Here is a 144,179-nt window from a genome sequence, read left to right as displayed (position 1 = left end):
AACCCTAATAATAAAGAGGGAGAGAGTAGTAGCGGACAGTCAAAGCTTTGTGCAAGAGGTCACTGGAGACCAGCAGAAGATTCAAAACTGAAGGAGCTTGTTGCTCTTTACGGCCCTCAGAACTGGAACCTCATAGCTGAAAAGCTAGAAGGAAGATCAGGTATATATATATATATAGATAGATATAGATGTATACACATGATATTATAATATTATTGAAGACGTTTGTTGTTTTGTGAATTGAAGGGAAGAGTTGTAGACTGAGATGGTTCAACCAGCTTGATCCGAGAATAACGAGGAGAGCTTTCAGTGAAGAAGAGGAAGAGAGGCTGATGCAGGCTCATAGGATTTATGGCAACAAATGGGCCATGATTGCAAGGTTGTTCCCTGGAAGAACCGATAACGCGGTTAAGAATCATTGGCATGTTATTATGGCTAGAAAGTATAGGGAACAATCCAGTGCTTATAGGAGAAGAAGGCTCACACAATCAAACAACTTTTACAGAAGAATTGACCATAATAGTAATAATAATAATAATAATGTATCATCAGAATCATCACCACCACCACACTGTTTTGTGGCTGGCTTCTCATCACTACCGTTTCATGGTGGTGTTCTTGACTTTGGTGCCAATAATAAGCCTTATGCTGCTGTTGCTTCCTCTTCTTCTTCCACCTTCAATTTCTTCTCTGGTATGTGTCTTTTTCTGTTGCTCTATCTCTCACACTAGCTACTTCAACCAAGTTAATCTTTGATTGTTGAATTAACTAATGCAGGAGGTAGAGGCAATAATAATAATACTAGTGAGATGGTAGGAGGAGAGTATTATTATGGAAGTAATCATCATCATCATTATAATCAGCAGCAAGCACATAATAATAATCATGCTTACTACACTCGTTATCCTAATCATCAGTATATGATGATGATGATGCCATCAGTGCAACAGCATCAAAACAACAACCATAACAAGAATTTTTACAGCTTCTCATCAAATTCAAGCACCACAGTAGCACAGGTGCTAGGCAGTGATCCTTCACTATCATCCATGGCAGAACAACAACACAGAGATCATGAAGAAGCCAGTGACCCCCCAACAACAATCCCAGAGCCTCCGTTATTTATTGACTTCCTTGGAGTAGGAGCCACAACATGAATGAAACCAAAGTTTCTTTTTATATTTATTAGAAATTTAGAACCCAAAAAAAAAAAAGAAAAAAAAGAAAAAAAAAGCTGCAAGCCTTTATTTCCAGCGGAGGATTCTCAATATAGGTGTGGTCCAACATTTGCTTAGAAGCCATTCGAGGTAAACAGAAAGGATACTTTGCTTCAGTTTGGTGACTGTGTACCTCATTGCGTCACTTCTCTTATTAACATATATCAAACCTTTTCTCTCTTGTGATTTTCATTTCTGACTCACATGAGGACCCCCCCCCTTCCCCCTCTTCCCCTACTACCTCTATTTATAGTTCAATTTCATTTTAATTTTAATTCATTGTTAATGATTTATTAAATGTTCTACAGAGAATATTTGGCTAATTAGTTAAAGAAAGGATTATTTAGGGTGTGGAATAATGTAGATAGCTGGGGGGGAGTTATTTATGTTTGAAAGATGTGTGTTTCTAGTTTGGGTTGAAGGAATGGTTGTTTAAGTTTGTCGCTACATAAAAGAGGATTTCTTGGACTATTTTGGGGTATGATGATGAAATTGATGAGGATAGCTAAAAAAGAAAATAAAGAGGGTTGGGGGTTTGGGAATGGGAACTGTGTTTGGAACATCGTTTTCTCATGGGCCTGCCATTGCAATAACTCGGGCACAAATTCAGCAACTGATTCCCAAATGTGCATTCAAGATGGGCAACTGTTGAACACACATCATCAACCTCTCTCTCTCTCTCATCAAATCTTTATTAAGGATCATGATTCATGCCACTCACATGACATGGGGTTGTTATTTCTTGTTTTCTTTTTTGGGTCGATTTGGAGGTTAGCTTATTTATCTGCTTAAATAAACAACAGGGTTGGATTTTGTTTTGTTCATGCAATACCTTATTAGCAAAGAATTTTTTTTATAAGGCCATTTTTGAGACAAGAAAAGTAGCTTGGTTGTTGGGGGAAGTGACACATTCATGTAACTGTTTTAAGGAGTGACACCGTGAAATCTTATGCGTAGATGAAAATTCAAACCCAAGTACTTTCAAATTTTGAGTCTGTTTGTCTCTTATGCAACACCAAATCACCAACGCACTAAGTGTTACACTTTCTGAGGCAGTTTTAACCGAAAAGTGTGGAGGTCATTATATTGGAATTTCGTTCAACTACAAAATATAAGATTAAACGTGCATGATTAGTAGATATTTATTTGAAGGGCAAAGATGATTAGCTATTTGTTTTCGGGTATGAGATAAATTGAATCCTATTCTGCCAAACAAATTTGGCTATATTTCATGAGACCATGACGATTATATATATAGGTAAAGCCAATTAGCGCAGAATGTGGACTGTCATGTGAGGGATCGAAATCAATTCTACAATTCATGAGTTTTATTTTCCAAATAGAAAATATATGTTTCAAAACATTTGAAAAAGTTGCTTACGTGTGCAAGTTATTTTTAAAATGTAGCCAAGAATGAAAGGTAGCACGTGAAATGAGAGAATATCCGTATTACTTATATAAGTATTCTTGTGTTCCAGACATTCTTAATTATAAAAAATTCTTTTAATAGCAAATAAGAATTTTTCAACACAAACTTCAAGATAGTGTGAGGTTTGTATTAGACTCATTTCTGATTAATATATATGCGCAGTCCAATTTTCTTTGAACAAAAAGAATTCCAAAAATTATAGAATGATAGACCATAAATCCTGAATTTCTTGGGGTTGTAAGAACTAAAAGGGCCAAGGTTGTGGGCCACCAGTCCAATTGCGAAGAAATCTATTAGGACGTGGGCCAAGAGGGTTTTGTTTTTACAAATTAAAAAAATTTATTATTTATATCATAAAAAAATTATTATTTTCAAAAAAAAAATAAAATAATATTATTTATTACTATACGATTTTTTTTTGGATATTACATGTAATTCGCCCAATGAATGAATAGGCAAACTACTCTTCAAGTAGTTTTTTCGGTCACCTATACTAAGTATATATTAAAATTAGTTATTAGTATAAAATATATATTAAAATATAAATATATATTAAAAATAAATTAATATATATATAATATATTATTAACTAATTTTAATAATTAATTTTAATATATAAATAGTATTTTTATTTTTTAGTGATTAGACAAATGATGTGTTCTACAACCTAATGTGATACTCATATCATTAAATTAATTATATTTATTCGGTTTTAAAAGAATTAAATGTTTGAAATAGTTAAATTTAAATTTAAAAATAAAAAAACTAGTATTATTTTTAAATTTTAAATTACTAAATTTAATTAAACATACTCATATTTTTTATTTTTTATTTAAATAAGCGTACCGTATTGTATTAAATTAATAATTAAAAAAAACACACTTGTATTAATGTTAAATTTTTAAATTAAAATTTATAATTTAAAAATAATACAAGGATATTTATTTTTTAATTTAAAATTAATTGTTTCAAACATTTTTTTTCAAAATCAAATTAATATAATTAATTATAAAAGTACAATAATATAAGTATATTTATTTTTATCAAAATAAATTTAATTATTAATTTAAATTTTTATTTATTTAAATTTTGATTCAAAATTTAGTAATTTTAAAATATTTAAATAAAATTAAATTAATTAAAAAATAAAAATATATCAAATTTTTTTTTTGGACAGAGACCTGGGCCAACAAACCAGTTTAGGCCAAAAAACAAAGAACTCCTGTCCCTAATCGATCCGATATCCACTGAAACTCTCCATCTGTTTGCATGAGAGAAAAGGCTGAAATTTGCATGTTCTGAAGCGTCTTCCTCTTTGCAGTACCAGCGTGAGAACCGGAACTTTGAGCACTAGCAGCCCCGTGGAAGTTTCACTGTCGGGACTGTATTTTGCTGAGCTTTCCGCGAAACCCATCTCGCTAACAATAGTTCCTTTTCTAGCTCTAGTCTCTATTAAGAATACTTTTGTAGGTTTTATTTCTTTGCCCATGTTGTGCAGTTCAGAAACTGTCGCGGAGCCGCATCCCACGGCAGTTCCAACTTATCACACTCATGGTTGAGATGGGGGCATGTGTAGGCCCACCTCCTCAGCCATTGAGTTTCCCAAGTTGTCTCCTTTGATCTGTGATTCTTCTTCATTAGCTATCCCTTCCATGAAGTCTCCGACCACTTTGTTTTTCTTGCTAGCCCTCCACACCTGCGCAACTTCCTCTTCTTCTTTCAGAAAATTTTTAGTCTGTCCCCGCTGGTCGTCTTCTCTTCTTCTTTTTAGTTTCAGCTTTTCCTCCATTCTTCGAGCAAGTTCTGTTTCATATTTCTTGATCACTACAATTGCTTTGTTATTTTCCTGCTCTAGTTCTTCTTCTTCATCAGCTAGTTCTACATAATAGAACCCTCCATCGCTTTCTGTGACTAGCTGTTTGCTATTCTGTTCTGGCTCTTTCTCCCTATTCTGATATTGACTTACTATCCCATCAACTTCCATGTTATTTCTATTTTAGGCTTCCTCTTCCACTTCCTCTTATGTATTTCTCTTCCTTTTTTCTTCAACCATCTTTTTGTTAAATTCCTTCAATAATTGTCGAATAATAAGGTTCTTCTCTTTTTCGGTTGGCCCACTTTTAATTTGCTCTCTATCCCTGTTGGGCCTTTGGTTGATGAAAGCCCATGTCTTTTTTATTTGTGCTGTCCATTCTTCTCCTATTTGGACCACCTTTCTCTCTATACCTCCTAGGAATCTTGTTGCTTTCCTTCTCATTCTCCCCATCCTTTCCTGATTTTCTGACATCGTTTACATTTTCCATTGCTACTAATTTACTGGTTTGTTGATTTTCTAGAATATCCTTTTTCTTTTGCCCTTTTTCCTAGTTTGCTGTCCCATCACCTAGGTTCAATATATTGTCGTCTTCATCACCGTTCATTTATTCGTCATCAGCCCCTTCATCTTGATCTTGAGCTTCCTGTGTTGCCACTTGTCTCCCTCCTATTTGCTCCTGTGAATTTACTAACCTGCCCCAAGATTTCGCTGTGGCACTGGCTTGAGAACTTCTTACACTCCCTTGATTTGACCCTCTTTTCTCCCCTCTATGATTGTCTTTTCAGCCACTCTCTCCCTTGCAAACTTCTTTCACGCGCCTCCCATAATTCTTCCACCTAGTTATTGTGTTCTTCCTTTCTCCTCCTAATTCCTGCCTTTCTTGCCTCATTCTCTATTGACCTCAGCCCCTGAGTTGTAAGTTCTGATCCATATTTAGGAATAGCTGGGTTTACTAATGACATAACCAGCTCTTCAACACATGCTCTTTTGACATGCCCAATTTTTCCACATTTGTAACAGTAATCATACAATTTTTCATATTTGAACTCAGACCATGAATGACTCCCATCATCTCTTTTAAACCAAAATAACGTTTTCAGAGGTGTTTGAACATTTATCTCTACTCTGACTCTCAACAAGGATCTGAGCATGTTTCCTTCAACAAAAGGATTCTCAACACTTATAACTCTCCCTACTATTGCTCCTATTTTTTCAGTATTCTTTATATTAATTTTATCATAAGGTAGCCCATGTATTTAAATCCAAATAGGAAGCTGATTATTGATTACCTCATCGATGGACAGGTTTGAGCTCCACCACTGCAGACTCAACATATGTTCTTCTATTCTCTATTGTCCACCATCATACGCTCTTCTTGCTTTCCCCTAACTTTTGAAGTTTAAGATGAAGGAGTTTGGTCCTACATTGGTGATTACCAGCCCCTGTAGATCCCTCCACATATTGAAAATCGTTTTACGCACTATGATCGTATTTACCACCTTTCTTGTTAGTACTCGGCCGACTAGTTTCTGGTCTGAATTATCGCCTTGTTGAGCTGGAGACTCCTCCAAGTCTAGAACATCTCCTTCCATGCCTACATTTTCGATGCCTTCCATGACTTGCCTTGTTGATTTGTATTTCTTGTATTGTTGCTTCTCCCTTGGTTGATTTATGATTGTCTTCATATTTATAACTGAACTAGATTTGAGAAGTTGATTGATCAATGGCTCTGCTTGTCGGAGCAGAACAGCTCCACTGTTGGAGAGCGTAAGGCTCCACTGTTGGAGAAATATTCTTACAATTATATCAATACATTTCAAATTGTACTAAATTATATCAAGTTGGGTTGTAACTAATTCGCCACGGTTGAGGAGCAATTTATCTAATTATTGGGGGAACACAGTTCGTCTACTCATTTGGTGAATTGTATGCAATATCCAAAAAAAAATCTATTTTGGTAAATAATATTGCTTTTTTTTGTTTCCCATGGTATCCCCCAATCCGACAGGCCAAGGACTAATCCGCCGCGGTACTGAGCTCCATTTAAGGGTTTGTCGTTGGCCAATGAGTTGCTGCATGCACAAGGCAGAATTCGAACCCCCAACACTTGGTTAAGCGAACTAATGAGCTAACTATTAGACCAACCCAATTTGGTTATATTGTTTTTTTTTTTGTCTGGAAATAATAATTTTTTTTTTATAAAAAAAATCCTGGGCCAAGGTTAGGGTTTTTATGCCCCGAGTAGCCTTCTAGTAGTTTTATTGGGCTTTTAAGCTCCGTTGTCTAACAAAAACAAAAAAAAATACAAATCTCCCAAATTCAACAATGTGCGATCTCCATGAACCACTCCTCTAACACCATAGTGCTGCAAATTAAAGAAATCAGTTTATCCCTAGTCCTTACCCGAAAAAAATAAAAGAGAGAGAAATCAGCTTATGGATTATAACAATCTAGCATGTGGCACAATATTGAAAAGGATTCTACATTATGATGTACGGACATTGACACGGACACGGGACACGACACGACATGGAATATGTCGACACACACATTTTAAAATCTTATAAGACACGAGACACGTATACATATAAAATATAAAGTATTTTTTAGATAAATCGTAATGATATTTTAATATTTTATTGATATTAAAATATAAATTAATTTTTTAATAATTTTTAATGTCTTATTTTAATTATATCAAATATTTAAAATATCTTTTTATTTTAATAAATAATAATATATACTATATCTAAATTTATTTCAAAAATATATGTTAAGAATAAGATTGGACACGCAAGAATTTTTTATTTTTTTATTAAGACACGATTTGACACAGCAGACACGCGTATCGGACGAGTGTCGTGTCCGAAATGTATCCGACACGCAAACACGGCAATTCAATAAAGTGCCCGTGCTTCATAGATTTTACAAGACTACAACTATAAATATTAGTTGCTGCTTTTTTTTCTCCCACGGTATCCTCGGCCCGACAGACCAAGGACTAATCTGTCGCGGTACTGAGCTCTATTTAAGGGTTTGTCGTTGGCCAATGGGTTGCTGCATGCACAAGGCGGGATTCGAATCTCCGACCTTGTTTAAGCGGACTAATGAGCTAATCACTATACCAACCCAATTTGGTTAGTTGCTGTTTTTATTTTAAACAACAAATATTTGGGTTTTTTTTTTGGTAAAAACAACAAATATTTGTTGTTACTTGTTAGACGCAATATTAAAGATTTGGGTCAATAGTGACTTTTGGTAAAAGTGTTAATAGTTTATCAATAAATGGAAGCCGATATTGAAAAAAGGCTTGAGCCCAGATATTAGAGGTTTGGCCCATACTTAGAACTGTGACAGTTTGGTTGACCGAAAGCATAAAAACAAGTCATTACAAAAAAAAAAGAAGAAAACATAAAAACAAGTGATAAAAGATGAGTTAATAATTAAATTAGTCCTTAAAAAATAAAATATTTTTTAAATTTATTCTTGAAATTTTTTTCAATTAAATTAGTCCTTCAGAGATTACCAATTAATCATATTTGTTCTCCAGCTATTCGATTAACAATTTTTTTCAAAGATTAATGTTGTAAAACGTTAATTGATAACATATATAATACCTGATATGTCTAATTGGATATTAACCAAATATATTTATGAAAATTTATCAATTTAGTCATTTTCTCCAATTACAAAAATCCTATTCTAAATGTGACCTAGTGATTAAATTGCAAGGTTCTGAGAACCAAACCGGCCATCGAACCGCTCTAGCTACTGGTTCACTGGTTTATAGGTTCAACCGGTTCGACCGTGGTTGAACCGAAAAAACCGTTTTATAATAAAATAATAAATAAAATATAAATAAACACATTAAAATATAATTATAGTCTAATGTAAACTTTAAAATATCATTCAAATTAAAAGTATTACATAAACTATAATCTCATTCAAATATAAATTCAAAAGTCAAATAACAAAACAACCAATCAAACATAAAATGGCAACTTGAAGATCATCACTAGAAATTACTGCTTCTATACCAGCTAATGGCAAGGTCATAAGCTCTTCTTGATACCTGCACAAATAACATGAGTTAACATTCAAAGAAAAAAGCAACATTGCACAGAAAAGCATGCAGAATGGCATGAAAAGAAACAAGTGTTCTACAAAAGAATGGACAGATATTGAAAATGAAAATTTCACCAGCAAACAAAAAGGATGTACAAGAAAAAATAGTGAATCCCAAATACAAAAAAAGATTAATAAAAAAAATTCACGGTTCCTGGAATATAAGATAACACAAACAGCTCTAAGCAATTAAAAATATTTTTAGCAAAATTAATCAGGACAAAAGAAAATCTACCTCGTAGAAATAGGGACTTTTAGCAGCTAAGATAGGAGAACTGATATGTAATGTTTTAACTCTCACAGAGCGAACAAAGTTCCAGTCTGCATCATCGGCTTCATCACCTACATTAGCAAAAACTAGAATTAAAAAAAATTGTAAATCAGTGCAGAACCAACAACTCTCAAGTTCACAACAAACAACATCCAAAATTAAACAAAATTATTCAACAAACAACAAAATCCAGTTCACTAAACAAAGCAAAATCAATTCAGTAATCAGTAAACAACAGTTATTAACCAAAGTTCACAGTTCAGTTTAGTAGGATCAGTTGAATCAGTTCACAGTTTCACACTACACAGTTCAAAGAAAAATAAAACAGGGAGACAAAGTTTACAGTTTCAGAATTTACAGTTTCAGAGTTCACAGTTTCAGAATTTACAGTTTCTGAGGTAACATGCCATTTTTACTCCCTATAAGCAACTGGACATAAGAAACATTCTCTACCTTCAAGTTTCAGTTTGGCATATCCCATCTATATATCTAACTATCTAACTCATAACAAAATTTTCAGCCAAATGTTAACAAAGTTTCAGCACATTCTTAATAAAGAGTAACAAACTCTTCCAAATCTTTCTGATGTTAAGAATATTAGAAAAATAAATCCAACTTTCAGGAGCCAGTAACAAAATCTTGAAATTTGAACATCATCAAATACAGACCAAAACCATAATTAGAAAAATCAATGCCTAATCTTATTATTTATAAACATATTCAAAAAGGATGGACACTCACAAATTTAGCATGATTTTGAAGTAGAACAAGAATGAGGGCAGATAAAATCAGTGGTAACAAGATGGTAAGGCACGACAGAAACAGCAACAGAGGTAGCAGCACTGGCAGTTCAACAAGAGACTAAACATAGTTAATAAAAAAATTACCTAGAACTAGAAGCTAGAAGAAACAAACAATTATTCAATCATAGTTAATAAAAAATTATTCACGGAGCTTCACACTTCACTGACTTCACAGTTCACAGAGCTTCACAGAATCAAACAATGGTTCGATCATAATCATAGATTCATAGTTAATAAAAAAAAATTACCTATAAGAAGCCTTCAACAGAGCATGCAAGATGGAGACAGAGACACCGAGTGACCAAGACAAGGAGCAGTGGTGGAGAACCTTCGAACGGGACAGTGGTTGCGGAGGAGCACCTTCGGCGGCGGCGTGGCCACGCGACGGAGGAAGGTTGCGATGGCTGCGCGATGGAAGGGAAGGTTGATATTGATGGCTGCTGCGCGATGGAGAGAGAGTGAGCGAGCAGACGGTGGCTGCTCAAAGGAACGACGGCGGCGGCACGAGGCGGTGGCTGGACGGAGGTGAGATACGGCCAGGAGATCGATTAAGAGGAGCCCTACCTTGGACTGAGTGTGAGAGAGGCAGAGTTCTGGAATGAGTGGAATTTGGATCTGGGCATCTGGCAAGGGAGGATGGGGTTAGGGCTATGTGCATATCCGCAGCTGAAACGACAGCGTTTCGTTCTCCCCTCAAAAAACCGGCCGGATCACGGTTCGGTTCGACCGACCGGTTCCTGGCCGGATCACCGGTTCAATTGCGATTTTCAAATTCTCCGGTTTTACTGACTATCCGAGTCGGCTTTCTGTTCGGTTCACAGTTCAACCGGTTTGACCGGCCGGTCCGAACCGATTTTTAGAACCTTGCTAAATTGATAGATTTTTATAAATATATTTAGTCAACACAATTGAACATGTTATGTGTCATGTATGCTATCAGTTAATATTTCACATCATTAATCGTTGACGAAAATTATGATGGAATAATTGAATGACAAATATGATTAATTCGTAATCATTGAATGATTAATTTAATTAAAAAAATTAAAAATAAATTTAAATTCAGAGATTAATTTGACTACCCATAAAAATATTTAACTTTGATAAAATAAAAGATATTTAACGAACTTGGCTTAGTGTGGTGTGGCTCCGAAGCTAGTATAAATATGTAAGTCTCATAGACCACATCCCAGGATTCGAATCTCAATGAAAACAGTGAATTAAGAACCTTTAGGCTTTAAGTAGAGTGTAAAGTGCTTTAAGTAGAGTGTAAAGTGCGTATTTATTATATTATGTATACACTAAAATTAATTATTAAAATAAATTATTCGTATAAAATAAATATTAGAATATAAATATATATTAAAAATAAAATTAACTTGCATATATATTTATACATAAATATGTTAATAATTAATTTTAATAGTTGATTTTGATATAAGAATAATATTCTTAAATTAATATTATCCTATTGCATTCGCACTATCAATCAACCAATTATATGTTGCTATGCTCCAAATTACCAAAAAAGTTGTATAGACTTCTTGCTTGTCTTTTTCTTTTTTAGATATATGTCAATAAAGGTGGTGCACTTCACATTATTTTTAGCGAGAAATGTTTAAAGCTGCCTTTTTAATTTTAATACTACTAAGGATAGTACTTCCCTCCCATAATTGTAGAGTTGTTGCATTGTAGCAAATTGATTATATTAATTGGACAACAATTTCAGTGACTGTACGGACGCACTGCTCACAATTAATTTATTACAATGCCTGCCACAAGCACTACTACACACCTATAAATTGGTCTAAAAATTATCCAAAATATATAGTAAAATACCCATTACGTATTAAACATATGGATGTCCTGAAATACTTATCCAATTGAACATTTAATTTGATTATGATGGGTGAGTTTTAGAATACAATATATGTAGTTGTATTTATAAGGTCCCGAACTCAAAATTTTGGGTCTATCATATAGGATAATGAAAAAGATTAAACAGGATGTAAATTATAAGATCCAAGTAGGTTGGTCAAAATAGTAGAATGTATCTAGTTTTATATGTGATAAAAAAAATGCTTTTTAAACTAAAAAAAAAATTCTATCGCACTGCCATAAAACCAGCTATATTTTATGGTACGAAGTGTTGGGCGGCCAAAGGGGAGCACGAACATAAGCTGAGTATGGCAAAGATGAAGATGTTGAGATGGATAAGTAGTTATACGCGATTGGATTAAAATAAGGAACGAGGATATAAGAGAGAGAGTTGGAGTAACACCCATTGTAGAAAAGATGGTAGAATCGCGTCTCAGGTGGTTTGAACATATAGAAAGAAGACCAACAGAACACCCAGTCAGAAAAGTGGATGAAATGGAAGATGAATAAGGGGTGAGAGGTAGAGGAAGATCTAATAAGAAGACCATCCATGATGTGGTCAAACGAGATCTACATATAAACAGTTTCTCTGTAGATATAATACATGACAGAGCTCAATGACATCGTTTGATTTAGGGTTAAGTACGATTTTGGTCCCTAACTAGAAGCGAAGTTGAACCAAAACCCACCACCACCACCACCACCACCACCACCACCACCACCATCATCAAAACAGTGGATAATGGAATCATAAGAACTCACTACCAGAACCCACCACCACCACCCCCCACCCACTGCCACTCCATCACCATCTGCATCATACCAACCAGAATTCAGAAAATCATCATCATCATTAGAACCCAGAATTCAGAATCCAGAACTCAAACTCAGAAAAACAAACGCAGAACTCAAACTAAAAAAAACAAGAACTTAGAATTTAGAAAATCATCATCATCATTGTCATCATCATCAGAACTCAGAACTCAGGATCCAGAACTCAAACTCAGAAAAACAAACCCAGAACTTGAACTAAAAATAGCAAGAACTCATAACTCAGAAAATCATCATCGTCATCATCATCAGAACCCAGAACTCAAGATCCAGAACTCAAACTCAGAAAAACAAACACAAAACTCAAACTAAAAAAAACAAGAACCCAAAACTCAAAAAATCATCATCATCGTCGTCATTATCATTAGAATCCGGTGAGGAGGAGGTGCAGCGAGACAACGACGAGGGCGAGGCGGCGGCGACCAAGGCGAGGCGACGACGTCAGCGAGGGCGAGGAAGAGGAGCAAAAACGGCTCGACCCTCGCGGTGAGATCCAACAGCAAGGACCAAACGACGAGGGCGAGGTGGCGACGAGACAAGGTGCTGCGAGACGACAACGTCGGTGAGGGCGAGGAGAAGGAGCAGAAACGGCTCGTCCCTCGCAGTGAGATCCAGTAGCGAGGACCGAACGACGAGGGTAGGAGTGGCGGCGGCGAGGAGCGACAACAGTGGCCCTTCCCCCTCTTCTTCCCCACCCCTCCAGCTATGGATACCGTTTCCCCTTCCTTCCCCCCATTAATCCGTGTTTTTTTTTAATATTTTAATTTTTTTAATTAAGGATATTTTAAAAATAAAAATAAAAAATTTAGTTAAAATGACGATTTTAAAATTAAGTAAAATTTTTGGGATCATTTTGTAGCGGAAAAAAAGCCAGGAACGAAATAAATTTTTTGTTTTTATGTTAGAGACTAAAATTATATTTAACCCTTTGATTTATGTAGCCAACTTCACTTAATAGAACAAGACTTTGTTGTTATTGTAATATTTAGAAGGTCTCGAACTCAAAACCTTGCTTTAACTAACCCGCATTAGTTCAGAATTACATTATTATTATTATTATTATTATTATTAGCAGTCTTTAATTAAAGAAATAAGGCATCAGGTTTTAACTCAATTTGAACTCATCTTATACACTACCTAATACAAATTTTAACAATCGAAATTTACACATTAATTGTATAGAGCCTACCCTAACCTATATAGCTATACTTGTCCACTTCATTCATATTACTCTTCTCTCAGAATTAAGATTTAAGAATGTTCTGGCCACAAATAAATGAAGCTGCTTTTTTTGACATAATCATTATTGAAATCCCACAACTTATTTATTTCAACCAAATTCAAGCCTAATCAACGCCCATGCATAACCGTACCCTGCCATAAGTAATTTAATTCATCTATATAAAAAATTAAATATCAAATAATATATAATGTATATTTAACATATTTTTAATATATATTATATGTTCTAAACTTCTAATATATTTTTATATTAATAATTAATTTTAATATATAAATAATATTTTTATTAATTCATCAATTTTGTACACTCATATCAATAATGTAAGGATATACTTAGATAATTTGATAAAAGATTGAAAATTTTTAAGTGTTTAAAAAATATTCAGTAACCTTATTCATTAATTTCAATTATGTATATATTTTATAAAAAAGATTAATGATTAAAAATAGTAAAACACTAATATTTGTGTTACATGTGACAATTTTTCAAAAAAGATTATTTGCAACTTAGAATTTATTTCTAGATGAATGAATTTAAATGTGATTTTAGAATTTATAAAAGAATATAATAAATATTTGAATTGAAGCAATGAAAGATGAGAGCTTAAAGCAATTGATGAAGCCGAAAAATAGGATATGTTTTTGGCAGACATAGCTATCTTAGGGTACAAAGAGAAACATATATAGGCCCTTGCTTATAAGAGTGCAAAGTGAAGAACAAACAGAAAAGTGGATCAAAGGAAGGCCGAAAGGGTGGGACATAAGTGATTAAATGGCACCACATGATATCAAATATAATTGGGTCCCCTAACCCCAACATGTGCATGTAAATTTGTGGCCTCCTGCCCTTCACATCAAATATCTCTTACTTGCTTCTCATCTTCTCTCACTCACATTTAATTTAAACCAACATATCTACACCTATTCAACTTTAAATTTAACAAAAAAAAAAAACATTTAAATACTTATAAAAATAATTTCAATAAAAAAATAAAGTAAGTAAATAAATACATGTTTTGCTTTAACAATCTATTAATATAATTAGACAGTGGTGCTTTGCAACTAAAGGCAAAAGGAAATTGAAAAAGCTATGGAAGCTAGCTAATATAAAAGGGAAAAACGGAGAAAAAGATAATGTTGGGTAGCTTTATCTTGTTTCTTTCAAGTTTTGGAATCTATGGACAATGTTTGGACTTCTATGGCATTTATTCGAGTTTATCCTTACCAGTGAAGTCCAACTACAAGCAAGCTTTTAAGTTTTATTAATTTAATATATGATCTTGACACAACGAATAGGTCAAATTATACATTCACATACAACTTGTAATTATTATTTTTTTATTATTTTATTTTAATATATATTAATTAGTCATCAATTCTAAGTTTAGTTTTATAGTATATGATTAATGGAACTCCACTTTTTGAATGTTAAAATTCTTTATGGAATCACGTACTCATTGCTTTTTCAGGTTTAGTGAAGTTAATTATTGAAATTTAAAGTGGTCATATTTTCGTTTTTGTAGTTTTATTGTCTGCAGTATCTTTTATAAGCTTTTAGTTATCTAACATATTTAAGAAAATCATGTTATTATTTGACTAAGTCTTGCATGTCTTTAAACACAAAAGGTTCTATTCAATTTTTCTTGACACAGAGAAATTAAAAATTGATATACAAAATAACAAAATCATGCACAATTCTGAAGGTGGAATATATATTTCAGTAAAAAAAACAAAAAAAAGTTAATAATTTTTCATAAAAAATAAAATAAAATTTCAACCAATACAAATATATATCAGTAAAAACTCACATACAATTATTTTTATGTAAAATTTATAATTAAAAATCATCACAATTTAATTAAATATATTAAATTATCTAATAATTTTTAACTATTAACTTCATATAAAGATAATTTCATGTGAATTTTTACCATATATTTTCATACAAAATTAAAAAGAAAAAAAAGAAACATCTCCAATATTTTTTTTATAGTTATTAAAACTAGATAGGTATAGTCCAAATGGAAAAACAATATAAACGGTGGGTTATTGTTTAATTCATTAAGACTTATATATGCATGTTACAGACTTACAGTTATATCCTTAAACAATACTATAATTTTAATCATTAAGAAAATCACTTATTATTATTTTTTATTGTTAAACTTCACAGAAAAAAGTGTACCACAATTTAGATAGATTAATATGAACCACCCTATTATTGAAGCTTATCAAGGATTCAATAATAGGAGTTATGGCTGATCCTATTTTACCATAACAAATCTGGTTTCCTCCCAAAAATGAAAACGACAACAGTCACCAAAAGAAAATTGGTCACAGAATAAGATTTTAGACCAGCATAGACCAACACAAGGAAAGAGAACAATCAAGGAGAACATTAATATCTTGATTCTGATCATGGTCCAACATGATTTTATATACAATTGTCTATGAAATTTAGTGCCAAAAAAAGTTAGTAATAATTTGTATACATGCCCTGATAATGTAAATAAGCTTTGTCTATTATATTTCAAAAGTTACATAAATATATTTATCTAAATAAATGATAGTGTAATTTTTTAATAAATTGTGATTGTTTATAGAAATTAAACTCTTATAGGATTTAATTTCTTTTTTTTTTTGGTAATAATAGTATTTAATTTCCTGTGATACTATATATAGATTTAACTTTTTACAACAAGAGTTGGAACTGAAAAGTAGGAGGAAAGTGAGGTTAATATGCCACTAACTAAAGGTAGGCATGTTGCAGCATCAAGACCTAACTTTCTATTGCTTTGTCACTGAAGATTGAAAATGACTTTGATTCATTATATTCAGTGGAAAGTTAATGTTGATTTTTTCCATTTTGAAAAAGCAGAATTTAAATTATCAACTTTGTCTTTTTTGGTGATCATTAAATAGAAGGGAAAAAAAACGTACACCATTCCAATCTCCATTTCTATAATTTTCACAAAGGGGAACCCACTTTTCTTTTTCTCATGTTTAACTAAAGAGGAAAAGACACACACACTTTCCTTTTCTCCTTGTTTTGTTAATCAAATAAATAAATAAATTGGCCTTGTTATCTTTATTTTTTATATCTGAACTTATTTCTTCCCAGTTTTAGTCCTAGTTTTTGTTTTGACATGACACGTTAATATTCAATGGAATAAAGATAAACTAATATCTTAGACTAAAAATTTTTTTTGAAATTTTTAGAACCAAAACAAAAAAAATCACATATTCTATAGAAATTAAAAACTTATTTAAAATTAAAGACTATTTCAAGATAAATATTTTTCTAAACAAATAATTTACTAGTCTTTATAAGATAACTGTTACCAGATCCAACTATAAATTTAACTTCTAATACATTAGATATTAAGGAGAAAAGAAATCCAATCTCACACAGTTATTTTTGTTAACACATTCACATAAGAATGAATTTTTATTTTATACTAATATTTGACTTTTGATTATGGAAGCTAACAAACTATAGGGGCAGGGGGGAGCTTCATAAATGTCATAATCCTTTGGAATTACATAAATAATTTATAGAATCCTCAAAAAAAAAAGAAAAAAAAGCATCAAGTGACATGCCTTAGATGAAGACTAAGAAATTTATTCTAAACCATTGGATTTTAGTGGAAGAATCTCCTTTTCTTTTCTCTGTTTTCTCCTTGTCTCACATTTATATTATATATATGTACATTGAAGATATTTACTCAACATATCTAAACACCTGCACACTCATACAGGGTTAAGCTGTTATAGCTATGGAAGAAGCTAAAAGAACACCATTGCTGTCCTAAGAATCCTGCATAGATGTTGGTCAATCAAGAAACTTGTGTCAGCAAAAATCAGGATTAAGGCTTTTACTTTACTGGTATAACATTATAACCTCAACTTTCCCATTTTGATCATGTAGTGTTTGATGTAATGCCTGAACTAGGTCCGCTCGTGGAAGGTGAGAGACCGCGTGAGGGCGGCAGGGTTGGCGTGCAGCATCGGCGACGCCTCGACCACGTGACTCTTGTCGTTACCCTTGGAAGGGAACGCCTTGAAGAGGCCTCCTCCATTCAGAGAGTTGGCCTTCTCATTCTTGATTCCTAGTGTTGACCATATTGAACTCTTTGCAGCTTCACTAGGATCATCAATTCTAAGTGTCTTGGGGATCAACACATTATTGCTTTCTGTGTTAGGCTTTTCCTTTTGCGAATTGGCCGGGGTTATGATGTTACCATCCCTTGAGTGTTTCCCCAACCGCGAATTTGGGCCGGAACCAGGGGCCGGAGATTGGGGTGAGATGCATGGCATATTCCATGCCCAGTATGAAGGGGTGGTGTATATCGACATAGGATAGCCTGGAGGGCAAAATGTGGGAGGAGGAGGAGGCATTGGCGAATTCCATGGATACGGCCATGGAGAATTACTTGGGAAGTAAGTTAGTTGAGGAGGGAAACTTTCGACTCTTTTATCCGCCGATTCATGAGAGCTGGCATGGCCTCTCCTCTCTGATGAAGTTGAAGTTGTACCAGAAACTCCTACTGAGTGATCATTCCCATCATCATCCCTACCATAGGAAACAAAAGTAGTTGCTGCCTCCGGTGCATGAAACCCGTTTACAACACCATTTGTGGCTTTTTCCGCAATGTTCAATACAGAGGACATGGAATCACAAAGAGGAGAATCTGGGCCAAAGGTCAAGACAGCATTGTGTAGTCCATTGGGGGCATTGAGGTGAGCTGCTTGAAGCGCCTCCGGGACCATTATCTGGCGATAATGCGATGCAGCAGAGTTTTTGTTCTTTCGGCGACCAGCGCCTACTGGCACGTTCCTCATTGTTCCTCCGGCAGTCCAGTATCTCTGACAGTTCTTGCAGAAATGACGCGGCTGATTGACGTTGTAATTGTTGTAGTAGCAGAATTTGGTGTCCATGCTGTTGCATCGCGGACACGGAAGTATCTTGTCCGGTTTCTTGGGAGTTTTTTCTTGAGAAACACTGGTCTCACTCTGTTCTCCACCATTTGTGGGAGTCTTTGGGTTCTCAAATATGCCTGAAGATGTTGTGGGAGATTTCAAATCCTCTGTGGTTTCTTTATCTTGTGTTGAGGTTAGTTCTCTCTTTGATGGTTCCTTAAACAATAAAGACTAAGATAAGCAATAGTATATACACACATGTAAAAGGAAAATATTGGTATTCATCATTTAAACACACAGCACATTAACCACTTAGCTATGTTTAATTCGATAACCAGGACTAAATTATAACATAGAAAATTTAAGTTCAAAGTACAGGTTAGTGAATCCACATCATGAGATATTGGTTTGTCCTTCCTAGTTAGTACTACTAATAAATTTAAATGTTACTTCCATTAATTAATGAAACCTTATATGTTCACGTGATTAGTGCACTGTAGAGAATCAATGAACCACTTAAGTGTGGAATTCCCCCTAAAAATCATTCAATAAAAGTAAACTTGGGAAGCAGAACGGAATCTTTGGTAGGAGACAGAGGTTACAACTTACAAGGAGAGAAACTGACTATAGAACATACTCACTGGCTTATTGGAGAACAACTCAAATAATAATAATAATAATAATTATTTTGGTTTGGTAAAATTATTCAATTTAATAATATTTGGTTTATGCAAACATTAAACCTAATAAATACTATAAGTCAGAAAAGGACACGATCACACGAAAATGCAGAGAGATAGCACACAAAGCAAAGAAAGTTATGTGGAATATTTGGGGGCCGAAAAGGAAAATAAATATAGAAAAGAACGGCCGTACAATAAATAAATCCAACATATTCTATAAATAATCCCCCCCTGTGATGTCAGAGCGTTGCAGATCATTTGGACAATTCTTATTTGGAAACCAAAAAAGGAATTTAATAATGGCCAAAAGTGCCAATCGAAAATAATTTAGCTCCCCAAGTTTGATGATGTCCATGGCGTGAAAAGCAACTTCACAAGAGCTTAGTAAAGTAAGAAATCCAATTACTAAAAATATCAATAGAACCTCTTGGATGCTGCAAGAGATCTAATAAAATATAAATGAAGATTAGGATTTTTTTTCCTTGAAAAAAAATATATATTGAATTTGCCAATCAACTATTTTAGGATCAAAATCAGTAGAACCTGAGAACTTAACTCACTTTCCGGTACTAAAAACAGAACAAGGGGTTGCAGAGAGAATTGATAAAAGCAAAGCAAGCCAAACCACATAATATATATATATATATTCCATATTCTCAAGCTTATATTCCAGAATGGAACTGGATCCAATTTCTCTGACAGGAACCCCACAATAAACTGTTGCCACTACTTAATAAAAAAGGATTGAAGAAATTCAGCAACCATCCATCCATCCATGATCATGCCAAAAAAATTCTTGTTTATTTATTTTAAGTTTAATTAAAACAAAAATTAAATCCTGAAACTAGCCATTGAAAATTGCAGCAAAGGCCTCTTAATTCAGTTGATTGAAACCTGGCAAAGAATGAAACTTTTTCCAAATTTAAAACGAACCCATTAACAATCAGGACCTTATGAAAAATGGGTCGCTATCATATATGCAGAGGAAAACAACACAAATGAATTGGCACATACCTCTGTTTCTGGTTGTGATACAGAACTCACTTCAACTTCAGTTGGTGGAGAAGAAGAAGATGGAGGAGGAGGAGGTGGTGGTGGTGGTGGAGAAGGGTCATTGGGGATCAGTGGCAGCTGAATCGTCCTCCCAAAAAGCTTTATCGCCGGGTCCTTAACTTCCGACATTCCTGAGGTTGTGTTACCGATGATCAGGTTCCAGGTTTCAGGAGTATCTCTGTTCTCTCTCTCTCTCTCTTAAAAAAAGGGAGAAAAATAAAAAGAGTAAAATTTAAAACATAGACATGGATATATAGGAGGTGTGTATTGTAGAAATAGGAAGTGTGTTTCGTAAAACTCTAGTATCTTATGCTCACTTAAATTCACACGAAAAATGGATAATGAATAGTGTTTAAGAGCAAAGACAGAGGAATAGAGAGAAAAATCAGAGAAAGAGAGAGGGGGGAAAGAGAGGGGGAGAAAATAGGTGAAGTGGTTTTGGAGGCTTTATTTTCCCCAAAGAAAAAAAAAAGATTTAGCAGAAGAAAAAATTGGTTGCCACTTCAGCAAAGGAAAGAAAATTGTGAGCCACAAGTTCTTGTGGCCTATGAGATCTTTGTGTGCTGTTGGATTCCCCCACATTGCTTATAAAGATAGTGCTGTTCTGTCCCACCCTTTTTCAATCCATGTCAGCACTCTCCAATTTTTTTATGTATTTATTTTTTACCTTTTCTTTTTAATAAAAACTTTTAAATGAGTTCTAGACCCGTTAAACTATTGTGATTAGAGTTAAGTAAATCTTGAATTTAACTCATATAGAGAGAAGAAATTGGTTATAAGATACTGATTATTACTGTATTTATATTTTTTTATTATGTATAAGTCATGTTAGCTTAATTAAAAAATTAATTTTTTTTATTGTATTATTTTCTTTGTTTTAGAATAGCCTAATATATAAAGTTGTTAATTAAATTAGATTGGTTGTATACTCAATTTATTTTTTTTATTTAAATAAATATTTTTTGTTTGAATTTAATTTTGAGTATATAATAATTTATTATTGAGTGATAAATCTTTAAATGTAACTCAAATTCATAGCGAATTAATATTTAATTTGTTAAATTAAAAGACATTGTAAAAAAAATATATAAAATTTTATTTTCCTGAAGAAAAAAATTGTCTAACTCCCTTATTTATAAGATATCTTTCAAATTTTTAGGACTTATCTCCGTCTTTCTAGAAATGACAAAATTTTTTGAGATGCAGAAGATTTTTGTGGGGACTGCTTCAAATGGAAATCCGACTGTGGATAATTTTTTCTGCGGAGACAGGGATGGGGGACAAAATTTTTTCGAAGCAGGCGCGGGGACCCGAGGGGGGATTCCCGCCTTGTCCCCGTTAATCCCCGAAATTCTAAATTTGCTTAATTGTCTTTAATAATTTATTTCTCATATATGTTTTTTAGTTATTTTGCATGCCATATATAGAGAGAGACTCAAAATTTCTAATCCTCATTTGCATAACCCTTCTTTAGTTCATATATCTCCAACGTCATCCATACTCCATCCAACCTCTCTGCAGCTACCCCTTCGCCACTCTCCCGTCTCTCCGCATTGTCACTACTCACCGTTCTATCACTTTTACCGTGTCGTTCTCTATATTCGTGGCGTTCCTTTCCATAATTCTATCATCGTGTCTATTCTCCTCTCTGATATTGTGTCCTCTACCTCGCTATGACGTCTCTCACAGCGTCATTTTGAAAGTCACTATTTTAATGTTTGGACTTTTTGTATAAAATCTTGTTGTTTTGTATAGGATGAATACTTTCAGCTCTATTTTTACAGAAATTAATAATTAGTCAAAACTATTAGAGAGATGGAAAATGGGATCCCCACAGAGAATGAAACCCTGTAAAAAATGGAGATGAGAAGCAATATTCTCCAACGACAAAAAATGGGGACGAAAATGGAAAGCAGAGAGACATACCCCCACTCTACCCTGTTGACATCCCTACGTCCTCCTTTTCATTTGGCTCTTTTTTCTTATTTTGTATACATATATATAAAAAGGGAGCTACTTAGATGAAGACGTTTAAAACGCTTTTTTTTAAGATATTTTTAAATAATTAAAATTCAATACATATAATTCATTAAACTATGTTATTTTTATTAAAATTAGATCAGATAAATTGATTTGGCCAAAAAAATCAATAAATTACACCTTAAACCAATCTAAATTAATATTTTTTTTATATAAAATAATTACAATATCCTTATTATAAAAAATGACTAAAATATTCTTATTATATATATATATTGAGAATCTTAAATTTTAATCCTTTATTTTTTCCCTGTTTATAGGATTAGAATTTAGAATTTTTAAAATTAAAAAATATATATAATAAAAATATTTTAGTCAATTTCAATAATAAAGTTATTGTAGTCATTTTCTATAAAAAATAATATTAATTTAAATTAGTTTAAAGTTTAGTTTATTGATTTTTTGACCAAATTAATTTGTTTGATATAATTTTGACAAAATAATATAATTTAATCGATTATATATATTAAATTTTAATTAATAAAAAATATTTAAAAAAAAAACATTTTAAACATCTTTATCGAAATTGCCCCATATAAAAAATCTCATTTTCACTAATTCCTCTTTTTCGGACAGATTTTCACTATTTCTTGTAACTCCTTCTTTCCTTGCTTCTTTCTTAGTCAAATTGGATCCCACCTTCCAGTTTTTGACCCTGACCTCTTTCTATTTCCCCTCCCCGCCAAATTCATACAGCTAAGGCTTTGTAATCCAATTTTTCAATTTTGCAATAAATTTTAAAATATAACTAGATATTCTTTAAATATTATTTTTTATTAATAATAAAAGTTTTCAAATAGTTACTTTAATAAATATATAATACATACATTAAAACCTAAAATTTAATATATTTTTTATAAAATATTTTCTAATAGTTTTCTGTATTTTATGATAAACTTTTTTATTCTAAAATAAATATTCTGTTAAAAAAGTCTTTAAAGCGCTAAATAAAATACTACAAATTTGTTTTTAGATTACGTAAGTTAAATATTACTTTTTACGTTTTTTTCTTATTTAATACATTGAAAAATTCAATTTTTCTTTTCAAATAAATAACAAATGCCCTTTATATAACACTCTTTAGTCTTTAGCTAAATCTAAATATAATATCATTATATTGATATAATAAATAGACACTTATTTGTAAAAGAAAGATATAAAAATACAAACATTTATTTAACAATAGAGAAAATAATTATTGAATGTTTATTAAAGTTATAAAATACGATACATCATCAAAATATAACATAATTTCTTATATTAATCAATCCCTAAGTGGGACGATAGGGGACGTAACTAAAAAATAAATTTCGTAAGCTAAGTCCATGAAATCTAGGATATTATTAGTTTATTTATTTATAATTTGTTATGCTCTAGTGTGTGATAAGCAATGTATTTTACAAAATAAGGTAGTAAAACTTTTATTATATTTTTAGGAACAACTAACTGTATATGAATTTATAATACTAACGTAGATTACACCACGTTAACAACGTAACACCCTAAAAAACGTAGAAAGAAAAAGAACAGACAAAAACATGAGAACAAAAATTCAATTTATAATTTAGCTATCGTAAGTATACATATTAAAGTTATTATCAGTAAAAAATTTTATTTTTAAATAAATGTATAATAAATATATTTAAAATTAGATTTTGTATATTTTTCGTTAATTTGTTAATTAAAAATCTTAAACACATATTCTAAAATTACGTATTATCTGAACCCTGGATATAAAATAACTTGTAGAAAAAAGTACTTTTAGTCATGATCATATGATGATTGTTGATGGCAAAAAATCTTAAATATTAAAATACACGAGTCTGTGATGGAAGTGTGGCTTTGCCTAGCTCATGAGAATATATTGAAACTACTAGGTTCCCACTTCGATCAATTCAATGTTTTATGTTTTAGAATAAAGTAACTGATAATAAAAAAGATTAGAATATAAACTTAATTATAAATTCTTTCTTAAATAAAATCTGATGCTAATTTTATGATAGGTGAAAGTTACTTAAATTTTACACCAGTGTCACTCAATTAGAAATGACAAAAAAAAAAATCGTCAAAACGATTATTCACTGAAATTAATTACCTGCGATAAAAAGTTAAATAGGGATTGATGAAATTTCCATAAAAATAGAGACTTGGTGATAAGAATAAATAGCGATGGAATAATCAAATTGCTCTAATTATATATAGATAATTTTTTTTTTTGTTAAATTCTGCATACACACAAATAGAACTATGATATTGATCGGCTATCAAAATTATATTGGAAGATGTTTTTTTATGTCATTTTTTTAAATTGTTATTTCTTACAATGAATATGTTATGAGAGCATTATACAATCAAATTGAATGGTTAATTAAATTTAATTCCCAAAGAAGCAGATAATCATATATATTCTAGAGTTGCAGATGAACTTTATAGACCTAGCTATATATATATATCTCATGCATTTTTGCAGATATTATTCTTGAAACATCATGAGTTGCACATACAATTGAAAATTAATAAGTTAACTATATAAAATTTGGGAAGCTAATTAATGGGATATATATATATGATGAACTAACTTGATATTGAAACAACAAAGTGTACTATGAATGTTATATATGTATGTATACACTTAAGCATGCTTGCCATGGCAGGAGGAAACATACTACTGCTGCTGAATAATGCTGATAGTTATAGCATAAAATAGCTTATTAGAAGAAGAGGAAGAAGAAGAGGAAGAAAAAAGAGAGAGTAAAAAGTATGTGGAAAAACATGGCTTGGAAGTGCAAAGTGTCACATCTGAATAATCTTGAACTTGGAGGACCACAACTTTATAGTATTTCTGGCCGACCAGATATGATAACTTAGGAGAGATACCTTCCCATTGATTACAAATATATCTACTAACTAGTGGTGGGGCTGTCAAGGGTTTAGGGTGGAGTTATGGATATAACATAATTATTAGTAGGACTAATTAATATTTATTGGTTTATATGTGTATATAATTGATGATTAGAGGAATGTCACAATGTGACATTTCCTTAGCTAGATGCTTTTGCTTTGGTTGGGGGGTTTGTATGTGCCATTAATTAATTATACCATTAATTAGAAGAATATTTTTTTTTATTTTATTCTCTCAACTAATGCAGTAAAGACATTTTTTTAACTAAATTCTAGAATTTATAATACCTGTTCTATTGTTGATTATTATTAAAGTAGTTCTTATTACTGAGATCATTCATCATGCATATCTTAAATGTGAAAGAAGAATGCGGCATAGAGATCAGAGACAGCCATGTCTGAATGTCACTCATGCCAATATCAGAAACGATTTAGATATTGCCATCTTGGTATTAGATATTGGCTAGATTCGTGTCCACTCCACTCAAAACTCAACCAATCACATACTTTTGAACTTGAATTAATTACTTTATGCAATACATATTTTATTAATTGTTGCTTTACTTATAAACCATCATATATATCCTCATCAGTATAATTAATTAAGAAGGCTTCAAATAAGTAGTTTTGTTAACAATTTATGTATAGTTATACAAATTTTGCATCAGTTTAATCATTCTTACATACCCTTATGTAAAATCATTCATCTCATAATTGGTAGATATTCGATTATTATGTGTGCTTCAACTTGAGCCTTTGCAATCATGTAGTGTGCTCTAGATAGTGCAGAAATTATACTTTGATAAACCATATTATTTGAATATATATACGTATGTTTCTTATTTTTATTGCTTCATTATTGATATTTTAGTGTATGCATTGAAAAAATAACACTCTTTTAATATAGGAGTAGGTCAAAGATTTGATTTCTGAAGATGTATATATTTATCAACTATGCTACGTATACATTAAAATCAGTTATTAAAGTCAGTTACAACATAAAATATATGTTGGATTATAAATATATATTGAAAATAAATTAAATCACACATGTATTTATATATAAATACATTAGTAGGTAATTTTAGTGACTGATTTTAGTGTATAAATATCATTTTTGTATATTTATATATAGGGTTTACTATAGCTGGCTAGGCTTGAAAGTTGAAAGGATAACAGAAGAACTAACCTCTTAATTTTTAAGGTTAGGATGGGAAACTTCTTTTAGTTGCATAATCTCTGCTACATGAATAATGATTTGCCTATAATCAAACTAAAAAGAAAACTAAAACTCATAAGGCTGATCAACGTTATTAGAACATCTAGAAGAGTACAAGACCAATAGAAATGATTGCATTTGCAACAAGCTAATGAGCCTCATCTCTTTATAATTGGTGGGAAGAGGTGTAAAAACAAATCATCATGTTAGAGGCTGAATAATTTTATTCTTACTTTTCTTAATTACACACTTTGGTTTTGACTCTGGATATATAAATATACAATCTAATTCCTTAATCTTTATTACAACTACTACAGGCCAGGACTACTTTGCTAATAAGGTGTTGTGTGTTCGTGGCTAGAAATTAAGAAAAGGATAGATCGTAATGCTTCACAATTAATGTCCACCACTTAATTGATTGCAAAGATTGTAATCACTTACCGACAATTGGTGAATTAAGCCAACAAATTAAAAGGGTGTTACTACATTTAAGTCAAGTCTTCTAGTGGAGTTAAAGCACTTAAAATTCAAGACATTACTTTGGCCAATTTTTTTTTTGTCATAAAGTATATTTTAAGTTAAATATTAATTTGATATAAATTTAAATTTTATTTAAAAATTTATTATTAATTAATTAATAAATTATTACATAAATAAAATAAAATTTAAATTTTTAATATTTATTTAAATAGATAAATAAACTAATTATTTATCCCAAGGTGGTGATTGTTAACTTTGGCCACTTTATTTAAGGAAGTCCCACCCAAGCATTTTTGGGTTTGGACACTCTTTTTCTTTTTATTATTTTATTTTTTGGTAAAGCAGAAAGTTTGCTTTTTGGAAATAGATAGCATGGCAAGTTTGGTAATCCTGCGTAGAAAGTTTGCTCTTTTAGGCTTTCGCCTTTTTTGACTTTTAATTAAGATAAGCGTGTGCTTCAACTGTTCTTGTCAATTAACTTTTCATGTGTATACAGTATACACATATATAAAAAATGAAAAATATGATAGCTATTTTTAGTGAAGAAATAAATGTATACCACATTTTGGTTTAATACTATTCCTCTTATTTTTGTTTAAAAAAAAGTAAGATGATAGATAATTCTTGTATTGCAATTAATATGTAATTAATAATTCACACTTTTAATGTTATTTTGTTGGTCTCCTTCATTCTTGTTATTTGTATTAGTTATAAAATTATTGGCCATATAGTGTGTGTATATATAACTCCTTAGTTAACATGTATTTGCGACGTATATATGAAAGAGTTTTGTGATGTCAGTTATGAATTTAAAAAGTTTTGGTTCGAGAGCTCTTTTAATTTTATTAAAGTTGGATTAAAAGCTTTACTTTTATAAATTTTATTGAAGTTAAAGGAAATAAGAAACTCATTGAATTGACGAATTTTTTATTTTCAAGTTAAAAGTCTTCAATTTAAGAGGATAATTTGTTGATAAAAAAATTCAAATTAATAATGAGCATATCGAGAATGTTTGAATATTATCGAGTAGGTTTTTTGAGTTCATTGAAGAGAGATTATTATCAACGAGTAAGATAGACCGATTGAAAATATTTGTCAAGTACAAGTCTTTATGATTGAAGTAGTGATTCCATGATGGAAACAAGTGAAAAGGTTAAATATTTAAAATAGTTAAAAATGGTTACTTCATCATTTATATGGCGAGAACAGTTACACTTAGTTTTCTCGCATATGGAGCACGTGATGGAATTGGATTGGTCGAAAAGGGATATAAATAGATAGAGTTTTGAAGGAGTAGAGGTTGAAATTCATTTTCAGAAAAATATTCTTACAACTTCATATCCCCTCAGAGTTTACTTTTTTTTTTATAGGGTTTCTTCCACTGCTCTACATTCCTTTTATTTTTCCTTAGCAACTTTACTTTTTTGTAAAACCTTTCTTTTTTTATTTTCTTTATGTTTATGCATTGTATTCGAAGTTAAAGTCCTTTGATTACGTCAAAAGCATTTAATTAATTTGCAAGTTATTTGTTTTCTTTATTTTCATTTAGTTTTTACTCTTTTCTAAACCTTTTTCTTTTATCCTTTTTTCATTTCAAGTTTTTGTCTCTTCTATCAGTCCAAAACAGAATTTTTGGTGCATAATTCGAAACTAGTACTCATAAAAAGGAGTAGATTTTGCTCCCAAATTATTAGATATCGAACCAACCCAGCTAATGTTCGATCATCTATGAATGATCATATTCCTGTGGTAGTTGCTCAAACTTCTGTAGAATTAGCATCATATACAGAAAGTAGCATTCAAAACCCAGGAGTTGGGTTTAGAGAAAATGTGGTGGTTAATAATCCGCCCACGGAGAATAATGGGCGTAATCCATGCCCACGAACTTCTCAAACACAAACACAACTGCCTGTAACCGTTGGTTGGTCTCTTTTTGGTCTTCCTCTTGATTACACTCTACACATGAGTGGTTATGTACCTCCAATTAGATTTGAAAATGCACAGAGAACGGCCAATAATCAACCCCCAATACACCATCCTAAATTTTTTTCCGTGATTATCAAGTAGGATCAATATCAAATAATCTGGGTTTGATAGCAGCAGTTCGACAATATGTCAAAGAAAATCATCATGATTTGGCCAATTTGTTGACTCAACAGATGACTACTATTTTGAATCCCATGATGGCTGATCATGAAATAAAATTCGAGTGTTTAGCTAGACAAGTGGAACGAATTACTCGAATGGTTGATTATGATGAGGAATTAAGGATGATTGTCGAAATGTAGAAATAAATCCAAAAGATTTGGGGACTAATCTCAGGAATAAAGATGATAATATGAATCTTGGTGGAAATATGAATCATGTAGTTCGACGTGATCAGAATGCAGATGTAGTGTTGGCTAGGATGCGTGTTAATCAACATGGAGAACGTTATTAAGTTACAAGAATAGTAGAAGATATTCTTAATATAGGGTCGGAATCAATGTGGGATTTATGAATCAACTATATTTTATTTCAGCTTTTTTCTGCTGTAGTGCAGATGGCAGAAGTGCCTAAAGATGTAAAGAATCTTAAAATAGTAACAAAGTTTGCAAAAAAAGTAGGCGAATCGACTACTGAGTATACTGCTCGATATATGGTCGAATTAGGCAACTTGACAAATGATGAAAATTTAAAAATAAAATTCTTTCATTCTTCGTTGACAAAAGATGCTTTTATTTGGTTTTCGAATTTAAGACATAATTCTATTTTGATTTGGGCATAGTTAAAAAGTGCTTTTCATTCTCAATTTTATAGAGGTGAATTGAACGTGACAATTATGGATTTAGTGGCTTTGAAGTATGATGATAGAGAATCAATTGATGATTTTATGATCTATTTTAAGAACGATAGAAGTAGATGTTATATTTCACTTCCTGAAAGTGAGGTAGTGAAGATAGCAACTATGGGTTTGGATTTTTATATGCGTCAAAAGTTGCTTAATATACATATACCTGATTTAGCTCATTTGGTTGAAAGAGTCCGGCAAGTAAAAATTCTTCAAAAAGAAAAAAATGTTTAAAAATGAGAAAAAGTACAAAAGTAAACTTTTTGCTCGAAAAAAAAAAAGTTTTGTATGTTAAATGGGGTCTTCAAGTGAAGAATCTAATCTCAAATTTTCTAAAGTTGATTTGGCTTAATTAAAGAAAGGTCCACCTTATGTTTACTCTTCGCTTAAGAAAATTGCAAATATTGAAAAATCTAATGATTTGAAATATAAGAGTGAAAAAAATATAGTTTTGATATTTTAAAATCGAAATAGATATTTGATGTGTTCCTTAAAAATAAACAATTAGTTTTGTCAAAAGGCAAGACACTGTTTTTAATAAAAGATTTAAAAGAAAAGTCTTATTATAAGTTTTACCAAACAATTAGCCATTCAATTAACAATTGTGTTCGTTTTTGGGATTTGATTCAAGAAGAAATTACGGATTGAAGATTAAAATTGCATGATGGTAAGAAATATATGAAAGTCGATTACTGATCCTTTTTATAGTGGAGTAAATTTTGCTGAGCCTCAGCTCATGGGGGTTAACATGGCTGGCTTTACTTCCTATGAATTTGATTATTTTTTGAGAGTGTAACATCTCAACTTTTTGAATATCAACGATCAATATAATTCAAATAAGGCTTGACCCAGTTTAAAAGCATTAAGGTGTTACATTTTGGTATTAAAGCAATTTGATCCCATAGGATCATATTCTATACTTGCAAGATTAATTTATTATTATTTAGTTATAATTAGTGTCATACAACGAAATCTGTTCTATGTGATGAAATTAGAATAGAAATATGTGATCATCTAATAGTAAAAGTTATTGTGCTCTTGAATGTTTTGTTTGAGGCTTATTACTGTAATTGTTTGATCAAAATGTGCATCTATTAATGTCAAAATATAAATCATCTAAAAATACTCTATTCATAATTAAAGATATAGCCAAATACACATGAGATGTTTTTTTTTTTTTGAAAAAAAGAGTTAGAAAATTATGTTTTTATTGCTTTATATGCTTGGCATGCATTATGTTTATTTTCTTATTTTCATGTTATTGTATGATGCCTTGTTATCATGATTATTGTTTTATGTATTATTTCTTCTTTTTTTCTTTTATATGTATACATTATGTTAATCATCCAAGGTTTTTCGTATGCAAAATCCATCATTGTTAAGTCTTTGTAATCGAAAGTATATGCACGTTTTTATGCTTTTTTTTTTTGTATAAATGCTATTTTTATAATTATTACTACTACCTTACAAGTCATTTAAGTCAAGAGTACATATATTTTTATAAATTTTATGGAATTATTTAGTATGTCCCATTATCATGAAATTCTCTTAAACATATGATATTATTCGATTTTTTTATATATGCCATTTATGTTACTATTATTACGTCTTTGATCAGAGAAAAAGAGAAAATGTGAAGTAATTGATTTGCATGTTAAAGAAAATTAATTACCTTTAATTTCTCTGAACCCTGCTTATCATGTTTTTGCTTAACTTGATTTGATATTAGCTTTCTTGATTAGCTTTTCTTTTCTTCTTCTTTGGTGTTTGAATAAAAAAAATAAATGATATTATCTATCATGTGAATCTATCTTATATAATTATATTAGACTTGAATGTTTAATTCATATTTAGTGCACTTAGTTAGATCATGATAAAGATAGAACTATTTTGTAGTTTTACTTATTTTGCTTGAATGTATGAATTGATTGAATTTACTTATGTTAAGACTATCATATATCCCTGTAGAAAAAAAAAGTAGATAAAATCTACTAGGACAAGATGAGGTTGATTAATATGTTTTTAGTAGACACGAATTTTGAGGACAAAATTCTTTTTTTAAGGGGTGAGAATGTAACATATCAATTTTTTAAATATCAACGACCAATATAATTCAAATAAGGCTTGACCTAGTTTAAAAGTATTAAGGTGTTACAGGGAGACTTTGAAACTAATGTGAGATTAGTATACTCTAGTGTAGGTGAAGGATTGCTAGAATTTTTTGAAAAAGAAAGAAGGAAGACAGAACTGACTCATAAGAAAGAACAGATTCGTTAAAGAAATCCTTTTCGAAGGCAAGAAGGCCAAAGTTCTCGAATTTATCAAGAAAATTTTTCTCCTTCGATGAGTTGCTCACAAGCCTTGGGAGTTTAATGGATAAAAATTTGACAAGAATTTCGTAGTCGAGATGCATAATATAAGCGCAAACCTCAAAGGGGTCATCGATATTTTAATCGAGGATGTTTTTCATATCCTTGAGGTAGGACCAAAGAAAATCGAGGTAAGTTTTATTATTATTTGTTTAAGTTGTTACTTTTAATTTTAAGTTATTTGCTCATAAATTAAAATAAAAAACTAATTTAAATTTATTTTAATTCAAATTTATTCCTAAACTAATAAGTTCACGTAATTATTGTCGTTTATTTTTTTTACATATGTTGGTATAATTTTGGTGTAATACTCAATCATTGGATTTTATGGTGTTTTTTAAAAGAGTAGTGTTAGGGAGCTAATAGTCTAAGCGTACAATGTGTACAATCCCAAGGATCGAACTCTTGACCTTTTGGATCTATAACTCTAATACCATATCATGAATCCACTCATCCCAAAAGCGTAACCTGGTAGGACAATGTAACACTAATGGTCATATCTCTATTACTTCCTAAACTTCCATTGTAAACATTGTACGCTTAAGTCATTAGCTCCCTATACTTTCTCTTTTTAAAATTGTGAAAACAGTACAATACGCCCTCTTTAGATTGACAATACGCCCTCTTTGTATTGTATGTTTTAATTTAAAATATACAATATAATAGGAACGTATTGTCAATTCAAAGGACTCTCCCAACCAAATGGGCGAGGAGGAGCTCACCGAGTTCCGTCAAGCCGAGTACCTATGCGGAGGGACCGACGAGGAGGCCAACTATGACGTCTTCGTCCCGGCTCCTCATGAGCGCTTGTACGAGCTCAACTTCAATGCTCCCCGGGTTTCCGATTGGATATGGTTCTATAAATCTATGTTCACTCAGGTTGGGGTCCGTATTCCGTTTTCGGTGGTCGGTTACCGGATAATTCGGATGGTTGTTGAGGGGGGTGAGGACGCTCTAATCGCGATCGTGCTGGGTTCGGATCTGCCGGGTAGCCGGACTCTCATTGTGGAGGGAAGAGGGGGTGCCACCTGCAAAAACACTCCGACGCTCTAGTCAGCTAGTGTGCAGGCGGGGATATGTTAGATGGAGTGTGTGACGCACCTTGGGGGAAGGGCAGGTCCTTCCCCATTTATACCGTGTTAGAGGTGGGCCCTGCAAGGATAGGCCCACCTTTCTCGAAGCTTCCTCACAGTTGCTGTGGAGAGCTGTCAGGGACGCGTGTCCGGGTCGCGTAGTGAATTGTATGTGCCCGACCGCTCGGCTTGGGTCATCAGTGGGTCGGGTTGACCCGCGAGTGGCCTGGACCAGGCCGTAACAGTGCCCCCACGCGCCAGTGGTAGTCGTGGGAGCTATCAATGGCGTGTCGTCTCGCGTTTCGTTCATTCTCGTCAGGTCGGCCGCCCGTGGGAGGGACATGCCCCTAATGCGCGTGTCTCTTGGTTGCATAAACAACCGTTTCGTCGCCTCGTTCCTTGCGCCGAGCATTGAATGCTCATAATAGGGTGAAAAACCCTGTTCGCAAAGACTATTTTGCCCCCAGGTTTTTCGCGCTTCCTGGGAGGCAGTTTTAAACAGTCAGTTTCATCTCTTCCTTCTTTCTTTTTTATACTTCTGCACTTCTGCATACTCCCATTTCTTCTATCTTCTTGCTACCCTCTCCCCAAAATTTCAAAGCGTTGTTGCAGTGCCCTCGCACGTCCCCCCTTCATCCTTCTTCTCGTACAACTTCATCCTCCTTCTCTTACAACCAATCCAGGTAGTTCTTGAATCCTTCTCTTTTATGTTTCGTCCTTGCATGCTTGTTGCTTGTATTTGCTTGATTTTTGTTGTTATGTGGCCTTTCGATGCTGGTTAGATGTGTTAGGGGAGGGGTACCATTCCAGGGTAGGTTTTTCTTGAACCTTTTATGTTTTAATTGTGTTTAGCCTTAGTTGGGGAGTAGTGGGGGTAGCGTCTGTATTCGGCCTGAGCACCCGACCTCTTAGACTGACTGGATGGTCCTCCCATGTAGGTATGGCTCGCACGACCTCCCGGGCTTCCCCTTCTCCCGCGGCGTACGACCCCTACGCCTGGGTCGTTTTCAATATAAAGGACTCTCCCAACCAAATGGGCGAGGAGGAGCTCACTGAGTTCCGTCAAGCCGAGTACCTATGCGGAGGGACCGACGAGGAGGCCAATTATGACGTCTTCGTCCCGGCTCCTCATGAGCGCTTGTACGAGCTCAACTTCAATGCTCCCCGGGTTCCCGATTGGATATGGTTCTATAAATCTATGTTCACTCAGGTTGGGGTCCGTATTCCGTTTTCGGTGGTCGGTTACCGGATAATTCGGATGGTTGTTGAGGGGGTGAGGACGCTCTAATCGCGATCGTGCTGGGTTCGGATCTGCCGGGTAGCCGGGCTCTCGTTGTGGAGGGAAGAGGGGGTGCCACCTGCAAAGACACTCAGACGCTCTAGTCAACTAGGGTGCCACCTGCAAAGACACTTCGAGGCAGGGTCCAATGCCTTCGTTAAAGTATCCTATAAGGGCATGTCTGCGGTGGATAGAAAGATTGCCGATGTGTTGATAGCAGTCTTTGGGAGGAATCATGTGAATCCTCACCTCCTCATGGGTGATCGGGAGGCCGGTCGTAATTATATTTGTGAGAAGCCTTTGTTTTGTCTCTTAGCTTCTTGCTTTTCTTAATAACTCGTTGTGAATAACCGACTTCTTTTTCTTTTTACAGTGGGGATGTCTGCCGAGATAACGGGTCTCCCTAACTTGTTCCAAACCTTCCTTTGCGCGAGTGACGACGAGGGAGGTAATGAAAAATCTACTGCTCCTCCGGAGGACAAGGCCAATTCCGAGCAAGGGGCCGCGGTCGAGAAGACTGGAACCTCGGCTCACGATGCCCTGGTTCATGGTGACAGGGCAGTTCACGCTTCCCCGATCCGTGAAGTGGTCGGCACCGGGGGGTCGACGTCCAACCCTACTGCCGATGAAGAGGTGGAGGAGGTTCCAAGCTTGAAGAGGAAGAGGAAGATGTCCAGCAGTCCTGAGGGGGTTCTTACTGTGATGGAGAAGAACTTTGACGCCGGGAACTTTATCGATCCTCAGCTGATTCCCGGTACTGAAGAGCATTTTCATGAGTCATCCCTTGCCGGGCAAGCGAGGTGGATGTACCGTACTCTCTTGCGCGGCGCAGTGATAGCTCGGAAAGCCGAGTTTGAACTGTCCGGGATGGAATCTCTTCGCAGGAGGTTGGAATCAGCTGGAAAGGCTAATAATGAGCTTAAGGATGAAGTTGAGACTCTCCGGGAGCAGCTGACCCAATCAAATGAGAAGCTTGACGCTTCCGAGAAGAAAGCTATTGCCGCCGAGAAGAAGGCCACTACCGCCGAGAAGAAGTTGGAAGAGTCGGTCGCCACGGTTTCACGTCTTGTCGAGCGCGAAATGGCTTTAGAGAGTCAGGTCGGCGCGGCACAAAAACGGGTGGCCGAGATCGAGAAGGAGAAGCAAACTGTGGAGGCTGAACTGGCAACGTTGAAAACAAAGTATAAAGACGTTGTCAAGCAAGGGAAGGGTGCGATCCTGGCGACCGAGGAGGCCCTTAAAGCTCAGGTCAAAATTGTTGCTCCCGATTTCGACACGTCGGCGATTGGCGTCTTCAAGGTGATCAAAGACGGCAAGATTGATGACGTTCCTAAGAAATGAATCCTCTTTTTCTGTGTAAAACTTTTTGGTTTAGCCGTTTCGTTTTGGCTTTTGTGAACAATTGACTTTTTGGTCGTTTGCCCGCTTTACCGTAGTTAATACTTTCTTATTCGCCTGGTTGTGTTATCGTTTCTATTAACCGTTATTGGTTTATAGTTGTCGTTTATATTAACGGGTCGTGGCTTTTTAGTATAGTCATTTGCTATTGCGGCAGTTGAAGGGCTCCCGGGGTGATCAGTCCCGGGGCCACGCATCGTTGTCGAGTTGTAATGGCGCGGGTTGTCTAGAAAAGGAGAACAAAACAAAAGAGAGAGAATTTGCACAAGTATATCTTATTCGGTAATCACATAAAAGGCTCATAGGGCATAATGAAAAGTACAAATCCGCGAATTAACTACTTAGCTCGATTGGTCGGCATGTTGCCTCATGCGCTAGGAGTAGAATCTTCTCAAGTTGTTCGCGTTCCATGTTCTTGGGATTTCCTTGCCGTCGAGCCTTTCTAACTTGAAAGCACCTTTACCCATCACTTTTTTTATTCTATAGGGGCCTTCCCAGTTTGCCGCCAGCTTGCCTGCTCCAAGGGTCGGTGGGCCGATGTCGTTGCGCCTTAGGACAAGATCGTTTGGTTCAAACTCCCTTTTGAGCACTTTGGTGTTGTAGCGCAGGGCCATTCTTTGTTTTAGCGCCGTCTCCGTCAAATGGGCCATTTCTTTGGCTTCATCTATTAGGTCCTTCTCCACAGCTTCCTCCACTCCTTTCAAAAGTAGCCGGGGGATCGGTTCCCCGATTTCCACGGGTATAACCGCATCTAACCCGTATGTCAGTCGAAAAGGAGTCTCCTTGGTGGAGGACTGTTCAGTTGTTCGGTAAGACCAGAGGACCGAGGCTAGCTCATCGGCCCAAGCGCCTTTTTTATTATCCAATCGCTTCTTGAGCCCTAACAGGATAATCTTGTTCGCGGATTCCACCTGTCCGTTTGTTTGGGGGTGCTCTACCGAGGAGAACTTCTGTCTTATACCCAGGCCGGTGAGGAATTCTGTGAACTTCTTGTCGGTAAACTGTGTGCCGTTGTCCGAGATAACGACCTCTGGAATCCTGAATCGCGTTATTACCTGCCTCCACATGAATTTTCTGCAATTGGATGAGGATATGCTAGCCAGCGGCTCGGCCTCTATCCATTTGGTGTAGTAGTCAATGGCGACTATGAGGTACTTGACTTGCCCGGGACCGACTGGGAAGGGCCCCAAGAGATCGACTCCCCATTGCGAGAACGGTCGGGAGGACGTTAACAGGCTTAACTCGGAGGCCGGTGCCTTGTGGAAATTGGCGTTCTCTTGACACTTGACACATTTTCTGACGAATTCTTTAGAGTCTGCCATCATCGACGGCCAATAGTATCCAGCTCGGATTAACTTCCTTGCTAAGGCTTTGCCCCCTATGTGGTGTCCGAACCAGCCTTCATGGACTTCCCTGAGGACGTAGTCCGTCTGGTCGGGATGTAAACATTTCAGTAGGGGCTGGTTGAGCCCTTTCTTGAATAGCTGTCCCTGAATGACCGCGTATTTGGCTGCTTCCCTTCTCAGTTTCGCGGCACCCTTTTCGTCGTCGGGGAGTTTGCCGTTTTCTAAGAAGCTGGTGATGGGGTCTAGCCATGAAGAACCCAGCTTTGATAGATGTAGGGTGACCGCCGGCTCCCTCGTCATGCCTTGGATGAGAGATCGGTTGCCTTCTCCCGGTTTAGTGCTGGCCAGCTTTGATAAGAGATCTGCCCGTGTGTTCCTTTCTCTGGGCACGTGGTGGATCGTGACCTCCTCAAACTTTTGGCTCAAATCCTTGACTTTTTCCAAGTACTTTTGTAATAATGAGTCTCAGGCTTGATAGCTCCTGTTTACCTGGGAGGTGACGACCTGCGAATCGCTGCATACTTCCAGCCTTCTTGCTCCGACTTCTGCTGCTAGGGTTAGGCCTCCTATGAGGGCTTCGTATTCTGCCTGGTTGTTCGAAACGGGGAATTCGAACCTGATCGACTGCTCGTATACGACTCCAACTGGGCTTTCCAGGATGATCCCGGCACCTCCGGATGTCTGGTTGGAGGCTCCGTCCACGTGGAGCTTCCACCGTGTGCTCGTTTCTTCGGTCGGGTCTCCCGTTACTTCTACCAGAAAATCTGCCATTGCCTGCGCCTTGATGGCTTGCCGGGATTCGTATCGTATGTCGTATTGGGAAAGTTCAATGGACCAAGTCATCATCCTTCCCGCCAGATCGGGTTTCTGAAGTACTTGTCGGATTTCCTGGTCCGTTCTTACGACAACCTAGTGACCTTGGAAGTATTGCTTTAACCTCCGTGAGGAGGTCAAGAGTGCCAGAGCTAGCTTTTCCAGTTTGTTGTACCTTAATTCTGAGGTCAAGAGTCCTTCCTTCTTCTCACACTAGAACTGCGGCCAGGGCTTCTCCTGTTATGGCGAGGTATAGATATAATGGTTCCCCGTCCTTTGGCTCCCCGAGCACAGGGGGTGCCGCCAGGATTTCCTTGAAGTGCCGAAAGGCTTCCTCGCATGCGGGCGTCCATTCGAACGCTATCCCTTTCTTCATGAGGTTAAAGAAGGGTAGTGCCTTTGTTGCTGATGCCACGAGAAATCGTGATAACGAGGTCAGCCGCCCCGCCAACCTCTGGACGTCCTTGATACAGCCTGGGCTCTTCATCTGGAGTATCGCTTGGTATTTCTCCGGGTTGGCTTCTACCCCTCTCTGAGTTATCATGAATCCTAGGAACTTTCCAGCTTCCATGGCGAAGGCACATTTGAGGGGATTGAGCCTCATGCCATGTTGTTGGAGAGACGCGAACACTTTTGCCAGGTCATTGAGGAGGTCGTCGGGTCGTGTTGTTTTCGCGAGGATGTCGTCTACATAGACCTCCACTGTCTTGCCTATGAGGTCATGGAATATCTTGTTCATCAGTCTTTGGTATGTTGCCCCTGCGTTTTTTAGGCCGAATGGCATAACCTTATAACAGAAGGTTCCCCCCGGCGTTATGAACGCTGTCTTTTCCTCGTCTGGACGGTGCATCGGTATCTGGTTGTAGCCGGAGTAGGCGTCCATGAAGCTCAGGTAACAGTAACCCGCTGCAGCATCGACGAGCGCGTCTATGTTAGGGAGGGGGAAACAATCTTTAGGGCATGCCTTGTTAAGGTCGGAGTAATCTACGCACATTCTCCATTTGCCGCTGTGCTTTTTTACTAGGACTACATTCGAGAGCCATGTCGAGTAATCGATTTCTCGTATGAAGCCTGCTTCTAGGAGGCTGGCCGTCTGCCTGGCCACCTCTTCTGCCCTCTCCCGTGACATCTTTCTCCTTCGTTGGGCTACCGGGCGTGCTTCCGACTTGACGGCCAGATGGTGTGACATAACTCTGGGGTCTATGCCCGGCATGTCGGCCGGTGTCCAGGCAAACAAATCCCTATTGGCCCTGATCATTTCGACCAAGGGGTCCTTCAACTCGTATGGGAGATTCTTGTTTGACGAACGTGAATTTTTCCTCCGTGTCACCGATCACAAATTTTTCCAGGTCCCCCTCCGGTTCCGATCTGGGTTTGTCGTCTACTCTGGCGTCCAAGTCAGCTAGGAACACGCCGGACGCCTCTTTGGATTTCTTCCTTAGGGAGAGGCTGGCATTGTCGCAAGTGACTGCCGTCTCGAGGTCTCCTCTTATGGACCCTATAGATCCGTCATTGGTAACGAACTTCATGACTAGCAGCTTCGTGTTGATTATCGCTTCAACATCGTTAATGGTTTTCCTTCCCAAGATGATATTGTAGGCGGTGGAATCTCAGAGTATCACGAACTCGGCCATCGCCGACCTTCGGCCCTGAGTCTGTCCCACTGAGATCGGCAGGGATATCACTCCATCAGGTTTGATGAAGTGATCGCCCAGTCAAATGACACCGTGCTGGTGAGTCGTCAGGTCGGCGTCCCTTAGTCCCAGCGCGTCAAATACGTTGCGGAACATGATGTTCGAGTCTGCCCCCGTGTCGACAAGGATTCGTTTAATGAGGCCGGTTCCTATCCTGGCCGTGATGACCATAGGTGGGTTTTCAGGGGCGTCGTCGAACCATTGGTCTTCCGGGCCGAAAGAAATGGAAGGGGCTTCTTAGAGTTTCGCACCAAAGAGGAGGAGACCGCCAAGACCTTAACATCTTTTTTGTGCGCCGATCATGACCTTGGCGCGGTGTTTTTGGCCGTCACCACGTTTACCACGGTGAGGCCGTGGTCTCCGTCTTCTGGCTCTTGTCGCCGCTTCGTCGAACGGGTTTTGCCTTCTTCGTCTTGGTCGCGATGGCGCCTTGTTGGCTCCCTGATAAGATGAGAGAATTCTGCCAGCTTACCCTCCCTTATCGCCTGTTCTAGTGCATCCTTCAAGTCAAAGCAATCCTGTGTTTGGTGGCCATAGCCCTTGTGATAGTCACAATAGAGGTTCTTGTTTCCTCCCGTACGGTCCTTGAGTGGTCGGGGCTTCGGCAGGATTCCTTTCTCGGCGATTTGCTGATAAACTTCCATGATGGGAAGAGTGAGCGGCGTGTAGTTGGTGAATTTCCCGACCCGGGGGAATTGCCTGGGTTCCCTGCTCGGCGCTCCTTCCCTGGATTGTTCTTTTAGTCTTTCTCCATTACCTTGTTGCCTAGGTTGGTTGTAGCCGGGCTGCCGTTTATTGGCAGCCACGACTTGGCTGACTTCCTCTTCATTTATGTACTCCTTGGCCACCATTTGGATCTCGTGCATCGTCCAGACTGGTTTCGGGGTAAGGTGTTTTCGAAAGTTCTCGTTGAGGAGGCCGTTCGTCTGACAAAGGCTGGCCACCGAATCGGTTAGGCCGTCGATTTCCAAGCATTCGTCGTTGAACCGATCCAGGTATTTTCTGGTCGGCTCTCCCTGTCTCTGGGTTATCCCCAGAAGGTTGATCGGGTGCTTTGCCTTTGCTATTCGTGTTGTAAACTGGGCCAGGAAGGCACGGCTGATGTCCGAAAACTCGTAGATTGACCCTTGCAGGAGGCCGTTAAACCATCTGATCGCGGGTCCTGCCAGAGTCACCGGGAAGGCTCGGCACCTCACCTCGTCCCCTACTCCTTCTAGATTCATCATTGCTTCGAAAGCCGTGAGGTGTTCCAGAGGGTCTTGAGTTCCATCGTACCTCATGTCCGTTGGTTTGTCGAAGTGCTTTGGCAGCCGGACTTCGAGGATGGATCGATGAAACGGGGTGGCGCCCATTATCACGGGTTGCCGTGTCCTCTCGGACCTTCCTTCCTCATCTTCGCGACCTCGTCGCGTGTGGCGTGTTTCCTTGCCTCGGGAGTAGATGATTGTGTCATTTCGTCTTCTCGGGATGGGTGACTCTTCACGAGTGCTCTCCGCTTCCGTTCGGGATGCGGAGGCGCGTCGTAGGCGGCTTCGGTGGGAATCTCTCTCTTGACTTTCAGGAGATGGGGAGTAGCTGGGATCGGTGGTTCGTTGGTCGTGCTCCCGATCGGCCAGTTGCCGCTCCAGGTTCTGGACCCTGTGGCGCAGCTCCTGCATTATTACGGCGCTGTCGCCGCCCGTTCACCCGAAGGGTCGTGCCCTCGTGTGTGGTTCAGTGCGTTGTCGAGGGGACCTTCGCCGTCCTCTTAGTGAAGCGACGGAGGCTGCCCCCTCTACTCCGGCCCCTCGGTCTTGGTCTCCGTGCCCTGGTACGACGTCCATTTAGGCGTCCCCACAGACGGCACCAATGTTCGGTGGTCGGTTACCGGATAATTCGGATGGTTGTTGAGGGGGGTGAGGACGCTCTAATCGCGATCGTGCTGGGTTCGGATCTGCGGGTAGCCGAGCTCTCGTTGTGGAGGGAAGAGGGGGTGCCACCTGCAAAGACACTCCGACGCTCTAGTCAGCTAGTGTGCAGGCGAGGATATGTTAGATGGAGTGTGTGACGTACCTTGGGGGAAGGGCAAGTCCTTCCCCATTTGTACCGTGTCAAAGGTGGGCCCTGCAAGGATAGGCCCACCTTCCTCGAAGCTTCCTCACAGTTGCTGTGAAGAGCTGTCAGGGATGCGTGTCCGGGTCGCGTAGTGAATTGTATGTGCCCGACCGCTCGGGTCGGGTCATCATTGGGTCGGGTTGACCCGCGAGTGACCTGGGCCAGGCCGTAACAGATTAAAAATTACACCAAAATTTTTTTAATATAAAAAAAATTAACCAATTATTGTATGAGTCAACTTGAATTAATTCGGCAGATGCCCTTGTGGGTGGCTGACAGCCCTTAAACATATTTAAATACTCTCTCTTATGTTTATCTAATTAATAAATACAAGTAACACATCAATGCGTATAATAAGGTAAAAACACTCAATCCATATTAAAATAACCATTCTACATGAGAGATAGAAAAAGACAGTATTATAATAATAATAATAATAATAATAATAATAATAATAATAATATATTATTATTATTATTATTATTATTATTATTTTATGTGAGAAGTGTACCAAATAAAATTTATTTTTAAATTTTACTAATTTTTATTTGTTAATTAAAAAATTCTATTTAAAATTTTAAAATTTAAAATTTTAATATTAATTTTTAATTAAACGACTTCTTAAAAGTTTAATTTTTAAATTTAAACTTTTTTATTTATTACATCTATAAAAAATTTTTTACTCAATTCACATTATTATCTCTTAAGTTATCTTTGCATAATAGAAGTATTCTTTTTCTTTTTCTTTTTAATTACAAACTATTCATTTTCATCAGTCACTTTGTTTAAAAATGTATGAATTTAACTTTCATTGAAAATTAATTTTGTTTATATTGTTGTTCCTAAAAAATTGAACTAATTTGATAGTTTGAAAAAATATTTAAAAAATAAATTAATTTGATCAATAAATAAATTTAATTAAAATATTTAATATTTAAAAAATTGTGTAGCTAATAAAATAGTATGAAATAAAATTGCTATAAGTGAATATTATTAATAAAAAATAACTAATGATGGATTAGGAAGCTCATATTTATATAATATTATTTTTAATTAGATTAACCAAATTTTAATATAGTATATTTTATCTCATTTTTTTTGGTTAATATTTTTTGTCTTTATAAATTTTTCTTTGTTTTTTTCTTTTATGAAAAGAAAAAAAATTTAAATTTAATGAGTAAGATACAACCAATACCATGCAAGAAATCCAAAAGAAAGCTAAGATTGAAAAAAAATTAATATTAAAAGACAAAAAAATGCAAAGCTGAACACTATTTAAGGTATCTTTCATAAAAAATAAATAAATTAACTATTTATATTCTTCACTATCAAGTTAGAATAATATGTTTTTTTTATTTAATATTTTTAGTTATACCAGTATTATATATTTAGATGTTATTGAGTATAAAAAATAGCTAACAAAATATTTTCTATATACTATTTAACTATTTACAAGTAATAAATTAATAGTTTATGTTACCTTCATAACGTGTCTCTTACTATATTTGTTTATGAAAAAATTATAGAAAATCTGAGTGATAGTTTAAGATGTGTATTTAAAATTAGTGTTGTCCGATATTATAAATAGAAGCACTAATACAGGTTGACCTCTGGATGAATTTCTTGGAACTTGTTTTTGTGAATATACATGCGTTTTTTTATTTTGATTTTTATACTATTTATACAATTATAAACTTTAATAGAAAATATATTCAAAATCAATGTGTTATTTTACTAGGTAATAATTCAACACCACATCGACCAAGATCAACAACTATTAGTTCATGTAACACCTTACCAGACAATACTTTACGCTTAATCCGTAAAATAGAGGTGGTGTGATATTACGACCTCTGAAACAAAATATATACATAATAGTATCTGAAAGAGAGTAATTTACGAGGAGCCTTGAAATGCAGGTAAAACAAATTCGCAAAATAAAAAGCGCAATGCTCAGGAAACGAGATTACTTGCGTGCTAAAAAACCTAAAGATCATAGGTGTAACTAAACAAAAAAGAGAATAAAGAATCAAGGATACAAAATAACTAGCTCCTAATTCAGCCTGCGAAGCCAAGATTGGTCGGAGAATATTTACATACATATATATATACCCCCAAAATACCCAAAAGACAAGGTAAAACCTTACACTCTCCTTTAACCTCTAAGAGGGACAAAATAAACAAGTTTCTTGGAGAGAAAGCTAATTACATATATACATAAGCTACATAACAAAAGAACCCAGAAACCGCTCCGCTCTAGGAATCCAGACACCTAGCGAGGTGCCTCTCGACCTGCATCTGAAAACAACAACACAGTATGTGATGAGAATTGGAGGTTCTCAGCATGGTAAAGGTATCACACACATAATATATAAGATCTTGGGAATGCTAGAGGCAATCCTAGAACGCCGACACTCAGATATAAAGCTTAAAGTATTAAACGGAAACCATAAAAAATGGTAGGTATCTAGGAAAAACCTAAACTCAGCCTAACTTAAACTCAATCTTAACCTGTCCACCTTACTTTCGTTCTTGCGTCTCCAATGAGTATGCACAGACAAACAAACAGACAATTTGCAAGTACAGGTAGGAGACAAATAGTGCAAGTAACAAATATAGCAATTAACATAATATATACAGTTAGGCATTCCCAAATAATGCACATCAATCAAACAAACATAATGCACATGATGTATGCATGTCCTATGACTGTTGATATCAACTGTCGGTTAAATAGCCATCCCGACATGTTCTCAAGCTCAAAAAGAATACACCATGAGGAGAATCCCCAAGCTGACATGGGAAAAGAACACCCCAAACTCAATAATATCAATGGGAAAGGTCCCAAGTTGACATGGGGAGAAGAGACAACAGCCCAAGCCGACTTGGGGAAAAACAATATCCCAAGCTCATTAATTTTCAATTCTTAGCTTGCGTATGCATCTCCGGCATACTCGCAACATTATCACACCTCCTTAATAGATCATAATAATTTAATCATTTGTCATATGTTTCATTATTCCCAATACTTAACTTCATCAATCCTTTCATACATCGTTCTCAAATACACATTACTCCCTTAATTGCCTCATATACCATTCCCATCTTCTTATCAATTCGAGTACCATCTCCTCTGACCGTTAATAATCTTGCTTCGACTCTAAGTTATCTCTCCTTCTTAACTTCATCTCCAAGTTACCTCAATTTCCTGATTCCCAACTTATTACTAGGCTATACATCATAATCTAGGGCTAAAGGAGTGAAAACAGATGTTTGAAGGTTCAAAATTAAGTTTTAAAACACAAAAACTTCTTTGTTAAAAACAGGGGTCACGCGTACGCGTGGCCCACATGTACGCGTGGGCGTGAAAAGTCCTTATTCACGTACTTTGTGATGCGTATGCATCGTTCATGCATGCGCATGGAAAGCAGAGAGGGAAGTGATGCATGCGCGTTAGTCACGCGTGCGCGTGGAGACGTTTTGTGCTCCACGCAGAAGACCCGCATGGTACCATCACAACTCTCTAGTTTTATTACCATGTAGCAGCAGCAGTACAGCGACGCGTGCACGTCGGCTAAGCGCACGCGTGGGAAGGGGAGAAAATATGGGTGACACGTGCGCGTTAGCCACGCGTTCGCATGGGAATACGTTATGTCAAAAATTTAATTAAGTTTGAAAAGCTACAGAATTCTTTTTTAAATTTCCAAACTTTCGACGGACATAAATTTTTTGTTTCAAATAATTTTTCGTTCGTTCTTTAAATGGTATAAATTTCACAGACCCAATTTTAATTTGAAATAAGATTGAAATCATTTGGAGGTCCGGAAGCCAAGTTATGACTCGCCGAAATTCGGTCAAAAACCAAATTTGTACAAAACTTCAAACCTTAAATTTTTTACCAAAACAAGATTCTCATTCATAACTCCAAGGTTCTACACAACGTTACACAACCCAAATTACCTTCTCCTCATTATCATTCTTTCCACAACATATAACACATCATTCCACTACTCAAAACCAATCAACCCATATCCAAGGCAACCATGAAATATCAATGAAACAACAATAAGAATTTCATATTCATAATCCTCGTTAAAACACCATCAACCACAAGCAATAGTCATCATTCCCTTTCTCACACTCATTCAACATCCTCCATAAGTTTTACTAAACATTAAGCACAATCATACATCCAGTCTATCCTATAGTCATTTAGCCTAAGTTTTCGCAGAACATTACATATTAAATACGTAAAACTTAAACTATACCTTGGCCGATTTCTGCGTATAATCTGAGACACCACCAAGGCACTAAAAACAACTCTCAAAGCTCAAAATCTCCAAGGCAAGGCCACCTAAACTCCACCAAGCCTCCAAAGTGCTCAATCAACTTCAACATACACATATACAAGCCTAATTCACATATATCACATCCAAATTCAATACCCAAACCCATATAAACTAGAATTTGTAGAATTTTAAGTGTCCTCACCTTATACATGTCTTGATTGAACCAAGGCCCACAAATTCTTTGAGTCAATTTGAGCCTAAACATCAAGACATCAAATTTCAATAACCAAAACTCCAAAATTTCAAAATTTTAAGAGACTGAGAGGCTGAGATGAGAGGTGAGATTTACCTATAAAATTGATTCGATAAAATTGTAGAGCTCGACGCGGTGGATACGTGGCCGCAAACGGTACGGTGATTGGAACTCGGAGTAAGAAGTTATAGCAAATGGAATGTTTGAATGAGGGTTTGGAAGCTTTAAGTGGTCTTCCTCTTCATTGAATGTTTCCCAGCGTGAATGAGGCTAGAGAGGAGAAAGGGAAGCTGTGTTGGTAAAGTATGGTTGGGCCTAATTGGGACTTGGACCTATTTTGGGTTCGGTTCGACCGATTTGACCCGTTCGACCCAATTTTGGGCCAAATTATTAGAAATTAGTGTCAAAATTATTGTTTTAAAGAGTTCTATCCTATTTTAATATAAGATTTTCATTTCTAATTTTTCTTATTAAAATTTAATTTATTGACTAATTATTTACTAATTTAGCGGAGTTTACAGTTCACCCTTTGTAAGTGTAAAGAGAAAACAACGTGTCAATACTAGCGATGTTAGTAGTTTGGCTAACACAATGGAGCATATAATAGCCCATGTCATCACATAAGTCAACAACAGTTTCAACAAACATGAAACAATATGCACCAGTTACAAAGCCAACACATGATGCTAATATGCTTAGATTTCTTTTAATGTTCCATAATTCAAGATCAATCATTTAGTTTTTCAACTGGTCTACCAAAATAATCATTCTTATATACTATATAATTATTGTAGATGCACCAGAGCACACAAACCGATCTAGGTTGAAAAATGACGCAAGAATGAATAGGAAGACTATACTACTTCAAAAGAGACATGGTAAATATAACCATGATAGATTGTAATTTTTGAGAGTTAAGAGTTGTAGTGGACTCAAGATTCTAATTCTGGACGAAAACGCCAATCCAAATAGGACTGCACATAGATCAGATAATACCCGCATATCCGTGGTAATTATCCGCATTCGATTCGAATTTTGCGGATATTATCTGATCCGATCCACACTATAGTAGAAATGGATTGTGGATTTGACAGTAATATCTGCGGATCCGATCCGTAGATCCGCATATCCACACGTCTCATATAAATAGAATAATTAAGAAAGTAAACTTTAATGTATGTGATATAAATTTTTACTGTGTTGTTTTATAAATTTTATGATATATTATTTTTAATTTTTTATACTGTACTTCAACTTATAATAATTAAACTTAGATTTTGTGTTTTTTTTTATTATTCAAAAGAATTTTTATTAATAATATTTTAAGAGTAAATAAGCTTAAACAGGTGAAAGAATAGATTTTCTAAACATTTTTTCGTAAAACTGGGCCTTAAAATAGTTTTTTTTTAATTATGCGAATATACCCGATATCCGATTTAATCTAATATGCAAGTATGCAGATCGGATCGGATCTGACCTGAAAAATTAAAGTCATCAACAACAAATGTCATGTTCAAAGAAGTTTTTAATACTATTTAGGTAAGAAAAATAACATTTTCATTTTAATAACATGTTATGATTACAGTTTTGTATAAATATTTTATGTAGATATAACTAATTTATCTATAACTCTATTTTCAGACTTGAAATAAAATGTGTAATAGAGAGTACAACATCATATACCAATTGCTTTTTTAATGAGGTTAATAAAATGTTAGGTTATTGATAAATTCTCATTAGCCTTTTGATATAAAATTTAATGTAAAACTGACATGCTATTATTACCGTTATATATGTTCTTAACATTTTCAGGTATTTTTCTTTATGGTTCAAAAATATTATAGACTTCAAACAGTTCTATTTTCATTTTACTTTGAATAAAGATAAAACAGTATATTCAGTACGTTTATTATATAATGACGATGATAGTATTATACTAAACTCAAAAAATTTATGATTATAAAATATTATTTTTTATTTAACATGTCAGATAAAATGTAAACATGGGTTTAACATTAGTATGTATATATATAATGTGTTAGGAATTAGTGTGGAACTAAGATTCTTTCATTCATATAAAAAGCTTTTAATAATTAATTAAACTAAGATCTTTAATTAAAAATTTAACACTTTTATTTATATAAAAAATAAATATATTTAATGATATATAAAAATTAAATTGCAACACTAAAATTTTATTAAATTATTAAATCTTATATTTTTTTATGATTCACAAGTAGAATTAGATACCTATAGGATGAAGATAAATAGAATTAAAGTTGGCATATTATAAATTCACGAATAGAATTGAATTAAATTTTAATAAAAAAATCAACTCATAAAAAAAGAATTGGATCTAAACCATGAGTTAATAGTCAAAATTGTCTTTGAAAAATATCTTGATTTTCATTTTGGTCTTCGAACAACAAAATTAATCGAAATCGTCCCCGAAAGATACACGACTTGGTCACGTTAGTCATTCCGTCAGTTGGATGATGACGTGGTGGGTTAATGCCACGTGTCACAAGATGATTGGTTGACGTGTCAGATCAGTAACACCTGGCACACCACGTATTACTTCACATGTAAAAAAGTTATTTATAATCAAAATAATCCTTGAAAATTTAGACGTAAGTCATTTTCATTCCTAAAATTTTAAAAATTAATCAAATTAGTTCTTATATAATTTTTTTATTTTTTTGATAATATTAAATTTGAAATATTTTTTAATACTACTAATTTTAATAGAAATGTAATTGACAAACAAAAATTAGTAATTGTATATTTTCTTTTTAAAAATTTTTTCATTAAAATTATCTCTTTCTTTTAATTCTTCTCAAATCTCTCTTATTCTTTTCTATTCTAAAACCTTTTTTTACATTATTACATTTTGTTGGAATATATATGAATTTTATGATAACAATGATAGTGTTATACTAAACTCGATAAATTTATGATTATAAAATATTATTTTCGATTTAACATGTTAAATTAAAATGTAGGCACGGATTTATCACTAGTATGTATATATATAATGTGTTAGGAATTGGTATCGAACTAAGATTTTTTATTCATATAAAAAACTTTTAATCACTAAACTAAAATCTTTAATTAAAAATTTAACACTTTTATTTATATAAAAAATAAATTTATTTAGTGATATATAAAAATTAAATTATAACTCTAAAATTTTATCAGATTATTAAATATTATATTTTTTTATGATTCACAAATAAAATTAAATACCTATAAGATGAAGATGAATAGAATTAGAATTGATATATTATAAATTTACAAATAAAATAAAATTAAATTTTAATATAAAAAAAACTCGTACAAAAAAAAAGAATTCGATCTAAACCATTTCTTATATATATCCTATCCATTATCACTCCTACACAAGAGGGTATCTAGCAAAGGATTACTGAAAGCAAACATAAATATGAAATAGAAATAGAAGAGCATGCAGCATTGGTGGAGAAAGTGGGTGTTAGGTGTTGCTCAGTGCTTTAATATGATATCCCATCACTTCATGTTCCCTTTTCTTATTAATTTATTAGTGCCGATGGCGATTCATTTTTCTTACCGCATAAGAAAGAAACCCAGCTATTTCAAAGTTTGCTACATATAAGATTTATATCAGCTTTAAATTAAATTAAAGTTGCATTACATATATACAATGTTTATAGAAATTACAGGGACCACCTTAGCAAAAGGACAACAAATTAAATTTGGTTACAGGATTCTATGTTAGTACATACATGCTTCAATCCAGTGTTGGAATAAATTAATTTCAATAACCCAGATCATCCATATTGAATCACCAAAAATATTATAGTGCGGAAGCGTACCTGAATTCATAAACATGAATTATGATCGGAAGAGTTTGGATCTTGTGGTTCTTTCGATCTTCCTCAACCAAAGCCTTTTGTATTCCTAGGAGGCTGTACTGCAACTCTTTTGATGGGGAAAGAGTAATAAAGGCGGCTTTGGTATATTGGGGACCGAAACCCTAAAGGTCTATTTATATTTGAGCATGGTACCCATTAAACCCTTAAGCCCAAATAAAATAGTATCTAAAGCCCAAAAGATAATATATCTAAAATCCAAAAAGATAATTATCTAAGGAACAAAAGATAATATCCGGTTTTATTCTCATTTAATTCCAAATCAAAAGTAATAATGACTTATTCAATTAGCATTTATAACAATAAATGAGATCATCATTATATAAGTCATTTAATTTGAAATAGCATCATTTGTGATTATAATTGATATATGTATTGCCCACAAATAAGTTAGGAAATTAAATAATTTCCTAACAATCTCCCACTTGGGCTATACATATATTCTTTCTTGACATAATCACATTTTATAAACTTTATGCGCGCATCTGAATGCTATTTCTTTCATTACTTTAACAATATGGTCCGTCTCATACATTAGATATGGAACTACCGCAGCTTTTATCACATTAAATGCCGTGACTAAACCACGCCAATCACCATCCTAATATACTTAATGACATAGATCAAATTTGGATGAGTAATATGGAAATTACATGCCAAGTGATCTCATGCATGTCTATTTCCAGCTGGTCCAACTTTATTGAGATCAAACACAATACAAATATTGCAAAATGAACATTTCATATAACATGAAATAAACCATCAACTTAATTCTGCAGAAAAATAACTCAATATCTGTCATAGGACATATAGCATGAAATAAACTTCCACTAAACCAAGGCATCATAAATATTGACACCTATCCGAGCAGTGTGCTCATGAAAAACTTTAGGGTTCAATCCCTTGGTAATGGGTCTGCTAGCATATACTCTGTTTCCATATGTCCTATTGAAATCTGTTTTTCTTAAACTTTCTCCTTGACAACTAAGAAACTTGATGTCTATATGCTTCGATTTTGTCAAGCTCTTATTGTTATTGGAGTATAGTACTTACTGACTTATTGTCACAAAATATCTTTAATGGCCCTTTCAATGTCATCTACTATATGAAGCTTAGTGACAAAGTTTCGCAACCATATGCCATGAAATCGGAATCAGAGTACCTAATGATCTCCAAATTTTCTTATCTCCGATAAATAATCATGTAATCCTTTGTTCTCTTTAGATAACGCATTATGCGTTTAACAGCTATCCAATGATCCATATCCGGATTGCTCAAGTATCTACCTAACACTCCCATTATAAATGATATATCAGGATGTATGTAGACTTGAGCATACATTAAATTCCCTAGTGCTAATGCATAAGGTTTATCATGCATTGCTATCCTCTCAAGATCATTTTCAGGGCATTGTTTGAGACTGAACTTGTCTCCTTTAGTTACGGGTGTGTCCATTGGTCTACAACTTTCCATGTCATATCTACTTAAAATCTTTTCGATATAGTTCTTTTGTGATAATCCAAGAATACCTTGAGAGCAATCTCTTAGTATCTCGATTCTTAATACAAAAGAGGCATCACCAAAATCTTTCATTTCGAATTTGTCCGATAGAAATTTCTTAGTTTCATGCAACAAGCCTATATCGTTACTAGCAAGTAGAATGTCATCAACATATAAGACCAAAAGGATATATTTACTCCCACTGAACTTGCGGTATACACATTCATCTATAATATTTACCTCAAAACCATGAGGTAATGACTTAATTAAACTTGTGATACCATTAACGGGAAGCTTGTTTGAGACCATAGATGGATTTTCTCCTTTCTCTATTGGATCTCCTTACTGACACTTCTTGAGGTTGTTGAGCTTGCTGTATGGATTGGGATTGAGGAGGATTCTCATTATTTTACTGTGCTGTAGCAGTATCTTGAGTAACAACGATATTCTCATTGTTCTCTTGTACTGTAACTGGATCTACAATAGGATTCTCATTGTGCTCTTGTACTATAACTGTGTCTTGAACAATAATAGGTACAAAGACCTGATCATTGTCAGTTACAGAATCCTCATCAAAAGCAACATTCCTAACATTTTCTTCCCCCCAAACTCAACATCCTCAAGAAATCTCGCATTTCCCGTTTCAAAAATAGACCTTAATGCAGGATTGTAAAACTTGTACCCCCGTGAGCGCTCGCGTAACCAACAAAGTAGCAACTAATTGTCCTTAAATCCAATTTTCTTTCATGCGGCCTATTAGGTCGCGCCTCAGCTGGACATCCCCAAATATGCAAATGCTTTATACTGGGCCTTTTCCCAGTCCAAATTTCATATGGGATTTTATTAACTGCTTTGCTTGGCACCCTATTAAGGATGTAGACTGCGGTCTTTAATGCTTCTCCCCAGAGTGATTCAGGCAAGGAAGAATGACTAATCATACTTCTCACTATGTCCTTAAGAGTTCGGTTCCTTCGCTCTGCAACACCATTCATGCTAGGTTTGCCTGGCATAGTGTATTGCGGAACAATACCACACTCCTCTAGAAAAAGAGCAAAAGGCCCGGGACGTTGCTCACTTGAGCCATCATATCTTCCGTAGTATTCACCACCACAATCAGATTTGACAGCTTTAATTTTCTTTCCAAGTTGAAGTTCAACTTCAGCTTTGAAAGACTTGAAAACATCCAAGACTTGGGACTTTTTATGAATTAAATATAGATACCCATAACGAGAGTAATCATCTATGAACGTAATAAAGTACCGTTGTCCATTCCAAGAGACAGTAGAGAATGGGCCACATATATCGGTATGTATTAGTTCTAAGACATCTTTAGCTCTCTCGGCACCTAATTTCCTTTCGTTTGTCCTTTTCCCCCTTTATGCACTCAATGCAGACTTCAAAGTCTGCCAAATTTAGGGGTCCAAGAATTCCATCTGACACGAGCCTCTGAATTCTCTGTTTAGAGATGTGACCTAGGCATTTGTGCCATAATGATGCCGAATTCTCATTTAGTTTTCGTTTTGTACCTGTTTGCAGTATTTCATTATTATAGGAATTTAATTTAAGCCTATATAGATTATCCACCAAATGACTAGAGCAAATATTATTCAAATTATAAAAGAGACTGACTTTATTGTCTCCGAATGAACAAAAATAACCTGATTTGTCCAAACGAGAAACAGAAACCAAATTTCGTCTAAATGACGGTACATAAAATGTCTCTAATAAATCCAAATAAAATCCACTCGTGGAACATAATCTAAAGGTTCCTATAGCTTCGACTACAACTATATTGCCGTCTGCCACGTAGATGTATCTTTCAGCATCACTTGGCGGTCGGCTCCACAGGCAACCCTGCATAGTGACACTTACATGAGTAGTAGCAGCAGAATCTACCCACCAAGTATCAACAGGTGCATAACTTAAACTAGCCTCAGAACAAACGAAAGTGAGAATTATACCCTTCTTCACACGCCAGGTGGCATATTTGGTACAATTCTTCTTCACGTGTCCCACCTTCTTACAAAGGAAACAAGTTGAAACTTGATCTTGTTTCTTAGCCTTTTTCTACTGAGAAGGCACATTCACAGTAGTATCACGCTTTCTTTTATACCGAGAAGATGACGCCATGTAAGCACTTTCAGTCTTATCTTGCTGTAGCCTCTCTTCTTCTTGCACACAGTGAGATATAAGCTCATTTAAGGACCAAGTGTCCTTCAAAGTGTTATAACTCACTTTGAATTGCCCAAAGTGTGCAGGAAAGGAAATCAAAATGAAATGCACGAGTAAATCTTCAGACAACTCTAACTTTAGTGCTTTCAATTTTGAAGCAAGATGAGACATTTCCATAATGTACTCCCTTATGTTTCCGTTACCTTTATACCTAATGGAGACAAGTTTGCTCAAAAGACTACTTGCCTCCGCCTTTTCATTCTTAGTAAAGAAATTTTCTACATCCTTTAGGAACTGTTTGGCATCTTTATCCTCAGTAATTGAGCCCCGAAACGCCTCAGGAATTGAGCGTTTCATGATCATAATGCTCATTCGATTGGATCTCTCCCACTTCTCTATTTTAACCTCATTGAGGTTTTCCGGAGTGGAAGTGGGTTTCTCCTCTCAAAAAGCTATATCTAGGTTCATACAACCGAGGACAATCTCCACGGTATCCTTCCAAACTTTAAAGTTTGAACCATCCAACATAGGAATACTGCTTAATGGGTAAAAATCCATATTGAGATATCTAGCACAACATTAATTTTCAATCTTTGGATAGAAAAATTAACTGTAAGTGATACTCTCATCGCAGTAATCAAATATTGTCAAAATTCCTGTCACACATTAAGCCTTTCTTTGGACCGACTTAATGCGCACATGAAAACTTAAACTTTGCAACCTATTTATTACCGCATATATTTTCTATTAATTGGCCAAACAATAACCTTCCTTTGGGTCGATTATTGACCGCATAATTAATAGAAAATAAACAGAAGTATGCAATGCTTATTATTTGGCCAAACAATAAACTTCCTTTGGGCCGATTATTGTTTGCATAAATAATAAACATTACTTTATTTTTAATTAGTTACCCAAATATTTATTTACCATTAATATGTGTATGTAATTCGGCCAAATATGGGTTCCTTTGGGCCGACCAATATTCGCATGAATTACATATCACTATATTCCTAATGTTTTAAATAAATCAATTTTCACAAAAGAGGCTACTTTGGCAGTATAATGTTCAATCAATCAAAACCAAATATTTATAAAATAGATGGATATACTGATCCAAATTGTTACTAGTTTCTTTATGTAACAATTAAATAATATATATATATATATATATATTTTATCATTCAAATATTATTTGCATAAGATACATATACATAATAATCCTTATATCCTAAAAGAATAATTAATTAACTTTACACCAAATTAATAGCACACATAATTAAATCTGAAACAATCATAGTAATACTTTATACTAATATTTCAGAACAAATCAATTATTATATCAAATAAAAAAAAATTAGATACAGTAAAATATATATACGCGCGGCCAATAATATGTATATACACCCAATAATATTTAAAGGCATACTAACGCCATAATAAAGTCATACATATATATCTACAGTAGCACACCCATAATACACGACTGTGTATAAAGAATTGCAATCGAGTGCATTGGCATTAAAATAAATTAATCCTTGTGCTCGTACTATATATGACACGCACATATACATATATATCAATCGAAAGAATAAAAAAATTGATATTTTGATGACTAAATTATGGATGACTCTGATACCACTTATTGGAATAAATTAATTTTAATATTTCAGATCATCCATATTGAATCACCAAAAATAACATAATGCGAAAGCGTACCTGAATTCATAAATATGAATCATACGATTGGAAGAGTTTGGATGTTGTGGTTCTTTCGATCTTCCTCAACCAAAGCCTTCTGTATTCCTAAGCGGCTGAACTGTAACTCTTTTGATGAGGAAAGAGCAACAAAGGCAGCTTTTGGTATATTGGGGACCGAAACCCTAAAGGTCTATTTATATTTGAGCATGGCACCCATTAAACCCTTAATCCCAAATAAAATAGTATATAAAGCCCAAAAGATAATATATCTAAAATCCAAAAGATAATTATCTAAGGAACAAAAGATAATATCCGGTTTTATTCTCATTTAATTCTAAATCAAAAGTAATAATAACTTATTCAATTAGCATTTATAACAATAAATGAGATCATCATTATATAAGTCATCTATTCTATTATATAAAAATCGGATTTCTGCACTTAATGATGAAGCTGACGTGGCATGCTTCTAAGAGTGTTTCCCGATTTATTTCTTTTAACTCATTAAATACAAGTTATTACGATAAATTAAATATATCAACTAATTGATTTGATTAGATATTTAAATATCATATAATTTATTATAATTTATATCAATTTAATTTGGTAATATTTCCTAATTCATTTATTTTAATATTCTGTTAGTATTTTTTAATTTAATTCTTTTAATTTATTAAACCAAATTTATTGTGTGTACTAATTAATTAATTTGATTAATTTATTATTCATTAAATAATAAATTTATGAATAAAATAGACAACTGAGATATTTTTAACTAATAAATAAATTAAATCAAATCAAATAATATATATTAAGCTAAATTCAAATCATGTGAATTAAAGACTAAATTAAAATAAGACAATTTCTTACTTATTCAAATTGAGTGCAATAAATACAAATTAATTTTGTTAGATAATCATAGTTGTCTGGTCTGCTATATATAGATGGCCACACAAAATTATAAGAATCATAATTTTTATTATTCTTGCTATTTCAACTCTTCTTTTCTTATTTTTTTTCTTTATGTATAATTTCTTTTATGTATAAATGTACCCAAAATGAAAAAGTACAGATGAGTATTTATTGATTGTTTGTTTGATGAATATATCTCAATTTAGACATTCTACTAATGTGGATGGAAGTTGACCTGTAGCAATTTAAAGTGGCTAATGTATTTTTTAATAATATTAGATAGAAGAATATTTGTTAAAATGAATACACCCATTGTAATGAATTTTTTTTTTCAATTGTTATATTTTTATGTTAGTCGTGTAAATTCTTTGAAGGCACAAGATAATAAAATAGGTTGACTTTAATATCATTAGAAGATAAATTTAATGGTTCAAATAAGCACCACTAATTATGTTTAAAAAGTAGTTTGTAATAATAATGTGATTTACATATTAATTTTTTTGAGTAAATTCATTTCAAAATGTAGAAATTAGACTCAATTATGCTAAAATTTTAAAGGTAATATAAAATTTGACAATAAATTTAACACTCATTAAGGAAATAAATTTATTTATGGCTATTTCCTAAATATAAATAATAACAAGACTTATGAAAAAATATTAATATCATTATTCTTATTAATTAAATCATAATATTAGGTAGTTGATAGTTTTATAGGCGAAAATTATTAAGTAATTATGTAAAAATTAGCAACGAACAAGCAATAAGGATTTAGAAAAAATATATTATATAATACCAATTTCATAATTAAAATATGTCCCATATCATATTCTCATATATTTTATTTATTATCTATTTTATTATATAAAAATTAGGTTTCTTCACTTAATGATAGAGTTGAAGTGACATGCATGCTTATGAGAGTGTTTAACGATTTGTTTCTTTTAACTCATTAAATACAATTTATTATGATAAATCAACTATATCAACTAATTGATTTGATTAGATATTTAAATATCATATAATTTATTATCATTTATATCAAATTGATTTGGTAGTATTTTTTTAATTTATTTCTTTTAATATTTTGTTAGTATTTTTTAATTTATTAAATTAAATTAATTATACTAATTATCTGTATTAATTAATTAATTAGATTAATCTAATTAATCATTAAAATAATAAATCTATGCATAAAATAGGTTCTCAATATATTTTTCACTAATAATTAAATCAAATCAAATCATATATATTGATCTAAATTTAAATCATGTGAATTAAGGACTAAAATAAAATAAGATATTTTTTACTTATTCAAATTAAATGCAATAAATAAAATTAATTTTGTTAGATAATCATAGTCTTCTGGTCTTCTATATATAGATAGCCACACAAAATGATAAAAATCATCATTTTTATTACTTTTGCTATTTCAACTCTTTTTTTTATGTATAAATATACTCAAAATGAGAAGGTATGGATGAGTGTTTCATTAATTGTTTGTTTGACAAATATTATAGTCTGAAAATATCTCAATTTAGGCATTCTATCGCTGTCGATGGAAGTTGAACCTGTAGTAATTCAGGGTGACCATGATATTTTTTATAGTATTATATAAAAAATATTTTTTTAAAATGAATATACCCATTGTAATTAATTTTCTTTGTCAATCTGTTATCTTTTAAGTTTTACCTAACAAACAATATCCATGTTGAATCTATTATTTTCATCAGAAGTCATACATACTTGATTGATAATTCTATATATAAAAATACTCATGTGGTAACTAAATACCATATTATTATCTCACTAAAGTTAATTCTCCTATGATTATGTGAATGTGATTCTCCTATGATTATGCGAATGTATAGCACTATCAGATGAAAATTGATTGGATTATATTTATGTCCAACGAGGTAGGTGATCTTTTAGGCCTAATCACGATCAAAGTTGAGAAAGGTTTGAAAAATGCTAACAATGCAAATTCTTTTATTTTTAATACCCAATAATAAATATATAAATTAAAATTAATATTATTCCATACAAAATCATAAAATATATAGCATACTCAAAATATATCCAATCCGTATTAACTGTCATTGTTTATCAGTTACATTATGACAAATCTGATTATTAAAAAAAGATTAAAATTAACTTAAACGTACACAATATTATTTTATGCTTTTCATTTTTATTTTATTATCATAAAAAATCATATATATTATAAGAGAACCTCATCTTTTTACTAACGGTTCTTCCATTCAATGGTTTCTATTAAAAAAAAGAGACATAATAATATTGTGGTTGGCAAGAATATATAGATTTTTAAAAAGTTGAAACATAGGTTTAGTCCTTAACATATTCGTAGATGAAGTGTAGAGTAGATAAAAAAATAGCTAATAAAAAGAATAAATTACTATTTGTATCCATGAAAGATACGAACGCTGACAACCCTAACGGACCAATTGTGTAACCAACATCCGGGTACTCTTGGCATACGGAAGCCATTTTTTGTGATTATAATTGTCGTTTTATACTTATATGGTACATTTGTCAGCATCTATATTTTTTATAGGTACAAATGATAATTTATTCAATAAAAAAATAAATGGTTAGAGCTTTCTCAATACTAACCGTCGTAGTGTATTGTTATATAAATTAACCTAATATGTGGTATTAGTTATTGTTATATATATATGAAAAATGTGACTCATTTATGTATTGTTTTGATTAAAAGAATTTTAGAAAAATAAAATGCTGAAGAAGAAAATAGATAAAAAAATCAATTTTTTATTGTTTGGATCAACAAAAAAATTAAATGAAAAACATAAAAATGTATGTGGAGCTCATATAAATTTTTTTCTTCAAAGTTGTAAAGAAAACTTATGCATAAGTGCAAACATGGGTTAAAATACAGAGTTACTATATAAATTATAATTTATATATAATATATAAAAACATTAATATAATTTACTATATTATAATTTTTTCGCTTCTTACTTTTTCTTCCATCCAAGCAAAAAAAAAATATTTTCCTCTATTTTCTTTCCATTAATTTTTTCTTCATCTAAACACACATACAAAAATATACTTTTCTTTCCATTTTGTTTCCTCTCATTTTCTTTCTTTCTATTTTCTTTCCTCTTATTTTTTTATCTTATATTCAAACAATAGCTTAGTGTTTATCTATTTATCTTCTATTAATATTGTTATAATAAGAATACATGTGATTGTATAAAAATAATATAACCTAAACTTTGATTATATGAGAATTTATTGAGTGGCTAGAATAGCTCCACGTCACAAACCAATGAATGCTAGCAATAGGGATGATTACAAAAACAGTCAAAAAAGATATTTGCAGAGATTACTCGCATTTTGGGGCTAGATAGGGACTCGTGAAATCCTCACAACCTGCCACCCGAAAATGGATAGGGACTTGGAGTGGCAAATGAGCTAAAATCCATCGGGCTGACCCGCATAACCCGACAAAAAAAGAGGGTTGGGGTGAAAATTTGAAACTGCCAAACTTAAAAAGTCCGCCTACCCCGTACCGCCTAATCCATGAGTTTTGGCAGGCTTCGGTGGGACGGTGCAGGTTTTTCCGCTGGGCCAAGCTTTTATTTTGTCAAGACTATTTTTTTACAAATTTCTATGACGTTATTAATCTACAAGAGGATGAAGATAATAATTGAAGATATTCTAAGTTATATTTTGGATTATGTTTTTATATTTGATTGATTATAAACTTGAAGATGTTTAATTATATATTTTGGACAATATTTGTTTTGCTTTAGACAATATTGATTTTATTATTTTATTTCAAAAAATTTGGTTTATAATTATGTTTATTACATATTTATAATTATATTTTTTTATATTTTTAGAAATTATAAATTTATTGAAATTATTGTGAAATTATATATATTGTTTAATATTTAATGATTTATATAAAAAAAAGAGCCTGCCAACTCGCCAGTCTACCATTAGGCGGGGCGGAGCAGGCTAGCCCACCAAATCGCGGACTTTTGGCAAGACAAGGCGGACTTTCCTGTTTGTCACCCCTAATGGGGACACAGACATAAGTACCCGCCACATGAAATAAAATTATTGATTTATCATAATTTATATATACATAAATTCATTTCTTGATTTTAGTAACCCTAATTTTGCCTCCTATTTGAATTCTTCTTTTTTCTTTCAGACTCATTCTTAGCCTTGATCCCCTCTCTCTCTCTCTAACTTACTTTCTCTGTCTCTTAAATCTGTCACTACGTCGCTCAGTATCGTCTGAAAAAATTATGTTATGTTACTATGTTGGAATATGTTTTTATGTTTTCTCTTTTTGAAATGTTATTTTTCATAACGAATATGTTATAAATTGTGTTGAATTATATTGAACTGAGTATTTTATTATTATTATATTATGTCTTTTTGTGTTAATTTTTTTCAAAAGTTTACCAAGGAAATCTGCATTCCCTAAGGGAGTAATTAAACAAGAACTTGCAATGACGGAGAAGGAACGAGAGCTTTTTTTTTTAAATAGGAGTGAGGGATGGGAAGGGGCTTCTCACACTTCTCTGAGTACTCATTACCATATCTAACTAGCAACGGAGATTCAATCTGAGTCGATTTAAGAGTGTGGACTTCATCTGCATTGGGCCTTTAAGGTAATGAACCTAAGTCGAATTTCGGACCCTAACAATGAATTTTAGTTGATCTTGCTTGCATTGAGGTCTTACTAGACCCAAATATATCTTGAATTAATATTTTGAGTCATTGTTATAGTAAATACTATACTATTTAATAGTATAACACTTAGTATCTGTAAAAGTTGAATATATTTACAAGACATTTTTTTAATTCAAATTAAAAAAATTAATTATTTTTTTAGTTTTAAATATTATTTTTTAATATAACAAAAAAATAAAAATAACAATAATAACTCACATAAATAAATAATTTTAATATATACATGACACTATATATATCAAGGATTATTATATATGATATATAATTTTTTTCTGTAATGACTATTTATATAATTTATTAAACTATTTTTTCATCTTAATATTTAATAAATTAACATACAAAATATTATTTAACATACAAAATAAGTAACTTAAGTCATCATCTAGGATAATAAATATAATAGTACAAATATTTATTTATTTATTTATTTATTAGTAGTGAAAAATATATAAATAGTATAAATTGATATTTTTTAGTATAAAAGCAATAATAAAAATTATTAACTAAGTTAATTAGTTAATTAAAAAATTATGAAATTTTGTTTAAATAATAATAACAAATAAGATCACTACTTTTATATATTACAAAGTTTATGAAAAAAAATTGGATAATAAATCAATTCTCAATAGACTATACATTAATTCTGTCAAAAAAAATAAATAATTAATACATTGGATATTATTATTTACGCACTAATATAATATATATTATCGATTATTAAGTTTATAATTAATTTTTAATCCAATTTTTTATAATTAAAATTTAAATAATTGAAATGATTAAATACTAAATATTTTACATCTAACCAATTTATTTTTTATTAAAATTAAAAAGAATTAAAAAGAATGAGTCATTAATCAATTCTAAATTTTATCTCACTAACTAGAATTAATTTTAAGACAAGAAATTATTTTGCACATCATACATATATATTGTGGGATAGTATGATCATTTGTTATTTTTTAATGGTAAATATTGTCAAATAAAATGGTATAAAAAATTAGAAGAAAATGTATTTATAAATTTAGAAAATATTAATTTATTTTTTAATAGAATAAATTATATATTGAATAACAAAAGTTATTATTGGTTTCTCTTCACACTAACTAATACTCAACATGATATTTCAGTACACCATGTTATCAAGAAATATTAATCGATCTAATAACTTTTGTAATGACATAAGTTTATGAATTTGAAAATTTAAAAATTATTTCATAAAATGTGAAGTTTTAACAAGTAACAATGTTGATCATATTGTTTTGACTTTAAGAATGAATACGATACCAACAAATAAAATTGTCCTAAGTAAATTTCAACAAAGACAAAAGTCCATAAGTATTGCTATTAATAAAAAATTAATCTATTTTAAAGATAAATACAATTTTTTTCTACGGATTTTATAACTCAGTAAGTCGAAGATTAATCCACCACATATTAATGCTCTATTTATTAAGGGTGAGATTTGAACTCCAAATACTTGCTTAAGTAGACAAATGAGATAACCATTCAACCAATCCAAATTGAATAAAATAAATATTATTTATTTTTAATATTTTTAAATTGTAAAATATTTATAATAATAATAATAATTACTATATATATTTTTCATTTAAATTTTAATAAAAAATTTTTATATAATTTTATATATTACCCCGTGCAAGGCACGGGAACATACACTAGTTTAATTTAAAATAGCATCATTTGTGATTATAATTGATATATGTATTGCCCACAAATAAATTAGGAAATTAAATAATTTCCTAACATCCAGTTCTCAAAGTTACAATCTAGCATTCAATTGTTCAAAAACTCAAATGAATAATGTCATAACTCAAAAGGCTACAAGGGATTTTTCATCACAAACTCACAATAATGTTAATGTGCCCAAATTTCAAAGTCTATGCGGGAGGTGAAATTGTAAATTATCCAGAATGCAGGAACCTCTATTTATTATGTCAAATTTCTCAATTGCAAGAACTTAATAGTAATGCGTGCAGTTCTCTTCTAAAATTAAAGAACATGCATAGTTTAATGGTTGTATTAAGGTATTCATATGAATCTATGGCAGAGGACCGTGCCCTATTTATTTATATGTATATATACGTGCACTACTGTACTTCTGTTAGCTTCTTTAATATGTCACCTAGTAGAAAAAAAGATATGTATTATTTTTATGTATATTTTCATGAATTTTATTTAATATTAAAAATAATTGATGAAAAGTAAGGAAAAGTTATTTTTCATATTTTTAAAAATATAAAAAAGTATAAATATCTTTTTTTTTCTGAATTGGCATCTTTTCGCACCAACTTATTATAAAATTTCTAAATTCGTGTAACACGAGAGTAAATGGTGCATATCAGCATATATAGTATATAGTATATAGTATACTACATATATAGGAATCAAATCATTGATGATAAAATCTTGGATATTCAACACCGGTGTCTCGTGTTTGGTGTCCAATAGTCCAATACGGTAACTAGCATAAGGTGTAGCAGTGAACCACGTGTTGTTATGTTAATTAACTGCATTTTTGTGTTCCTTCATTTCTAAGATAGCATTGCATTGCATATATTGATCATTGGTAAAGATAATCTAAAGCACTTAGCCTTCTTTTTATGTTATTATTATAGAATTTTGAGGCAAATACGAGATTGTATGAAGTAGGGACACAACGACATGTCACGTGTATAAAAAATTCAAGCTAAGTTAACAGAACATATAGAATCAAACATTGCAAGTATATACATATATATACTTAGTATATCCAAATTCCTAATTCATGATATCGTTACATCTGCAATTACGAAAATGTATTGATACATACTTTATAGAGAACGTTCTAATAAGTTTGATACATCGTTTTGGTTATGAAAATTGCGTTTGGCAACAGATGACATAATAAACAAATACAAAAATATAATTTTCATTGTTCAAACAAAATCCCCACGTGGGTTCACAGAGATGTTCCTGCTAATTTCACCAAGCATCCAACCACACCTCTTTGACTAGGGTGATTTTTCAGGTTTAAGATCAGAGCATTATTGTTTCTTGTTGTGTTGAAGGTCTGGTGAAATTATTAACATATACGGAGTCCACATAATTTTCAATTAAGGTCTTTGGATTTAGATTTTTTAAAATTTGAATTTCACTTTAGAGAGTAAAGTGTGATCTCTCACCATTAATTTTATAGGTGAGATCAAGAATAAATATGAAAGAGAAATTATTCAAAGATAGAATATCACACCTTACTCTCTAAAGTGAAATTCAAACTTTAAAGATACAAATCCAATGTCTTTTTATACTTCTATCTACCACTAAAATATTAATTTAATTGAGATTTTCGGTTAACCGTGACAAGGTCTAAGAAAGAGAGAGAGAGAAAAAGGCTTGGCTCGGACAATTTAGACAAGAACGTTTTTTTTTTTTTCAGTGTCTTATGGAAAATAGAGCGTGCCAAAAAGAAAAGAAAGCATAACAGTTTAATTTAAGAAATGTTACTCTTAAATTTAATGAATTTAACATCTGATCTTTTTTTTTTATGACATCTATAATGAAAATAGACCTTCATATTAGAGAAACTTTAGCCAAAAAGCAAACAAACTAAACAATTTTCATCAAGTGTAACTTTAATTTGAATTAGTAATGTAAGCACTAAATCAAATCGTAGAGGGGTAACTTAGGTGCATATATGAGGAAACTAACTTATTAGGTGCATATGTGCAACAGATTTTATGGTTAGCCAAATATCAATACGACGTACAATACCCACCAAAGAATAAACTGAGACACCATGCATGGCTTTCGATACCCTATTAGTACCCTATGTTACAAGTATATGACACCTCATTGATGGATATATAGGGTATTCCCAATTTTGTCTATTCTCAGGAATATGTCTCATGTCTCTTGCCACAAATGATCGATCAAGCATAAGCATAGCATGCATTTAACAATCCCCATACACACACATATGCTGCATGCCATAAACTTATTATAAATCATATATATATATATATATATATATATATATATATATATATATATATATATATATATATATATAAGTTATTTTAATATAATTTTAATTAATTATATTGTTAGCTTATTATTAATTAGCAACACATAAAAGTATCATTTTTAACATTACAACTGACATATCATTTGATGTTACGTATAAGCGAAACATTTACATTAAATGGACGAGTGATATATATAAATAAATACAATATAATTGTGGTGAAAATTTAAGTGTAGTCAATTTCATATAAAGTTGATAGTTGAGAGATGATACATTTAATTAAATTTATTAAATCATTTAACGGTTCTCAACTATAAACTTCACATGAAGTTGACTACATTTGAGTTTTCACCCATAATTTTTTAGACTAAATACTAATCATTAATATTAAAAATATAACCATTTATATGTCACTTTTTATTTTTTTAGTTTTTAATTTGAGAAAAATAGTTTTATTACATAGTATCAAAACTTCTATAATCAAAAGTTTTAAAATTCAATTTTTATTATTCTCAAAAAAAAAAAAATAAATAATTAGCATAAGACAAAGAAAAAAAAATTTATACAAAAATTCAAACAAACTTAAAAGAGAATAGTCTTGTTTTAATTAGAAGATATATTAAAGATATAACAATCCATCCATGTACCTCCTCTTATTAACTTAAACTTTTGAAAAAAGTTATTTTATAACAATCGATTTGCATTGTAATTTTCAGAGACCAAAATTTTTTTTTTTTTTTTACCTTGACTCAATAATATAACTAACTAACTAGAAAAATCCTAGAATTACTTAATGATGACATAATGCTAGCGTCATATTGTGCAAGTAAATTAAATCATGGTTGAAATAATATATACATATATATTTACTTTTGAACAATTAACAATTCAATAATTATTCTTTGGTGGGATGTTGACAAGTTCCTTTTGTTTCTCTTTTTCTGATTCCTGATGAGGCCATATTATTCTTCTCATCTTTCCTTTACATGCTTTTATTTGGATTTATGAGAAAGAGATATCCCCCTTACTGATGCATGGGTCCATTATATTACAAGCAAGAATAATAATAATTTTGATGAGAGAACAACTTTGCTTAATTAGGTGATGACTTTTTTATTCAACGGACCTTCTCCTACTCACTATATATATAATCTTGTTGATGATAAAAATAAATATACTGTGTCGGGTCCACTTTGGCTTTGGCATCATCCTGGAATCTCCTTTACCTGTTATGGAATATATTAAAGCAATTTATAATAATAATAAACATTTAATTAATATGTTTTTAAAAATATATATTGAAGTTGCTATTAATAAATTTTTTATTTTAATATATAAATACATTAAAAAATATAATTTAAATTTTAATAAATATCTATAGAATACATGTGAACTAGACCCTAATGATAATAATAGTAATAAAGTACCTTCAAATATCAAGTACATTATCTGTTAATAAAGAGGGGAAAATAGTACTACAATTACACTAAGCCCTCTCCCTTGTTTCTTTACTTGTTTTTCAAACATTTGGGCCACTTATACCATAAAATAATGAAAATGCATGCATGTCAATAATCAATAATAATATTCCTTTCTTTCAATGTGAACAAAGCCTGCCACTTAAGCAATTGAATTTCAAGACACACACAAACACCGAGCATATGCTTGCAGATGAAGAACCACAACCTTTCGTTGGACCCACCAAACCACATGTTTATAATCTAGTACCTCTCGAATTAAAAAAAATAAATAAATCATCTAATCAAAGAGATAATCGTATTCAATTATTGATAACTATTGGATATACTAGTTTTAAAGAAAAAAACATGGGAAATTGTTCATGTGTTGAGGAACTAACACTAATTAGCTGGGAACCATGGTGCTTGAAATGGCAGAGCTTTGAAGACCAATAATGATTGGATTTTGATTCTTGTGATCAAGCTCTATACCGCAACCCAAGGAAAATCTTGAGGAGTGACTTGATCAACTTGGCTTTTTAAGATTTGTTGTTGGCCATTATAGTCTTCTTTCTTTCTTTCTTTTTTTCCCTTTTATTTTTATGGTGAAAATTTCTTTTCTTCTATATATATAATATTAAAGTAAACATTATTCCTTATGGAATATTTTTCTTTATGGACTTTTCTGCTTTCAAATTGCAAAGAAAAGTGCATGCCCACATATTCTAGTGATTGTTCTTTGCATATCCTTGTGACATTATATTATTAATCTCACATTAAATTGCTTTTATCCTTTTCTTTTCTTTCCTTTCCCTTTTTTTTTTTTTTTACCACAACACTCATAATAATCATCATGTTTTTGGTGAAATTCTCCACTTGAAGGAATAAAGCTTTACATATATGTATTATTAGTTATTATACATGACATGTTGATGGATGATAACTGATGATAAGGCTAATTAATTTGTGCTTAGCTATGACTTAAACCCAATAATAACCCCTTTATAGAACAATTTATTTTTGTTTGGTGGGGGTGGATGGGTTTGAAAAATTCAAATTGTTAGGATAGTCTAAGAAATGAAGACTTGTTCAATGTCTTGAACAGACACATGCTTTTATTGGTGTGGGTGTTGATTTGATAAGAGGGTGCATCTTTATCTCTTTGACATTGCTTGATTAGCTATGTTTCTTCTATAGCACACTTCATTTATATAGAATAAATATGAGGAAGCTCATTATGGGTCCAAAAATCTAATCCTAGATTCCTTGATTCCTCCATCCCTACAAGGAACAAAAAGAATCTGCCAATTGCATTAAAGACACACCCCTTCTTCATTAAAAAGAAAAAAAAGGTTGTTAAAAAGGGGAAATCAAATTTGAAGGAAAAGAAAGATTGATTAGTTAAGGTTTACACTTTAATCACACCAACACAAGAGAAATGTAATTATTTTTTCATGATAATAATTTCACCCCCCCCCCCCCCACCAATTATTGTCATCGTTTTTTCAATTTATTTTTTCAAAATTACATATTTATTTAATTCTCATTTTTTACCTGAAAGTTGCACCCATTATTCATCATGGTGGGGTCTAGCCAATTCTATGGGGGAATCTCCCATAGAGAAAGAGAGGGGAAGTGGGAAAACAGCAAGATAAAAACAAACCTTACACTTTTCCTCTTTTCTCTCCTTTTAAGACTCAAATATTGAGCTGTTTTCCTTCTTTGTTTTTGCTGTATCAGAGATTCTTACTGTATTTTTTTATTTAAAATTATTTTTTTTACATTATAAAAAATTTGAATGATTCGGTTTGAAAATATGTGATTATCTCTTCTAATAGAATTTTTCTAAATCCAAATTCGAAACTATTAAAAAACAAATCAGTCATACTACATATATATAAAAAATCAACCACTAAATTAGTTATTCGTATATAATACATATTAAAACACAAAATACATATTAAAAATGAGTTAAATAATACATATATTTATATTAAATACATATTAGCTAATTTTTTGTATATATTTAATATTTTTTTATAGCCAATAAACGGGCCTATCTACTATTTACTATTTGACAATTTGGCATCGATAGAAAATAGTTAAAATTCAAAAAATAAGAGGAAAAAAATTTTTAAAAAATGAAAAAAGAAGAAGAGAAAAGTGTGTATGAAAATGGAATGAGTGAGGGAAGAGAAAGAGGTGATGGCATATATTCCGCCAACATAACCCCACTCATGCTTCCTGATATGAGAATGAGATCATGGGACATAACAACTACTCCAATTTATATATAAGATCATATAGGATTCATACATAGCTAAAAAAGGATTCATTCATTGAAAACTGAAAAGTCTCTCTTGTGTTTGCTTACATTACATGTTACAGTGTAACTCTTTCTTTCCTAAAAGAAGCAACAAACAATGGAAAATGTGCAAAGTAGCATGCACTTGGTTCTCTCAACTGATGCAAAGCCAAGGCTCAAATGGACTCCTGAACTTCACCAAAGATTCATTGAGGCAATTAATCAGCTTGGAGGTTCAGAAAGTGAGTGTATACTATATAGTACAAACTACAAAACAATACCTTTCTATTTTAGTATTTTTGAGTTAGGCTAATGTGTCTGTATTATAATTTTCTGTGCATGTGGCAGAAGCAACACCAAAGAGTCTTATGAGGGTGATGGGGATTCCTGGACTCACTTTATACCATCTCAAGAGCCATTTACAGGCATTTCCCTTTCTTCTTCTTGCTTTCACTCATTCCAAATATCATGGACTTCTTCTTTTTTTTTCACCAACATATTTTCTGTGTTTTTCTGGTCATTGCAGAAATATAGACTTGGGAAAAGCCAACCACAACTTGAAATCTGTTCTGGCAACAACAAACATGAAGGTAACTTGGTTATGGTTTCTCAGTTATTGTAACTTGTTCCGATGAATGATCATTTTTCCCATTTGGTGCAGATTGCAGAGAAATGAAGAACAGTGAAGGTCCTTGTAGCAGCAGGGAAGAAAGTATTGGGACACAGAATGAGATGACTGAGTAATAATTATAATAGTTAGAAAATTGATCAAACTAGTTGAATGCTTTTGTAATTGGTATTAAAAATTTCATTGGTCAAATGTTGTGTTCAACAGAAGCATGCAAATTGCTGAGTCTCTCCAAATGCAAATGGAAGTGCAGAAGAAACTTTATGAGCAAATTGAGGTAGGTAGTAGCTAAATTAAAGTTGAAGCATAACAAGGATATGGTAAAGATCAATTTGGAGAATGATTTTTCAGGTGCAGAGACATTTGCAGCTTAAGATTGAAGCACAAGGGAAGTACTTGCAATCAGTACTACACAAGGCACAAGAAACACTTGCAGGAATGATCAACAATGGCAGCCCGGGATCTCCTCCGATTTCGGAACTGACAGAAACAAGAGGAGGGTTCAGTTGGAGCTGTGGGCAGAGGAAACAGAACAGAGGAACCATGTGTTCACTTGAAATTGAAAGTTCTTTGACATCTTCTGAAAGCTCAATGGATCAAAGGCCTAATAGTACTAACACTACTAATACTGCTTCACTTGAATTGTTGCCACTCTTTAAAGAATCTAAGGAACAGGAAGATGAATCTATTATTGGGAGAAAGAGGAGTTCAAGCTGCTGTGTTGATCAGCCATCAAAGATGAGCAGATCTGAATTAGTGTCAGATATCATTGACTTGAATTCAGAACAAATAGATTTAAATTGCAGTTCAAGCTTCTGGGAACAATGAGCATCACATATAAAAGAAGAAGAAAATATTTGTTTATAAACTTATGTATATTTTATATAATGAAAAGTAAGAAAGCTAAAAAAAAAAAAAATTGACTGTATATCTATCTGGTCATGAAAAAGTTATATTATACATATATGGTCATATATTGTGTGACACATCTCTTTCACTATTCCTTCTCTTGTGTTGCTGATATTGGGCCATAGTGTAACAAATTTCTACTGTGACAACATGGTACCTTGCTTCTTTAAAATAAATTATATTATATTATTATGCTTTTGAGGTTTCTCAAGACCCTACCGGAATATCTATCAGTTGGTGACATCAAACTATAGAGCATGATTCTGTTGTGACCCTAGTTTTACCAGCATGAAAAAATGTACCAGGAGGAGATTGATGGGTAGGACACACTTAGTAGTTATAATAACTTTTAGGTGTCAAACCTATGAAATTTTTATTTCTTTAAATTGAAAAAGATTGCTTAACAGTGTAAGGATTTTTTCATTATGTAGAGAAAAAGGAAGAGAGAAAAAAAAAAGAAAAAGAAAAATCACACCAACAAGTAACAACATTGTTCCCACCAAAAAGATAGTTCAAATAAAAATGAGTAGTGATTTTTCCTTAAGTGATTGGCATCACTGTCTAAGATAAAAAAATGTTCTTACCCATTGAATTCGTGTTTAAATAATAATTTAGTCTTTGTAATTTCTCCTAGGTTTGGTCTATTAGTAGCTCGCTTGACCGAAAAATCTTTCCTAACTAATTAATTAGTCTTTCACTCTTTTATGTGACTTATTCTTTATAACGGTGATAGATCTCAATTATAATGAAGCAAACAACATCTTTTATCGTCCATTAGGGTTTAAGGTAAGCTATAACATCACTCGGTCGTGTAAAGCAATGGATAGTTTCAATTGGTTCTTGCCTCGTGTAGGCATCATGAGTTGATAATAAGTTAAGAAAATAGCAGCCACTTTTGTTGGGTAGGGCACAAGCACTTGTCCATTAGCTGCAATCATCAAACCTCCCAATGTACTTTAAGAAAGATATTAAATTTCATCATTGAACAAAATTATAGGTCGACTATTTAGATTGTGTTGGATCAATTTTGAGAAGTAAATTTTGAAATTTTGAAATTCGATCCCATGCTTGCCAAAAATAGAATCTAATAAAATCTAAATTAGTTTGGTTTTGATCGGTTTACAATTTAAATTAAACTATATGAGCAGTTTTATTTAAGTCAATTTATATTTAAATACACTTAATTTTAAGGACTTTTGTTTTACAACATCCTTGGCAAATGCATAGCTTGAAGTTTAACTACACACATATATATGAACGAATAATGCAACTATTATTGTGTTCCCTTTCCCATTGACATTGTTGCTGGGAATTGAAAATCAAAATCTTCACTTCTCAGCATCCCATGACGGTTATCTGTATATTCATCATTCTCACTATACTCAGGTGCATCAGAAGATAAGCAGAGGATCACATACATTACTATCACTATTATTTTCATATTTGTGTTCTGTTTTGGTGAAGTTGGGTTTCGTCTGAAAGGAGAGATAGCTAATTAGAAAGGCTTGTCTTTAGGAGCCTCTTTGCATTTTGTTATTTTGGATATGCAGTACGTGAAGAACAATTTTAATAAAAAAATATTAAAGAAATTAATAAAAAAAATTATACCATGACAAGAAAGTATTGAGTTATCATCAAATTAAAGAGTTGGCAATGAATATTTTAAGAAATTAATTAAAAACAATAATGATGATGCATGCATAGTTTAGATATTTAAAAAGTAGTGGTTGTAATAAAAATATAGATATGATATTTGTAAATTGTAATCATCACCGTCTTACTCTTCATATATAGTGTGTGTATTATCTATTATGTATAGTGCACACGCAGTGCAGAGGAATTAAGAATCAAGTAGTGCAAAGAAGTATGGTTGAGCAACAATTATAAAAGTGTGTGTGTTATATAATAACCAAGTGTGCGCATTTGTCAGTGAGAGAGTGTAACTAAGCGAGTTAGGGAGTGTAATACTTTAATACATATTTAGTAAGTGCGTGTTATATTTTATAACCATATAAAAAATATTTATTAAAAAAAGATTTGCTACACATTCAAATCTTATTATCATTTAAGTTTACTTAAATAGGTTTAATAATAACAAAAATTACTCTTATTAAAAGAGCATATAATGCGCATTTGAAACTTTAAACAAATATTATTTCTCGTTTTGCACTTTAATATAAAAAAAATCATTCATATCTCATACTCAAAATCGTAACCAAAAATTTTAAATTTTTTTTAAATTTCTCAAAAATATTTTAAATTCTCTACAAAAATTACAAAAAAATTCAATACTGCATTTGAGATCATCAACAAAAAACACAGAAAAAAATAACAAAAATTTCTCAAAGTACTGATAAAATTACTTGTTAATTATGTTCAGTTTTCTCTTTCGTATTTTTTGTATTTTTACTAATTTGGTTTAGGTTTTAGTAGATTGAGTTCGTTTATTTAGTAGATTAAATTTCTCTGATTCAATTTTTCTTATTTTTCTCTGTAACTAAGACATCGAATGAAACTGTAAGTGCTGCATCTTAATTGAACCTCAACAATGACAAAAACACAAATAAACTGAAATTTAGACACAAATAAACTAAAATTTATTCTAATAAACACCTAAACTGTTTACCACAACACAATTACAAAACTAATTTAAAAAAATAAAAAGTGACTATTCAATAAAACATAACACAAATAAAAAATTAATCCTCATTTTTATCAAAGAGAAAAATATTATATGAGTAAAACATAAATAAACCGATTTATTTTACTAAACACCAAAACTTCTATCATATACGTCATATTCTCTCCAGGATAATTCATATCCTGTGCATGATAAAGGCTAGAGCTTAACTGAATAATTGATCCACCATCTAAAAGGTTCAACGGCAAAAGATTTCATTAAGTAATTTCAGTTCATTTTTTAGTTTAATTGAGATTTGTTTAGTTTTGTTTTGCTTGAATTTGCTGAATTTATTTAGTTGGTTATAATTCTGATATTTATCAGCTGTATACACTTGAATAATTTATAATCAGATGCAGTTACCCTTATGAAATATGTGTTGGTTGTGATTTTCTTATCACTCGTTAGTCATTACTCTAATTGTGTTTTGTCAAGGAAAATGTTTAGTACTTTGTAACTATTTTTGTTCTATTCTTTAATGAATGTTAGGATATAAAGGTTTTTTTCCCTTGCAACATTTCGCTAATATCTTTATTCGTTCTAATTTTTTTTGGTGCCATCATTAAATAATTTCGGTTCATTTCTTAATTTATTTAAAATTTCATTGGATCCAAAAATGAATTCGATGTGTTTTTGTTGATGATTGAGTCTTTTTGACTGCTTGTTCAAATCTGAACTAATTTCAATTCATTTGTGAATTAACTAAGGTTCACTTGATGCTGCTGTTAAGTATTGACAAATTTTTTATTCCTTCCAGCAAAATAACAAAGAAGACCATCCCAAAAAAAGAGAAGCCACTATGATGTAAGCATATACACATTAAATTAAGTCTATTTTTGTATTATAAATATATCATATAATATAATTTTTTAAATTCTAGCAGAAAGTTCACGATTTGAGATGCTCAATGAGAAGAAAGATATTGTCGAATAAATGAGATTTGGTGCACAAGCTCTCGAGAGAAAGATATCCCATCATTTAATATCTCACACAAGCTCTCGAGGGAATTGATACTTTCCTTCGAACTCTATAAAGGATTCTTGGAGATGCGCTATGAGAAATATTATTATAACAATATTATTGTGTAATAACAAATGAATCGAAAATTGTACATTCTATAAATTGAGAAACTCCTGCGTTCTATTCAAATTCAAATTCATAAACAACACTGATTTTAGCAAGAAAAAATAAAATTATTCATTATCGCTTTATTCAATTGCATTAGATTCCATTCTATTTCATTCCATTCAATTTGTCTTAAAAGTCATCCTAACCTTTGGGACAAATTGTTCATAGACAACACAGCTGGACTACAAATGAACCGAAATATTATTATAACAACACCATTGTGTAATAATAAATGAACCGAAAATTGTGTATTTTATAAATTCAGAAACTCATACATTATATCCAAATTTAAAATCCACATTGATTTAGTAAAAAAGATATCACTTTATTCAATTGCATTAGATTCTATTCCATTCAATTTGTCTTGTAAGTCATCCCAATCTTTGGGATAAATTGTTCATCGACAACACTCCTGAACTACAAATATACCAAAATAGTGTTGGGAAAAACTCAACACAGATTTTAAAACAAGAACCTGTCTAACAGCGGAAGTACCAAAAATAATTTTCCCACAACCTGTGCAATTAAATAGGCAACACCAAAGATACTCCAAACAGCAAATATAATGGCAGAAATTAAATAATCAGATACCAGAATTTTAATGTGAGAAAACCCCCAAAAGAGGGACAAAAAAACCTACGGGACCTAGTCCAGAAAAATCTTCCACCATCAGAATAATGGGTACACAAACAGTCTTCCTAGTAACACTAGGGCATCTCAACAATCAACAAAATACATCATCAAAATTAATGGAATCAACATAAACCCTCCACAAAAGTGGATATCTCAAATCAGGCAAAAGAGAAGGCAATACAACTAGCAAGTTATATCCTAATGTTCATCTCTACACCAGGAATAACATATTAAAATTTCATAAGAAATAGAGCAAGTTTACCAAGTCAATGTGATCAAGGTTTACATGCCTTTTTCCCCCAAATTTTCTCTTCTCCTACGCTGCTGCGTCTTGCTTTCTTTCTTTCAAATTGAAAGAAGCCTTCTGTCTCTCACTTCCTCGTGGCTATATGCCACTTCTTGTTTTTTTTTTAAAGCTTGTGGGCCCCACTTGGTTGGGGACCCACTAACAAATCTCCCCCTCACCAACTCAAGTGGGGATAGGATGCTCCACCAAGCCCGCCTTCTCTTTGCAGGAATCAAACTTCACTGCAGGTAAACTCTTAGTCATTATATCTGAACCATTATCATCTGTATGGATCTTCTCAAGTACATATGACTTCATCTCAAGCACTTGACGTATCCAATGATACCTCACCTCTATGTGCTTCGATCTGGAATGAAACGTCGAATTCTTGCTGAGATGGATAGCACTCTGGCTGTCACAAAACAACACAAATTTCTCTTGATTGATGCCTAACTCTTGTAGAAATTTCTTCATCCACAAGAGTTCCTTAGAAGCTTCAACAACAGCAATGTATTCTGTCTCTGTAGTAGACAAAGCAACACATTTCTGAAGTCGAGATTGCCACGACACAGCTCCCCCTGCAAAAGTCATCATATAACCAGAAGTATACTTCCTTGAATCAAGATCCCCAGCCATATCTACATCTGTGTAACCATCCAACACAGGTTGGCCACTCCCAAAGCATAAACAAACTCTGGAAATACCATTAAGGTATCTGAGAATCCACTTCACTGCTTGTCAGTGTTTCTTGCCAGGATTAGAGAGAAACCGACTAACAACTCCAACAGCATGAGCAATATCTGGCCTGGTGCAAACCATAATATACATCAAACTGCCAACTGCAGATGCATATGGAATCTTCTTCATTTCCGCTTTCTCTTTCTCACTTATAGGACATTGCTGCGAACTCAGCTTGAAATGACTAGCAAGTGGAGTACTAACAGGTTTGGAATTACTCATGCTAAACCTCTCTAAAACCTTCTCAATGTACTTTTGCTGCGACAACCATAGTTTCCCATTCTTCCTGTCACGAGTGATACTCATGCCAAGGATTTTCTTTGCAGGACCCAAATCCTTCATAGCAAAGGATCTGTTCAAGTCTTTCTTAAGATTTTCAATCTTCTTGGTATCATGACCAACAATCAACATGTCATCAACATAAAGCAAGAGAATTATAAAATCACCATCGGAGAATTTCTTAACATAGACACAATGATCAGAAGAAGTCTTACTATACCCATGACCTTCCATGAAGGAATCAAACTTCGTATACCACTGCCTTGGCGCTTGCTTTAGCCCATATAAGCTCTTCTTCAACTTGCATACAAGATGCTCCTTTCCTTTAACCTCGAAACCCTCTGGTTGCTCCATATAAATTTCTTTATCTATGTCACCGTGAAGGAATGCAGTCTTCACATCAAGCTGCTCAACCTCTAAATTCAAGCTAGCCGCCAATCCAAGCACAACTCGAATAGAGGACATCTTCACAATTGGAGAGAAAATCTCCTCAAAATCAATACCTTTCTTTTGCTCAAAGCCTTTCACAACCAATCGAGCTTTGTACCTTGGCCGTGAGACATTTTCATCCGCTTTCAACTTGAACACCAATTTATTCTTGAATGCTCTCTTACCCTTCGGCAACTTCACCAATTCAAAAGTATGATTCTCATGCAAGAATTTCATTTCTTCTTGCATGGCCTTCAACCAATCTTCTTTATGCTTATCAGACATAGCTTCCTGGTAGCTCTCTGGCTCCCCAGTCTCAGTGTTCATCACATACTCATGAGGAGAGTATTTCTGAGAAGGATGACGCTCTCTAGTAGATCTTCTCAATTCAGGCTCAACTGGTAGTTCAGGTAGAACTTCAACATCTGGCACCTCAGGTTGAGGTGTAGGTTCATCATGCAAATTATCACCAACATTATCAACTTGTACATCTCCCCCATCAACAGGAGGTCTAGTGGAAGGACCAGGTTCATCATCAACAGAACGTCTAACAGTTACTGTTGGCTTATCTGTCTTCTCAAGATCTTCAATAGTTTGGTCTTCAAGAAAAATCACATCTCGGCTTCTAGTTATCTTCTTGCTCACCGGATCCCATAATCTATAACCAAAGTCTTCGTGACCATAACCCATGAAGATACACTGCTTTGACTTCCCATCAAGTTTAGACCTTTTATCTCTTGGAATGTGAACAAAAGCCCTGCAGCCAAACACTCGCAAGTGACTATAGGAGACATCTTTTCCTCTCTAAACTTTCTCTGGAACATCACCATTTAGTGGAACAGAAGGAGAAAGGTTGATCAAATCTACTGCAGTCCTCATTGCTTCACCCCAAAAGGATTTAGGCAACTTTGCATGAGAGAGCATACACCTGACTCTATCATTGATAGTGCGATTCATTCTCTCTGCAACTCCATTATGTTGAGGAGTCTTAGAAACCGTCTTCTCAAGCTTGATCCCATGTCCTTTACAATACTCTTCAAACGGACCCCTGTATTCACCACCATTATCTGCTCGAACACATTTCAATTTTCTTCCTGTTTCTCTTTCAACACTTGTATGAAAGTGTTTGAAGATACCGAGCACCTCTTTAGATTTCAAAACAAAAGCCCACACTTTTCGAGAATAATCATCAATAAAATTAACAAAATATGATGCACCACCTAGTGTCTTAGCATCCATAGTGCAAACATCAGTGTGAACTAAATCTAGAACATGTGATCTTCTATGAGGTCCAGAATTATGAAATGATACTCTAGCATGCTTTCCAACAAAACAATGAGTGCAAGTATTTAAAGTTGTACCTTTCACTGGAAGTGAGTGCTTCTTAGCCAAGACGCTTAGTCCTTTCTCGCTCAAGTGACCAAGACGTATATGCCACAAATCAGAAGAGGAACCATCAGCTACATTCACATCTTCTTTGCACAACTTTGCTTGCAACCGGTAGAGAGTAGTGCAACTATTGTCTTCTCTAGTAACAATGAGATCCCCTTTGGTAATCTTGCATTTTCCACTACCAAAGGAAGTGCAATACCCTTCTTGATCCAATGCCTTCACTGAAATGAGATTGAACCGCATATCTGGCGCATGCCTAACATTCTTCAACTGCAACTTGCATCCCATGTTAGTTTCAAGCCACATATCACCCATACCAATGATATCACACACTCCTTTATCTCCCAATTTGATCTTGCCAAAATTTTCAGCAGTATAGGAAGTGAAAAATTCACGCTTCGGAGTGACATGACATGAGGCACCAGAGTCCATAATCCAAGTGGAATCATCACAAACAAGATTCACATAATTTTCATCATATGTGATAAGAACATCTTCATAAACAATAGCAGCAGTTTCTTTATCACTATCTTTACCTTTGTCTTCGTTTCTTCCCCTTAATTGTTCTCTTTTCAAGAACCTACAATACCTCTTGATATGCCCCGGCTTGCCACAATGGTGACAAATGAACTCCTTTCTTGGCTTGTACTTTCCTCTTGACTTGCTTCGACTCTCTGACCTGTCAGAACTGTGAGGTTTTCTACTTTGACTTCTCCCCTGTGACTCTGAAACAAGTGCTTCTGACTGGGAGGAGGCGTTAGTCAAACCTCGCTCTCTTCTTCTGCCTTCTTCATTCAACATGCTCTCTTTAACCATTGCTAACGTCAACTTTCTTTTTGGAGCTGAGTTAGTCAGTGTCACAACCAGAACTTTCCAACTATCAGGTAAAGAGCTCAACAACAACAAGGCTTGCAACTCATCATTCAAAGTGATTTCATTATTTGTCAGTTGGTTCAGTGTCTCCTGAAAAATGTTCAAGTACTCCGGCATTGATTTACCTTCAACATACTTCATATTGACAAGCTTCCTAATTAAGAATGCTTTGTTTTGCACATTCTTTCTCTCATATAACTCCTTCAATTTCTTCCACATCTTCTCGGCATTCGTTTCGGTGTCAACATGTGGATACACGCTAAGATCAAGCCATTGCCTAATCAAAGTAACTGCCTTCCGATTCAGCTTCTTCCATTCAGCATCGGATTTAGTACCTTTGGATTTATCTCCCTCCACAGGATCATACAAGTCCTTGCTATACAACATATCTTCCATGAAGGTCTTCCAAATTGAATAATTTTGGGAATTCAATTTAACCATATTCGGTCCATGAGTATTTTCCTCCATTTAATCAGCACAGAGATAACCAACCAAAGCTCTGATACCACTTTGTTGGGAAAAACTCAACACAGATTTTAAAACAAGAACCTGTCTAACAGCGGAAGTACCAAAAATAATTTTTCCACAACCTGTGCAATTAAATGGGCAACAACAAAGATACTCCAAACAGCAAATATAATGACAGAAATTAAATAATCAGACACCAAAATTTTAACGTGGGAAAACCCCCAAAAGAGGGACAAAAAACCCACGGAACCTAGTCCAGAAAAATCTTCCACTATCAGAATAATGGGTACACAAACAGTCTTCCTAGTAACACTAGGGCATCTCAACAATCAACAAAATACATCATTAAAATTGATGGAATCAACATAAACCCTCCACAAAAGTGGGTATCTCAAATCAGGCAAAAGAGAAGGCAATACAACTAGCAAGTTATATCCTAATGTTCATCTCTACACCAGAAATAACATACTAAAATTTCATAAGAAATAGAGCAAGTTTACCAAGTCAATGTGATCAAGGTTGACATGCTATTTTCCCCCAAATTTTCTCTTCTCCTACGCCGCTGCGTCTTGCTTTCTTTCTTTCAAATTGAAAGAAGCCTTTTGTCTCTCACTTCCTCGTGGCTATATGCCACTTCTTGTTTTTTTTTAAAGCTTGTGGGCCCCACTTGGTTGGGGACCCACTAACAAATAGTATTATAACAACACCATCGTGTAATAACAAATGAACCGAAAACTGTGCATTCTATAAATTTAGAAATTTCTCCATTCTATCCAAATTCAAATTCATAAACAACACGAATTTTAGCGAAGAAAAATAAAATTATTCATTATCACTTTATTCAATTGTATTAGATTCCATTTAATTTTAAAATTGTTGAAGAATAAGAATAGATAAAATTAAGAACGATCCAAACATCGTTCACTTGATTCGATTCAGAAGAATAATCTAAGTCACCCTTATTCAATTAATTTAAACTTAAATCATTCATTGTTTTAAAATACGCAAAACCTAAACGATATTAATTACATTGTTCAATTTCAAAAAAAATAATAAATACAAATCAAAAATTTGAAGAGAGAAAATAAAATTCGAAGAAAATACAACAAAACTAAAGAAAATAACGAAAATCTAAAAAAAAAGACAATAATTAGACGAAAACACAGAAAAAAAAGATTTTAAATCACTTAATTGAACTTATTAGTGAAATCAATTGAATGAAAAGCATTTCTGATAAACAATTGTAAATTGTTATAATTTTTTTCTTATAAGTGAGAGTTTGTAATTTTTTACAGTCATAATATTCTTAAAATTTACTTCCACGTGTTAATCTTGCAAGGGATTGCCCTTGCCATCGACGGCATCGTGATGGCTATGAAATCTCTGGCTACAGGCTACATTGGCCGCAGTGGTCATGCTAATTTTCATGCTTTCAGCGAGATGCTTTCTTCAACATTTGCCAAAATTTGTAACATGGTCGAAGTATCTTTACCTCAATTAGTACACATACCCGCTCTTGATAGGGCCTCAGTATAAATCTAGTGAGACATATCCATGTTCTAACAATAATGGTGAGTGTTCAGTTGTAGAATTTTTTAAATTTATTTTTTATTTATTTATTTATTCGCTATATACTATATTATTTTCAAAAAATATGAACTAACTATTGAAATTTTTACATATTTTTCATTAAAACTCTATACAATTTTTTTTGTTTTAGTTATATATCTACTTAAATAAGTATCTGAAATTTAAATATTTTATTGTACATATAACGATCTATTCTGCAATGGATTAGTGATGACCTACCGAGTTGGAAATAACATGAGAAATAATAATAATAAGAAAAGAAACCTCCCTCTCATAAATCCCATTAGTCATCTTCTTCTACGATTAGCACAGCATTTTGGACCTTGACGAAGCTCAAGTTTCTGCCACAAACAAAGCATCTGCCTAGGATCTTGGTAATGTGCAACCACGTAGCCATCCTTGCAACCCACATTATAGACTCTGCTTTCTTTCTCGTACCGAACTTCTAGCCCTCCCTTCTTCATCTCTGATATCCATATTCCCATTGCCACGTCTTCTAATTTGAACATCTGTTTCCCGCATATAATATAAATGTTTATATTCATAACACACTTTATGTTATAATTATTATTATTATGGATTACCTTTAATTGGCCTTGCGTGTATTTCTTGTACACCATGCTTGCTATGTCATGTGAGACCACATACCCCGGACCGTGTGCCCATGGAGGATATGTTTCTTCACTCCATTCCTTAAAAACAAACTTGTTAGTGTAAAACACCGTCACAACATTCTTAATGAAGAGCAGTTTTGTATGTCTCTACCTCCCGGCTGATGTACCATTTACTATCAGCACTTCGATGAGGTCGAGAATCTGAATTGATGAGTCCATACAGCAAGCCATGATCCACATTGATCCGATACAAATTGTCCAGAACTTGATCCACACGAACAAATGAATCATCGTCTGTCTTCATCACAAACCTTGCTGAAACAATCTCTGTCTGTCAAAGACAAGAGCCTGATTGTAAGGCACAGACAGGAATGAAGGAATATCCAAGTTGAAGGAAAGAACAAAACATTACCCCAAAAATGCAGATTGCTAAAGTTTTCCATGAGATGATGCTATAGTAGTCAACAAATGGCATTAGCTGAATGTCACCATAGGTTTGTGATTCTTTCCACAATTCTTCATTTACAATTTGGTTCTTATGCTGTATAAAAGGCATATTATATGTATGTTAGATACATTAATTTTTTGAAACAGAAGGAGAAGTATATTAGTAGTAGTGCCTACCAAACCAACGAAGAAGCGCACAGCCGCGGTTTGATTGGTTCGAATTGCATTGTACTGCATCCATGTTCTTCTAACAGCCATCCTACGCTCAAAATTGTTAGCTGTAGAGAAAACACCAATGAAGAGATCCAATGGGGTATTGGCAGATATAGGAGTAGATTTCAGTGATTCTATATCAGCAATATGCTCTGAATCCTCTGATGTAGGAAGACCACTGGCAAGGACAGAAATTAACTCAACATCTCCTGAGATTCTCATCTCACTCACAAGCCATGGCTCCAAAGTCTGAAACTATGTTAGTCAATCATACAAGGCTTCAATGCTTAATTTGAGAATAAGGTAAGAGTCAAAGGAAGTACTTGGCGAAAAGCGAATGAAGTTATGTGTTTTCCATCAACAGTCATTTGGATTCCCTCTGATCCAACTCTAATAGTTGCAACAAATGGATCGCCTTGCTTAAAAGGAAAATATTTTCTGTTTTTCAATTGTTCCTCTTTTGGTGCTGAAAGTTTCCTAGAAGTGTGGGACTGCATGCCATTGCCCTCCATGTTCTTTCCCACAATCTTATTGCACTGCTCCAACTCATCAACTGACAAAACAAAGAGTAATAATGATTAATGAAACAAGTTCTTCATTATTTCGACAAGGCTGTGTTTGGTAAGTGTTTTAGGACATAAAAAACAAAGACATCAAGGCAATAACAAGATTAAGATAGAAAACTTGTGTCTAAGTCTCAGAAATTTAGAAATTTGTTTGTGCTCTTCAATCAGACGTGTTTTTCTGAGATAATAACCAAACCAGTAGTAGTCATTCATTGGGGGATCAAACTTCCAATAATCAATAACATAATCACGAGGAAGTGTTTAATTAAATTATAATTAATTCATAGTGATGTTGAAACAGATAACAAGAATATAGCATTTTTTCCTCACCTTTTTTAGCATTTTCAGGAGCAGGAGAAGGGCAACGCTCCTCTGCACCCCAATCTTGATCTTTTGTCCAAGTATTCTGAACAATCACAGGATCTTGGGTGATCTTATCGCCATGGAGCCTAACATTGTAATGCAAAACAATTGGAGGATCAGGTTCTCCGGCAAGGGGTTCTCCAGTCAAGTCGATCCGAAAATCGCCTAGTAGCCCTTTGGGAACACCAATAACAGATATGGAAGAACCTTGTGTGAGGCCACATGGAAACCTCAGCTTGTAACTACCACTACCAAGTTCTGTGGAATTCATATTGTTAAGAAAATAAGGACATTGTTTCTCCTTCAATCTTAAACTCTCATTCCTATAACCTTCCCTTTGTTCTTCTATTAAGCAAACAAGACTATTCCATGCACCTCTAGCTTCTTTAACAGCTTCCACAGCATTAGGCAATCCCTTAGTATGATCAAGCAAGTGTTTTAACTTGTTCCATGTCTGCATAGTTTGTTGCTCTTGTTTGGTGAAATTCTTCATGGAAAAGAGGCTAGATACTACAATGTCTGAAGGAACAACTTGAGAATCATTGTTTGGACTCTGAACAGGTGAAACCATAGGATCAATCCACTTTATAGGATCAGTTTTGTTGTTCAAAGAAACAGGAACTAGAGTGAGATATGTTGTCCTGTTAGGATATTTCATGAAACTGTATCTAAGGAGCAGAACCATGAACAACATGAACAATGATGCTATCACAATCCTGCCATACCACTTCTTCATTTTTTTTTAATGATCCTATGAACAATGAAGTTGCTGAAGTGAAATATCCTATGCTTTAACAGTATGCTAGAACTAGAAACTAATAAGGAATAAAATTAATTGGTAAAAAATACAAAATAGTAAAATATCACTCCACCAAATATTAGTGAACTTTGAGATATCCACCATAATAGTTACTAGGAAAGAATATAATATAATATTTCCATGCTGGAGCTGACCTGTATATAGAGAATAACAGAAAATAGGTCATTAAAAAGCCGGCATTCATATATATGCATAAAATAACTCAATTACAAACGGCAACGGAAACAAACAAATAAACAAAATGATATAAGATGATTATTAGGGGTAAGTAAAATCATTCTCTAGCAGTAAATGGTTTCTTAGTAACAAAATATTCAAACGAACAACAAATAATAAGATTAACAAAAGAGGTTAGCTATATTAGCTAGCAGTCAAAGGGTCCCTGTAAAACGCCATTTGGTCAACATAGCTAAACAGATATCATATATACATCAGAATTTATTATTTTTTGATATCAGTTAGTAATTAGTATTTAAAAGTTACTAAACTAAAAAAAATAAGTTGATGGATAAGTAAGGTCAAAAATAATAAATTCTGATTACCGGTAATATTTTTTTAATTTATGGTTTATTCAACATTAATAATAATCACCGATACCTATATTGAACTCTAAGCATTCCTATCTTACACTTAAATGACGATGCAGGATGAATCATAAACATAATTTCAGGATTAATTATAAAACCATATATATAAGGAATTACTGAAAAGTTGCAAAGATCATAAAAACGTAGAATAATAATTCTCACGTATCTTATCATTTATAAAAGAACACGGAAGGAGAACATAAAAAGCAGCAGCAGCAGGAGGCAAGAAGAGCATATAAAAGCAGGGAGGGGAAGAGAGAGCGCGCAAAGTGGAAGAGTAAGAAGTAATTAATATAATAATCATGAAGAAGTGCTTAATTACCTGGTGATGGGATTTTCTCGAGAAAATGTATGTAAGGAGGAAACAAGTGCTGATCAGTGTTGGTTTTCATAGGCTTCGAGGCTTTCAAGTTTCAATTCAAAGCAGTTCCACGCGGAATAAAGAAAAAACAGCAGCCAAAAGAAAAGTAAACAACGTAACTTTAATATAATCTATTCATAAACTATTTTTTTAAAAAACAAAGAAGAAGAAGAAAGTCGGACATTGAGCTTTTTGGTTCGTTGAGAACATAACATGTGTGACTGTGTAAGAGGATAGCTTAATTGCTTTGAAATTTGAAGTTTGAATGGTGCTACAGCGTGAAAAGAAAACTCATATGTGAAGCCTTATAGTCTAAGTCAACTAATAGTATTGTAATTTTACTATTATTTTTTAATTTAAATTTAAAAATTAATAAAAAATTATTTTAGAAAATATTGTTGAGTTGACATGTGGCGGCACCTGAAAGGACTGCCACAAACAACGAACAAAGAACGGAATTCCGGCCTAACTTTTTCTTGTTGACCTTGTTGCCTTTTCTACGCCATTCCTTAAGATAATCAACTTATCATACTAGTTCTTTGTCAAGTAATATAACTCCTCTCATGAGAGCATTAAGATTCTACATAGATGAAAATTTTTATGAAGCAACGTAGTAGTGGAGTTTCTTCTTCATTTTGGATTATTAGTAATTGTATGTTTTTTCTTTTTTGTATGAGACTACTACTTTACAACTTTATATGTAAAAATTGTTTTATTTTACAAAGTTTCACTTTAAATGATATCAAGTTTTGTTAAGAAAACGATTTTATATTACAGAAATACGAGAAGGTCGATATTTTTTTATCAATAATTGACAATATTTAATTTTTATATTTAAAATTGATGAAAAATAAGAATTTTTATTGGTCGTGTAGGTCGTAATATTATTCTATATATAATATTATCATCTTAAAACTTTTAAATTTTAAAAGAATCTTCTCTAAAATTAACACTTCGATAAAAGAAAAAGGGGGTGGAGGGAGGGAGAGGGATGATTTATATATATTTACAATTAACTTTATTTTTTGAGATAATTGTTATAAGAATCGATCAGAGTTTATAATTAAGTAAAGCATAATAATTAGACGATGAACTGTAAACTCTTATAAAAATGATTATGTAATGACAAATTATTCAGCTTTGTTATTTAATAGTAATAATAATTAAGAAATTTGAGGGAAAAGTCTTTAATTTGCTCCGCCATAATTAAAAGAGAGTTTTAATTTTTCAGAATCAGTGACTTGGTCATGCCGTCCATTATTATTATTCATACATTCTATTGGCTTTCCTACGAAGCAAATTAAAAGCGTAGTGGTTTAATGATTTTGTTGGTGGAAATTAAAGGAGAGATAGAAAGAGTTTTATGGTGGTCACATGAAGTATATATCAAGGTATCAACCTCCAATAACCAAAAGCCTTTCTCAGTAGCTTTTTCATCTTTTCATGTATTGGTTTTGCAATTTTCTGTTTCGGTAGTTAGGAAGCGCAAATCGTGATTGCCTGTTTTCATCACCTATATATGCATAAGAAAACATATGTTAATTACTGCTTTATCATTAACAGTCAGCAATTAAAATTGCAACAAAAAGGTTAAATTAATAATTACTTATTATAATTTTATTACCTGCTAACTGTTCATAGTGCAGACTGCAGAGAAATATAGCTAATAATTTCATCGTCAATATGATACTAGCATAATGGTATTCTGTGTCCATTTAAATTTGTATGAAGGGAACAAAAGTTCATTTCCTAAAAGTTGATGCACTATGTCGAGTAAATGGTCATAGTGTTTCATAAAATTTGAGAAATTATTTTGACTATTTACTTTCATTATGTCGCAAATTTTTACGTTAAGAACCCAAAAATTAAAACTGATATTAAATTTATGTTGACATTGTTTTTGGTATTAAATTCATGTTGACTTTATTCCTAGGAATAGACTTTTTTTTTTGTCACGGGTCAAGGCTGACAGAGCAGAGCAGCCCGGAAAAGCAACATGTGACCCACCCGACCCGATACCTAATCATCGAATCACACTTCCTCGGTTCCTCCTCCTCTGACCCAGGTATCATTCGCCACCGCGTCGCCTTCAACGGTTGCTGTGATACCTAGCTCCAATGGCCTTAGCAATTGGATGAAACAATACGCTGCCGACGACCGTTACGCAATACTCCTGATTTTTTTTTTTCCAGAATAAAGATCCAATCCGATTATTGTCCATTTTTACAAAGGACAAAGTGATCATTGTCCAAAAAAAATGACACTTTGACTCTCAACTTTTTTATTTTGGGACAATAGTCTTTCTGTTAAAATTTTCATTAAATAATAATAAAAATTAGTTTTTAAAAAAGTTTTATTTGTATTTTGTGGGGGTTTTAAACCCCCCACAAAATTTTTTTCAATAATATAACCAATTACTACCACTACTACCATTATCTTTTTTTCATTCTCATTATTATCACTTCTACTTCTATTATTTTTATTGTATAATCATATTTTATCATCATCATTATCTCCTCTAATGTCATCATCACCAATAGTAATATTATCAACATTAAAATTCTTTTCTTTCATTTTTTTATTCTATGTTATTTTTTTTTTTAAAAGGTATTATACTATAATTACTTTTTTTTATAGTATCATTTTATCAATGGTTTTTCTTCACTTAACCACTATTGATGAAAGAATTTTTTAAAAATAAAGTTATTAATAGTTTGTGGAGGTTTAAAATTCTCACAAAATACAAATAAAATTCTCTTAAAACTAATTTTTATTATTATTTAATAAATTTTTTAACAGAGAGATTGTATTGTCCAAAAATAAAAAAGTTGAGAGTCGAAGTGTTCCTTTTTTAGGACAAAATCACTTTGTCTTTCATAAAAATGGATGAGGACCGGATTCGAATTGGATGTTTACTTTTTTTTTCAGTAATTCCTGATATTGAAAAGAAGTAGCAGGTTTTCAAAAAAAAAAAAAAGAAGATAGCAAGAATAATACAGACCCTTCTGAAAAAAGATTATATTACAATATATACTCTCTGTGGATTCGTTGAAGCATTTGTTTTCTTGGTCAGAGTCGAAGAATTTATTGTCGTCATTGCCCAGTACATGGACAAGGCCTAAGCCCATAAAACAAACCCCATAAAACCCCCAACAAACATGCACCCAATGAAACCAGAGCCTAAGAGGAAAAGAGAGTTGAAAGATTAAAAAATGGTCCGGGAGACTTATTAATTATAAAATATGGGCTGCAGTTTGGGAGGTTTTTATATTATTGATTTTGGACTCAATATCCAATGATGGATTAAGTCCAAATCAGGTGGCTGTTATGGGATGAATCCTTCCAGGAGTAAACCCAGTAGCCTCCTTTGTAGCCTCTTTAATGCTCTCTAGGCTGTAAATAAAATCCACTCCAACATCTGCTTCAATCCCTGATATTCCAAATTTAATCAATCAGGCATTCTCCATCTAATTTTTACCTAGCTTTCAATAGGTAGTATTCAATTTACCAAAGATGAAATAAAATTAACAGTGAATTCATTTAAATACGTATATTTTGTGTCTTTTATTTAGTGGAAAGGTTTGGTGGACTTGCGTTCTAGCAAGTCAATTTGAGAAGGACCTTTGAATCTTCTATTCATGTGTATGTGGCATATAGCAAACGGTTGAAGCAAAACATCGCTTTGTTTGGACGGATCATGTTGTACGTTAAGGAAAAGTATGAGAAGACAATAATTTTATTGTACAATACATATAATAAGGATTTAATTGAAATTAAAATTAAATTATGGTACAAGTATTAATTATAAAGATTTGATAATTTAAATTTTTTGAAAAATTAGGATTCAGTTATATGAAACCCAAAACTATAAACATCTCTCTCTCTGAAGGACAAGGACAGACCAAAAACGCAGCCTCTCCTGCCGACGGTGATAACGCATCTTCTCCCTGGCTCGTGTTTTGTCATCAGAAGTCCGCACTGGCGGTCTCCCAGCAGCGCATTCTAGTCGTCCGGCGCGTTTTGACGGCACCGCATCAAGTCCACCTGCGAGAAACCCCAGTGCAAGCAGCAGCTAAGCTCTGTGCCGCTGCAACACCGCCTCTGCTACTCCTCTCTTTTCATTCTTCCCTTCACCAAGCAGGTTTCATGCTTCTTCCTTCCCGTGTTTTTTCATTTATTTATGTTAACTAATTTTTAATTCTGCTTTTAGTGTTTAGATTAGACTTAGATTAATGGATTGATACTTTTTGGATTCCAAAATGTTTGATGGCTGATTTTTCTGGATTGATTGCTTCTTAAATTGAGTGGAAAATCCCTGTTTACATATTATGCACACCATATGCTCGATGAAATGCCTGAGTGAAACTTTTTATTTAATTCCTATGTTTGGCCAGTATTTGTCTTAAATTTTGTTATCTTTAGGCATTCCGTCGCAGCCGACTTGCGTCTTCCTTGCGACGTCGGCATTCGCAAGTTAGAGGGATTATAAGTGGAGTAAGGCTTGAGATGTCTATCACGCCTCAGAAGAGCATAAATGGAGTTGAATTTCATTCAACCGCTATGTGGTGTTCTATTGGCCGTCAATAACTAAAATTCATCAAATTCACATAACAATGATCCCAACCATTGCGTGGAAGAGGGTGAGGAATCCAACAAGGTAAGCAATTTATGTGGAGGCATGCATAGCGAATGGTTATTTGTTTATGATTTTTATTCATTCCACTTAGTGAAAGTAGAGGGCTCTTTTTTATGTTAAATGCTTCAGTAGATGCAACAGAAGCACTCCGCATGCAACCACTTCTATGGTTTTATTAAATTCTTTTTATGATTATATGGACGAAGAATTCGCATGTGATAATTTAATGTCATGTATATTTGATATGTGCAGAATTTGCGAGTGATAATGATTCCAAAGCTCCACTAGAACCGTTTTAGTGAAGTATATAATATAAAATATAGCTAATGGAGATGTGGTTATTTAGACTCTTTGTAAAATAATTGTTAAATATTCAAGAGATATGAATTCATGGTTGACTAAATATTTATCCTGCATATTTAGATTAACTATATTTATATGATGAATAAACTAGATAGAGAATAAATTAAATGTCGCTCTGGTACATGATTAAATTAATCCGACCTTGCACGATTATTTAGTACATTACTATGCAAGTAGTTAATTGTTGTCATCTTTTTGTGTTGTTTAGCAGATGGTTCCTCTGGAGGCCTCTCAAAATATGGAATTTGGTGCTCAGATTTGCCGGCATGAGCGCCAACAAGCTGGTAGCTGCATGTCTTTGTTAAGCTCATTTAGCAGCAGTTAGAATCTGTTGGAAATGGTTTCGAGTACCTTTAATATTTTTCTTCATGGATATAGGATTTCAATAGTTATTCATTTGTCAACAATTGTAGATGAAGATGATATTTTTCAAAGACGCAAATGCCAAGTGTGATGCTTTTGTTGTTAGCAACAGGTGGCTTTATTCTCTAAAGATATAGGTATCCGGTGTATTCGTAATTGTTGCAAGAAACTAGACTTGATTAATTTCAATGAACCAATTTAATCTAGATAAGTTCCGATATTTTGTTGTATAAGGAGCTTGATTAATTTCATTCGGTGTGCAGCTAGTTGCTTTAGATAATAGTTACATATTTATCTTTACTTAGATGTGTTGGATGTTCATTTATATATGAAATCGGATGTTTACTGTAACTATATACGTGGATGGTTATTTTTGGGTATTCAACCCTTGTAAACTGTAGCAAGTACTCAAAACAAATTATAGTATATTGGTTCAAGAACAGTAATAATAAAATCAACACTTATTAGATTCAAGTAATGTCAGCTTGAAATACAAAAGAGATATCTCTGTACTAAGAAATAGTATACTGGATGTTCGGTTCACCATGTATCTAGATAGTTACTTTCATAAGAAAAATAGATGGTCATTTTCGACTCACTTGTCTGTGTCATGCTTGAATTCTTTTACACCAACAAATTCACATAAGTTCTAAAAAAAAAAGGGATCCACCACAAAAATGTCATCCCAATGTGTCATAAATAAATTCCAAAGACTCTAACTAGTAAATAAGGTAAATATTCAAATCTTATCAAGTACGTTATCTTAAGTATGCTAAGTTTTTCTTCCTTTAAACTTTCTCCCTTTTGGCAATCTTTCTGTAAGTTATTTCAACGTCCTCGTGCTCGAAGTCGTGAATGGTGATCTCACTTCCCTTTTACCCATCTGATTTATAGCTTGGACTGTAGGAGAATGTATGATTGAATTGCCGTAAATAAATACTCACTCAATAGGTTCTCTACAATCCAAGTGAATATTCTTTTCAATTTATAATCAAGTAAGAAAAATTAAAACAACATGAGACATAAAAATTGTATTCATTCCAACTGCTAATAAAAAAAATAGCAGCCCCATGTAGGGAAAGAAAATATTCAGCAAGAATTTAACTAGATTTAGAGACCAAATTAACCAATTATAAACACAACAATGAGCAAGGTAAATAAGAATCACACAGCACAACATGTTATCACCAAACAACAATGGCTAGAGCAAAAAATAACCACCACAAAATAAATTAAAATAACCTGCTTTTCAGCACCATATATACACTAGTTTACGTAGAGAATAGAGACTCTTTTAGCATTACCTTTTAAAAAGGTGCTGTCACTACAATCAAATCAAAATAGCAATCCCATTATGAAAAATGACCATCCAATTGCGTGAAAAACTAACCATCCGACATGTAATTAATCTCATCATGTGTAAATCGAGTTAGTAGCAAATACAAAAAAAAAGTATACATCTAATACCAATGCAACAACGATATATGCAAGTACTTATTCATTAAGGGAAAAGAAATAAAATAAAATTCTCTCGTTTCTAACACTCGACTCTCATTCTACCCTCAATTCCAACAACAATCCAAGATGCTCTCAAAATCAATTCCAAGAGTATTTAACAATAAAAAATGATCTTATAATATATATAGTGACATAAAAAATTCAAAGACAATCACTCATGAAGATCAAACCTCACAATTTTCCTTTTGTAACCATCTATAAATAAGATAAAAAACTAACTCATGAAGACATAACAGCAAATACGAAATCCAAGCATCCAATTCCCTATCAAAGCAACCATCCAAGTTCTACAAATGAAATTATTAACAACCCATGAGGAGCACAACCATCGATTACAAACACACCAAACATAACCACATATCATGCACGGTCTACTAAAACAAAATATCCCAATTTAATAAGTAATTTAATAACCTATTTGATCGTAGTTAGTATAATAAATTATTTGTTATTTTCAATAAAAAAATGAGAGATGAAACTAGCTAGACAATAGACAAAGCAAGTAAACAGAGACAAGGCAGTGAAAAATCATAGTTTTGCAACCTAACAATTAAACAACCATAAGGCAAGTATGGAAGTTGGTGGAATGAGTTAATCCGACTTCCCTTTCAGAGTGAAAGAAATTTACTTTATGTAAAGCTGCAGGTAAAATAAGCAACCACGGCTTGTTCACTATGGGTAATCAAGGATTTAATCAACAAAATTTATCTACATTCAAACATGAAAGAGCGATTACCAATTGAAACATGAACAACTAAACCCACTTACATGGGATGGTTAGGATTCTTCCAGAGATGATGTTCATTGTGTTTCCGGTGAACTGTTGACCATCAGACGACTGTTTTCCTGGGTCGGCTGCACCGCTGCTATGGAGAGGAAAGCGCCCGCGCGAGGAGAACTCTGCTACTGCTCAGTTTGTCGATAAGGGCTCCTTGATTGTGTTTCTGGTCAGCGGCGTCGCGCCCGGCGGCTCGGTTGCAAAGACGACCGGATGTTCAACAGAGAGAGGCCGCCGTCCTTGATGCCAACGATGAGGAGTATTGCGTTCAGGGGTGACCTTCCTCGGTTGCAACTTGAGAGGTTCTCAGGCTTCTGCGCCGTAACGGGTGTGTGCAAAGATTGGGAGGGTTTGGGTGCTGGGGGGACAGCGAAAAATAAGGGTTGAGTGATTTGGGAAAAAAGTGAAAATATGAAAAATTAGGTGGTGTGTTAACCTAAACAGCCATAATAGGATTAGGGTTATTAATGGGTTAATTCTCTCTATTAATATTAATCGGGTCTAATAAACGGCCCATTGTATACATTGTATACATATTTCATTGTCTCCCTAGCGGTGCTCGTACGTTAATCAAAACTCAACACATACACGTGTCGGCAAGTTGATGGAGATTGACGTGTAAGCCTCGTGCTTCCGTGTTCATACATGCATGCATGTAATCTTTATTAAATTTTGTCCCATTTCCCATGAATTAAATCAAAATGAAGGTATATGCATGCTCTTAGTTTACTTTAATTTGACACATTAAATCTTTATAGTAATACAAATGGGGAGCCAATTTGCTGACGTGGCGCTCATACATTAAGTCTGGGAGTTTATTTGCTTACGTGTCGTGACTAGAAATTTTTAGATTTATATTTATAAATTATAAATTATTATTTGCTTAAGTTATTATTTTCAAATTTTAAGTTTGGGTTGTTTTACATAGGTTGTTATTTTTTAAATTTTAAATTATTTTATTTGTTTGGGTTGTTTTAGTTAGTTGTTATTTTTTAAATTTCAAATTATTTTATTTAAATTGTTATTTTTTTAATTTTATTTAGATTTTACTTAGATTGTTCTTTTTTATATTATAACACTATTTTTTAAATATCTGTTAATTTTTTTTAGCATTATTTTTTAAAATTTTAATTTTTTTTAAATTGCAGCTACATAAATTTTTTTAAAGAAATTTAGAGTTTTAAAAAAATTTACGTTAATTATTTTTCGATTGTTACGTACTAATATTATTATATTATTATATTATTATAAAAATTATTATATTATTATATTATTATAAAAATTTACGTTATGTTAGAATTTTTAAATTATAATTTGTTTAAGTTGTTATTTTTAAAATTTAAGTTTTGGTTGTTTTATTTAGTTTGTTATTTTTTAAATTTTAAATTAAAGTCAACCAAATTTAAAAAAATATTAGTTATGATGCAACTATAAAAGTATAAGTTACGAGAGATGTAAAGCACCACAATTTAAAGTACATCAATCCCTTTCTTTACATATATCCAAAATCTCTCTATTTATTCTAATGGCTGGTATTCACAAAATTGCTGATATCAATCCTACAATCGACAATTTGTGTGTACGTATACGAGTGATACGGTTATGGACACTACCAAGTTACGGAAATTCTCCATTGCCATACTCAATTGAGATGGTTTGGCTCGATGAAGACGTGAGTTTTCTACTAATGTTTTTTCTATTTTATTTAAAATTTATATTATTTATATTTTAAATTTATTTGTTTATTCCCATCTAATCGTTTTTTTTGTTCATTAATTCTAGGGAGGAAAAATACACGCCTCAGTTAAGAAGGCTTTTGTGTCTCGATTCGTGAATTTGCTGGAGGAAGGAATATCTTACCAAATAAGATATTTTGGTGTTGGACTCAATAAGGGTTACTTCAAGACTACACATCATGAATACGTGGTTAATTTAAACCAACGTACTGATGTGCACAGACTTCCAGAATCGTCGAGTATCCCACGATATGGATTTAAGTTTGTGAGCTTTGACACTCTCAATGCTCCTGGGTATGATTGCACCTATTTAGTTGATAAGTTTATTATTTTAGAAAAAGTATAATTATTTATTTTATTGATAATTTATTCTGCGTTTTTTTTTAACAAATTTATTGACAATAATTTTTTTTATTTTAAATCATTTCAGATGTTGTTGGATATCTTGCTGGAATTGGGAATGAGAAGACTCTTGAAAAGGATGGCAAATCTACCAAATATACTGTTATCGAATTAGAGATTGATGATGGGTAATTATCTATTTATTTTTATAAATATACAAATTTTGCTAATCTCATTTTTTTAAATTATTATTTTAACTTATTTTATTATAAATATTTTTATTAATATTAATAAGTAACAAATGTATCTTAACTAACATTAAGCTTAGTTAAAATGTTTTAGATTCAAAGCCACCGTTTTTAAACGTCTAATTATTTAAATTTTTTTAAAAAAAATCACTTCGGATTGATTTAAAAAAAAAGATTCAAATTTAAAAAAAAAATAATAAAAAGCATTCTTTCCGCGGTTTATTTGTTACAAATTTAAAATAATTAATTAATTATTAATTTTTTAAATTGTATTTGATATTTTAATTTTATTATTAAATTTTAAATTTTAAAAATATAAAATATATATAATTTGATATTATTTTATTGGTAGTTACTTTTTTAACATTAAACATTCTATTTGATATAGAAAAATAATGGAGTGTGCACTTTTTGACAACTATGCACATGAATTAAATGCTTTTTTGGGATCTGGCAATAAGGATGGAGCTGTTGTCGTCTTACAGTTTGTTAGAGTGAAGTTATTTAACGGTAATATTTATCCATATTTTTTTAACAATATATTTTTATATGTGAGCTTTTACTTATTGTTTATGTGAATTTTTACTCATTTTGTATTAAAATAAATTTTTCAGAAAAGATTGTTTTACAAAATTCCATGTATAGCACAAAGATGTTCTTCAATCTTGAAGATACAACTGTCATCCAATTTAAAAATAGGTGGGTGTTTTCTTTTTAATTCTTTAGTTCCATACTATGTGTGTGTTATCTAACATAATTTTTTTTTAACTTTATTTATCAAGCTTTGTAAGATTTGAAGAATCTAGAGGTAACATCGGCGGAATTCCAAATGAGGCTGCATTCTTAAAAATTTATCAAGGCAAAACCATCGAGCAGTTAAAAGAATTCGAAACGGTATTTTTTTTTTAAAATGGAGAAAAAAATAATTGAAATCCGTTGTACATAGATTATTTTTATTTATTCATCTTATTTATTTAAAAAATTCACCAAATTTAGGGAATTTAAATCATTATTTTTTTTTCAGAATTCTATTTGTATTGTCTTGGCTACTATAAGTCATATTATGGATACTCCAGACTGGTGGTACGGCCAATGTGAATGCAACAGGTCCACATATGCTTTTACAAAAACTTTCAAATGTTCAAGTTGTGGCCGTCTCCTTTTATCCATAACTCCAAAGTTATTTATTTATTTTTTTTAAATTAAAGTATATGCACATTGGATTAGATATTGAATAAGTCTATATTTAACTTTTTTTTATGTTATTTTTTTTAAGCAGATATCGAATAAAGCTTGGTGTCATTGATGATTCTGACTGTGCATGTTTTGTAGTCTTTGACAAGGAGGCAAAACAAGTTTTGGGAAAGAGCTGTGTAGAGATACTTGATCCACTCCTATTGGTAAGATCTAACCAATATTTATTTCTAAAAATATTAGTGAAGATATTTTTATTGGTAATTTTTATATTATTTATTATTAATATATTATGTAATACCCTGCAGAAAGGAGATCTATCGGATACACCTACACTTTTGCTCAACCTAATTGATAAGACCTTTCTTTTCATCGTTGAAGTTCAAATATCTGATAATCCACATTTTCACCTTCTTATAAAGTTAAGAAGATGACTGATAATGTGGACCTCATAAATAAATTCAAAGAGGCTCACCCTATTCAAATTGCGAGTATAATTATAAGTGTATTTTCTATTAAAAATTAATTTATTTTTTGCTTCCTTGGTCATTAGTAGTATCTAATTTATAATTAATAATTAATTATAATTTTAGGATGTTGACTACACCGGTGGTTTGCTTCCAATTTCAAAGACATCCTCAATCATTGAAGGGGAGAAAGTAGAAGGTGCTAAGGTATTTGTTCAAAAAATAATTTTTGTTTGTTTGTTCTCTCAAAATTAGAAATTAATTTTTTTATAATTAATAATTAATTATAAAATCAAAGGTTAGAAAGAAGTCTTTAATTTAACGTGGTATTTTGTACAGAATTTGTTGCTTGAATTCTCCAATGAAGTTGCTGCCAATGATGAATCCGAATTGTTGGAAAATGCTATTACACCAACTAAGCGATTATCCTCGGAGTCGGAAGAATCGAAGGTAGAAGGTGATACCTCAACTTCCAAGAAGATCAAGATTGAGAAAGAAACTTGAGAATTTGGATGCACATGTTTTGGAATCTCTTTTAGAGTCTATCTAATAGAATAATGTCAAGCATATGTTTGTTTTGGTGGAAACATTATCTTTTCTTGAGTTGTTATTTTTCTTTTGGTTCTTTTCTATTTTTATGTTTGGAATTTAGAATTTTTTTAAATATAAATTGAAGTTATTTGGTTATTACTTGTGGTTTTATTTTTAATTTGATTTTCACCGTTAATATTCTGATAATATCTAATTTAATATTTAATGTCATAAAGTTATAAATTTTTTCTTTGAATTATTGTTGATACAATTAAGTTAGTTATTAATTTTTAATGTGTATTTATTTTTAAAAAAAAATCTAATTATAATTTTTAATTAAAGTATTATGTTTAGAATTTTAAATATAAATTTAAATATACTTTTTTTTGAATTTTTACGTAAGCAATTTGACAATATTTTTTAAGAATTTATATAATTTATAAGTTATTATGCTAATTACAAAGGAGTATAATAAAATAAATAGAATTAACAGTCTTATTAAGATGTGAGGTTATTTATACTATTTAAAAAAATGTAATACTGTTTAAATTTTAGAAAAAGTATAATAAAGTTAATATTATTTATGATGACACTAAAAAAAATTATTTTTAAATTAACAAATTTCTATATTCTTAATAGACAACGAACGTTTGATTAGAAAATTTTATTTAAAAATATAAAATTTATACTATCTAATTAGGAAATTCTATTTAAAAATTTAAAATTTGAATTTCTAATACTAATTTCTAATTAAGTAAGTTCTTAACCATTTCAATTTTTAAATTTAAATTTTTTTACTTGCCATATTTATAAATTTTTATTATTATCTTTTAGATTATTTCTCCACAATAGAAGTACTTTTATCTTTTTCTCTCTTTTTAAATATTTTTTTCTAAATTTACGATATTTATAAGGTTATTAATTTTTAGATTATATTTAATTTTATTATTTTTATCGATAAATAATAGGATTGATACTATTTATGACAAAACTAATAAAAATTATTTGTAAATTAACAAATTTCTATATTCTTAATAAACAACAAACGTTTAATTAAGAAAGTTTATTTAAAAATTTGAAATTTAAAATTCTAATACTAATTCCTAATTAAGTGACTTCTTAACCGTTTTGATTTTTAAATTTAAATTTTTTTGATTTGTCACATTTATAAATTTCTCTGTTTACTTCGTTTACATTGTTATTTTTTATATTATCTCAGCACAACAATAGAGGTACTTTCATCTTTTTCTCTCTTTTTACTTATAAATTATTCATTTTCAATCTCTTTATTTAAGGAAATAAAAAAAAATATTTTAACTGTAAGTTGAATTTATTGATCGTGAGATTAAACTTATATTTATTTGAAAAAAGATACTTTTGAAAAAAAATATATATTATTTTCCAAAAAATATGTTTAAATCCATACATTATTATTTTCCATAAAAATATATATTATTTTCCATAAAATATGTTTAAATCCATACCATGTCTTTCATCATTTTTGTCTTAGTATTCAAGTACCATACATGTACTCCTATGTACTCCCGTATCTATGTTTTGATCGATATGTATACCAAAAACAAACGCCGCCATATGTGTACTCCTGTGTACTTTCAGAGTAGGGCAATTCTTGCACCCACGCTTGAGAGTGTCGAGAAGGTAAACGATTTTGTCTTGACAATCTTTCCAGGGATGGAAAAGGAGTATTTGAGCTCTGACACAACATGTCAAGCTGATGAGAATGAAGATGTACAACAAGAGTGGTTCACACCAGAGTTCCTAAATGACATCAAATGTTCGGGACTACCCAATTACAAGTTGACTTTGAAGCCAGGAGTCGCTGTAATGCTACTGCGAAACATAGACCAGACTTCAGGTTTATGCAACGGGACAAGATTAATAGTTAACGAACTTGGCAGCAATGTAATTGGAGCGACAGTAGTGACCGGTAGAAATATTGGAGATAAAGTGTACATTCCAAGAATGAACTTGATCCCTTCAGATTCAGGATTGCCATTTAAGTTCCAACGGAGACAATTTCTATTGACAGTATGCTTTGCAATGACCATTAACAAGAGTCAAGGTCAATCATTATCACATGTAGGGCTTTATTTGTCAAAATCAGTGTTTACCCATGGACAACTTTATGTTGCTTTGTCAAGAGTTAAGAGTCGCAGTGGCCTCAGGGTTTTAATTCTAGATGAAGACGGCAATCCAAAGTCATCAACAACAAATGTCGTGTTCAAAGAGGTTTTTAATAATATTTAGGTAAAAATAATATTATTTTTATTTTAATAGCATATTATGATTTATACTTTTGTACAAATATTTACTATAGATATTACTAATTTATCTATAACTCTTTTTTCAGATTTGAAATGAAATGTGTAACAAGGAGCACAACATCCTATGCCAATTGCTTTTCTAATGAAGTTAGTAAGATACTAGGTTATCGATCGATAAATTTTTATTAGCTTTTTATACAAAATTTAGTGTAAAATTAACATGCTATTATTACAGTTATATATGTTCTTATTTTTTTCATGTCTCCCTCCTTATAATTTAAGAATATTATAAACTTCAAACTTTTTTATTTATATTTTACTTTGAATAAAGATAAAACAACATATTTAACACGTTTATTATATAACGACGATGATAGTGTTATACTAAATTTAAAATAATATATAGTTATAAAATATTATTTTTAATTTAACTTATCAAATTTAAATATAAGCCCGTGCGAACACTAGTAAAACATAGAATACACGCCATTATTGATTATGAAAAGGGAATAACAATAATGCTAGTGATCTAGAATGGAGGGAAGTGAATCTGGGAAGCACATTTGGCGTTGGGGAAGACAGGGCACTCAATGAAGCGTGAAGCAGATGCATCGACACACAGGTACACTTGGTACAGCTGGCTGTTCCCTGAGGAGTCCACGTTGCACTCTATGTATGGAGTGTACCCTACTCCTTGCTTGATGGCTCCCTTTATGCTGCTCAAGCTGTAAGCATTCCCATTTGGCGCTATTCCTGCATTTGTAAGGGCTCTCAGGATATTGGCTCTCTGTTTCAGATTCAGAGCTGTTTGGAAGTAGTCATGTTGCTTCAACGTTGACTCTGAGCAAGTTCCATGCTTCTCCCATTCATGGCTCCAGAATTGTATCCCATTCCCACTTGGACATGCCAGTGTCGCCCAGTTTCTTTGTAAGCTGCTTGTCAGATCTGATACCAGAGATGGTTGAAAAGCATTGTTAGAGTCACAGTTAGAAGGGTAAGACCCATCATTGTTATTAGGCCAGAGGCCATGAATGCCGAAATCTGCAGCGGGCTTCCCGCTTGTTGGGTAGCAGCAACTGCTCTTTGTGTCACAGTAAGATCCTGGCCACTGCAATATATATTATTCAAACATTCATCAGAAACCTAATCACCAAATCATTCAGTAATAAATAATGAGTCCAATAATTAATTAACCTGCTGAACAAAGTAGAAGAAATCAAAATCCTGTGAGACACACACAACTGCCAAGTACTGAAGCACCACAAGCTTCATCAACATCAATATCGACCCCTTAGATTCCATTCTTTAATTTGTTACTATCTCTAAGGATAACAATAATGTTACTGCAACTTTGATTACAAGTTGAGGTTACTTCTAGGGAGTGGAGTGCAGAGTAGTTATGATTATGAGATGTGGAGAGTAGTGGTGGATTCTGATGAATTATTTATAGAGTATGAATTGAAAGGTTAATATTCTATTTGAAAAGGTTTGGGATCAAGGACAGTATATGCATCTCACGTATCTTAATCATCCAATGATAACTGTTTACGTGTGTAACTGTCACTGCACAATAATAACACTGCCATGTCGGTCCATATTATTTTCCTTTCACACTACTACTACCAACATTACAACAAATATTTAATATTAAAAAATTGAAATTATTAAAAATAAAATTATCCAAAATTCAATTAAAAAAATTAAAATTAAAATTCAATAATTTTTTTATAATTTATATTGAATTTATTTTAGAACTTATTATAATGTTAGGTAAAATTAGTGGCTATAGTATTAAATTTTTTAACATTTTATTTTTATATATTTTTTTTAATTTCCCGTAAAAGATTATAGTAAGAGATTAAATTCGACAACGAACCCACTTGAGAGATAAAATTTAGATGAACTATTATTGCTTTATCTTAATTTATTTAATTTTCAAAAGCCAAATAATAGAGATGGGAATTTTGTTTATTACTCATATCTTCCTTGTTTTTCTTCACATTCATATTTGGGACCAGTAATAAATACTGCTAGTCTGCTACCAATAATGTATGCGTTTCAACTCAGATGTGTTCACATAGACAACCGTTGCTCTAATTAGAAGAGGATCGGAAATTTGATAGTGCACACTTTTGTGGGGTTATCCTTCTACATGCATTAGGTGTTTGTAAACGTCCATGTCTTTTATTTCGGTTTTTGTTAGATATCAATAATTTTTGTGAACAATTTGAATAATAGATTTTAGAAATGTCTCAATAAAATAAAATAATATTTTATCCCAAATTACTTTTTAAATTCTAATAGGATAATTATCTGTACACCTAATAAATTGACATTCAATCATTATTAACTATACATGAGTAAACCAAATCAAAAAAAAAAATAACTATCAAAAGGAATAACCATCCAATTAAGAATCGACATAATTATCTGCATACCTATTAAATTAAATTGAATATCCGACATATTTATTGTTTACATTATTTAATATTTTCATTGTCTTCCTGTACTTTTTCTTTTTATTTATTTTGGTGAGATTATTTATGATATAAGTTTTTAACTAATTTCAAAAAAAGAAAAAGCACATATATACTTCAATCCTAGAATATTTTATTTTAACGATTTACTTTTTAAATGATAAAATGTGTAGCTTTAGTTTCGAAAAGACCAAAAAGGTTTTAACTTATAGGATTTTGGTTCCTAGAAGTTTTAACTAATTTTTTCTTTAAATATATGTGAATGGTCATTAATATTTTTAATATTTATGATTGTGATGCAATGCAAAAATATTAAAATAATAAAAAATATTTATGATTGTGATGCAATACAAAAATATTAAACATAATAAAAAATAAAAAATTTAGGTTAATTTACATGTTTAAAATAAATGAAAAGAGACGTTACATGATTGTCCTTTTTGAAATTTGCATACATGCATGTTCTCTTCTTTTAATTATTGTAATTCGTTTTACCTGAAATGAATTTCAATATTGTCACCTAAATCGTTTTAGGAAAATATATTAGTCCAATTTAGCAACGCTTATAACTACATAAAAAGAAAATATATTTCAAATCATTTATCATTCATTATTTTTAATATATTAATTTTAAATTTAGCATGGAAAAATAAATTAGATTTATTTCTGAAATATCTAATAAAATGTATTTCTAATAACTTGTTAACTCATGTTAGAATGCAATTAGAAAGAAAAAAACAATTATAAATACTTTTAAGCCTGTATATTTCGTTCATTGAGCGTGTTTGAAAGGTTTTAACTCAATAATAATAATTATTATCCAATTAAATAACATAGATAGATATTTTTTATAAAATAAATTTAAATTCAGTTTTGTTAATAACAATAATAATAAATTATTCTATTTCATCATCACTCACATAATTCTTATTCTCATCGTTTTTTTTTTTCTCAAAAATAGATGTATTTTATTTATTGATTGAAACAAAATACAACAGGATCCATACTAAAACACATAACAAAAGAAAGAAGATATTTCTAAAGTTCGTTAAAGCATGAATACAGTAACAAAACATGAATGAGAGAGAAAATAGATTAGAAAAAAGAAAGTGAATACAGAACTAGCTTAGGAATTGGAAGATGACTCATTCACAAGCTTCAAATATGATTTTACTGTTGTTTCTGGAGAGATCAGTTCTTGTTCAAAAATCATATTGTTTCTGGATTTTCATATTCCCTAATTTCCAGCACAATGTTGCTAATAACACCAACTATGATGACCCACCATGTCGAACTCTGAAATGCTTAAATCTCTCTGACCAGACCGACCAAAAGAAAGGTAAGTTATTGTTGACAAAATTTATGGTGATGGGACTTTTATTCCATACCTCTTTTGCTTTCTCACATAAGAATAGATAATGATTGATCAATTCTGCATTTTGTTGGCAGCGGCGACATAATAGGAAAATGGAAGGGAAGCGCTGGTTGAGCAAGATAAGGACAGGGAGCTTCTCGTGCATACTTCTCCATAGAAAAATCTTTAATTTTAGAGGACGAGAAAGTCTCCACATTTGGCACTAGATTTCTTTACGTCGGAGAATTTTTGGACAAAACTCTATTGAAGAGTGTTTGTTGAAATGATACACCACTTGGTAGTCAGAGCTTGCCTCATATTTTCTGCTTCGAGTTGCATTCCATTGAAGTTTGTCTTCAACTTCTGAGATTGTGATTTATAGAATTTTCTGACTAATTTCAAGTAAAAATAGTTGGTTAATTAGATTCTGATTCCAGCTTCTATTGGGTAACATTAAATCTTTTACTAACATAATGTTATGTTTCTGAATTTCTGTGACAGCTGAAAGAGGGATTAGGAATGGATGATTGAGAGAAAGTCAAGGGTCAGTGAAAATTTGAATGTTGTTGTCATTGCCAACCTACCAAATAAGCTGCTTTTCTAGAACTAAACGACCTTCTAGAACATTCCGTCATTTTCAAGAAGGTAAGTTATCTGTCTCTGCTTTCATGATAGAACTGTATTTATAGTATTTTTTTATAGACCATGGCTATAAGAGAATCTGGTTGGGTAGCTAGTTTCTAGCATTGTTTAACGAGCAATGCCAGATTATGGGTTCGTAGGTCATTAAATCCAATATCGCCTTCTTTTTTAAGCATTGACATAAGATCCCAACTCACCCAAGTCATTTTTCTTTCTGAACATTTTTTATCCCACCAAAATTGAGATAAAATACTATGAATTTTTTTTATTAGAGAGTCAGGGAGTTTAAAATAAGACAAAGAGTCACCTCTCCCACTGCTTTTATCAAAACGTGTTTGCCAACTGATGAAAGGAGTCTCCTTTTTTATTCTTGAACCCTCTTTCTTACTTTCTCTTTAATGAAACTGAAGGTTGCTTTTTTAGAATGTTGGATAACCGAGGGCAATCCCAAGTATTTATCTTGGGCTTTTATATAGTTAATATACAGTCTATCCGCCAAGTTCAATTGAACCTCTCTAGGAGTAGCATTCCAAATTCTTAGCAAAAGAGAAGAAAGCGACAATCATAAGAAGCATCAGCCAGTTAATACAAAGAGACTGGAATGTAAAACTCTGTCACACATACAAGGAAGGAAACAAAAGCGCTGATTGGCTTGCGAAGGAGAGTTTACAAGCATGCCTTGGATTTCATTTCATAGACACTATGCCAGCAGGGCTAAGGAACATTATAGATGATGATGCTAGAGGGGTATCATTGCCCCATTTTATCCTTGATTTTTAATTTTCTTGGGCGCTAAGCCCCGTCAAAACACCAAAAAAAAATTGCTGAAAAATAAAGATGATTTATCCAAATTCACCTTTTGGCCACTCACATTCTCATAATTCAAAAGCAGCTCCATAGTTCTGTCACAACTATCTTCATTCGCCTTACAAAATAGAATTGAGTCATCTGCAAAGAGAAGGTGATTCGTTGCTGGGCATCTTTGATTAATTTGAATACCTGAGAGGATACCATCTTGCTCTGCCTTGTTCAGAATGTAGGAAAAACCAAAAAATTTTCCGCACAAAATAGGAAAAGATAGAGAGATATATAGAGGGTCACCTTGACGGATACCTCTATTTGACTTGAAAAAGCCATAGGGTTATCCTTCAACAACGACAGAGTAAGAAATAGTTGTCACCACCTCTTGTATCCAACCAATCTATCTTGAATCAAAACCAAGCTTCTCTAGTATAAACTATAGGAATTGTTACTTAATTTTATCAAATGCTTTGTCCATATCAAGTTTCAAAGCTATTTCATTCACCAAACCCTTCTTCTTAGTCTTCAAGTAGTGCATGCATTCATGAACTATAAGAATATTGTCAAAGATTAGCTAGCCTTTCACAAATGCGCTCTTTGTTGGACTAATTTGACAATTCATGAAACTCTGGAGTAGTGGAGCCGATGAACCAATACTTTAAAAATAAATTTGTACACAACTGAAGAAAGGCTTATAGGTCTAACCTGGGCCATTACCTTTGTATTTGGGATCTTAAGAATTAGGCAAATGTGAGTGTGGTTGAAACTTTTTAATATTCGACCACTAACAAAAAAATCTTGGACTGCTTTAAAAACATCTTCCGCTATAATATTCCAATAAAATTGAAAGAATTTAAAAGTGAATCCGTCATTATTTGAGGCACTCTGGGATGGGCATTAAAAATTACTCTTTTAACTTCTTCCATTGAGGCTGGACGTAACAGTTTACGATTCATGAGAGAAGTAACTTTAGTACAAAAATTTTTAAATAGATGGCCTCGATCAGCATTGTTAGTTGAAGTGAATATTTCCTTAAAATATTCCTCGACAACCAAAGCAATCTCTCTATGAGTGGTAGCATAACTTCTATCATTCTTTTTTCAATTTTTCAGATTTTATTTCTCTGAATATGAGATTGGTAGGATTCTTATTCTCATCGTTCAACTACTTTAAATTTCTTATTTGTATATAAATACCATAATTCATACATTTTATATAGAATATGACAATTAAATTAATTTTTCTTATTTATTTAAATTTCACAAATAAAATTTAACCTCTAAATAAATACAAATATGATTTTGTTTTAGGAGAAAAAATTCTTTTTGTACCATTATATATTTATTTTAATTTCTCATAAATATCGTAAAGCATAATATTAAGTTATTAACTATAATCGAAGCAAGATTCACGTTCTTTAATATAAAAGATATGATAAAATGATTATGGTATGTTTTATTATTAGATATATGTAGCGATTCATTGACCGAAGACAGATTCTTTAATGAATTTTAGATTTGAAACAAATTAGTTATTGGTCTACTGGGGTGAGAAATACAGTAAAAAACTAAAACAAAAAAATAGGATTTGATTTAAGAAAGGTTATAAATTAAAATAATTATCAATAGCAGACGAATTCTTATTTGTTGTTCTTTTATAATAATATTATTATTTGTTGTTTCTTTTACAATGATATTACCCAATTAATAGATTTTATTCTTAAATTAATTTAGCACGCTTGAGAGACAAAAGTTTGAATAAATAGATGAGAACAACTTCATTTAATGAATTAAATTTTTAAATGAATAAAATTGAGCCAAAATCATTTTAAATTGGAAAAAAAACCAGTTATATAATAAAAAATAAAAACTCTTACTCAAACTGAAAAAAAAAGGGAAAAAATGAGTGCAAAGTTTAATACTTTAATTTAATTTAATTGGTTGTATGTTGTATCATACATGGTGTAGTACTTGGTGTCTTTCTTTATTATTCTCTTTTTTATAACTGTTGATATAGTTGTTCAATACAATTGTTAATGTAGCATTTATAAATGTGAAATTTCGTGTTTGGAGAGATTCGAACTCTCATCAATCTCTGTCAAGTGAGTCCAAAGGTGAAGGGTGAAGAAATTGGAGAAAGGAGTGAGAGGAAGACGAACAGAGGAAGGAGTTCCAATGAAGAAGAAGAAGAAGCTGTTGGTGAATTGGAATTTGGAGAAAGAGAAAATTGGAGAAGATGAAAGTTGTGTTTCATTCATCATCAGTTTCTGCATCACATGCTTATCTTTATATAGTTACATAAGAGCTAATTAACTTAACCTGCCTAACCAACTTTGCTAGCAGGCAATTCTAACTGACTAATGCTAACAGCAGTAACTAACTAATTCTAAGTCTACTAATGCTAACAGCAGCAACCAATTATATCACGTTACAGCCTCCCTCAAACTAGGACTATGAATATCTAAAAGGCCTAGTTTGGAAATGTTGCTTGAGAAGGGACCAGGGGCTAAGGCCTTGGTAAGGAAGTCAGCCAACTGGTTCGATGAAGAAACCGACATTAGGTGTGTGAGACCTGAGAGATGCTGGTTTCGAGCAGTGTGGCAATCAACCTCGATGTGCTTAGTTCTCTCGTGGAAGATAGGATTGGTGGCTATGTGGATGGCTGATCTATTGTCGCAGAAAAGTGTGATGGGCTCTGTCAGTGGCATGCCCAAATCATTCATGATGTAAGATAGCCATTGAGCTTGGCATGTTGCCAGGGCCAGAGCTCTGTACTCAGCTTCTGAGGATGACCTCGCAACAGTATTCTGTTTCTTGCTTTTCTAACTGATGAGCGACTTTCCAATGTAGAAGCAATGGCCAGTGATGGATTTTCTGGAATCTGCACACATTGCCCAGTCTGCATCCGAGAACCCTGTGAGTTTAAGATCATTGGCAGCCAGGAAGAACAAACCAACTGAGGGACATCCTTTTAAGTATCGCAGCACCCTGTTAGCAGCTTGCAGGTGTACATCTGTGGGACAATCAATGAACTGACTGAGTCTTCCCATTGCGTAAGCTAAATCTGGCTTTGTGTTGGTCAAGTACAAGAGCTTGCCAACTAGTTGTCTGTATGTGGCTCGATCCTCTAATGCAGTGCCGCTTTCCCTTGACAATTTTGATGCAGAGGTGTAATCCATTGGAGTGCTAGCTGGCTTGCACTCTAAGAAGTCGAAGTCCTTGAGGATGTCTAAGGCATACTTGCGTTGACAAAGATGGATCCCATTTGACGAGCGGGCCACTTCCATGCCTAGGAAGTACTTCAAGTCCCCCAAATTCTTAATTTTGAATTTTTTGATCAAGTAGCTGCTTGATTGAATTAATCTCAGCGAGGTCATTACCCGTCAAAACCAAATCATCCACGTAAACCATGATGATGGTAACCCCCTGAGCTGTGATTTTGGTGTACAAGGAATGATCTGATTCTGATTTGGAGAAACCAGCCGAACTCAATGTCTCAGTCAATTTCAGATTCCACTGCCTACTAGCTTGCCGCAGGCCGTAGAGCGATTTGCGCAATTTACACACTGAGTTTGCTGCCAGTTTGGATTGTTGAAGCCCTGGCAGAAGCCTCATATAGACCTCTTCATGTAGGTCATCGTGCAAGAAAGCAGTATTCACGTCAAGTTGCTTGATGTGCCATTGTTTTGCAGCGGCCAAGGCCAAAATCACTCTCAAAGTTGACATTCGAACCATTGGACTAAATGTGTTAATGAAGTCGACACCTTCAATTTGTGTGAAGCCCTTTGCAACCAACCTGGCTTTGTATCTTTCGATGGTTCCGTCAGGGAGGAATTTAATCCTGAATACCTACTTGCAGCCTATAGCTTTCTTGCCATGAGGGAGTGTTGTGATTTGCCAAGTTTGATTTTTCTTCAGAGCCTCAAGTTTGCTTTGTATAGGTTCTCTCCAACAAGGGTGAGCAGCAGCTTCCTCATAGTTACTAGGTACAACGTTTGTTGAAATAGCTAAAGAAAAAACCTTGTGTTTTGGATTGAGTGCATCATAGGAAATATGCTGCGAAATTGGGTACCTGCAAAGAGGATGAGTGGAACCAGAAACTGAATTGTTCACTTTACAATGATAGTCTTTGAGATAGGCTGGCAACCTTTTAATTCTTGTAAATTTTCTAAGTTCAAGTGGCTGTAGATTTTGATGTGATGCATGTGATGTGAGATTTTCTGTTTGTTCAATAGTGTGTGCTGAACGTGCAGGTTCATTTAGGGTGTGATGAACAAATTCAGAATGCAAATTTGATGGTGTTTGAAGATTTTGATGGTTTTGATGATGGGTAGGTGAAACATGAGTTTGAGGCATGTGTGGTTGATGCGAACTAGGAGCAAATGAGTCAGTGTAGTGAGAATCATAAGTGAATGGATCAAAGTTGTAATTTTGCTGTGAAACTTCATTGTCATTATGCAGATTAGAATCATCATGGGCACAATATGGAAAGTGATTTTCATAGAAAATGACATCCCTAGATGTGAAAATTCTTTTGGTTTTCATATCAATGAGTGTGAATCCTTTCGTTCCTTCTTTAAAACCGAGAAAAGTACATTTTTGTGCTCTTGGGTCCAATTTAGTTCTTCCATTTGAAAGAGTTGATGCATAGGCGAGACACCCAAAAATCTTTAAATTGGACAGGTTAGGTGTTTGGTTGAAAAGAATTTCAAAAGGTGATTTGTCTTTGAGAAATTGGCTTGGTAATATATTGATGATATGCATAGCATGCTTTACAGCAAAATTCCAAAAACATTTAGGCATAGATGAGTGGAATAGCAATGCTCTAGCCACCCCCAAAACGTGTTGGTGTTTTCTCTCCACTATCCCATTTTGCTGTGGAGTTTCAACACATGAAGTATGGTGCACAATGCCTTGTGATGCATAAAATGATTGCATAGTGAACTCAGGACCATTGTCCGTTCTTAGACACTTGACAGTGCGATTGAATTGAGTTTGAACAAACTTTATAAAAGTTTTAACCAAGTTTGAGGTTTCTGACTTTGCTTTCATACAAAAAATCCAGGTGTATCTGCTTTTATCATCAACTATGGTCAAAAAATATTTGTGAGCATTAATGGAGGGGACTGAAATTGGTCCCCAGATATCAAGATGCAGCAAATCAAAACAAGCATCAGATTCAGAATTGCTATAAGAGAAAGGTAAGCGTTTTTGCTGTGCTAAATGACATGAGTTACATGGGTTTATTTGCTCATTACAATCAATAAAGGAATGAGTTTTCTGCATCACATGCAATCTATTTTGAGGGATATGACCTAATCTAGAATGCCAAAGAGCATTTATTTGAACTGATGATGCAGTGCAAGTTGCAGTGCCATTATTGGTGAAAAGTGATGCTGTGAAAGTGAGCAACAGCTTTGCTGAATTATGCATGCTATGATTATTGTGTGTTGCAGAAACAGAATTAAAAGGTTGGCTATCCATTGTATAGAGACCGTCAGCACATGTAGCTACTCCAATCCTCATCAATTAACATTTGACATTTCAATCCTCAGTCAGTTTTGAAATAGAAATCAATTTGAATTCAAAAGTTGGGATGAATAGCACATTTGAAAGAAATAATTGATTAGAAAACCTAATGGTGCCAATGATGCTACTTGTCGTGTGGCTGCCATCAGGCATTCTAACAATTATAGGCTTTAATTGGCAGTGTGAATAATAGTCATTCATGTCAAGAGTGACATGATCAGTGGCCCCTGTGTCTATGACCCAGAGGGGGGATTTTGCAATAACAAAGGATGAAATATTGCTACTATATTTTAAAACAACAATTTTACCTTGATTCATGGAAGTAGCATTTGGAGGGTGTTGAACCTGGGTTGTGACTTGAGGTTGCTGTTGAGCCTCTTGTCCTTTGAGAAACTTGATAATTGCTTCCTTTTGGAGTGAATTGAGATCATAACTCGGCTCCTCACTAGCTTTCTTATGGCAATTGCCCAGACTGACTTGGCTGAGATCATCATTTCTCTTCTCAGCATGTGGTTCAGCAGTGGTGAAATTAATGCTGCCAGTTTGTCGTTGCCTTAGATGGGGTGGCAAGCCATGCTTTTTGTAGCATGTGTCAATGATGTGTCCTGATTTGTCACAGAATGTGCATTGCATTCTGGTACCTCTGCCTCTACCATTGCCTTGGTGTCTTCCTCTGCCTCTGTCTCTCCCTCTAATTCTGTCATCAGTTGGTTAATAAGGAGATATTGCTTTATTAAAGAAAATCTTTGAATCTTGGCAATCATTGAATTGTCTTTCCTGTTGTGTCAACATGGAGAAGGCAGTATTTATATCAGGCATGGGAGTCATCAACATCAGTTGCGATCTGACAGCAGTGAAATGGTCATTGAGACCTCTCAAAAATCTTGTTGTGTAATCCTCTCTTCTGAATTCTCGCATCACATTCAGTCTACATGTGCACGATTGTTCACAATGAGTGCACTCTGGAATTGGCCTGAAATTGTTCAAGTCTTCCCAAATTGATTGTAGCTTCGTGTAGTCAGCAGTTATAGTGGCATCTCCTTGCCTGAGTTGGAAGAGCTCTTCTTGCAACTCAGCAACTCTGAACTTGTCACCTTGATAGTACCTCCGTTTCAGTTCTTTCCACAAGTCTGAAGCATTGTTGTTCCAAATTACACTTTCTGAGCTTTCTGGACTGAGGGATACAGTTATCCATGACACCAGATAGGTGTTGCACTTTTCCCAGGCTTCAAACAGTGGATCGAGTTCATCCGGTTTCACAATGGATCCATCGATGAATTTTAACTTGTTCTTTGATTTCAGAGCTAAAAGCATGCCTCGGCTCCACGAACTATAATTGCTTGCATTCAATTTAACAGCTATGAGAGGATTACCCGAACTTTCACTCGAATGGATGAAATAGGGGCTCGCTGGATCTTACATCGGATTCACAGTAGTTCTTGCCACATGAGCTTGAATCGCAGAGATCTGATTCAGAAAATTTGCAATTGATTGTGCGTCCATAGGAAAGGCTGGATTCGCAGCAGTTGTCATCGTCGATTGAGGAATTGACGTAGATTCAGGAAATTGAGAAATTGAAAAGTATTAGGTTTTAACAGGTTCCAAGCGAAAGCAAGAAGAAAAAAAAGAAGATAATCGATGAATCCGGTTTGATTTCAGATTCAGATCTTTCACCCTTGGTCTCGTTGATCGGAGTTGCAATCTCTCCTACACGCTCACCGCACCATGTGAAATTTCGTGCTTGGAGAGATTCGAACTCTCATCAATCTCTGTCAGGTGAGTCCAAAGGTGAAGGGTGAAGAAATTGGAGAAAGGAGTGAGAGAGAAAGATGAACAGAGGAGGGAGTTCCATTGAAGAAGAAGAAGCTGTTGGTGAATTGAAATTTGGAGAAAGAAAAAACTGGAGAAGATGAAAGTTGTGTTTCATTCATCATCAATTTTTGCATCACATGCTTATCTTTATATAGTTACATAAGAGCTAATTAACTTAATCTGCCTAACCAACTTTGCTAGCTGGCAATTCTAATTGACTAACGCTAACAGCAGTAACTAACTAATTCTAAGTCTACTAATGCTAACAGCAGCAACCAATTATATCACGTTACAGAAAGAAAAAAGAAAGAGTAAACATATATACATCTTCAAATACTAGTAAGCGTTATTTCAAATATTTTTTTAATTATTAATCACAATAGAAATTGCTCACATCTATAAATTTAATTAATTAGTATCTTAGAAATTTTGAATCATAATACATCTTTGTTACTTCATATGATATTATTATTTGAATCACAGAGATATAGATCAATTTTATTTTAGATCTTTTTATTTATTTTATTTGTATCGATAGTAAGTTAAGGCTGTGATCATTGAAAAGAAAGAGGAGGAAAGAGATTAAAGAAAAATTGCATTTTTTCATTTATATTCATTCTAATTTATCTTGATAGTCTGATAGATCTTATACCAAAATCAATCTGTCTCTTCCTCACCTACCAATGCAAACTGTGATTTATAAAAATTACAACTACGGTGATGAATATCGTCATGTATAGATCTTTTTCCTTCACTCAGATGATGAATATCTTTTGTCTTCAGTTTCAACCTTTTTGCTGTTATATTTATAACTGTTTCTATTAACTTTTTGGTAATTCCTTTCTTTCATATTTTTTTATCGGTGATCTTCGGTAGCTTCTCTATGTTGATCTAAATTACAGAGATATAGATATCAAACAAAGCACTAAGTGTGAATAAAATTTCTATAATGATAATCAATTTTATTCCAAATCTTTGAGAAGAGTCACCTACTATAATAACCAATGCAAGTAAATGTTTTATGAGGGTCATAGCACTTTTCAAACACACAATGGTAACCATGAATAAGTAGTATTAAAAAAAAAAAGAAATTAGAATATTTAATATTATTGTCACAAAGATGGTTTAATATGATAGAGTATACATGACAAGTATTTAATTAAATCCATTAAAACATGTTTTTGAAAAAAAGGATGTTCCTCCTGCAATGTACTTCCCTAATCAAAAACTTAGACTTGATGGTTTCGGCTCTACATAATAACGGTAATAGTAGTACTTTATGATTTTTTTTGTTGTTGTAAATTCAGTTACTAATCATTTAATATATTATAAAAACATTTATTATTTGGTATGTCATAAACTTTTTATTATACTATAGTAAATAAATTAAATTATTGATTTATTAGATATTATTTTAGTAGATAATTATTCAGTTAAAAGATATATGAATTAATAGATATAAACATAGATAAATAGCAGTGGATTTTGAAACAAAAAAAAATTTAGAGAACCAACTATAAAATAAGTCAACTCAAATCAGTTTTTTATATTTTTAGTTTTAAAATTAAAAAAATTAAAATAATAGAGAGTTGCTTTTTATTTTTTATAACAGATTTTCTGTTTTTTAATTAGTTTGACTACACTCTTAATTATTTTTTAGAACTGAAAATAAAATTATTGCAAAGTTGATTTGGTAAATCCCACAAAAAGTAACCAACTTTGTTGCTAAATTGCTTCCCTTGATCCTCATTTCCGTTCTCTCCATGATATGTAGAACTATTTCTTTTTTTTTACATGTCCAACATTATTTCATAATACAAATTTTAAATATTAGATGCTATAACATTGACTATATGTATCGTTAACTTTTAATAGGAAATAAGATAGTTGAAGGAGAAGATTGGGACATAAATGGTGGAATTGGTAAAGTGCAAAGCGAACGATGTCAAGCTATACATGAAGATTCTCTATGTCCAAGATTATAATCTTAAGAAAAATATGTATTTTATTTATTTATATTTATTATTTACTTCACTTGGTAACTTAATAAGTATGTACATTCGAAAGTTATTTAATTGCCGATAGAAATTTACTTGAAGTCGACTTTATATGAAGTTGTTTTTAGATGACTGCCACGTATTACCATATGGTTTAAAAAAAATTAATTTATTTTATATAAATAGTTTTTTTAAAAAAATTATTTTAAATTATTTTTATTCCCTTCTTCTTTGTTTCGCACTTAGAATTCATTCTCTTTCGATCACTTTTTCAAAACTAATATCAAACATTTTAGTTATGTTCCTCTTATTTATATTTCTTAATCAAATTTATTATTTTAAATATATTTCTTAATCTATATTTTTATTCACTTCTGTGTGAATGATAAAAATTATTTAATAAATACGTAACTATTTATATCATCACATTATTTTAATGTTTATGATGAAATTGATTGGACGTTAAACAACAATTTTGAGAATTCTACTGTTTACATTTTTATCCAGAGTCAATACAAAGATTAATTGAATTGTCATTACTTCTCAGATTCAAGTCATTATAGGTAAAGTTAGTACTTTTATCCTATAAATATTGAATTATTGAGTTATGTTTTTTTATTATAAATAATTTGTGAAATATAATTGTAGTAAGTGTTAATTTGATATCAACAATATGAAGAAATTAACATTGTTAATGTTATCCATACAAATACCCAATTAAATATAATAGGTAATTGTATGAAATTTAACCCTATTATAAAAATAGAGATAATTTTTTCAATAGAACTACGTCAATTAAATATAATAGGTAATTGTTCAATTTTTAATATTTAAGCTTTGTATTCTTGAAGTACTTTAATTTAGATTTCTACCTTTTTCTTACCTTTATCTTCTTCATCTATAATTATAGTATTACTCTAGAATAAACAAAAGTGGAAATATATCACTATTGACAAAGATAATATTAAACAAAAATATTATATTTTGCAATTAAAAGTACATAATTAGAGTACAAATTAGAGGATATAAGAATAAAATTACTCATAAAAATTAAGCCATTACACGCTTGACAATAAAAAAGAAATTAAATATAGTAGTATAATAAAAAAGATAACAATTTTGATGACCATAACCTTTGAAAAAAATCTAAACAAATAAATTTTTATTAAACTTTCATTAAAATCGACTATTTTCTAGATTTTTTGTTTATTGTTTTTAATAATAAAAAATATACTATTTCATTGATAAAATGTACAAATGTATTATTTTATATATAACATCGATATCAAAAAAAATATTTAAACAAAAGTGGGAATATATCACTATTGACAAAGATAATATTTAAATAAAAGTTAAATATAGTATTACTCTAGAATAAACAAAAGTAGGAATATATCACTATTGACAAAGATAATATTAAACAAAAATATTATATTTTGTAATTAAAAGTACATAATTAGAGTATAAATTAGAGGATATAAGAATAAAACTACTCATCAAAATTAAGTCACTACACGCTTGACAATAAAAAAGAAGTTAAATATAGTAATATAATAAAAAAGATAACAATTTTGATGATTATAACCTCTGAAAAAAATCTAAACAAATAAATTTTTATTAAACTTTCATTAAAATCGACTATTTTCTAGATTTTTTATTTATTGTTTTTAATAATAAAAAATATACTATTTCATTGATAAAATGTACAAATGTATTATTTCATACATAACACCGACATCAAGAAAAAAATTATTTAAATTAATAAAAAGCGTATATCTTTATAAGAAAACATATTTAACCTATTGAAAAAATGAAAAAACAAAAAATCAATAATTTCTTATAATGTTGGGACAATACAACATAACCAATTAACCACTCATATAATTTTTTACAATGATATTTATAAGTTGTCTCCTAATTTTTTTTTAATAATACATGACTTATATTAATCTCTGTTTGTTCGGATGAATGCAGTAAAAATTGTTGGAGTCCTGATTCTTCTAGAAAGGAAGACAAGAAACTCATGGATTGAGCCTATACCAAAGAGATATGGATTTAGATTTAGAAGATATGAGTATATTGAGGAATAGGTTTTTTTTTATTTAAATAAAATAAAGAGAAATTAATTTTTATTTGATTCAAAGGATTCACCAAGGATCGAACTCTTGACCTTTCGGATCTAGCGCTTTAATACCATGTCATGATACCACTCATCCCAAAAACTTCATCTGATGAGAAAATATAACACTAATAATTATATCTCTAATACTCTATAAACCTCCATTGTACACATTGTATAAATATCTCATTGGCTCCTCATACTTTCCCTTATATTAAACATCGATCTATACATTAAATCCCTTTAAAAAAAATATTCATAGATCGTTTCAGCACATCGAACATCCTAAATGGTATATAATTTGTTTTAGGTAGCATCGTTTATTTTTTTTTAATAATCCTAAACCTCAATTAATTATATATATTTAGTTTATTTTGTCAAATAAAATATATCTTTAAAAATGTATTTTGTTATTTGAGTTTTTTAAAATATATTTTGTTAAAATTATAATTTTAAGAAGTATAACTATTCTTTTAAATAAAAGTGACATATTAAATTAGGTTAAGTGTGATGAGTAATATTTTAAAATAAGAAGGGAGAAAATATTTGGGTATACATAATTGATTAATTTAAATTAAAAAATTATAATTTTTTTTAATATAAACTTGAGGAACAAATTTTTAGATTAATTACAAAACTTAATTGGCGTCAGTGATTTAAGTATATAGGATATATGATATCGCCATAATATTAGATTTTTTACCGTATTATAAAAATAAATTGATTAATTTAAATTGAGAAATTGTAGTTAATTGATTATTATAAATTTTTTTAAACCAAAATTATAATTGAAAAATTATTAAAAAGAAACAAAATTATTTAATATATTGGAACCAACTCAATGTTAATCACATTTTATTTTTCTATTATAAAATATAATAAAATTTTTATTCTCAAAACAAATTAAAATTAGTTATTTTTTAGAATTTAATTTTTTATAGTATTTTTATAAAGTTTGTACAAAATTTATTTGTCATATTGACTGAACTTATTTATTTAAGTAAACTTTGTTTATGAACTTAATAAACGTGTTTACGTTTTAATCTAATTTAAATTGTACTGGTATATTTTTATTTTTAATTAATTTAATTTTATTTAAATAAATTAAATTTTAAATTACAAAATTTGTATTATTTAAAAATTTAAAATTTAAACAGATATAATTTAAATTAATAATTAAATTTAGTTTTATAAAATTATATGTATTTATATTATTATATTCATATGATTAATTATATTTTTTTAATTTGAAAAAAATAACAAGTTGAAACCGTTAATTCTTGACTAAAACATAAATACGCGTGTATTATTTTTAATTTAAAATTTATTAAATAAATATTCTCTTATTATTTTAATTTTTTATTTTAAATAAATATATTTATATTATTTTAAATTTTAATATTTTAAATAAACATACTCTTATTACTTTAAAATTTTTAAAATTTAAATAAACATACTCATCTTATTTTAAATCATTTTAAAATTAACACAAGTAGATTGATTCAAAATTTTAGAATTTTAAATAAATATATTCTTTTAATTTAAAAATAATATGAATGTATTTAAATAAATGTAGCCATGTTCTTTTAATTGTATGTTAGGGTAGTGTGTGGAATAGGTAGTTGCACGTTAATCGTGTTAAGAAGTGTGGGATAAATATATATAATTTGAGATATTTGATGCCGTGTAACGATTTATGAGCATTTTTTAAAAGAATTTGATGCATAAATTATCTTAGATTGTAGTGTTTAATATAATATTTAAACATACTATTCTAGCACGATTAATATATTAGTAAATTTAGAAAATTTACATTTTTTAATTTAATCTAAGAGAATCAAGTAAAATTAATTTCTCTTTATTTTATTAGCAAATGAAATACATGAAAAATATTAGCTTTGAAATTTGGCGTCAATGATTTCGGGGGATTGTGCTTAACATAGTTGGTTAGTATGAAGACAAAAAAAACGAAAATAGAGTTTTTTACCAGTGTAAGGAAGATATTATAAATGTCAAGGTAATTCATCGTAATTTCATGTGATGGAAGACAAAAATATAATTATGGTATATTGTAAACTGGTTGATAGTATGAGTATAGTTAAAATTTTAGCATGATCTCTTTCATATTTATTGCATGTCTCTTTAGTTGGTGGTGTTATAGTTTATTTTGATGATATAATGGTAGTTTAATTGTGTGAGTGAAGTCTTTTTTATTTAGTTGGATTTTTTCTATGTCTATCCTATTCTTGATGGAATGCTAAAATAAATATTTTTATTAGTTGTTTTTTTCTCTATTTTTGAGTCAATTTTATTTTAAAAAATTTTTAAAAAATATTGTTGTAGACAAAATTAATAATATTATGTTCAATTATTTAAGGAGACCAAATTAATATTTTGATTAAATACTTTTGTTTCATTGAAAATAAATTATAGTTTCATTAAAAATAAATTTTAGTTTGTTAGTAAAAACACAAAAACGTACATGACAGTGAAATCATAATTTCTAGATATGTAAATTATTGTTTTATTATCTTCAAAAATAATTTATTTATAGAATAATTTTAAAAAATCAACAATAATTTGTATGAAAATAATTTATTAGTAAAATAAAAGTTAATTGATTGATTATCATGACATTTAATTTAATGGTAAATTTGTAATTGAACATATTTTTACAACTTAATTTAAAATCTGTTTACAGCTTAATTTGAAATCTGTGTTAAAGAAAAAATTTAGCAACTAAAAATGTAAGCATGAGAAACAAAACAAAGCTCGTCAAGAAGATAGAAAAAAAATAGATGGTACCATTTTTGCCATTTCTATAAAAAAACATGAATTTAGTTTATTTAAAGAAAAATTGGTCAAAAAGAATGAAGAAGAAGAACGTCTCAAATTCATCCCTTAGAAATTTAGGAATAATACACACAAAAAATTAAAACTATTTTAAAGATAGTTATTTGATCTATTCAAACCGATTTTTTTTAAAAATTATTGGTATAAAATAAATCAATTTTTTTTTTAAACCATATGATAATCCATAATAGCCATCAAGCAACTTCATGTAAAATTGATTGCAACTCCATCTTAATTGACACTTAATACATCTTTCTATATATATGCCATCTATATTAGTTTATGACTAATCACAACACACATATAAGGTATATTCCTTAGGCTGAGGCGGAGCCAGGTATAAGGAAAGGGCGGCAACGGTCCCCCTTATTTTAATTTTTTATATGTAAATTATATTTAAATTTCAGTTTAGCTCCTCCTTAAAATTTTATTTTAGTCTTATTTTATTGTGTAAATATTTTTTGCCCCCTTCTAATATTTTATCTAGCTCCGCCTTGCTTAGGCAACTCAAATGTTGTTTCAGTTTGGGCAATTTTATACACAAGAACTAGAGACACATTCGATCACAAAAACACTCATAAATTTTATCACAAAAATAGTAAAATACTAATGAACTAAAGACAGCACCAAAGGAACTAAAAACACAGTGTACTAAAACAAATACACTTCTCTTCCCTCTTCCTATCCACATTCCAAACAAACCAAAAAACAAAAGTATGAATGCATTCACCTCCGGCACAATGGAACAATGTGGTTAATCACACGCTCAGCATCAGGCAGGAACACTCTCCTCGTCCGCAGGTCCATTATTCACATCTTGAGCCTTAGGATTAAGAACCAGTGCATTAAAATGGTGACCATCAGCAGCCTCTTGACCAACAACAACTGAATTTTGTGGAACAGGTTCATGATTGTCACCTTCAGGATTCAGAGGAAATTGGTTGCTCTTCAAGAACGAGGGCCTCCCATGTTCAAGAACAACATGAGCTGCTACGCCATGTTCAAGAACCACCGGTGCGTCAACATGATCAGTAGCTTCTTTAATAATTTTTTTTCAAGCATAGTTATAAAAATAAGATATTATTATACATTAAAATTTAATCTCTAAAATGTTTTTTAAAAATATATATTTATTATTGGATATTATTGTTATATTTTTAAATTATTTATAGACATTTTTATCGATAATAAAATTCGAATACATTTTTATTAGTATTTGAATAATTTAGAAGCACTTTTGATGGTTAACCATAAGCCTGTAAGGGTAAGGACAATGAGGCATGCATGAGATATGGAAGAGTTGGTGGTCCCGGAGATAGATACATGAGAAGAGTAGTTGGGTACGTGGAGGGTCAGTGAGGGATGCATGAGAATAATGGTTGTTGGTTACGGTGAGCAGGAACAATACAATCCAATGAGAGTTTAATTTTAATAGGTTATTAGTATAAAATATTTTATACAATTATATAATTATATCTGATATTTTAAATGATTATTTATATATTTAATATAAAAAATAATTATTTTTTGTTAATATAACGTAATTGAATACATTGTAAAAAAATTATTTTACACGATATATCAAAATTAAATTCATAGAATAATGTATAAACTTGTAACCTTTTTAGGGTCTGCCCAATAGAGCGAAAACAGCAGAGCAGTAGTGCGGGGCTGTGGGCTAAAAGCTGAAATCCAAAGACAGTCTAAATTTTTATTCATTAAGTTCTATAACTAACTACTGACAAAAAAAAAAAACTATTGGAGTTCGGTATATCCTGTTCAGGTTGACTAAACTTGATCCGATCCGGTCTATAGGCAGACCCTTAGACTCTTGTACTTTTTTTGTCAAAAAATAATAAGCTTTCTAGGGTGAGTAAAACAAAAAAAAGAGTGCAAAGTTTAATATTTTAATTTGATTGTGCAAGTATGCTACATGGTACTGGTATTTGGCGTGTATCTTCAATTTTTTTTTAAATAATTATTGACATAGTTGTCCAATACAATTGTTAATGTAGCATTTCTGAAAACAGAAAAAAAAACCTAGAGGAGATGAAAAAAATGAGAATAATAGAGCACATCATTTTAAGAAAAATAATTAAAAGACTTCACTTATTTTCATGATTTCTAAATAAATAAAAAAATTTATTCATATTAACAATTGACAATAAAAAACAAGAAGAATAGAACAGAATTCCTGAAGTGAATCCTTAAACTAGAAGATGGGGAACTCAACATTGTCTGGACAATTTGCATCTGGTAGTACTGGACATTCAATGAAGCTTCTGGAGGCTGCTGATTTATCAACACAAAGAACTATCTCATTAAGCTGGATATTACCAGAAACATCTGTGTTGCATCTTATGCCAGCTTTAAACCCTATTGCTTCTTTTATAACTTGTCTTATCTTTTCAACGCTGTAGTTCTTTCCATCTGGTTTGATTCCTGCATGCATCAATGCATCAATATAATGTGAAAGTATTTAATTGGAAGATGTATTTTTATATATAATTGGTCCATAAAAGTGGTTAATTACCATTATTTAGAAGGATTTGAAGGAGGTCAATATGGTCCTTGAGGTTCAAAGTGAAGTCAAAGTATGCATGTTGGTGAAGAACAGAGTGGGAGCAAGTGCCATGTTTGTCCCATTCATGTTTCCAGAGCTTCATGTTGTCGCTGTTTGTGCTGTTTGTCTTCTTCTTGCTTGGACAAGAGAATGCTGCCCAACTTGTTTCTGCTCTTGGAACTATGTCACTCATCTGATGATTGGTACGGTACATCACAAATAACACATTATTTATGTAAGTTTTAGTCTATGTTAATGTTAATACTGATTTATGTTAATCTTAAAATCAATACTCCTTACTTTCAAATGTTTCTCTTAATTCTATAGGTTAAATTATATGGCCAATTCTATAGTATCTATTAATTGTTGTCTAATTTTTGCCTAACTTACTTTTTGTAGTAAATTTTGATTTTTTAAAAATAATTTATTATTATATCTTTTAAATTAAATATTAATTTTTAACTTTTTTTTTGGTAAATAGATACTATAGCATTCACCAAACTATATATTGATCTTCATATTGGTATCCTATTGTATAATATCGTGTGTTTGTGAACCAACTATATATATAATAAAGCAGCCATCAATGCGGATAATAACCTAACTGAAGTAGTAAGCATGTATGTACCTTGGATTCGTCGAAGGAGTTTTCTACAGATTTGCAATTGGATGGAAATGATCCATTGTTGAAATTAGGCCAAAGGCCATGAACGGTGAAATTGGAGGCTGGTTTTCCTGTCTGAGGAAAGCAGCAACCTTGCTTTGTGTCACAGGATGAACTTGGCCACTGCAACAGTGATAAGGATCATTAATCTTAATTAATTACTTTGCCCGAAAACGAAGAGGTAGAAGAAAATTAAATGGCTTAGGCTAATCAGCTACCTGTTGTACAAAGTAGAAAAAATCAAAATCCTGTGAAACACAAATGTTTGCAAGAGCTACAAGTATCAAAAACTTGATGGGAATAATGGAGCTGTTTGCCATTTTCATCTCTCTTTGGTCTTAACTATTTCCTTTTAATGGGAGATGTTAATTAGTATTAATGATAGGTCCTTTTATAGGCAACGAAGCAGTGTGTGTGGGGAAGGTGCAAGTGCAACACCTCAATTTTATTCTTTTCTATTTTCGTGGAGCATGTGCAATATAAAAGTGAAACCTATATTTGAAAGGGAGATCACACCATGTTTGACCTGAATCATGTTTTTGTGTGGAGTATTTATATGTAAATCACGAGGTAATTAAGTAGTTTAACTAATTAAATGGTTTACAAGAAGGATAATCCAAAACGGTGAGCTAGCTAAGAATGCTTTGGTTACGAAATGTACAGCTACAGTGATTTTTTTTTTAATTAAAAGGTGAACAGCTAGAGTGTTATTTTATTAGATTGCGACAACACGTTTAGATTAGGTTGGAATTTTGTTTGGACCTTTGAGCCTTACTCCTCTGTCTCGTAAAAAATAATAGTAATGTTTAGATGTATGTAAGTTTGGGCCAAGTTCGATTGAGATCAAATTGATAGGAGACTGGGACTCAGACTGCAATTCCAGGATCAAGTATTCTGTTTCTTAATTGAAATTAAAATTTTAGTTTTGATATACAAATTTTTAGTCTCTTCCATTTTTTTAACAAAAATAGAGACAAAGTATTAAAAATTTTAAAGACGAAAACTAAAATTTTAATAATATTTTTTTAATTATTTTTATTTAATTTTTTAAATTTGTTTCTAATTTTTTATATTTATTTTAAACTAAATATAATATTGAGAGTAGTACATTTTATACCAAATATCTTAATTTCTATGTCTCAGTTTTAATCTCCCTGCTAAATACAATCATAAAGAACCTTTGAGATGTTGAAGATTATTGAGCTAGCTTTGGGATAAACATACATTTCATCCATTCAAACACTTCTGGGCTCAAATACAATACTAACCGTATGGCCCATTATTATAATTATTTGATTTGATACTATACACATGATTAATAGATTTGCTTAATTAGTATTTTAGAAACTTTGAACTCTCCATCTTCATAGCTTGATGTCATGTATTATCTGAATTATGGAGATATAGGTACCAACTAGAGCAATAATTGACCCTGTAAACAGAATTCCTATGATAATAACCAATTCCATTCCAAACTTTTGAGCTGCTTTATTCATCTTCAAGTAGCATAAACATGGAAAAATCCATGAACCTGCCACACTCAAGAATGCTCCGATAAACGCCATAACATAGGCAAAAAAAGGAATGAATAATGCCACAAGCAAGGTGCTTAGCACAATGATTGTTCTGATGAGGATGACAACAGGTCTACCCTTATATAAAAGAGGTAATGTTTCTTCAATCGCATTGGTTATTGGGGTGATTATAACAGCATACTTGGTAAAAGGGTTAATTAATGTGGTGTAAATTGCTATCTTAGTGCTTATTTTTTTTGTTGGAAGATTTAAGGTTACTTGAGAGTTCACATGTTCTCCAAACATCTTGTACCCTATAATAGCCATGGACCCATAGGTTATAGTGCTTGTGATGAAGCATACCATCAAAACCTGCATTTAGCAAAATAATGAGTGATATTGTTTCTTTTGTACACTTTGTTTTTTAGTAATTACCTAAACTATTGAGTAAAGTATCGTTTTTGTCCCAATGTTTGGGTAAGTTTTAAAGTTGTTTCTAACGTTTCAAAATTGACTCAATGTTGTCTTGCCGTTAGGATCCGTTAACAAAATTGACGGCGGGACAAAATTGAGACGATTTTGAAATATTATGGACTTAAATAGGATAAAAATGTTGGGGACAAAAACGATACATAGAAATAAATTTTAATTTTATCTTTCAATAATATCAATTTTTTACTATACATAGTATTTAATTATTTTTTAATCACATCTAAGTAAATTACATTTAATCATATTTCTTTCATTCTAAATAAATTAATTTTTTTATAATTTTACTCTTAAAGATTTTTAGTTATCATGAAATGTTTGTAGAATGACTAGTATATAAACTTGCGAAAAAGAAAAAAAAAATATATATACAATAAAATATAAATTATACATTTTGTCTCTAATGTATCAAAATTCTTTAAAATTAAAAAAAAATAAATTTATTTAAAATGAAAGTAATGTGATTAAGTATAATTTACTTCGATGTAATTAAAAAATAATTGAATTACTATGTACAGCAAAAATTTGATATTATTAAAAGATAAAATTAAATTAAAATTTATTTTTATGTATCGTTTTTGTCCCAACGTTTTTGTCCTATTTAAGTCTCTAACGTTTCAAAATTATTTTAATTTTGTTCCGCCATTAATTCTATTATAAATCCCTAATGACAGGACAATATTGAGTCAATTTTAAACTGTTAGGGACTTAAATAGGACGATTGAAACGTTTGAGATAAGTTTGAGACTTACCCACAAATCAAACAAATCTATACTTTACTCCTAAACTATTTTATAGCAATGGTAAGGAAAAGTCAAAAGTTAATACCTTGTAGAATTGAGTTCTATCTTTCATGGAATTGCGCAGTGTAGGAAAGACTGCATGTCCACAGTAACAAAATGCAAAGAGACTTACAGTAGAAGGCAACCCTTTCCAATTAACTATCTCTCCTTTCTGATGAAACCCAATTCCATCAACTTCACCAACACACACAACACAAACAATCAAAATAAGAGAAGCCACAACCCCACCAACAGAAATGTAGGCCAAAACTCCCAAGCTTTTCAACCAAGTGGTTGGCAGTATCACGAGCGCAGTTAGCAAGACAAAACCGGCTTTGCCTCGGATTCTAAGGCCAGCAATCTTGAAATTCATATTTGGAAACAACTTCTCAAGGTTGTCACCTTCTAGAATGAGAAATTCTACCGCAATTAAATAGAGCTCTAAGTACATGAAAATGGCTACCACAACTCTTCCTTTGTAACCGAAAGCAACCTTGCCTATGTCAGGGTAGGATTTGATTAATGGATGTGCGTCCATGCACCTTTGAAGAAGCAATCCTGTGTACCAACACACAGTAGCAACAATGAGGAGCAAAATTAAACTCATCCACCCTCCTTGAGACACTGCATATGGCATTGAGAGTATCCCAACACCTATGGAAAAGAAATTAAAGAGAAGAGATTAGAATAATTAATATAGCTGGCACAAAGTTATATAGTTTGATATGATAGATATAGTACCTGACAAGGCATTGAGTCCGTTCAAACATGTTTTGAAGAAGGATGTTCCTCCTCTAAGGGATTCTCCTGATGAATAGGAAACTTGGACTTGATGGTTTTGACTCTCCATAACAAAAGTAATATTATGATGCATGCAAATTGGAGCTGTTCTCAAAATGAATCACCATACACCTGAGTATAGTGATGAGAATGATGAGTAGATAAGCATCATGGTCAGCAATGGCTACTCAGTGAAGGCCATCCCCATGTATATGTATCTGATGATTCATCGCTTTATAGTGAAAGGAACCTATTCTTACATCTCTTGCATTCTCGCTTAAAATAATCCGAAAGATTTGGAGCTTATACGGTTATACCTCACGTGCGTCTTTTATTAATTAAATAAAAAAATTGGCAGTATTATATATTATTGGAAGAATTTTAAGTGTATCAGAAATATCAATATTCTAATTATTTTAACTGTTGATCTAAATTATAAAAAATATATATAATATATTAATTGACGGTTAAAATAACTGAAACACTAATATTTTCGGTATACTTAAAATTTTTCATATACTATTAGAAGGTGTTCACCTGTTCTATTATACTTTAGTGAAACATTTTGTTCCATTCCTTTTAACCATTTAGATTTAATTTTAGAAAAAAGAAATGGCCTAGATTGACGAGAAATCATTGTTATGAACTGCAACTTGAGAGGCATATGGTGGGCGTGACGTGACATCTTTCCATCCTTTTGTGAGCTTACAAAATTTGAACCAATCTTCTATGTCCAATCCATTTGGAAGCTAATAACTAGCATTGTGTGGTTGTGGGTTTAGGATAAAGCTAGTTGAAGTGTTACTAAAATAAATTTAAAAAATTATATTTATTAGATTATGTTGAGTTAATATTCAATTTAGTGCTTAAAACATTAACTTCATATATGTTATTTTTTATAATTTATATAATTGCTACATAATAATAAATATTGCTATTTGTCGATGATAAATTATATTAAGCAGCATAATTTATTCAAAATATTATAGTATCTTTTAACACATAAATCATGGCAGTGTGATGTGTTTTACAAAAATATATCAACTGTAGTGCTCTATCACTAAATAATAATAAAATAATAGATTTTTAAAATTATACATAAAATTTATTAGTCTATCATAATTTATGTTAAAAAAAATACAAGCACTCAATATCCCTGTTATAATTTATGTATAAATTAAATAATAAAAATCTAACACGTCAAATTTTTTGAGTAAAAATCAAACAAAACATAAAATATAAATTGTGAATAACAATCTTGTAAAAAGTAACATTCATAAATTTATAATAATAAAATATTAAATAATAATAAAAAGTTTATTAAAAATTTTATTTTAATAGCATAAAAATTATCCTAATGAAAAAAAATTATGATGAAGACTATTAGACTAATATTTTATATGAAGATTATTATACTAATATTGAATTTCTGGATAAATTTAATAGGAATAAAGTTTAAAATTACTCGCAATCTAGTATTTTTAAATATCGTATTTTGTCTAATTATTTTCATGATAAACTAGTTGTTGGATTATGTTTGAGTATATTTTTTTTCAGATTAAAAATACTACTATAATACCAAGATTTTATTATTAGAAGAATTTTATGTGATTATTAAAAAGTTAAGATCATAGAAATATTATGATTAGAAAAATATTTATGGTTTGCAGAAAAAAAATCGTTAAAATTTTGTGTTTGTAGATACATCGAAAATTCAGTCAAAGAATAGTATTTTTTATTGGAGATATTAATCAGTCAAAGAATAGTATTTTTTAAATTCTTCTTTGCAAATAATTATAATATTTTTTATTTATTTTTATTTAAAAATAAAATATTAGGATCATTATATATATATATATATAATTCTTTTGTATGAATTGCATTATGAATTTTTTTAATTAGGAAAATTTTTAACTAATAAATTTTTTTATTTAATTATTCTATACAAAATTTTTGAATGCTTGATATCTTAATTTTTTTAAAATAATAAAATATGCCTTAATAAGTAAGTATGAAAAATAAGTATTTTTATAATAGTAATACATCTAGATATCTAAATCAAACAAAAAAAATTCTTTTAACAAATCTTTAACAATTGAAAAGTTAACACAATAAATATGTATGAATCAAAGTGACAAACAAAAATAAGAGTTGTGATAATGGTAATATGATATGGTGGTAATTGATTGCGGTTGGGGTTAATAGAAGAAAAAAAAACAAAAAAAAATAAAACAAGGCAACATAATATTATAATAGTGACGGCAAGACAATAATAATTATATATGTAAAAAAATAATAAGAGAAAATAATAATGTATAATATGATGAGATGATATAATCAAAATAAAAATTAATAATTTTAAAATAATAATAAAATTAAAGATAATTAAAATGTTCAATATTAAATTACAGAAATAATTTTTTGTCTATTAAAATTATGTATAAGAAAAAGAATGTTTTGCATATAAATATAAATTTTTAAATTTATTTTAAATTAAATAGAATTGAAAAAATAAATAAATTTAATAATATAAATAATTAATTTGTATATAATATTAATAAATTTTTATTTTAATTTTGTTACACATAATAACAACAAAATGTTTTTCTTAATTTTTTAATTTAAATTTATTTATTTTATATTTTTTATATATATTAAATAACTTAAAATATTTTATTTTTTATAATTTATTTTTTAATTATTGATATTAAATTTATAATTTAAGAAATAAAAATATAAAAATATTTTTTTAACTCAATACAAAAATGGCTGAACTTAAGCCGTTAGTCAATATATAATATGAGTACATGATGTTTAGTGTTCAATTTTTTTTTCTATTTTAACTTTGCCAACATAATTTAAAACTAACATTGCAGTTATATATTTACTAACTGTTACAAAACATTTACGCATATATAACTTCTTTCTCAATCCTCCATTCAAATAATCAACATTTTTTCTTTTAAATTTTTTTACTATTTCTCTGATTTTATTTATTTCTCTTATTCAACTCTCTAACAATTTCAACTTTTTAATAACTTTTTAGATAGTTTCATAAAATAGATAATAACTATGGTAAAGGTTGATTTTCTAGCCATGTATGAAAAGAACAAAAAAAGAATAATTATGATAAAAAAAAGTGTTCAATCATCATCAACAGTGATTAATAATTTTTTGTAGATCTTATTATATTTTAAGATATTCATTTAAATTATATTGTATTTAAGTTTATGTTAATTTTAGTTTGTACTTTGTACTATTTTGTTCTTAGTACATTATACTCTCATCAGCAATTTAATTTCACTCTAATTATTTTATGAGAGTTTTTGTCATAATTTCTTTAAAAAAAAGCTAATAGCAAAAATTAACAAAAATAGAATAATTAGTATTGTTTTTTTTCACACAATACATTTGTTTGTCAAAACAATTTTTTACAAGATCTATATTTTAAATATTTTATGTATTTATCATTCATATACTCATATGTATGATAATGTAGATTATGTTAAATAATCTATATTGTATGACTCTAATCTATATATGTGTATATATGTCTATATATATTATATTTTATTATTGACCAAATTCGAACCAAATAAAAAATAAAACAAAATATTTATGTTTACTTTATCATATCTTGATGATATTATAATTTGTTCTTGCAAAAGAAAAAAATTTAATAAAATATTCATATAAAAAATATTGATATAATTTTTTAATAATAATTTTTTTATTAAAATATGTTATTTTACTATATCTTTTAATAAATAATTTTTATGTAGAGTATACTATGAGTACATAATATATAAAATGTAATTCTATATTAACTTGACATTTTAATGCTCCTTCATCATGTTATTTAATAAATCAGCAAAACAGTCACAATCCAAGCACAATTAAATCACAACACAAAACAGTAAAACACAACACATAAAATTAGTAATAAACCAGAGCTAATCACTAATCAACAAAGGCCAAGATCAGTATGCCGACAATAGAAGTAAAGGAGCAAATATAAACTTTCGTCTCAATTGGCTTTGCGTTCGGGAGACATAGGAAAAGGCTCATTTCGGACAGTGATCCTTATCGCAATCAATTATTCAACAATTATTATTACAAAGAACCCATAATCAATTTATTTTAGTCACAAAAAAATAACTAATTCATTATATATATATGATAAAATAGGTTATGTTAAATTATTTATATATATCATATTTTATTATTGACCAAATTTAAACCAAATAAAAAATAAAGCCAAATATTTATGTTTACTTTATCATATCTCGATGATATTGTAACTTATTCTTCTAATAGAAAAAAAATTAATAAAATATTAATATAAAAAATATTGATATAATTTTTTAATAATACATTTTTATTGAAATATATTACTTTGCTATATTTTGTAATAAATATTTTTTATGTAGAGTACATCAGAAGTACATAATATATAAAGTGTAATCACACATATTAAATTTATGTTATTTCACAAACTGCCCTAACCAATCCTCTCTCTCTCTCTCTATATATATATATATATATATATATATATATATATATATATTAATCAAATTCGAACCAAATAGAAAGTAAAGCCAAATATTTATGTTTACTTTATCATATATCGATAATATTATAATTTATTCTTGAAAAAAATAAAATATTCATATAAAAAATATTGATATAATTTTTTAATAACAATTTTTTTATCAAATATGCTACTTTGCTATATTTTTTAATAAATATTTTTCATAGAGAGTACATCAAGAGTATATAATATATAAGATATAATTTTATATTAAATTTAGTTATTTTACAAACTGCCATAACCAATCTATTTTATATATATAAAACATCAATATTTAATGTTTGATACAAAATGAATGAGACCTCACAAAGAAAAAGGCTTAAAAAGAGTTGAGTTTAAACACAAATCATTATCATTACATTTTATTTGTTGACCATACAAAATTACAAACATAATTAATGCATTCATTCACCAAAATATTCAAAGAAAAAAAAAGACAGAATCCAAATAGCTTTTACAATATCTCACAAAAAAATTTGAAAAAAAATAGTAAATTAAATGCCATATATTTTTTGTTGAGGTGGCAGTTAATCACTTCAATATAAATACCTTAAAATTTGAACATGTCAAAAAAATGTATCACATTACATATTGCGAGAAGATAAAATACATACATAAGAATTTGGCGTATTTTGTACCAAGATCGCTAGGTGATATGAAAATGTTTTACTTAAACATTAATAATGTTCCATATATCAAACACTATTCTTTCTAAATAATGTTAGGTGATATTAGGTGTAATTCCTTTTTTGGTGACTGAATATAACACAAAGAAAAAGGACTTAAGAGAAAGAGCAGCACTCCTCTCTAATAATAATGTCTAAATTATTAGGGGACAGTAACCACTCTAGGTACACCTGCTTATTTAAAGCAGCAGTCTTAGCCATTAAATCAGCCGCTTTGTTTGCTGTGCGCTGGATGAGCACTAAAGTAGCTGTCCAATTGCGCTGAAGCATCTCTTTGATTTTGTCAAGCAGATCAGAGTCATTCATAATCATGCTAGTTGTGCCTCGCGAAACAAGAAGAAACGCATCAAGATTATCAGACATATAACCTCTTTGCACTCGCAATCCCAAGCCTTCTCCAAATAGCATGAAGTTCATAACAGAGAACACTAGAAAGAGATATACTAGCAGAACAACCTTTCATCCAAATTTCCATGCTGTCTCTAATAATACATCCAAAGCCAGCTAATTGCTCATTTTCAAAAACGCTTGCATCGCAGTTCACTTTACATTATTCATTCATTGGAGGTGGTTCCCAGTTATATTGCAAAGAGGAAGGAATAATATGTTTTTGGTTGGTAACAACCTTAGAGAAATCTCGAGCAGCATGTTGAACTAAGTGAACAATTTTCTTCTTACTCCATGGATCATCTTGATGGAAGACGTCATTGTTCCTATCCTTTCAAATCCACCAAAAGGCCGCTGCAAAGAGAAACTCATTTTTGTTGAGGTTAGAACGAATCCAAGACACAAAATTCAAACTAGAGTCCTCAGCGGTCATTCCCAAATTTAAGTTAATCCAAATCTGACGAGGTTTTTGGCAAGTCCTAAAGCAGTGGTTAATATCCTCTAAAGCAAGATAACATCTCTGACAAAAATCAGAATTAGCAAGACCTCTTTGAAATCGGTAACTAGCTGTAGAAACTCCGTTGTTGAGACAAAGTCAGAGCAGACACTTTCTCTTCTCCAGTATTCTCAAGCGCCAAAGCCAAAGCCAATTTTCATTATCATTCCAGCCAAATTTCTTCTTCAATAGCCATTCATACCCACTTTTAGTTGAGTAGGTGAGAGTAATTGAGCTTGTCTAAACCAACCTGTTTTATCTCCTGCCTGCTTGATAGGATCAAATAGCATCAAATCAAGTTTAACTTCTTCCGGAATCATTGTGCAAAGAGTATCCCACCACCAATCTCCATGGTGCCAGACATCTTCTAGCTTCAAGTGAGAATTAGAGATGTGCACAAAAGGAACCAAAGGAGCTAATGTTCCACATGGTCGCCAAGCATGATACCGAAAAGATTAAGACATCCTGCCTGTACACCAATCAAAACCATCACGAAGCTTTTCTATTGTCTTATAAATCGCTCGCCAAGTGCTTGAAGCATTATTAGAAAAATTGGGTGAAAAGCAAGACCTCCCAGATAAATATTTTGCCAACATAATTCTTACCCAAAACTTATCTTTATTATGCAGTAATTGCCAAACAAACTTTCCTAATAAAGCAAAATTTACACATTGGGTATCTCTAATTCCCAAGCCTCCATATTTTCTTGGAGTGACAACTTTGCTCCACTTGACATAATTTAAGCAACGCTCCCCCACCTTTCCCTTCCACAAGAATTGTCTAAGCACAGAATCAATCTTTTGACAAACCGAAGTAGGAAAAAAAGTCACTTACATCTGATAAATATGAAGAGAAGAAGCAACAGATTTAATTAAGCAAAGTCTGTCTGCTCTGTTAAAGAGCCGACCTTTCTAACTAGCCAGCCTATTCTTGATCTTCTCTAAAGAGTCCAAAAAATTAGACCTAGCAGCTCGAGGATGATTAAGGTTCACCCTAAGTATTTGCCTAAGTCACTAGTAAAAGGAATATGAGAAACACCAGACAACATTTCCTTCCTTCTATTAGAGATATTGAACAAATAGCTTTAGATTTTTCAATGTTAACCTTCATATCTGAAGCTTTGCAGAACAACTCCAAGGTGCGCACAACATTCTGAACTTGATTTTTCTTCGCTTTACAAAAAAGGAGGAGGTCATCTACAAACATAAAGTGAGAAACTCTAGGTCCTCCTCTAGAAACAGCCACACCATTCCAAATACCCTCGTCAACTTGTTTAGAAATGAAGCACGACAATCTCTCCATGTACAAAACAAATAAATAAGGAGAAATTGGATCTCCTTGCCTAAGCCTTCTGCAAGGTTGGAAGCTGCCCAATCTATTCCCATTCCAAAGGATGGAAAAATTTGAAGCCTGAACACAATTCATTACAAGCCGAATAATTAGAGAAAGAAAGCCAAAAGATTCAAGAGTGTGCTCAAGAAAATTCCAATCAACTCTATCATAAGCCTTTTCTAAATCAATCTTAAAGCCATAGCTCCTTTTCTAGACTTTGTTCGCTTAAAAAAGTGAAGAACTTCTTAGGCCACAATAATATTATCAGGCGCTCCTCTACCATGTATAAACCCTCCCTGAGTTGGGCTAACAATCTTATCCAAAAATGGTCGTAGTCTATTAACCAGCACTTTAGTCACTAGCTTATAAATTACATTACAAAGGCTTATTGGCCGAAAATCCTTCAATCTAGTTGGAGGGTCGCACTTAGGGATAAGAACAATCAAAGTTTTCAATAAAGAATGGCTTAACGTCTCCCCTAAGAATGCTTTCTGAACAGTATGCCACACCTCATGACCCACCACATCCCAATATTCCTTGAAGAAAAAAACTTGAAAAACCATCCGGCCCAGGAGCTTTGAACGAGCTCATATTATCCAGAGCTTCTTTAACCTCCAACATTGTTACTGATTTAGACAAATTATCACAAGTATGTTGGCTAAGAGATGGCATAGGAATTTCTCCCATGAAATTAACCTCAATAGGCTCAGTAGAGCAAAAAATATTTTTGAAGAAATGAACAACCTCTCTTTGTAAAACATCCGGATAATCAAACCAAGACCCATCACTGACTAGCAACCCATGAACCTTGTTAGATTTTCTTCTAAGGATGGTTTGCATATGAAAAAAGCTAGTATTTCTATCACCATACCGAACCCATTGATCTATTGACTTCTGGTACCAAAGCAATTCTTTCTGGGCCAAAACTAGATTATACTCAGCTCTCAATTCTTCCTTTTTGTGCTTCAAAATCGAATCATCGTCAACTTCCATTTTCCGTTGAATACAATTCAAATAAGCTTCCAATTCCCTCTTTTTAATAAAAATATTGCCAAAGACCGTAGAGTTGAATTCCAACGAAGCTTCTTGAACCCTCCAATAACTTCCTATGAATGCCAAAGTCTGTACTATCCCAAGATTTATGAACAATGGCCTTGTAATCAGGATGCCTTGCCCATGCCACTTGGAATCTAAAAGGTCAGTTTTCTTTCTTGATAGGAACTCCTTGACATCGGATAAGTAGGGACAATGATCAGAGTGGGAACGACTGAGAACTTCAACAAAAGCTTCTGGAAAAAGAAGGCGACATTCTATAGTACAGCAAGCTCTATCCAATCTCTTTGCAATTTATTTGTTTCCTTGAATTTTATTAAACCAAGTAAACCGTCTTCCAGAGGTTGTCAGATCAAAAAGACCACAAGAATCTAGAGTACTTACAAAGACACTACTACAATTCGAATAGAAATTACCGCCCTTCACCTCATGAACACTCAAAATATCATTAAAATCCCCAACCACTACCCATGGGTCCTGAATGCACAAACCAATATCAAGCAGATGACTCCATAATTCTACTCTATTAGTGGCTTGAGGACTGCTATAAATCGCACTGCAGATCCATCTTTGCCCACCGCCATCAATTTCCAAAGTTACACATTGATTCATAGCCCAAAGAATTTTACAAGAAAATTTTAAATTAGCAGAGAGGAACCAAATTCCTCCCTTGTGTCCAATAGCATCTACAATCCCTACAGGATAATAGCCTAATCTCCCCCAAAATTCTTTCATAGTTTCAAACCCAATATAAGTTTTCACCAAAATAAAAAAAGTTAGTTGAAATTTTCGTACCAACTCCTTACAGTGCACCCGAGACATCTTATTTGACGCCCCCTTACATTCCAACTAATAATATTTAAATAGTCACAATCCATAAAAATAAATTAAATAATTGGAATGTATAATAATTCTACCTCACATTGATGGACCCCTGTCTCCAAGTGTCTTCTGGTGGACTTGCGCCACAGAACCATCATTCTTCTGTTGAGGTTGGTTCTCCAAGTTTGTTGTTGCACTAGCTTTATCAAGATCTTTTTGTACTCGAGAATCCGTTGACAATGTTTCAATAGGTGAGTTTTGAAGCGAAATAGGACGCTGTCTTTTGTGCCCTACTTTAAAAACAGGAGTACTCTAATCCTTGAAAGCCACCTGAGTTGTTCCTAAAGAGCCAAGCGTGGATGGAAGATCCTTCTTTTTCTTAGGCTCCACCTTTGCATTTGATAAAGACTTCACATTTGCATTTGTTGAGGATCCAGCATGCATATTATTAGACCCAAAAGAAAATTTCTTACTCACTAAATTAGAGCATATTGCTACATTGACTTTTTTTTTACACCACATTGGGGCCTTTACCCACTTTTTCCTTGACTTTTCTACTAACTGTAACCCATTCACTCTCTTTTACACGAGTAACCCTATCCATGCGTGATTCTTGCAAATTATCATGCACAAGACCCGCTGCTCCATGCTTCTCCATAATTGAAATTGATTTGGCATTAATTCCAAATTCAAAAGTTGAATTTTGATTTTTTACTGAGATTTGACTACCTTCTGCGGTTTTCTCGTTGTTATCCACCGGAAACAGTGACAGCAGATTTTTCTCCTTCATCATACTTTCCTTCCCAATGCCATTGTTATTTTCTTTCGCATATTCTCTTGTCACGTGTCCAAAGCAGCTACATTTTTTACAAATTAAATTCAAGTGCTCATATTCTATGTCATACATATGACCATCAACTTAAAATTTTTTTATGACTGGAAGTCCCAAGTTAATTTGCACACATGCTCTTGCATACTTGTCCCGCTTCGTAGACTTGGTGGCTAAGTCGATGCAGATCGGTTTGCCAACCGCTGATGCGATCATTTTCATGGCTCTCTCTTGATAATAGTTAATGTTTAAACCTGTGATTCTTATCCAAACCATGGTAGCCCAAAAGTATTTTCATAAGTTCTGAAGGAAGAACTCCAAGGTTTCACCGCAACATAACTACCAGTAATCATCCACGGTCCTCCAAGGAGAACCTTTTCTCTATCCTCAAAGAGATCAAATTTGACTAAAAAATAGCCAAAACTGATATCTAGTACCTCATATCCTCCTTTGGTTCTCCAGACTCCTTTAAGCTGGTGCATGATCGCCGTATAGCTAAATTTTTTCCAAGAATTTTGATCACGATGGCATCTTTGTAGGGTTCTGCTAATATCTCCTTTGCTTTTTCAGTAAACATCACAGTTGGTATTTTCGAATCGCCTTGCTTACCAACTAATGTAGCCATCTTATCCCCATCTAGAGAATCAGCAACCTCCAAAGCTCTCCTTGCTGAGACATCAACAACTTTATCTCTGAATGATATCCGCTGACCTTGAATCTTGTTAATGTCTCCTTTAATCCCCTCCTTTTCACCTGTTGCATCCCCCTCCACTCTTCCCCTTATTGCTTCCGCCGGGCCGACTGCCTCGCTATGTGCCACCCTCGAAGACTCTCTCCCGCTCTCTCCGCTCTCCATTTCAAAAGTCGAAATTTTTAAATGACCTTGTATTAGGTGTAATTCTTTATCTAAATTAAATATTTAGACAAAAAAATATTTTAGAAAATACACATTATATAATTAAATTTTTATTTGTGTATTAATAAAAAATATATAAATTATCTTTATATACTCAATTTTATTACGTACTATCTCATTTTTATTACATGCATACATACCCAAAACCGAACCACCCTAAAAGATCTCCCTCCTCTCTCTCTCATAAAAAAATAGTTTAGTGACAAATATAACAATTATTTAACGTTTTTTAGACAAATATTTTTAAAAATATTTAGACAAAAAATATTTTTAAATAATGTTTAATATCTAAATTAAATATTTAAATATTTAATAATATTTAATTTCAAAATATTTAGATAAAAAATATTTTTAATAATATATTTAAATAAAGAATTAAATAATGTTCAACCAAAAAAATTTAGATATTACAAAAAATATTTAATTTAGATAATGAACAGAAAAAAAATCTTTATCTAAATATTTAATTTAGATAATGTATATAAGTTAATTATATTGTTAAAAAATTTGTTTTTATGGTTATTATGGTTATAGGAGTAACAAATTTGTTTTTATTTTAGTGGAAGATTATTGAATTTTTTAAAATAAATTTTATGACTATTTTGTCTTTATAATTTGCTAAAAGTTAGTGTGTAATACACCAAAATCTGGGCATGCCACACGCCAAGAAGTTAAGAATCCTAAAACCTAGAGAGAGGAGAGAGTCTCTTCCTTTAGAAACTACATCTAAAACCTAAATTGCGTTTCTGGGCCAAAAACTGGGTCCAAACTCAGCCTAAAATCGCCCCCAGTATTTTCTGCATTTTCTGCACGTGGCGCAAGTTACGCGTACGCGTCAGTCATGCGTACGTGTCGATGATCTTCTTCGCGTGTCACGCGTACGCGTCAGGTACGCGCACGCGTGGCTGTGTAAATTTCCAAATCACGCGCACGCGTCCCTCCTCGCTGGTTAATTAATTCAAATGATAAAATAAGGTACAAGTAAACTTGCAAAAGAAGATAGCTCATGAAAGCCGGGTACAAGGAATCGAGCATTAAACCCTCACTGGAAGTGTATACACTCTAATTACTCAAGTGTTTAAGGTTCGATTCTCTCAATTCTCTACTAACCTTATTTTCTAAGGCTTGCTCTTCTTCTACCAATCAACAAAAATTTAATGCAAGAGTACACATATCAAGAGGTATTTTAAGGGTTGTAATGGGGTTAGGGTCAAGGTAGGATTGTATTTGGTCAAGTGGACTAAAATCTGAATCCTTGATTAACCTAAACTTACCACCTAACCTAAGACAATCCATGTAATTACAATGTAAAATCTAACTGTCCATTAACTATGTTTTCCACATATTTATGCATCCGACTTTGAGTACAGTACATATGCATTGCTATCATCATTTACTTTAGGGCATTTTGTCCCCTTTTATTATTTGTTCTTTTTTTTCCCAATGCATATGATTAAGATATTGAATGCATAAACACGTTCTCAACATTTTTCACATTTTCACAAAAATATACAACACCCAATTTTCAAACCAAATATTTTCAATCCCAATTTTTCTACACTTAATTCATGAGCACTCTCACTAGTCTAAGCTAACCAAGGATTCAAATTAGGGACATTATTATTTTTCGCTTAGAGTTAATGATGTGCTAAAGTAAAGAACAAAAGGGTAAAATAGGCTCAACTTTGGTTTGCAAAGGATAATGAAAGGGTACGGCCATATGGGTATGTAAGTTCAGTGAAACAAAGGCCTCAATCATATAAGTGCATGCATACATCAAACAATGAAAATATAGAATTAAGCAAGACAAAAATCATAATTATAGAGAGAACAACACACCAAAAAGAAAATATTGGTTGATAAGATGCAACCAATCAATTAGGCTCAAAGTCTCACGGGTTTTGTGTGTTCGAGCTCTAAACCATGTTCCAAAATAAAATTTCTTCAAACAAGTTTAACAAAAGTTTTAATTCAAGTTAGTGAAATGCTATAAAATAATTTCTTGGAAAAGAATTCATCACTTCAACCAAGTAGTGGTAAAATATGCACAAAATCAAACAAACATACAATCAAACATGCAAATGCAACAACTAGTTTAATAAAGAAAATTTAAACATTGGTGTTGAGTCAGAAAGTAGTTACCCACGGAAGTCGGTATCGACCTCCCCACACTTAAAGATTGCACCGTCCTCGGTACACGCAAAGATGTATAAGTGGACGGGTGGCTCTAACTGATTCTTTTTCTCCAAAGATTGTGTGGTAGACTTGTTTATTGCTCCAGTTAGAAACTTTTTCTTTTCTCTCTTGGTGGCCATCCTGAAAGAAGAGAAAAAGGAAAGGAAAGAATCCACAAGCAAAGATATGAAAAGAAATAAAACATATGTGGGCTAGTGCCAAATAATAAGGTTCTCAACTACATGGTAGCTACAACATGTAAGTGAGAAAATAATGGAAGCACAAGGCATGTCAACTAAAAAACAAGTTAAGAAGCAACCAAAATAATGCAAGAAATATGCGACAGCTGAGTAATAAAATTTTAACACCAATGTGAAAACAACAATTGTAGAAAAGAAAAGGAGAAGAAACAATAAATTTAAAATGCCATGAATGCAAGTATGCAGATGTAGCAAATAAAAGAAGAGAAAGAGAATAAGAATGAGAGGGGATGAGAAGAAAGAATTTGGGATTAAGAGAGAATTACGATTTGGGAGGGGGGAATAATTGAAATTGGGCGGCGCGCTGGTTTAGTGATGCGGCGCATGCGACACGCACGTGTACGGTACGCGTACGCGTGGGTTGTGTAACAAGAAGGGACGCGTAAGCGTCCAGTGTGCGGACGCGCGCCTCTGGTCGTGCCAATCGCGCGAGTTCAGCCCTGTGCACGCACAACTCTCTGTTCGCATAGCATAGGAATCAAAGCTTACATACGACGCGTGCACGTGCCGTGGGTGGTCTGAGAATGAGAGGGACATGTACACGTCAGGGACGCGTACGCGTGAGTGGATTTGTGCCCCTCACACGATGCTAGCGCCAAGCCATCACAACTTTCTGTTCAAAACATGTTTACGCGGATTCCTTGATGCACGCGCGTGCTAGGAGCATACGCGTGGAATACCAAAAATCGTAAGGGACGCAAACGCATTAGGTACGCATACGCATGGACTGGTTTGTACACAAGGCACGGTTCCAGCACGCCTCCCACAGAACTCTCTATTCAATCCCAATAGTGGTCGCAGCCATGCAAGATGCTTACGCGTCATAGACGCTTGCGCGTCGAATGCCTCCCTTTTTTAAATATGTAGAATGCAGGTGATGATGCAGATTGTATGAATGAGCACTGGTAAAAGAAAACAATAGAAAACTAAAAATTAAAAGAAACAATCATACCATGGTGGATTTTCTCCCACCTAGCACTTTTAGTTATTGTCCTTAAGTTGGACGTTTGGTGAGCTCCTTGTCAGGGCGGCTTATGCTTGAACTCGTCTAGGAATCCCTACCAATGCTTGCAATTCCAATAGCCTCTGGGATCCCAAACTAGGTACATAAAGCCTTCAAGCAAGTTAAAGTAAGCGACAAGGTCCCAAGAGTGTTGATTGCTAGAATGAATTCCGGGGTCCCAAACCTTGCTTTTGCACCCGTCTTTGTGTTGATCACCATTGTTCCAACCGGGTGGCAAGTAATCTGAATTCTCACTGAAGCGGCCAAACAACTTCCTAGACCCATTCGATTGAGCTCTACACTAACCTTTGCACTTCAATTTGGAGCATGCAACCATATCTAACCTTGCCTGACAACTCCTATCGCTAACCATCTCCCTCTTACTCTTAAAGCCACAAAGAGCTCTAAGTTAACCATCCGTCTCAAGCAAATCATATTCAAGTGGGAAAGTAAAGGTTAGGGATAAGGATTTTACCCACTTGAATGTTGTATTGGATGGTAATGACTTTGGGAGAGGTGTTTTCAATGGTCTTGCAAGCTCCACTCCCTTGTACTCTTCTTTGAATTCTTCCACCTCTTTGCAAGCCTCTTCAACTTCAACCGCTTCCTCTTGGTAGCTTTCTTCCAATTCAATATCTTCTTCATTACCTACCAAGGGCATGGGAGACTGTGCTTCTTCTTCTTTAATCTCCATCTCTTGATCAACCTCTGCAAAGTCTTCAACCATGATATGCCTTGGAGGTTGTACACCCTCCTCAACATCAACATCAAACACCTTGGAATGAGGCTCTATGACTGGACTTTCCCATGGAAGTTTTGCATCTCCTAAGTCTTCAACCACTTCCTCTTCTGTGATAATTTCGGCTTCCTCCACTTGTTCCAATGCAAAATCAAACTCCTCCTTGATGTCTTCCTTCACTAATTCTTCAACCACTCCTTCGCCTTTAAGGGTCTCTACTACCTCTACCTTTAGGGACTTCTCTAGCTTCTTGTGAAGTATGAATTCGTGAAACTGATCCATTATGTTCCTAGGACGATCCCTTCTCTCTTGTTCTATGTCACTAGCATAATTGAGATCGTGTTGCTCTTGGATTGATGGATGTGGGTGCTCTTTCATGGAGGGTAGTGATGCACTAAAGCTTAAGAATTGAATATTGGAGGTAGAGGGTTGGTCCCTACAGGATATAAGATATTGGAGTTTAAAGGTGAGACCAATAAGAGTAGATATAAGGGTGTTGTTATCCAGTGGAGGATGGGGTGGATGGGAGGGTTCATTATTTTGGAGAAAGGATTCATAATAGGAATGTGGTTCTTCTTGGTAAGGGCATGAATATGATGAGTATTGAGGTGGTGATTCTAAGTATGGCTCATAAGGCTCTTGGTATGGTGGGTAAGGATTAGGATGATATGGGGGTGTTTGGTGGTAAGGGACTTGTGAGTATGGTGGTTCAAAATTACGTTGAGGGGGGGTTCATAGGCGTATGGTGGTGGTTGTTGATAATAAAAAAAGTGCTCACCATAGCCGTTATCTTGGTATGCTTCTTGGAATGGCTCTTGGTCATAGTATGTTGGTGGGGGTTGTTGCCAAGAGGGTTGATCAAATCCTTGTGGCTCCTCCCATAAAAAAAGTGCTCACCATAACCGTTATCTTGGTATGCTTCTTGGAATGGCTCTTGGTCATAGTATGTTGGTGGGGGTTGTTGCCAAGAGGGTTGATCAAATCCTTGTGGCTCCTCCCATCTTTGATTTTTCCATCCTTAATGCATATTCTCATTGTAGCGTCCATTCCCTACAACAAGATGTAAACCAAACTCATAGTCAAAAGGGTGAGAATTCATAGTAGCAAATAAAAAGAAAAACTAATAAAAATAGGCAACTAATTCCTAAACTAACAAAAACCAGCAAACAAGCAAAAAGCAAATATTTACAATAACCAATAATAAGGCACACGTTTGCAATTCCCCATAAACGTGCCATTTTGACGAACGAATTCCTTGCGTGGTCTAGAATTTACAAGTATGTTCTCGTTGAAAGTATAGCCTTTAGACCGACAAGGAGTCCTTTCATACAAAAGTTTGGTTGTCACAGGTAACAAACCCCTAATAAAATTGATAACCGAAGTATTTAAACCTCGGATCGTCTCTCAATAAATTTCAGGGAAGTGTGCTTATAATTGGTTATGGAAAAGTATATTTTTGGGGTTTTTAAGATAAGAAATAAGAAAAGTAAATTGTAAAGGAAACAAACTAACAACTATAAAAACTCTTGTCAAGGTATGAGAACTAGAAGTCCTATCCTAGTTATTCTTATCAATAGTGATGAGAATTGTTCATTGCTCCCACTTAGTTAACCCTCTAATTATGAAGGAAAGTCAAGTGGATGAATCAATTTGATTCCTCAAGTCCTAGTCAACTCCTAAGGAAAGACTAGCTTCAGTGGAATCCAAATCAATTAGCAACTTTTAATTATCAATCAACTAAGGAGTTTGATAACTCAAGTGTCACCAATTACTCAACCAAAGCCAAAAGGAGAAACATCTAACTTAAAATCTTCCCAAGCATTTTATCAAACACTTGGAAGGCACAACACAAAAGCATAGAAAAGCAATAAGAGATAATAAAATCCAAACAATCAATTGAAAGCATCAATACATAAATTGAAGAAAGCAATCATAAATATGAAATACCTCAAATTTCATAAAAAGGAAAATCAATCTAACATGAAGAGTTCATAAACTAAATTGTAAAAATAACATAGATCAACAAGAGAAGATAGATAAGCTAAAATACTAGAACAAATAAGAGTAGAAGAAAACTAAATTAAAGTATAATGAAAATCTAAAATTGAAAAGGAATAAAACTAAGAATCCTAAAACCTAGAGAGAGGAGATAGCCTTTCCCTTTAGAAATTACATCTAAAACCTAAATTGTGAATAATGATAAGTGTATCTGAATGAATGTTGAGTCTCTGCTAGTCCCCTGGCTTTAGTTTGCGTTTCTGGGCTGAAAACTGGGTCCAAACTCAGCCCAAAATTGTCCTTAGCGTTTTCTGCATTTTCTCCACGTGGCGCAAATCACGCGTACGTGTCAGTCACGCGTACGCGCCATGGTCTTCTTCGCGTGTCACGCATACGCGTCAGGTATGCGTACGTGTTGCTGTGCAAATCTCCAAATTACGCGCACGCGTCAGGTACGCGCACGCGTCGCTCTTTGCTGGTTATCTCCTTTAATTCTTGTGCTCCTTCCATTTATGCAAGCTTCGTCTCCATCCTCTAAGCCATTCCTGCCCTATATAACCTGAAAACACTTAATGCACAGATCACAGCATCGAATGGTATAGAAAGACATTAAGGTAGTGTTTGTTTTGAGATACTGAGACAGAGACTGAAAGACTGAGATTCAGTATTGCGTTTGTTAGTTCAGAGACTGGTACTAAAATTTCTGTCTCTGTCTCTAAAATTTCAGTATTTCAGTACCTCCAAAATGTAGGGACACAGGGGACTGAAATTTTTAAAGATGGAGACTGGAATTTTAATAATATTTTATACCTAAAATACTTTTATTTCAATTAATTAATTCCAATTTTACCCTTTGTGCAAATTAAATTAGAGTTTCATTCTTGTTTCAATTCATGTCTCCCATTTTGCACCAAACAGAATACTGAGATTTATTTCAATCTCTGTCTCTTAGTCTCTGTCTCTCAGTCTCAG

The 144,179-nt window shown here is 32.3% G+C and overlaps 10 protein-coding genes across 12 annotated transcripts in view; 4 read left to right on the top strand and 6 right to left on the bottom strand.

Annotated features, from left to right (window-relative positions):
* The window catches only part of LOC130967164 (transcription factor MYB117-like), a 1,507-nt gene extending 195 nt beyond the window's left edge, over positions 1 to 1,312 (top strand). Inside the window, exons 1-3 of the mRNA XM_057891984.1 lie at positions 1 to 160; positions 247 to 693; positions 778 to 1,312. The exon at positions 1 to 160 is cut by the window's left edge and continues 195 nt beyond it. Of these exons, the coding sequence (XP_057747967.1) occupies positions 1 to 160; positions 247 to 693; positions 778 to 1,157 (987 nt within the window). The 3' untranslated portion in view covers positions 1,158 to 1,312. The remainder of the gene's footprint in view (positions 161 to 246; positions 694 to 777) is intronic.
* A 15,786-nt stretch (positions 1,313 to 17,098) lies between these two features.
* On the bottom strand, positions 17,099 to 20,719 carry LOC130969931 (cyclic dof factor 3-like). Its single transcript, XM_057895855.1, has 2 exons — positions 20,230 to 20,719; positions 17,099 to 18,748 (listed from the first exon to the last, which is right to left on the bottom strand). Exons 1-2 carry the CDS (start codon positions 20,395 to 20,397, stop codon positions 17,561 to 17,563), a joined length of 1,356 nt encoding a protein of 451 aa, XP_057751838.1. The 5' UTR covers positions 20,398 to 20,719; the 3' UTR covers positions 17,099 to 17,560.
* A 15,512-nt stretch (positions 20,720 to 36,231) lies between these two features.
* Positions 36,232 to 37,503, bottom strand: LOC130967162 (uncharacterized). Its single transcript, XM_057891983.1, has 2 exons — positions 37,033 to 37,503; positions 36,232 to 36,912 (listed from the first exon to the last, which is right to left on the bottom strand). The coding sequence occupies exons 1-2, from the start codon at positions 37,501 to 37,503 to the stop codon at positions 36,232 to 36,234; spliced, it is 1,152 nt and encodes a 383-aa protein (XP_057747966.1).
* A 31,481-nt stretch (positions 37,504 to 68,984) lies between these two features.
* LOC130968017 (myb family transcription factor PHL8-like) lies at positions 68,985 to 71,001 on the top strand. The gene is made up of 6 exons (XM_057893092.1): positions 68,985 to 69,322; positions 69,429 to 69,505; positions 69,607 to 69,670; positions 69,742 to 69,820; positions 69,916 to 69,985; positions 70,060 to 71,001. The coding sequence occupies exons 1-6, from the start codon at positions 69,199 to 69,201 to the stop codon at positions 70,534 to 70,536; spliced, it is 891 nt and encodes a 296-aa protein (XP_057749075.1). The 5' UTR covers positions 68,985 to 69,198; the 3' UTR covers positions 70,537 to 71,001.
* A 10,177-nt stretch (positions 71,002 to 81,178) lies between these two features.
* Positions 81,179 to 85,322, bottom strand: LOC130969312 (beta-1,3-galactosyltransferase GALT1-like). 3 transcript variants are annotated; one of them, XM_057894978.1, is made up of 9 exons: positions 85,046 to 85,319; positions 84,189 to 84,270; positions 83,284 to 83,869; positions 82,711 to 82,940; positions 82,352 to 82,636; positions 82,140 to 82,268; positions 81,879 to 82,058; positions 81,698 to 81,805; positions 81,179 to 81,622 (listed from the first exon to the last, which is right to left on the bottom strand). In XM_057894978.1, exons 3-9 carry the CDS (start codon positions 83,807 to 83,809, stop codon positions 81,401 to 81,403), a joined length of 1,680 nt encoding a protein of 559 aa, XP_057750961.1. In that variant the 5' UTR covers positions 83,810 to 83,869; positions 84,189 to 84,270; positions 85,046 to 85,319; the 3' UTR covers positions 81,179 to 81,400. The 3 variants fall into 3 exon arrangements, with proteins under 3 accessions (XP_057750961.1, XP_057750960.1, XP_057750962.1); XM_057894977.1 differs by having other exon boundaries at positions 83,284 to 84,270; positions 85,046 to 85,322; XM_057894979.1 differs by lacking the exon at positions 84,189 to 84,270 and having other exon boundaries at positions 85,046 to 85,318.
* An 8,945-nt stretch (positions 85,323 to 94,267) lies between these two features.
* Positions 94,268 to 97,233, top strand: LOC130967161 (uncharacterized). The gene is made up of 10 exons (XM_057891982.1): positions 94,268 to 94,414; positions 94,525 to 94,717; positions 94,909 to 95,008; positions 95,457 to 95,578; positions 95,683 to 95,767; positions 95,851 to 95,962; positions 96,093 to 96,175; positions 96,348 to 96,468; positions 96,856 to 96,936; positions 97,069 to 97,233. Exons 1-10 carry the CDS (start codon positions 94,268 to 94,270, stop codon positions 97,231 to 97,233), a joined length of 1,209 nt encoding a protein of 402 aa, XP_057747965.1.
* Positions 97,234 to 98,826: 1,593 nt separating this feature from the next.
* Positions 98,827 to 99,528, top strand: LOC130967160 (uncharacterized). The gene has a single exon (XM_057891981.1). It carries the CDS (start codon positions 98,827 to 98,829, stop codon positions 99,526 to 99,528), a length of 702 nt encoding a protein of 233 aa, XP_057747964.1.
* A 485-nt stretch (positions 99,529 to 100,013) lies between these two features.
* Positions 100,014 to 100,992, bottom strand: LOC130969829 (ribonuclease 1-like). Its single transcript, XM_057895725.1, has 2 exons — positions 100,740 to 100,992; positions 100,014 to 100,653 (listed from the first exon to the last, which is right to left on the bottom strand). The coding sequence occupies exons 1-2, from the start codon at positions 100,845 to 100,847 to the stop codon at positions 100,075 to 100,077; spliced, it is 687 nt and encodes a 228-aa protein (XP_057751708.1). The 5' UTR covers positions 100,848 to 100,992; the 3' UTR covers positions 100,014 to 100,074.
* Positions 100,993 to 121,340: 20,348 nt separating this feature from the next.
* LOC130970851 (ribonuclease 1-like) lies at positions 121,341 to 122,708 on the bottom strand. Its single transcript, XM_057897051.1, has 4 exons — positions 122,574 to 122,708; positions 122,320 to 122,478; positions 121,662 to 121,884; positions 121,341 to 121,570 (listed from the first exon to the last, which is right to left on the bottom strand). Exons 1-4 carry the CDS (start codon positions 122,679 to 122,681, stop codon positions 121,341 to 121,343), a joined length of 720 nt encoding a protein of 239 aa, XP_057753034.1. The 5' UTR covers positions 122,682 to 122,708.
* Positions 122,709 to 123,638: 930 nt separating this feature from the next.
* On the bottom strand, positions 123,639 to 126,082 carry LOC130970613 (amino acid transporter AVT1I-like). The gene is made up of 3 exons (XM_057896744.1): positions 125,882 to 126,082; positions 125,187 to 125,794; positions 123,639 to 124,241 (listed from the first exon to the last, which is right to left on the bottom strand). Exons 1-3 carry the CDS (start codon positions 126,012 to 126,014, stop codon positions 123,720 to 123,722), a joined length of 1,263 nt encoding a protein of 420 aa, XP_057752727.1. The 5' UTR covers positions 126,015 to 126,082; the 3' UTR covers positions 123,639 to 123,719.
* Between the last annotated feature and the right edge of the window lie 18,097 nt (positions 126,083 to 144,179).

The sequence above is a fragment of the Arachis stenosperma genome, chromosome 3 (genome assembly GCF_014773155.1).
Source record: "Arachis stenosperma cultivar V10309 chromosome 3, arast.V10309.gnm1.PFL2, whole genome shotgun sequence".
Classification (NCBI taxonomy): Eukaryota; Viridiplantae; Streptophyta; class Magnoliopsida; order Fabales; family Fabaceae; genus Arachis; species Arachis stenosperma.
Note: the sequence above shows the minus strand (reverse complement) of the source record. Positions and strands in the feature narration are given on the sequence as shown.

Coding starts and splice junctions, on each gene's coding strand:
- LOC130970851 (XM_057897051.1), bottom strand. CDS start 122,681: ATGAAAATGGCAAACAGCTCCATTATTCCCATCAAGTTTTTGATACTT. Junction 122,479..122,573: donor TTTTCTACTTTGTACAACAG/GTAGCTGATTAG, acceptor TCACTGTTGCAG/TGGCCAAGTTCATCCTGTGA. Junction 121,885..122,319: donor ACTCCTTCGACGAATCCAAG/GTACATACATGC, acceptor ACCAATCATCAG/ATGAGTGACATAGTTCCAAG.
- LOC130967162 (XM_057891983.1), bottom strand. CDS start 37,503: ATGACGAGGGAGCCGGCGGTCACCCTACATCTATCAAAGCTGGGTTCT. Junction 36,913..37,032: donor ATCTCTTGGGGCCCTTCCCA/GTCGGTCCCGGG, acceptor ATGTGGAGGCAG/GTAATAACGCGATTCAGGAT.
- LOC130967161 (XM_057891982.1), top strand. CDS start 94,268: ATGGCTGGTATTCACAAAATTGCTGATATCAATCCTACAATCGACAAT. Junction 94,415..94,524: donor TGGTTTGGCTCGATGAAGAC/GTGAGTTTTCTA, acceptor CATTAATTCTAG/GGAGGAAAAATACACGCCTC. Junction 95,963..96,092: donor AGTTAAAAGAATTCGAAACG/GTATTTTTTTTT, acceptor TTTTTTTTTCAG/AATTCTATTTGTATTGTCTT.
- LOC130969829 (XM_057895725.1), bottom strand. CDS start 100,847: ATGGAATCTAAGGGGTCGATATTGATGTTGATGAAGCTTGTGGTGCTT. Junction 100,654..100,739: donor TCTTCTACTTTGTTCAGCAG/GTTAATTAATTA, acceptor TATATATTGCAG/TGGCCAGGATCTTACTGTGA.
- LOC130970613 (XM_057896744.1), bottom strand. CDS start 126,014: ATGCATCATAATATTACTTTTGTTATGGAGAGTCAAAACCATCAAGTC. Junction 125,795..125,881: donor CGGACTCAATGCCTTGTCAG/GTACTATATCTA, acceptor TCTTTTCCATAG/GTGTTGGGATACTCTCAATG. Junction 124,242..125,186: donor ATAGAACTCAATTCTACAAG/GTATTAACTTTT, acceptor TGCTAAATGCAG/GTTTTGATGGTATGCTTCAT.
- LOC130969931 (XM_057895855.1), bottom strand. CDS start 20,397: ATGTCGGAAGTTAAGGACCCGGCGATAAAGCTTTTTGGGAGGACGATT. Junction 18,749..20,229: donor TATCACAACCAGAAACAGAG/GTATGTGCCAAT, acceptor TTATTGTTTAAG/GAACCATCAAAGAGAGAACT.
- LOC130969312 (XM_057894977.1), bottom strand. CDS start 84,052: ATGAAGAAGTGGTATGGCAGGATTGTGATAGCATCATTGTTCATGTTG. Junction 82,637..82,710: donor CTTCATTCGCTTTTCGCCAA/GTACTTCCTTTG, acceptor ACATAGTTTCAG/ACTTTGGAGCCATGGCTTGT. Junction 81,623..81,697: donor ACACGCAAGGCCAATTAAAG/GTAATCCATAAT, acceptor TGCGGGAAACAG/ATGTTCAAATTAGAAGACGT.
- LOC130968017 (XM_057893092.1), top strand. CDS start 69,199: ATGGAAAATGTGCAAAGTAGCATGCACTTGGTTCTCTCAACTGATGCA. Junction 69,671..69,741: donor TGGCAACAACAAACATGAAG/GTAACTTGGTTA, acceptor CATTTGGTGCAG/ATTGCAGAGAAATGAAGAAC. Junction 69,986..70,059: donor AACTTTATGAGCAAATTGAG/GTAGGTAGTAGC, acceptor ATGATTTTTCAG/GTGCAGAGACATTTGCAGCT.
- LOC130967160 (XM_057891981.1), top strand. CDS start 98,827: ATGTATACCAAAAACAAACGCCGCCATATGTGTACTCCTGTGTACTTT.